The sequence below is a fragment of the Cryptomeria japonica genome, chromosome 6, assembly GCF_030272615.1.
Source record: "Cryptomeria japonica chromosome 6, Sugi_1.0, whole genome shotgun sequence".
Taxonomy (NCBI): domain Eukaryota; kingdom Viridiplantae; phylum Streptophyta; class Pinopsida; order Cupressales; family Cupressaceae; genus Cryptomeria; species Cryptomeria japonica.
In genome coordinates this window covers 205,188,837-205,333,015 of record NC_081410.1, presented here as the reverse complement: position 1 = coordinate 205,333,015, position 144,179 = coordinate 205,188,837, and the positions used below count along the sequence as shown (strand labels likewise).

At 37.0% G+C, this 144,179-nt stretch overlaps 1 long non-coding RNA gene, 10 other non-coding genes and 2 pseudogenes across 11 annotated transcripts; 9 read left to right on the top strand and 4 right to left on the bottom strand.

Moving 5' to 3' along the window:
• Positions 1–39,807: 39,807 nt before the first annotated feature.
• On the bottom strand, positions 39,808–39,910 carry LOC131069871 (U6 spliceosomal RNA). Its single transcript, XR_009112248.2, has one exon. It is a non-coding gene; the product is annotated as a U6 spliceosomal RNA (small nuclear RNA).
• A 393-nt stretch (positions 39,911–40,303) lies between these two features.
• On the top strand, positions 40,304–40,376 carry TRNAA-UGC (transfer RNA alanine (anticodon UGC)). The gene has a single exon. It is a non-coding gene; the product is annotated as a tRNA-Ala (tRNA).
• Positions 40,377–40,456: 80 nt separating this feature from the next.
• Positions 40,457–40,527, top strand: TRNAG-GCC (transfer RNA glycine (anticodon GCC)). The gene has a single exon. It is a non-coding gene; the product is annotated as a tRNA-Gly (tRNA).
• Positions 40,528–41,215: 688 nt separating this feature from the next.
• Positions 41,216–48,586, top strand: LOC131069807 ((S)-8-oxocitronellyl enol synthase ISY1-like; annotated as a pseudogene).
• Positions 48,587–51,210: 2,624 nt separating this feature from the next.
• On the bottom strand, positions 51,211–51,313 carry LOC131069872 (U6 spliceosomal RNA). Its single transcript, XR_009112249.1, has one exon. It is a non-coding gene; the product is annotated as a U6 spliceosomal RNA (small nuclear RNA).
• A 430-nt stretch (positions 51,314–51,743) lies between these two features.
• On the top strand, positions 51,744–51,816 carry TRNAA-UGC (transfer RNA alanine (anticodon UGC)). Its single transcript has one exon. It is a non-coding gene; the product is annotated as a tRNA-Ala (tRNA).
• Positions 51,817–51,897: 81 nt separating this feature from the next.
• Positions 51,898–51,968, top strand: TRNAG-GCC (transfer RNA glycine (anticodon GCC)). The gene has a single exon. It is a non-coding gene; the product is annotated as a tRNA-Gly (tRNA).
• Positions 51,969–60,770: 8,802 nt separating this feature from the next.
• Positions 60,771–60,873, bottom strand: LOC131069863 (U6 spliceosomal RNA). The gene has a single exon (XR_009112241.2). It is a non-coding gene; the product is annotated as a U6 spliceosomal RNA (small nuclear RNA).
• A 412-nt stretch (positions 60,874–61,285) lies between these two features.
• On the top strand, positions 61,286–61,358 carry TRNAA-UGC (transfer RNA alanine (anticodon UGC)). The gene has a single exon. It is a non-coding gene; the product is annotated as a tRNA-Ala (tRNA).
• A 71-nt stretch (positions 61,359–61,429) lies between these two features.
• On the top strand, positions 61,430–61,500 carry TRNAG-GCC (transfer RNA glycine (anticodon GCC)). Its single transcript has one exon. It is a non-coding gene; the product is annotated as a tRNA-Gly (tRNA).
• A 722-nt stretch (positions 61,501–62,222) lies between these two features.
• On the top strand, positions 62,223–63,940 carry LOC131069808 (3-oxo-Delta(4,5)-steroid 5-beta-reductase-like; annotated as a pseudogene).
• Positions 63,941–74,825: 10,885 nt separating this feature from the next.
• LOC131069873 (U6 spliceosomal RNA) lies at positions 74,826–74,928 on the bottom strand. Its single transcript, XR_009112250.1, has one exon. It is a non-coding gene; the product is annotated as a U6 spliceosomal RNA (small nuclear RNA).
• Positions 74,929–75,129: 201 nt separating this feature from the next.
• On the top strand, positions 75,130–76,929 carry LOC131069795 (uncharacterized). The gene is made up of 3 exons (XR_009112227.2): positions 75,130–75,375; positions 75,705–75,789; positions 76,115–76,929. It is a non-coding gene; the product is annotated as an uncharacterized LOC131069795 (long non-coding RNA).
• Positions 76,930–144,179: the final 67,250 nt, after the last annotated feature.

The following is a 144,179-nucleotide window of genomic DNA, read 5'->3' as shown; positions in this document are numbered from 1 at the left end:
TTACTCCTACGAGACACATGGAGAATTATTTAATGTAAACATACAATTTTTCTCAATATCAAATATGCACTTTCAAAGCAAAACCCTTTTATAATCTAAAAACACATAAACGTTATAAGGATCACACAAGGGCTCAAGAAAATACAACCTTTCTGTTGCAATAAGAAAGCTCACATAAGAGATAAATACACATATAAGAAAAAAAAACATTTAATTTCTAGAGAGAGAGAGAAGAGGAAGGATGATAATCATTCATTTTACTACAAAATAAGCATTCAATATTTACCATACAAGTCCTTCAAGTGGACAACACTAAACTAGATCATACTCTTAAACACACACATTTCGTACTTTTTGATTCAAGACAACACTAACCAACCCAAATGGATTAGTCAAAAGAGTACAACAATCAATAAGGAAGGTACATACGACTCTCCTTCAGAATAAGAGAAATCGTAGATGGAGACCTCAATAAGCAGACAAAGCACATATAATCAGTCCAAAGCACCAACATCAAGAAGGTGAAAACAAGGTGTGAACACACACGTTACACACAAATTAAGGTCTGCTCAATCACACACATACAAAAAAGAGGACAAGCATACACATAAGGTCCATACACCGCACACCAACTAAGGGCACAAGCGAAACCAGAGATCCCAATGTTTGCAACTTGGCTTTGATACCAAATGTAATGCCCCGCCAAGAAACCCTGAAGAGATAAAGCTAAGACACACGAATGGAGTGCAATTTTATTTTTTTTAAATAAGACACAACATAAAGATACAATAAGATATCAAAGTACAGATTACACAGCGGAAGACATCAACTAACACCTAAAGAGTTTCCCAACGCGATTACTTAATTCCACATTTAACTTAACTTACGCTAATTAATCCAATAAGCCGATTGTCTTAATAACGAGAAAATTCTTAAACAAGGATAGTTTCTTTCAGCAAGACAACATATAGATCACAAGATAAAATTCATCCATTAAGGTTTATTCATACCTTTCGTTCATACTTTTCATTAAAATTTGAGTCATGCATCTAATTTAATAACACACTTGAATTTCATCATAAACTAACGAGATCTTTCCATGCATACTTAATTTCCTTAACAATAACTAAATATATTTAATTATTCTAATCTACATTCTTTCATGATCCAATTTACTGCATTTAAAAGACGACTGCATACATGCATTTACAATTAATTTCATCTAATCCACTTACACATTCTATCAAAATGCCATCCATACATGCTAACACTAAAACATGAAACATAAGAACAAAAGCAACACATAACACCAAATTGATATCGGAGTTCACCCCTAAAGGGCTACATCTCCGAGTCTGCTCAACTGCAAGACCCCTCTGAACATTTAAATAAGTTAAGGGTACATAAGTTCCACATCATTTACATTCCTGCCATCAAGGCGAATCATGCCAATAAACAACTGACCACATCGGTCAATAATTACATAAATGATCCCTACAAAGAAACAAATCCAACTGAACATATTAAAAGCTAATACAAGGTCCATTGCCCGACAGTACTCTAACTAGAGACCTGACCCGCTACAGCCAAGCACAAATCAACACTCGACACCCGCATGAAGGACAAAACTAGTTATAACGCCATCACAAGGCAACAACCAAACTAGAGACCGAAGACATAAATAGGTACCCCAAATCAACCAAACGACGGGGTCCAAACAAACATACCAAGGCCTTGCCATTACTTAAACAAAAGCGAATGCAGAAATTAAACTTGCATAGGCCATAACCAGAAAAGGACAATCTTCTTTCCTATTGGTTTAAACAATAAAACTCGATCAAGTTTTCTAAATGATCTAAGTTTTCAAAAATACATTAACAGAAAAATCACCATTACAAGGTGAATACAACACCACAATTGCAATAGTCCATTTGTCCATGTCTCAATACAGAGGACAAATATAAACTAAACCATTTATTTTTTTCTAAATGAAAATCTCATTAACTTACCAATTTTCCAAACGATACATTATTAAATTTCCAATAATTCCAATAGCATATCGTTTAAATTTTCAAAATATCCATGATAAAATATTTCATTCTTTTTCTCAATTACTCAAATAATATATTCCTGAATAAAATATTATTTAAAAATGATCAATTAATAAATATATTTTAGTTCAACAATTTTTCGATTAAAATAATATTCTATCTTTTTCCAAAAAGATATTTCCCCATTAATATAGATACCAAAATTAAATATTAATTAATATATATTTATTAACCCATGATTAATAAAATATACACAATTAATAATCAATAATGCACTATATATATATATATATATATATATATATATATATATATATATATATATATATATATATATATATATATATATATATATATATATCTTCATTAATAAAATATATATTAATAATAATTTAATAATGTTCAAATTTTAAATTATATATACATATATATTATTAATAATTAATAATTAATTAATAACTATATTAAAAAATAAACTTTTACTAAAAATAAAATTAAAAACTTTAATTTTAACATCAAAAAAGAAACTTAACAAAACTTTTAACCCCCCTCCCATGGGAAAACCCATGGGCCCCACCAAGTGGGAACCACGTGGTCCCCTCTTCCTTTGGGAAGGGGCATTAATTTTTATTTTTTTTAGTTTTATTATTATTTTAAAAACAAATAAAACTAAAAATCACAGATATAAATTTTTTTATTATTATTATTATTATTATTGAGTTTTATTATTATTTAAAAAAACAAATAAAACTAAAACTTCAGCTGCTAGGTACACACAGACCAACAGTAATATATATATATATATATATATATATATATATATATATATATATATATATATATATATATATATATATATCTCAAAAAATTTCTGAGAACAAAATGGGGATATTTTCCAGAATAACAAAAGACCAGCATAAACATATTATTTGAAAAAAAAAAAAAAACCAAATATTAAGACTGGTAAAATTTCTTTCATACTTTCATTTTCATTTAACCAAGCACAACAGATCTCTATGATTAAAGCATGAAATTGAAAGCATTTATTTGGAATTTTAACAAATTTTCATTGTAAACAACCAATCTCAAGTTAATTTTTTATTTTAAAACAACCATAGCAACCATAATCTAAACTTGGAATAGAAACAGAACAAGAGTGGATTGGATTGGAAATAAAATTACAATTGTTTTATTTTCCCCAATTAGATAAGAATTTTTTTAATCTTCACAAACAGATTTCTTCAAAATCCAAAACAATTTCTTTAAAACAAAGAAGCCAATGAAATTAACCAAAGACCTACCTAGTTCAAAAATCCTGGCAAGATTGAAGAAGAGCCCAATCCTCGAGCTCAAGAAACTCCTTCTCCTCCCCAAAACCCTCAAATTTTTCCATCCAAAAATCTCTTCCAAACAAAAAAAATCAATCTCCCAAAAATCCTTCTTCCAAAATATTTTCCAAAAAGCTCTTCCAAAAAAAATTCTCCCCTAAAATATTTCCAAACCTAGGGTTAAATAGAAGAATCTCCTAACCTAATTCCTTATTTTAAAATTTAAACAACTTTTGAATAAAAAAGAATAAAATAAAATTAAAAAAAAAATCATTCTTTTCAACTATTAAAATAATCTAAACTTGTTCTATTTTTTTTAAAAAATGCTTTTCTCCCTTAATTAATTTTAATTTTCTCAATATTAACAAAGCTAATAATTGTATTTCACAATATTAATGAGGGTAAAATATTTTTAATTAAATTAAATTTTTAAAATCTATCTTACACACTATATAAAATATATATGAATAAAACTTACTTTTCTAATCAAAATTGATTTTCTTAAATAATTAAAATTAACGTTTCTATTCCAAAAAGCAAAAGGGATTAAATTATTTTTATTTTGAATAAATTTAAATCTTCTCTTTCAAAATGCATAACTAAATAAATTCATGATTTAAAATTAACCATTAAATTAAACTTGCTACAAACATGAATAGAGCAATTTTTTAAATAAATGAATAATTATATGAAAGAAACCTATTTACTTTAGTTTCTTAATTACTAATGCGCAAATGAACACATTAAATTAGAATAACTACTTAGGATTAAATACTCAGTTTAACCACACGCCAAGCACACAACCCAAGAAAGCCAACCAAATACCCAACTCACAAACCCAAATGAAAAGGGAAGCTGACGGACCATAGACGACGCTCACTTGAGCATGACTAGGGTAAACTGAGGGTTTTACGACTATCTAACCCAAATTCTAAGGACAAAAGAGGTATACTCAACCCTACGAATCCAGGTGAAGACGAACCTCGCACCTAGGTGGTATTGTACCTGCAATCTCCTGCAACCAGGAGTCACACAAGCATACATATGTATATTTAATGAAGGTGTTAGCTCGAGATTAATAACAAGAATCAGGAGGACAATTAAACTTACATAAGAATCGATGCAAAAACACATTAGTAGGTACGCACAATAATTATAATATCTGACTACAACATTACCTCATGGTAATTCAACCATTCAAGAATGCCACATAAAAAGTCAACCAAGGTCAAACCAGTTTTACAAAGCTGACTAGGGTAGGTGTACTACAAGAGGTAGAAGCAAGATACTTTTCTCATGTTTCAATAGCTTTTCTCAACAAACTTTTATTGTGAGATAGGGCCATTTTGCCACTATTAATATCCTTTGCCAATTTTTCTCCATATTTCTTCTTGTGGCTCTTTTCAACATACAGTTGAGCACCATCTTCTAGTGACTTGATTTGATCAAATGCATCTGCAACTAACTGACCAAGTTTGCGAACGGGTGTAGAAAGATGTGCTATAGATGTTTTTGGTAGTAGACCAGACAAAATTTCTACCGCATCCTGAATTGTCTCTGATTCAACCTTTTGCTCTTTCAATCTCTTCTTATGTGCTCTAGATTGCATAACATTAGCAATCTTCATCATTTCTAATGCGCTCAAATTGTTCATATCAATTGGTCCTGAGATGCTTAGAGAATCATCATCATCATCTTCAAGTTGTTTCTACTTTTCCGGTTCAGGGGATACAACCTTAATGATAGCTTTCTCTGTATTCTTCTATGTTTCCTGTTGTGTGACAACGGTTTCAGTAGGCTCCTTCTGAATTTCTTGAATGACCAGTGGAGATTGGGGTTTCTCCAGTTGTTCTGTTGCCAATGGATTGTCCACTTTTAGTCAAGTAGCCGGTTGCCCAACTAGTGTAACATGTACATTAGTGATTGTTGGGGGCTCCATATCTGGTGCAGAGTTGTCTCCAGATAGGTCCACTATGTTCTAAACATCATCATCAACAAGAATAATGGAATCATCCTTCTTCTTGAGGGGATAGACCTCATCAAGTTGAATAATCTCCTCTTCATCCATTTCCGGTCTATTAACAATGGGTCTCACAGGAAATATGATGGGTCTCAGTCTCAATAATTGCCTTCTTTCCACTGATTAACTTCAGTCTTCTTGCTTTGAATGTAAACTGAGATTTGTATCGAGCAACTAAGGCACTAATATCATCTTTAGAAAATTCAGAAAAAATATTGTACAAATACCTCATCAATGATTTCTTTCTCTAATCTAATAGCTTCATCCCATTTGCTCAAAACAATAGTGTTCAAAGAATTTGAGATATCCTTTTCTAATTCATGTGGATATCTACTGTAATGACACAAATGAGTGATTACTTGTTGAATCACTTGCTCTTTCTCATTTTTAGTGAAGGAATCAAAATGCTCGTTTAAATTGTCAAACCTATTCCTCCTTAGTGTCTTCATTGTCCTTTCAAAATGGGTTTCAGGTTTGAAGGATGCTATATCAATAAACACAGTTGCCTTTGGCACTTCCTTAACCTTCTTGGATATTTTGCCAGTTGCTTTTACCTTCTTTGGTTCTTTATCAGAATCTGTTCCCTCATACTCTGGTTGCAAAATTAATTTCCTGCCTCTCTTCTTTGTCTCCTTCTTAGTATATACTTTGGGTTCTGGTTCCTTTTTGGTTAGGACACTCCTGGCAACCCTAGTACTCTTTGTTGTTGGAGATGCTTCACCAGACTTTTTATTCTTTCCTCTTGTACTTTTAATAGTTGCAATACTTGTTTGTTCAGGTGCCTCTTGGACTGCCATTCCCCAATTTTGCCTGCTTCTTGTCTATAGGTGATGCTAATAGGGTATTAGCATAACCAACCAGTAGATCATGGTTAATCTCATAACTCATGTCTTCCATTTCTTTTTCTCTTGGCTCAATTGCTTGCATTAAGTAAAAGTCAGTGGTAATAGTGAAGATTATGTCCTTCTCAAAGTGTTTTACCACTTCTTTCGGTAGCCTCATTCTCATACTCATCTTCTTTTGAAACTCATTGAAATGCCTATTTAGGGTAGCATGGAAAGTATTCTTTACAGCCTTGATGTTGTTTTTTATTTGAGCCGAGACTGGTGAGTCCTTTGACCACTCAATGTCTCTAATCCCTGGTAGAAAGTTCTGAAAGTAAAAGAATAGACCGACTAATAGATGACCATACTTGAATTTCAGACTAGTATCCTTCTTGATAGATTGCAAATTCAAAAACAATTGTCTCCTGATAGCTTCACAGAGATCATAGTCTGCATTATTAACAATAATTATGTGAGCTATGTGAACTGCTGCAGATGGAACACTGTTAAGTCTACTGGAGTAAAATACTCGGTAGCCTATCACCATTGCTGCTAATTTTACTATAGGGTCCTTAATGTTGTTGACAGAAAAAGCACACCCATCAGATGTAGAACCGGTTAAGCCAAAGACAATATCCTTTAAAATTTTCCTTAGCTCAGGTACTTCACCGGTTGAGAAATAGCCAATCACAGCCTGAATGGATTCCTTTGTAATTGTGTGAGTCCTTTCTAAGTACATGTTTTCTCCATGAAATCTACTCAAAATTATTCTGATATGTGCTTCTTCAAAATCATCAAGAAAATAAGAGGCATTATGAAAACCCTTTTCGAAAATCCTAACATACTGTGTCTTAATTTTGCCATTCTTATCGCAAAGTGATTTCAACTGGGTGTAGATGTACAGAGACCCTAAGTCTTCTAACTTACAGTCAATATAACTGGACAAATCACCTTTGACCCAAACTTTGCTGGGAACTTGCGATAATGCATTATATGACACAATCTTATCTGCCTTTTGAGCTTCCATATGCTCAAAAGTGATCATCAACCTCTCTACAGACTTTGAAGTAGATGCCATTCTAGATGAACAAGATTCAAAGTGGCATGTTCAAAGAAATACCTTGTTTCACACACATTGCCCTATTTACCGGTTGAAATGCACAAGTGCACACCAGTTCGACCTTCTGCAACCTTCAATTCAACTAAATTTCACAAATCAAGAAACAATTTGGCAATTTATAGCAAAACAACCTTACTAAGCTCAGCAAGGACTCCAAATTTCTTTCTTGAATGCTTTAGGGTAAAAATGACAAAGTAAAACTCGCTTTTATCCTTTTTACCTATTGCAATAAATGCTCACCCGTTAGGGTTACAAACCCTAATTTCACCACTCAAGTGGAAAACCGGTTGATAACATGTTAACAAAAAGTTGCCAAAATTTCATGTTTCAAAATTCTTTTGTTGCTCATTTTTCACAAGGGGTCCGGGGATGTTTTACCGTTAAGCTCCCCTTAGCCATATTAAGAAGGCTTAAGTCACCAGTGCAGGGTTCTCTTCACTGGGTGAAGGAACCATTTCTTCTTCAAGTGACTCATCACTTTTCTTCTTCCAAATTCGATTCATTTCCTCTCTGGTTTCTTCAACATTAACTTTCTGCTTTCCCTTCTGATCTTTAGAAGAGTTGACTGGTTTGTTATTTCTGGATCTATAAAATTTTGCTAAGTGCCCCAGTTTGTTACAGTGATAACAGGACATACCAAATGATCTCCAAGGTCCTGCATTTCCTCTTCTTTTTCTTCTTCTGCAGTTCATAGCCACATGACCAAAGTTATTACAGATGGTGCAAATAATATTTTTTACCTTTTCCATCTCAAATGGACTAAACCAGTTGTCGTAGGATCTTTGCCAATTCAGGTTTACCCGGTTATTAAAGTTCCTTATCCGGTCACCATTTGGTCTTGGATGCATGTGTGGTACAAGATTGTTTGCTCCATATCTGCACTCAACAAATCTATGTCCATACATTCCACATGTGTAGCAATGACCTTCAAATTTCTTGGAGACATACATAGCATTAGTAATGTAACTTGCATTTTTGTTAGGTTTGTCTCTACAAACATTTGCAGTGTGACCAGGTTTATGGCACACAAAGTAGACAGGTTTAAAGACCTTCTTACCAGTAGGCTTATTGATCTTAGGAGCAGATTTGTTCTTAGGATTGTTGCTCTTTGTACTGGAGGATTCACCTTTTTCAGTTGTATGAAAACCAAGTCCAGAGACATCACCCTTCATTTTTTGTGATTGAATTTGTTCTTCCAACATGGTAGAACTCTTGATGAACTTCTCCAATTTCTCATTAGCTCCAGTAAGCTATTTTGTGAGATCTTCATTATGCATAGATAGGTTCTCTTTCAGAGATGATGCAAGTTCAAGATCTAGCTGCAGGTTCTCCTTTTCTTCTCTTTTAGCAATCAAATGCTCATGCATAGTGGCATTTTCTCGTTTGATCTTTGTAATCTCTTGATCTCTTTCCTTGGTAAGATCTTCACCAGCTCTTCTCGCTTCCAGTTCCTGACTCATGCGAATAGTGAGACCTTATAGCTCTCTCCTCAAATTCAGTTTCTCATCGTTTAACTTTTCAACTTCCTCTACTAAAGCATCAATATTGGCTTCATCTAAAGAACTATTACCAGATATCTCTAATAGTTGTTCAGTTAGCTCTCTCCTTTTGACTTGAGAAGCTTTCAGTTTGACCCTTAGGTTTTAAAGCTCATTTCTGCTAGCTTCTAGCTCTCTAGCCATCTCAAAGTAGCTCATGTCCCCCATGGTGGTTCAAGGCTCCTTTTTAAGCTATTAGGCTTGAATGAAGTTAGGCTCTGATACCAATTGATGGATTTGAAAAGCACTGAGAGGGGGGGGGTGAATCAGTGACACCAAAAACCAAACTACTTTAAACACTAACCGGTAGATGAACTTAACAAAGCTTGTAAACACAATGCATGTAATCCAAAATGATATAACAACATCCACAAAAAGTAAAGCATCCACCATAACACAAGTGTTTATACGTGGAAAACCCAAATAGGTAAAAACCACGGTGAGATGGAACTCACAAGTTAACTATCTGCATTAATAGATAACTGACCGGTTAAGGTCTACAAAGTGCTCTGCTAGGAGAGAATCTTGTTAGAGATCCCAAAGCTTGATTAGAAGCTTATACCCTGTTAAGAGTGTTACCCTATTAGGAGTAACCTTGGTGGAGGATTTCAGAATCCAAACTAATGGATCACCTTGTTAGAGGATTTATAAATTGAAGCTTGTTAGAGCTTACCTAGTTAAGGGATTTGATTATGTTGTAATAGTTAGAAAACAACAAGAATGGTTTGATCTATTCTTAGTAGCACAATACTTTCTTGATCACATCCTTCTAGGCACATTCAACACTGCTCTTCAACACACTCTTCATCTTAACACTTATCACTCTTTTTATTAAAAAAACTTTCGCTCTTCATGCATATATCATTATAAAAGATTTACTAAGATGTCAATATATAGACATTCAGATTTCATGTCGGCCTAAGGAAATCATGACACAGTTTCCTAGGTGCAGTGCATCTGGACAAGTGATCATAACTCATCACAAAAATCACTGCCAAGTAGTCGGTGTTGGTAACTCATCGCAGAAATAACCAAATACCGGTTGGAACAATCAATATCGGTTTGAATAAAACATATGAACCATTGTCCTTGAATCTCCACTTGATCTCCATCTTGATCTTCATCTTGATGTCGACTTAGTATAACCATAGGTTGTTTCTTATGAACATACCAGTTGACACAAAGTACCGGTTAGAGATTAACCACAAGGTATACCGATTAACAGTGTAAATAATTGAAGTTACACCGGTAGTCAATATAATTATATGTGTGTGTGAGAGTGTTTCATCAATGACAACAAGTGATGAATATATTACAATCATCATCAAGCCAACACCATAGCTAATCTAAGTGGTATGTGCATGGGGAAGTTTCTGGAGACGTTTTTGGTACTTGAGACGCATCTCCATCTCTGGTAAGCATCTCAGGGGGTTGGAGATGGGTCTCCTGGTAATGTAGGTTTTACCTTTACTCATTGTTATACTTTGCTAATTCTCTCTATTTTGATTTTTTCCTTATTCATCTATGCATTATTTTGTAACAACATTTGAGCATTTTTCCTTCTAGTTGCTTCACAGTTGCCCTTAGAATATTTCACCTTCTTTGTGAAAAATTCACTTGGCCTCAATCTTTTAATATGGGGTGAAATTATATACCCTTTCATAAAAATGTTCATTTCAAGTGCACACACTCTTACATGGCCATTATTTGGTCCAACTGACTAGTAAAAAATAATCATTTAACCCTTCTACCTTTTACATATATTGTTGAGGTTTTCTATACCATTGGAGTCAAGCTGACCATTTTGGAGGTTAGGCATCACTGGAACATGGGATTTCATCATATTTCAATCAGCAGACAAACACATTGTGCCAAATTAAAGACATCCTTTTGTGCATTTTGCATTTAAACTATCTCAACTATGCCTCAATAGTTTTACAACACACAATCCTATATTTAATCAAGGCTTTGGGAATCATAATACCAGTTCATAGTAGACTTGAACAAACAATAAGGAAACATCCATGAGGTTCACAACACTCAAAATCCCTCATAATATTTCCAAAGGCAAGACTATCACTGAGAAAGCATCAAACATTAGGGGATTGATCCCAACAACATCTCCTCCTATCATGATTCACCATGCAAGTATGGGTAAAGACCCCAGAATCGACCTACAACATTTTATAGTTTTCCATCTTCAACATGTGAGTCAACCAGCAGCAAGCAACACAAGGAGCATAATCTGTATGACCATGGGCAATACCCATATTCTCATTCCCTTTAAGGTTTTCATATTTTTGTGTGCATTCCATACACAAATTCTGTAGAGACTCAGAGTGCTTAAAATGATCCCCAATTAAATTCACCCTCAAAACCTTGCGGGTTAGCAAGTTTGAGTGGCCTCATTTAAAAGCTCCTTTTCAATGTTTTTTAAATATATCTTATGATCTATGGCCCCACCACCATTCTCATGGCCATAAAAGGGGGTAAAGATATTAAATCATTGATACTAAGGGACCGATGAAATACTTTGGGTCCCATCTCGAACTTGAGAGCAACGAGAAAATTTTGCACTAGAAACTAAATCATCACAAAAGTGATCTTTAATAAATTTCACTCAGCTATTCATTAAATCATTCATATAAAATGATTTAAGCATTCTCCCTTTTTTACACAATCAAAGATTATAATCAACATTAAAGGCTTGAATAATTTCACTTGCCCCATTTTCTTGAGTTAAAACACAAAGATGATTTAATTCACTTCACTCGAATTAGCTCCTTATATAATATTATTTAAATCAAGATGATTTAAATAACATATTTATATTTTTCGTAAGCTTCAATCTATTTCTTTGGGCCATGTTATTATTAGTCGAGTCCCGAGTGGGCCCAGCTAAAAAAAAATCCATTTTCAAACAATTGGCCTCTAAAAGTGATTTGATACCTCAGCTAGATGAAATCTAGGCTCGAGAATTTGAACATATGAATTTTAAATTTGACGCTCAACAACTTGAAGTTTTGACAAACACAACTTGAGTAGTCCCCGAAATCGACCTCAAAAACTAAGCAAATCACCTCCTTTGGTCCTGAGAGCTAGCACACTAGTAGAGTGTCCTATGAATAATTTGAGACATCAAATAGATTCTCATTACGACCCCCGAGGAAAAATATTTTAATTTGTGAAGTTGCCTACTCAAGCTTTCTTGAAACTGCACCTATCAAATTAGCCTGAAAGCCATACAAACCTTGAGTTGAAAAAATACCAAACCTTGGTTTCAAAGGCTGTCACCTAGTACACTGGTACATGTGGATACCTTGAACAAGTGCACAAGAGAGTTTAGCTTGATTTGATCACATGTGCGAAATATTTACACTCAAATTTGTCTTCTCTGAAAATTTTGGAAATGCTAATCCTAAAACCCTAAAAAAGTCAATTTGAAATGGGCTTTGAAAAAATATAAAATAATGAGTTAGGGGGCTATAAACTTGCCAAATGGTAGATAATCATATAGGGAATAATGGGGTACATTCACTTTTTCTTGCAGGTCTATAGGTTGTAAAATTAAAAAAACATATGTGGGGGACAAACTACAGATTTACATAGTTCAGTTTGCAAATCTGAACTTTTTGCAAACGGATTTGACTTTGAAAACTTAGCAAACAGACTCATGGGGCCAAGCCAATTAACATGGGGCTTCATAAAAATGCAAAGAATCATGGGAAACTATTAGTTGTGTTGGCAATTGACACTCTACTGGTTAGGTTTTATTATGTTTTCATTGATGGCAACATGTTTTTGGGTTCAAGCTTCATATGGTGTATCGACAGGCACTTCACAGACTCAACACTGACACCAACAGGATAGAATATTTCTTTGGTCATTGGCAATGCAGTCCGATATAGTATGGTAATGGATATCGGTATTGGAGGTCGACATGTAATATAATATTTTATATATCCCTGTAAGTCGACATAAGGCATAAATTTGTATAGGGTATATAGGGGAGATTGATTAGATCACTTTTGATATGGATGGATAAGGTTATAATATAATGTGAAATATATCAGAGAGACTATGTATGTGAGGAATTCATTGTAAGGGTTATTCCGATACTGAGGTTTAGGGTTTTAACCGGAACTGTATTATGGCATAGGAGAAGCTACACTAAGCAATTCACTATTCTCCAAATTGTTGTCTAGATTGTTATGTAGTTTGTGAGGCTCCGTTTGTGATGAGCAGTGTGCTCTAAGTTGTAAGCCTTCCTGCAAGTGCAGGCCCATCATATATTGTAATATCTCTTCATATGGCCAGTGAATTGATATTGTGGTTCACAAATCCCACCGTGGTTTTTCCTCATTGAGGTTTTCCATGTATAAATCTGTGTGTTATGGTTCTCTTTTATGTGTTTGGCTTATTGGTTTCATTACTTATTTCAATTCTGTTTATACCGATTGGCTAATGTATGTTTTGCTAAGGCTAAAATATTTTATTCCGGTATAACACTGATTCACCCCCCCCCCCCCCCCCCTCTCTTAGTGTTATTGGTTTTATTGGTTTCCAACAATTGGTATCAAAGCCTTGTGCCTCGGAGGAAGTTTAACAGCTTGAGGAAGATCCTGAAACTGGAATCATTGAATATGGCTTTAGAGAAGCACCTTGAGATGGCACTTGAAGATTATGATGCTGAAAGATTAAAGAACTTAAAGCTACAAGATGAGTTGAATTCTACTAAAGAGTTTATTCTTGTCCTACAAGAAAGACTATCATCAGTTCAAGCTAGGAGGAAGGAACTTTTGCAAAAGCAGGATGATGAAGATGCACTTAAGGAAAAATGTTAGAAATTGTGTCAGGAGAACATGGTTATAAAGATTGAAATGCAAACTATGACTATGAGGTTGTTTAAGGATATTGAGGATAGAAAGAAAAAGGAAGAAAATCTTGTTGTATCCCTAAATAACAAATTTGAAGAATGTGGTAGGTTGACTCATGAAAATGAGTTATTAAGGTCTAATTTGGTACAATCCCAGAGCAATAAGCAAGAGCTTGAGAGACAAATGATAGTACTAAGAGATAATTTAACTGCTGCAAGTGAGTACAAATAAAAGTTCAAGATCAGCTCAGCACAACTTGATGATTTACTGAAGAGACAGAGGCAGATTCGAGATTCCAGTGGACTTGGATTTGAGCAAGGACAAAGTTCTGGTACTGCTAATGAAGATCAAAACCATAAGGCACTGGTAAGACAATTCAATGCATATAAATTCAATGGTAGATCTTTTGTTTGCAATAGATTTGGTCACATGGCTAGGCAGTGTAGAAACAAAACAAATCAGAACCCTGATTCTGCTCCCAGTAAATGTTCTAAATTCAATAAAATTGGTCATAAGACAGAATATTGCAGACTGAATGTAAAATGCTATGCTTGTGGAAAATTTGGACATATGGCTAATTAGTGCAGGTCAAGCAATTTCACCGGTTTTAGCAAGGCAATTCAAAACAATAATGTTACTTGTTATGCATGCAATGAAGTTGGACATATTGCTAAGTTGTGTAGAAGCATAAATCCACTGGTTGGCAATGGAGGATCAAATGATAAAGGCAAAGATAAGGTAAATGAAATTCGGCAAGATCATACTCAAAGATGGGTTAGAAAGATTGAAGAGAAATCATCAGATGGGAATGCCTCGGTTACCTATCTGGCAAAAGAGGCTGCTCCTGCACCGGCAATGAGCCCATTCGGTAACTAAGGAAAATGCCTTAGGCGTAGGAAAATTTCATGAAAGATGATGCATATTCCCTTGGAGGAGATTTTGGAAGATGTTCCAGATATTGGAGAGGATTATCCGGCATTGATATATTCAGAGTGAGATCCAGTATCATTCATCGGCAGTCATTTATGTCAACAGAAAATTAGGGTTTCTCGATAGATAAAAGGTTGATTACACTTCATTATTATTCACCCAGCATTCAGAGCGATTCAGAGCGACTTAGTGCAATCGTAAGCTATTTAGAGGCGATCAGATTTCATCTTGAACAATCACATTGGCATCTCGAAAGATTTGATAAGAGGTTTCACCGACAGAGTTCTAAAGGTATTTTTCTTGAATCATGGAATCGGGATAATCTTCTGCTCCTATTTTCATTGCAACTCCAACTTTAGTAGAAGTTAAGGACCGCCCCAGGCCAATTTTCAAACAGTATCCACATGTGGCTACCAAGGAAGATTCGGTTGGAGCATTTTCTCGCGTCCTGAAGGTAGTAGTAAATGTAGAATATGTTAGGGCCTATATTCATTGTCATATAGAGGACTTAGGCACTTTGAAGATAGAAGGGATGTATATGAATGAACTCATGGGAGCATCTGGTAAAATCAAACTAGCATATAAACACATCAAAAATCTAGGGTTCACTGATATTTTGGATATTCCAGAATTCGAGGATGAGATTGTCAGATATGTACTGAAAAAAGTACATGGGGAATTCATATGGTTGGACCGACCCTACAAAATCACTAAGGAAGCCATTCAGAAAATTATTGGTTTGCCGTCAACAGGGAAACATCCGAATAAGAAAGTATCAAATGACTTCGTAAGGAAGATCACTGGAGCTACATCAAACAAGAGATCGATGAAGGTGAGCAGTATCACTGACACCGACATCAAATTTGGCAGCATGATTAGGCTACAAAGTAACTCAATCTAATCGACTGAATTTAGTTTCCAGTTCATATATTTTGGCCACATATAGGATGATGAGAGAAAATACCAAGTTAGATATTTGTGACCAGATGCTTGAGGATTTATTGATCAATTTATGGAAGATTAAAGGTCAGAAGAAGGGCACCTTCTAGTATGGAAATCTGTTAGTATGCTTAATGTTATACTTCTTGAATGATACCCCCAGTTCTGGAAGGAAGCAATGGGCTTTTCACATCCTGGTAGGAAGACAACTTAAGCAATCAATCACTGTATTGGGAAGTCTTAGAGATGATAAGGTATGGGGTTATTTTAAGGCTTTTTATAAATCTATGAGGTCTAGAATAAGGATACCTGAGCAAATTGTAGAGAAATTCTCTACCGCCATTTGTTTCATGGTTAAGAAGGTTGTGACTCTCATGGAGGCAGTCAAGCCCCAGAAGATTTGGATAGAGGAAACGGGATATGAGGTGGATGCATTAATTTTGGATGCATATGCAAAAATTATACTTGATGCAGACATAGATGAAGCAGAAAAACCTTGTGAAACAATACAACAAAAGACTTTTGAGGTTGAAACTGAGTTCAACTGGAAGAAGAGGGAAAAACAAGAAGGTAAGGCAAGAAAGTTTGTACAGGAAGTTTCTAAAGATATTAAGGCACTCATTGATTTTGTCCTGGAGAAAGGGAGAAAGAGGAAGGATCCGGTAGTTCACATTGAACTTGTGGCTGTAGATTCTGAGACTGATGATGAGACACCATTAGCTATCAAAAGGGTTGTGAGGAAGAAACTGGAAGAATCTAAAGTGGAACCAAAGAGACAACCGATTAGGAAGGTTACCATCAAATTATCGATGTAGAAGCAGGCACCCAAGGCTACACCATCAGTTGCATCTGGTACTACCAGAAGGAGGAAGAAGAGTGACACTGATTTGGCACTAGAGACTGGTAATGTAACAATTATTCCGCCTAAGACTTGTGCTGAAATTGTAGATGAAATAACTAATGATGGGATGCTAAATAATGTTAAGTCTTATTATGATACATTTAAAGTTGACGAATAGAGAGAGATGGAGGAAGAAATTCTTCTATATTTAGATATCTATAAGAAAGCATAAATTGAAATAGAATATCAAATACCGACAGAGCTATACAACATGTTAGATGCTAGAAGGTTATTTACAATGCAAGAAGACAAACACATTAAGATGAAAGAACTTTTAGCTATATGTGTTGCTATAACTCCAGATGAAATGGAGAAGACGATGGAGGCTACAGATAAGAAGGTTTTTAACAGCAAACATAGAATAACTAGCCTAATGTTAGGAAGGATGAATGAGATAGTAAAGGAAAAACATAAGAATTGGATAAAATTTTTGGGAGAGCATAGAGGATTTTTCACTTCACCAGAGACAAGAACAGACACTGTAGATACACTGGTTGAAGGGAAAGGTAAAGGAATTATGGGTACTCCACCCTCAGTTTTGAAGAATATCAAAATAGTGGAAATTGAACCACCGGTTAACACAAATGAACAGACAAATACAAAGACACCGATTAATGATGAGAACATTGTACAAGATACTAACATTGAGGACACTTGTCCTCTGGATACTAATGTACAGGTTGAGGATATTGTTCCTAGAGAGGAATCGGTAGTTGCACAGACTGCACCAAGTGGTGAAGCCACTGGTGCAAGCAAGGAGGTAATAAAGGATAAATCACCAGAGAAAATAGGGGAATTCGGTAGGGAACCAGTTGCTGGCACATCATTATTGACAATTGACACTTCTCTACTGGAAAAGAAAAACATCACAGAGATGAGTCCCACAAAACTGATGATGATGGCTACCCAGAAATTGATGAAGGAGGGAACCACAGACAAAGGGATTATAGATCAATCCATAACTGTTTTGCATAGATTGGTCCCGAAATGTAAGATTGGGAATGAAGCAATCCCTTTCGACAAGCTTAAGATAATAACATAACACATCTCTAAATATTTTCAATCATTACAACAGATCTCTAATCAACTAGCACTTGAAAAATTCACTTTGGCTAAGAGAGCCGCTTTTGATCAGATCATTGACAGAGAGAAGAAAAAGATTGAGGAGAAGTTAATTTTGATAGAAAATTCTTTGAAACAAGGTACTAATATATACAGAGTATGTTGCAGTACAAAGATTCTTACAGCAAAAGTGGATGAAACGATAAAAGAGGTACAAGACAAAATTGCTAGTATTGCTAACTCTTTTGATGGACTAACTTCACTGACCACATCTATTGATGGAAAAATATTGACTTTGGAGAATCAAATTTCTTCTCTTGAAAAAGAAAGAGATAAGATCATTCGGAGAGCCAGAAGTCTTAGAGGTTTGGTGAGTCCAAGATTGGATTCACTTGGTGTACGTAAGAGGGAATGCATGGATATGCTTGGTAAGCCCACACCAACGGAAGTTAATGAGAAAGAATCAATTACAAATTTACTGAGTGGACTTGTATCTATCTCCGACACATTCAAAACTGGTTGGGATACTTATGTGGAGTTATTGGAGAAAGCTTACCTAGAAATCTTGAAATTGGTCAAGCTCTGGTAAGACACTTTTTTTTCAGGTATTAAGTGTACAGTTATCATTCTTTGACATTATTTTTACAATTTTTGGGCATTGATGTCAAAGGGGGAGTAGTATACATGTGAAAAAGAATGAAGGGTTGCATACATTATGGGGAGTTATAGAGTTTTTGGAATTTTGGAGTATTGGAGCATTTTGCATATTCAGCTTAGGGGGAGCAGGGTAGGGTGAAACCAGCAGTTGAAACCATGACCATTTTTCACATGAGTGTTGCCATCAATGCCAAAGGGGGAGATTGTTGGCAATTGACACTCTACTGGTTAGGTTTCATTATGTTGTCATTGATGGCAACATGTTTTTGGGTTCAGACTTAATATGGTGTACCGACAGGCACTTCACAGACTCTACATCGGCACCGACAGGATAGAAGATTTCTTTGATCACTGACAATGTAGGCCGGCATGGTATGGTAAAGGATATCGGTATTGGAGGCCGACATGTAATATGATATTTTATATATCCTTGTAAGCCGACATAAGGAATAAATTTGTATAGGGTATATAGGGGAGATTGATTAGATCACTTTTGATATGGATGGATAAGGTTATAATATAATACGAAATATATCAGAGAGACTATGTATGTGAGGAATTCATTGTAAGGGTTATTCTGGTACTAAGGTTTAGTGTTTTAACCAAAACAGACAGAGCTTAAACCGGAACTGTAGTCTAGCATAGGAGATGCTATACTAAGCAGTTCACTTTTCTCCGGATTGTTGTATGTATTGTTATGTAGTCGGTGAGGTTCCTTTTGTGATGAGCAGTGTGCTCTAGGTTGTAAGCCTTCCTGCAAGTGCAGGCCCATCATATATTGTAATATCTCTTCATATGGCCAGTGAATTGATATTGTGGGTCACAAATCCCACCATGGTTTTTCCTCATTAAGGTTTTCCACGTATAAATTTGTGTGTTATGGTTCTCTTTTATGTGTTTGGCTTATTGGTTGCATTACTTCTTTCAATTCTGTTTATACCGGTTGGTGTATGTATGTTTTGCTAAGGCTAAAATCTTTTATTCTAGTATAACACCGATTCATCCCCCCCTCTCAGTGTTATTGGTTTCCAACAAGTTGGGCTTAATGATTAACTGGTGCAAAGATGCAATGCCTCAAAGATGGCTTACTCAAAATATTCAAGTATATGCAAGCAACAAACCAACTTTTGGACCTCTAAACAAGGGAATCAAAAATACATAAAAAATGATCATGGGGGTTGCAATCAGGTATACGAATCCTACAAAGGTGCTCAACACTCCCCCAAGAGGATTTTGCATGATAATCAAGGGTTGCAAAATTATAGGCTCTCAAAGTGAGCTACTTGGTCTTACTTAGCAGGGTACCTTTTGAGTGCAAAAATCAAAATTTCGAACTCGGGCCTTAAAAAATTTGACAAAATTTTCTAAGTTCCAATAGGCCATTCGATGTTTTCCTTTATCTTCTCCTTGTCCATCGTCAATCCTTGTGATATCACAAACTCCAAGTAGATCAATTATGTCTTCAAGAAAGTACACTTCTTAAGATTAATTAGTATATTTTCTTCATACAACTCGTGTGATACTCTTCTTAAATGCTTAATATGTTATTCATTTGATTGACTATATACCACGATTTCATCCAAATATACTATGAAAAACTTGTGAAAGTTGTAAGCACCTCATTCATAAGCCTCATGAAAGTTCTTGGAGCATTGGTTAAGCCAAATGGCATAACTAGCCATTCATAGAGCCCATCGTTTGTCTTAAAGATTTTTTTCCACTCGTCACCCTCTCTAATTCTAATTTGATGATAGCCACCTTTTAATTCTATCTTGGAAAAATACTTGGCTCCAGTCAAACAATCCAAAAAATCATCAATTCTTGGGAAAGGGAATCTATACCTGATAGTAATTTTGTTGATGGCTCTAGAATGTGCACATTTTCCAACCTCCATCCTTATTAGGACCCAAAAATAGTGGAACAACATAAGGACTTAAATTTTTCCTTATCTATCCTTTCTCCAATAATTCTTGCAATCGCTTCTTGATTTCTTCATCCTCCTTTGCAACCATCATGTAAATTGCCTTAATTGGAATATTTTCTCCTAGAATCAAGTTTATATGTTGGCTAATATTTCTCAATGGAGGTAGATCATCCAATACTATATCTACATACTCATTCAACATATCTTGAACTTCTTGAGGCAAATTAATCAACTTTGTACTAGTGACTATACATCTACGATTTCCTTTCAAAGAAAAATTACCTTTTCCTTCTTCATTCAGTGTAATGAATCCTTACCATTCATTAGCAACAATTTTGAGCTTGGTTCGAAAATAATATGTTCTTCTTTTAGGGGTGTAAGAGTATGCTTTCTTCCATCTTTCTCAAAAGTATAAGTATTCTACTTCCCATTATGCATAACCTTCCCATCATACTTCCAAGGTCTCCCAAGCAGAATGTGACAAACATCCATGGACATAACATCACATAACACCTAACCTTTGAAAGTTCGTATTTGAAAATCCACCTTGCATTGACCAAGAGTTGATGCCCCTTTTTCAACCACAATATTTAATAAGGGATAGGGTTGGGTTCACTATCATTTTCAAGCCTAGTTTCTCCACCATATTTGTTGAAACAACATTGCATGTACCCCAACTATCTATGATCACTTTGTAGCATTTTCCTCTACTCTTCCATGTTCTAAAAAAATTATTCCTTTGAGGTGGTTCTATGACTTCCTTGTTGGGTTTGAGTAATGCTCTCTTCATCAAGAGTGATTCACCAACTTCAAGTGGATATTCATAAACCACGGGTTCTTCTACCTCTTTCACACTTATATGATCTATGACCTGCATATTTATTGCATCTAAAACACTTACCATTAAAACCTTCCTCTTCCACTTTGGTAAGGTCTTATTCCTCTTGATGCATAGCATCCTCTTAAAATTTGTGAGCTGCTAGCCTCCTCTTGAGATGATTGTAGCTACCTCCTACCTCCATATTGTCATCTATCTCTAAAGGTTTTGACCCTTTTCTTGAGTATGAATTTTTATTATTGGAAAGATTTTACTCTACCTTGAGTGGCACTTGAAAATCTTCATCAACTGATCTAGGAGAAACAATATTGATCTCATATAGAATGGTGAACTTCAGTCCATTAAGATACCTTGCTACCTTTTCTAAAGTCATCTTCTACATTAACTGCTCTTATAGTTATCCTATAGAACTCCTCTATGTAATATTTTCTAGACATGTTTCTTTGTCTTAGATTTTGAAGTGTTCTAAATATACGACTTTGATAGATTTTAGGTATGAACTTACTCTTCAATCTTGTAACCATTTTGCCTCAATTAGTCATCTTGGACTTTCCCTTTCTTATCCTCTCCTTCTATACTCCATCCCACCAAATGGATGTGTAACCTTTCAACCTTGTAACAACAAATTTCACCTTTTTTTCATCATCCACTTCTTGATGTTTTCAAAGTACTTTTCTAATGCATCAATCCAAGCAATAAGTTCTTAAGGCTTTAGGCTACCCTCATACATAGGAATCTCCATCTTAGGTTTGGAACTGATTCCCATAATAGCCTTGATCATTATATCTTCTCCCCTCTCTTATTCTTCTGGGACAACTACATTTGTATCCACTTATCTTGCGACTAATTCTTCCTCATTGACATCTCCTTGATCTATGCCTCTCATCTAAGATATTTCAACGTCCCATAGTCTTGTCCTAAGATTCTTGATCTCCTCTAAAATTTTAGCATTTGCACCCTCATTTGTAAATTGTCTTCCTCGACCTCATCCTCTTCCACATACTCTGAGCACCATCTCTTGGCAAAGAAAGTCTTCTCTCACACACAGGGAGCCCGCTTCATTTTTAGATACTAATAGTAATATAAAGCTGACAAAAAATCTTCTTCTAATACACAATTTTAATTATCAACAAGACCAAATTAATTTTCTTCATCGAAGGTTTTTAGATGTGTAACCTATGTTACATCTAAATTTATAAACATACTAACCTAGAACTTAATATTGGCATTTCAACCTTATTTGGACTTCAGAACTTAAAATCACAATATATGAATCTTCTTTGATTTGCAAAATTTCCCCATTACTAATCTACTTATCCAAGTATTACAACATGCTTTCTCATACGATGACTTCTTAGGTTTGCAAAATCTTCTACCATTGGGTGCTCTTTACCTTTGACTGGTATTACACTCCTCTGCTTATTGCATCAAAATCTCATATATTTATGAATGATACTCCTGAACCAAATATTACAAATTTATCTCTTCCTAACTTATCTAACAATCTCCCTACTTTAGCTAAGTCATTCTATTACATGCCAAATATATCAAAACTTCCTAACTAAGTAGATATCTTCTAGAAAACACTAAATATCATGAATCAAACTAAAATTGGATGAAACTAGCTTCCTCTAATAATCTTTTGACATATAAAAGTCGATCATGGATTTGACAAGTAAGATGCACTTGCATCATTATTGTAATGATAAATATATTGTACTCTAATCTTTGTTATAATTATGAAAAAAAATTATAATTGATAATAATTATGATAAATTTATAACTTAATTTCATTTTTACAAAATTAAGATTTTAATTCAGTTATTTTTATTACAGTAATCTTATTAAATATTTATTTAGCTCAAAAATTTAAATACGTGGAAATTAGAAAAAATATTGTCTCAAAATAAAGTTATAAATAATTGATTAAAATATGTATAATTATTAAAGAGTAGAAAATAATATTTAATAAATTAAAATTTTATTTTATATATTTCTAACTCTCAATTAAATAATTATATAATCTATATAATTTTTATTCTAATTCAAATTGAAACAAATTAAATCTTAGAAATATAAGAGAAGACGAAAAGTACAATTTTTAACTAGTATAAAAGAAAATTGATTTATATAATAATTAAAATTATATTAACTTTTTTAAATAATTCCCTCTCTAATTAATTCTTATTATGTTTTATAAAAGAATTTAAAATAATAACATAATAAAAAAAAGGTTTTTAGATAAATAATATACTATATAATATAGTCCAAGGGGTTGAGCTTAATTGGTTAAAACATTGGGTTCTCACTGTGGAGACCCAAGTTCAATTCCCAATAGGGACATCTGAAGTGGAATTATAAGTTATGACCCTTGGCCTTCCATAGGATGGGGAAGGTCTTGGGGCAATCTAAGAAAACATAATAATAATAATAATAATTCAAAGATATGTAAGGGGGATGGGGCCCCCTACTGTGTCCCCATTGGTTCATAGCTGCAGTCAAAAGCTATATAGGCTTCGGCCAATTATCGATCAAAAAATATATATATATACTATATAATATATAATAATAAATATAATTGCAATTCACTAATAAATAAATAAAAATATGTAATTCACATTTCAATTTTAATCTCAACTCACAATTATTCTACCACAAAATTAATAGAGCCTATATAATTGCACAAACAATTGTTTAATTGTAGTGGATCTTGAAATCCCCTTGTATAAGCGTCTAATTGTTTTAAGAAGAAATAGTCACAAATTATTTTTCATAGTTGAAAATTTTCAGAATTGTGCATTTAGACTATAAACTAGCAATTGCACCTAGGTGTGCAATGGGTATTGAAGACGTGGGGAAGGTCAACTAGAGAAAAAAAAATGGTCTATTATTTTCGATGCATTTATTCAGTATAAAGTTTAATTGGTAGGTCATTTAGCATATGATGGTGTTTGAGAGAGAGAGAGAGAGAGAGAGAGAGAGAGAGAGAGAGAGAGAGAGAGAGAGAGAGAGAGAGAGAGAGAGAGAGAGAGAGAGAGAGAGAGAGAGAGAGAAGGAGACATGCCTAGAGAGAGAGAGAGTGAAAGTAAAGGTAGAGATGAAGATAGAGCGAGAGGAAGGAGGAGTTGAATAGATAGAAAGATAGGGAAAGGTAGAGGGAGAGATAAAGATAGAGTGATATAAGGATATAGAGAGGGAGAGGAGAGGTATAGATGAAGAGATAGAGACATATAGGAAGAGGAAGAGGGAGAGGGAGAGATGGAGAGATATAGATGATGAGATAGAGTTATAGAGAGCTATGGAGATATAAGGAGATATAGAGAAAGGGGGGGAGAGGGAGAGAGATGTAGAGAGAAGTACAAATACACCTATAGATGAAGAGATGAAGATAAGTGAGAAGAGAAATAGGAAGATATATATTGAGAGAGAGAGGGGGGGAGAGGGAGAGAGAGAGAGGGAAGGAGAGATAGAAAGAGGGTGGAGATATAAATCAAGAGGGAGAGAAATAAATAGATGGGGGGAGAGAGAGGGAGAGAGAAGAGGGAGGAGAGAACACGAAGAGAAGGAGAGAGATAGATGTAATAGGGGAGAGGGAGAGAGCTAGAGAGAGGGAGAGAAAAGAAGTGGGGGGAGAGAGGGAGAGATAGCTTAATATATAGAGGGAGAGGAGAGGGAGAGGTATATATTGAGGTGATGTAGAGAGGTAGAGAGGGATAGGAAAAATATAAAGAGATGGGGAGAGATAGAGAGATACATAGATAAATATATGTTGGCATGATGTTGTCCTTGATGTCAACAATGTCACTTACAGTTGTAGACATGGGCAACACAATGTGATAGTCACATAGAGGATACAAAAGGAATGCATGAAGTATACCATTGGGATGTGTAATTAGACAAGCAATACACAGACTTTCCGGTTGGAATTGAATTGGGTGATTTGGTATTACTCAAAGAAAGTATGGTTGCAGGATGACTAACATGTCGTGTTACTCGCTCATCGGTACAATTGATATGTGCATAACACACTGTGTTATCACTCATGTTGTGTTAGCCACATCTCGCTCATGGTACAATTGATATATGCATAACACACTGTGCTATCGCTCATGTTATGTTAGTCATATCTTGCTCAAGTCGTGTTAGTCGCATGTGTTATCAGTGTGGCATAAAGCATTGTATCCATCACTATCAAATCCAATGATCAACGTTCTTTCATGAGGATATTTTGTGTCACAAAGGGAGTGGCCACGATACAATGATAGCCATTGATTTGGAAAGTTGACCCCACTTTGATCAAGATGGAAAATGAATGTGCGGAAGTAAGTGGTCCCCACGTCGATGGGTGTAAGGTGATCTCAACACTTCCACAAAATAGCCAACCTTGAATGTCTTGTTATTTGTGGGTCTCTGGGTGGTTGGTATGTTGTGTGTGTGGGGCCCTCTGCTTCACTCAACACTCGACAAGGAAGTCTTCTACGATTGGCCAAGCCCCGAGTGGTCCCGAGTGGCTAATGTAGCGATGACACGGCGCATCCTTGGCACTCGGTAGGGAAGTCTTCTACAGTTGGCCGATCCCCAAGTGGTCCCAAGTGGGTGATGTGGCCATGACATGATGGATCCTCAACACTTGATGGGGAAGTCTTCTGCAGTTGGCTGAGCCTCGAGCGGTTGATGTGGTAAATGACATGGCAGGTGCTCGACACTCGACAAGGTGGTGCACTCTGGCTCAATGAGCCCCGAGTGGATGAGTTGTCATTCCAAAGTGGAGGAGCATGTGTTCATGTTGGGGCCCACGAGGAGGGTTGTCAACACTCGTGTTAGTTGCATTGTAGAGTTGTATGCAGCCTAATAGATGAAGTATCCATGTAGATTGTTGACCAAGGTTGACTGGATGATATGGAAGAATGTTTTGATGCCACATTGGCAACCCGATAGACACAGGGGTGCAAGTGGTGGTTAACCAAGTTTGACTAGGTGATTTGGACGATGAATATGAAGACACGTGGCTTCTAGATAGTCACTAACAAATGTTAACGTGAAGAAGTCGGTAACTACATAGATTGTGCTTTCAAATGAGGCAATTGTTGATCCAATCAGAGCAGGAGCTTGACGAATGTAGATAGGTGTGTGGCTCAAGAAGATCGTTTGGAAGGGTATCAAATCTGACAGGCAGACAGATTCCTAAAAATAGTAATACAGAGAATTATTGGAAGACAAAGAGACACATTTAATGCTGACAGCAATGGACAAAGAAATTAGATCTGATCAATATGCAAAATCAAATTAGATTGCAGAGATTGGCGAGCAAATAAGGAAAGAGCCATTTAATGTGGACGACCGAAAATCTGAAACAAGGAGATAAATCATTCTTCTCAGATCTGGAACTTCTTTGCTGCACTTCACACTTCTGTTGAACATCATCTACTGGTACCACTCCTTCACCTGCTCAATTTTACTTCTCCTCCTTAGGCTAATATATATCTTCTCCCCCATTGACAACAATGCCAAAGGTGCAGAAGCATCACCTATCATCAAATTTGTTGTTGTTGTTGTTGTCTTCAACATGTCTACAAACTCATCTAAGCTTCTTCCCCTGCGGAGTAGCCACCATTTCATCAATCCACAGTGAAGAATATTCATTAAGTCCACTAGATTGATGCATCTTTTGCATCCTAGTTTTTCTTGAGTAGGGGTCTGACCCCTATTTTACCTCTGAGGTATTCAAAGGTATTCTTCGGCAAAGGTTTTGTGAAAATGTTTGCTAATTGTTCTTTGCTAAACACATACTCCATTCTTACTTGCTTCTCCTAGACTCTCTCCCTCGGAAAGTGATATTTCAATTCTATGTGTTTTGTCCTTACTTGTAACACAAGATTTTTTGAAATATTAATTGCACTTGTATTGTCACAATAAATAGTTACTGGTTCAGACATATCAAGTTTAAAACCTTCTAACACATGTCTCATCTAGATTGCCTACATGAAATTCATTGATGTTGCAACATACTCTACCTCTGCTATTGACTGTGAAACACAAGTTTGCTTCTTACTTGTCCAAGCAACCAATATACCTCCAAGAAGAAAAGCTCTACTGGTAGTGCTTTTCTGGTCATCAACATTGCCTGCCCAATCTGCATCAGTAAACACCTTCAAATAAAAATCATTTTTATAAGGATACCATAAACCATAATCTATTGTGCCTTTCAAGTATCAAAATTTCCTTTTCACTGCTACTAAGTGAGTCTCCTTGGGATCCTTCTAAAATCTAGCAACCAAACCAACAACATGTGCAATATCAGGTTGAATGTGAACAACATAATGTAGCTTACCAATCATGGACCTGTATTTTTTTTAATCAACAGAGGGTGAATCATCTTGTTTAGACAATTTACAACCTGTCACCATCGGAGTACTAACCGATTTACAATCTTCCATGCCAAATGTTTTCAACACTTCCTTTACATACTTACTTTGACAGATAAATATTCCACCATCTGATTGCTAGACTTGCAACCCAATGAAAAACTTAATCTCACCAATAAGAGACATCTCAAGTTCTTTCTTCATCTCCTTAGCAAACACCATACATAAATCATCATCGCCTCCAAAAAGTATATCATCTACAAATACTTCAGCTATCAATACTTTCTCTCCATCAGTCTTAAGATATATGTTACTGTCCTCACCAGTACACTAGAATCCTATCTTAATCAGGTGTGCATGCAATCTTTCAAACCATGCCCTCGGTGCCTGCTTCAATCCATACAGTGCCTTATGCAACTTGCAAACCATATCTTTATCCTCAGACAAAGAAAATCCATTTGGTTGTTCTATGTACACTTCTTCCTCAAGGATGCCATTAAGAAGAGATGATTTAACATCCATCTAGTAGACCTTAAAGCCTTTAAATGCAGCATAAGAAAGTGGCATTCTTACTCCTTCCAATCTTTCCACAGGTGCAAAGGTTTCACCACAATATTCTCCTTCTTCTTGTGCATAGCCTTTGTATACCAACCTTGCTTTATTTCTTGCAACCTTGCCTTCTTTATTCAACTTGTTTCTAAAGACCCATTTAGTGCCCATAACAATCTTGTCTTTTGGTCTAGGAACAAGTGTCCATGTCTTGTTCTTCTCTATCCGATCTAGTTCCTCATTCATAACATTGATCCAATCATCATCTTTCAATGCCTCTCTTACTATTTTAGGTTCAATAGTTGAAATCAGATAGGATTTTTCTCTGATTTTCCTTCTTGTTTATACACCAACATTCTTATCTCCAATAATTTATTCTTCTGAATGATTCAATTTGACATACCTTGGTATTACCGGTTTCGGTGTTGTGCCTTCTGCTTCACGTTCTTCATCTTCTTCATCACTATCTTCATTTACCGGTTGAGCACATATTTCTGCATTATTTTGCTCATCATTCTTTTGTACCTCTGGTTCAATAAATGCAAGTTTATCTTCATCTTTTTTAGGTTCAGATCTGTTGGTCTCATCGGATTTCTCAGAAAGTTCATCTACCTTCACATTAGCACTCTCAATGATCTTTTTTGTTCTCTTGTTATAACATTTGAAAGCCTTACTCTTCATAGAGTAATCGAGAAAAATACCTTCATCACACTTTGCATCAAACTTCCCAGTGTAATCATCACATTTAATGAAACATCTACTCCCAAATTTTTTAAAGTAACTTACAGTAGGAGTCTTGCCATGCCATAATTCATAAGGTGTTTTTTTGTTACCTCTCTTGACAAATACCCGGTTCAAAGTGTAAACAGTAGTGCTAACTGCTTCTCTCCAAAACATTTTTGGTACTTCACCTTGAATAAACATGATTCTAGAAGCTTCAACAATTGTTCTATGCATTCTCTCTAATATCTCATTCTGTTGTGGAGTTATAGGAGCTTACATCTACCTCTTGATTCCATGTTCATCACAAAATTTCACAAATTCATCATAAGTAAATTCTCCTCCCTGGTCAGATCTCAGACATTTCAAATTCTTCCTGGTTTCTTTCTCAACTAAATATTTGAATGCTTTGAATTTATTGAATGCCTCTTCCTTTTCTCTCAAAAAAGTCACCCACATCATCTTCGAAAAATCATCAGTGAAAATCATGAAATATCTATCACCAAAATAACTCTTAGTCCTCATAGGACCACAAAGATCAGTATTAACCAAATCAAGAATATTTTATGAAGAGAAAGACTTACTTTTGAAATATACATAAGTCATCTTACCCATCTGATAGCATTTACATAACACATTATTCGATTTAACAAGCTGGGGAAAACCTCTCACAATGCTAGACTTACTAACCTTTATCAAATTGTCAAAAATCACATGACAAAATCTCTTGTGCCATAACTAGCTGTCTTCAATCTTTGCCACCAAACAACTAATCACATAAGTATTCAGATGAAAAAGATTACCTCTTGTTTGCTTTCCAGTAGCAATCAATTCTCCATTATTTCCAAGAATCTTGCACACACTCCACTTTGAAATTCTAGAAGATAACCCTTATCATTTAATTGACCAACACTCAAAAGGTTATGTTTCAAACCATCAACGCAAAAGACATCATCGGCATTGCTTTTTCCATTTAATAAAATAGTTCCTTTACCTTTAACCATGCAGGGTGAGTTGTTACCAAATCTTACCACACCGCCATCAAATTCTTCAAGTGATAAGAACTTGTTTCTATCACCGGTCATGTGTTGTGAGCAACCACTATCTATTATCCATTCATCACTACTATCCATGTGAGACACCAATGCCTTTTCATCAATCAAATCTTCCTTCACAGCAACAAACACTATCTCCTCATTGTCATCTTCTTCGGATTCTTCATCAGTCACACCTTCATCCACTGCAACATAGAAATGTTTCTATCATTTTCCTTTAAATTTTATGAACTTCTCTTTCTTATCAGTGTTAGGGCAGTTAGCAACAATGTGTCCAATCTTATTGCAAGAGAAACACTTCAAGGGTAATTTACCTTTATACTTACCAGTGCCTCTAGGAAACCTTTTAGCCAATAGTGCCTCAAGTTTCATCAAATGATCTTCATTATCATCTTTAGTTCTGCTACCGCCATGACTCGACCTACAGTCATGATCATGACAAATATCCTTTCCTTTCCTAACAAAAGTACCGGTAACAGAAACTTTAAAAACAGATTCAAATAGTTTTGAAACACTGTTATCAAAACTGTTTAACTCAAATGCAATCAACTTTCCAATGAGAGAATCAATAGTGACTTTATCTTTAGAAATAGATCTTAGTTCTTGAATTGTAGAAACTCTAATAGCATATTGTGGTAGGAGAGTTCTAAGCATTTTTCTAATAATAATACCATCATCAATCTTATCTCTGACACTCTTAATACCACCTACAACTTATTTAATCCTTTGACCATATTGTGCAATGTTCTCACCATCAACCATTTTCATGTCATCAAATTTGCCTCTTAAACTTTCTTCCTTATCTCTTTGAACATGTTCATCTCCTCCATAAATCAATTCTAATTTCTCCCATACCTCAGATGGAGTTTCTAATCCATGAACATCTATATACTCAGAATCAGATAAGGTACTTACAATTGCTTCTAAGGCTTGAATGTTTTCTTATTGTTCTTTAAGTTCATCTAGTGTCAAGGGGCTAGTAGTAGGAGCAACATACTTGTTTGCCACATTATTCCAATACTGAGCACCCAATCCTTTAATGTATATCTTCATCTGGTCTTTCCATAACCGGTAGTTATCCTTGGTAAACTTGGGACCCTCCTTCTTCATCATCTTTCTTTAGGATCTTTCCCTCAAGCTTTTAGGCTTTATGCACACAAAGCACCAATGCTCTAATACCAATTGTTAATCTTAGAGGATCTAGTTAATACTGAGAGGGGGGGTGAATCAGTATTAACAATTTCAAACTGAAAACTCAACTGTATAAAAATTTATCAAATCAATCATAAACCAGCAATAAACTCTTTACCAGTACCGGTAATCACTGATAATCATCTGCTAAACTAATTTATCATGTTTCCACATTAAGTGTTCATTTACCATGCATTAACTGGAAATAAACATAACAACTCATAAAAACATTCACCATGTGAACACCATGTTTTCCACGTGGAAACCCAAATAGGGAAAAACCATGGTGGGAATTCGTACCCACAAATATTTTTCACTCTTTCAGAATGCACCCTATTAGGAGCCAAGCTCGATTAGAAACTTACAATGATGCCCTGTTAGGAGTCACATGGTTAAGGGATTTGGATAATGAGCCCTGTTAGGAGCTATGACCTGTTAGGATCAAGCTCACAAGAGGATTTAACACTCAGATGCTGAGCTACCCGGTTAAGACAATGTAAGGCCTGTTAGGACCTACCTAGTTAAGGGATTTTAGCTATTACAATTGTTAGAGAAACAACAGTGAATGGTCTAAGTATAGCACTTAACTGCTTGCTTGATCATATCCAATTCTACTTCAAATCTGCAAAACTCTGGCAGATCTCTCACACTCTGGTTCAACTTCACACACTTCTCAAAACCACCGACACTACAAACATCAATCATATCGACCTAAATAACCTTTTCAACTTAGTCAGTTACAAAATCCTAAGACTTACATCATAGATCATCACAAATATTTACAACTCATTATAGATCATCATATGGATCATTACAATCAATTACAAATTAATATCAACTGTTGAATGATTGTAACTCATCACAACAACACGATCTGATACAAAGTCAAACCCTTCGCTCATTCCGCTAAGCACTTTCCACATTCCCAAGAAATTCCATCTTGATCATGCCAAAATATAATTCAAACACTTCACGCGGGTTGTGCCACGTCATCACCAACATATGAACTTGATGTAGATCACCGCCAAACCAAAAATCATTACCGGTTAAGAGAATTCTTTACCGGTCCTTAAACCCTTCTTAAACCCTAGCAAAAATATCACAGAAATCATAAACATGACTTCCAATAACCAAAACATGATACGGTTCCCGTCAGATACATATTACAATGATACAAACTCATATTCCAAACAACAACACTTCAATCATCACCAATCGCCGGAATCAATCAAAAAATCTCCTCGTTTACTGGTTAAAGTCCTAATTCTCAGTTCACTGTCCTCAATACCGGTAAGGAATTTCCGGTAAACAAAAAAGACTAAGATGATAAAATACAACATAGTAGACATCAATTGCCATCAATGACAACACAAATAACTGATCAAAGTCATCTAATCATGCAATCTCAATCTCTTCATCTCAATGTTATCATAAACAGTCCTTTACCAGTTCAATTATCATTCTTCATCTGCATCTGTTATGCCAAACATGCCAACATACTCCTTTTGGTTTCTCTCTACCTTTGTAGAAATAGAATAACTTGGTGGGCTATTGCCCATAGGTTGTACTAGTAACATTGATTCTCTGAATCTTGAGATACAATATTGTAATTGGTGGTATTCTTATAAACCTCATCAAATCAGCCCATGTAAATTTTTTGGTTATAATATAATGGGTTTGTCCCTTAGATCATTTTCATTGATAAAATAAAAATATCATCTATTTAGTATTTTAATTCTTAAATAATAGATATACACTTGTGAAAATATTGAATAGAAAAATGAATGTAAAAATCTTAAAATTAGTTAAACAAAGGAAATGAAATCAAAATAATTTATTTGTATAAAATAAAATATTTTAGAATGTATAAGTAAAAAAGTTATATTTCAAAAATTAATTAATAAATGATTTGCATTAGTCATAAGTTAAACTATACTTCTTAATTCTTATAATTGATAATGGGTCATTTGTCTAGGCATGAAGATAAATGATTTTGAATGAGCTCACCGAGGATCAAATCTTACTAAGTAAAAGGGCCTGACACCATAAGGGATGAGATTGGGATTGTGCCAAATCCTTGACTCTCATACTCCCATTTGAGATGGATAAATGTTTCTATAGATTTGATATAAAATTAAGTAGAATTGTGAAAAAAAAAAATTTGTTTGTCAATAAAATAAATAAACTAAAATCATTAAAATGAAAATATTAAAAAAATAATTACCATTCAAGAATATAGCATATTCTAAAAATTAAAACTATTCTTTAAAAAATATCATTTATGATTCAATACCATTTTTAGTTTTAATTTTAAATATTATAAAAGAATTTTTTAAAAGGTATATTTTCTTATTAAATAATATACCTAACAAATTAAATTAATATAATATAGTTTTCTATAACAAATAAATAAAATATACTAATAGTTAAAAGTAATATTTATAATGATACGTGAGCGATATGGCCCATTGCTAGATTCTGGGAACCCTAATCCAGCCCCTGACCAAAACCCTATGAAAAACTTCAAAGCTCTTATGCTCCATCACTCATTTTCCAATTCATTCTTCCTTATCTACCCCAAAAATTTGTTTAGATGAATTAGCTTTGGATAGGGAGGGTTTTTTAATGGATCATGCTTTGATTTGTCACTTTACAAAGACATGGGTAAAATTGTGTGATTTGCACCCTTGGGTTACTAAAAGTTGAAAGGATTTTTTGGTAGGGGAAGTCAATATTTTCTCATGTGCCAAAGGTTTCTTTATTTTGGAGTTTGATACCCAGAAAGAAAAGAAAATGGTGCTAGAGAATGACTCTTGGATTTATCAAGGAGATTTTTTTGTGTATGAAGCCTTGGTTTCTAAATTTTGACCCACGCACATAAATTTTTATTTCTGCACTTTTGTGGGTGAGACTTCCATATCTTCCCATTCAATTTTGGGAACTGGAATGTCTCAAGGTCATTGGAAATGGTCTTGGTAGGTATCATTGATCCTCCATTGAAACCATCAACTATCAAAATTCAACTTGTGCTTGTATTTGTGTGGAAATGGATCTGGACAAGGGCCTTTCAGTTGAGACTTTATTAAAGGTGGGCACCAGATGTAAGAAACAACTAGTAGATTATGAGAAAATTCCTTTCAGATGTAGGGTTTGTTTCTCAACTAAACATTCAACATCCCATTGTCATAATATTGTTTTGGGAGTTCTCTGATCTCAAGTAAGCTGGCATGGTGGATTGGTGTAGAAGCTCAACATTACATCATTCCTCCTAATACTTCCAAGGTTTTGGATCGATCTCAAGTTTCTTTGAAGGTTAAGTTGGTTTCCCCTACTCCTAATGTGTGTCCTCCTCTTCTCCCAAACCCCTAGTTGGAGTAGGCATTGGTGGTAAAACCCTTTGTTCGGTGGTTGATTTAGCCTAGAAGAACTCAGGGCTAGGGAATCCCCCCAAGTGTTCAAATATTGCAGGAAAAAAGGGTGGTGTAGACTGTGTTGCTGGAGAGGGCAACAACCGAGAGAGTCAAGGATGGATTGAAGAGAAGAGGAGGAAGCACAACACACATAATCAAAAACCTTTATGTTCCTCCATAAAAGAGCAAAATGAATCATCTTAGTTTGTATTTACAGCCTTTTGGGTTGATATGTTGTTGCTATATGTAAGGATAGGAGTTTAGTGTAGTGTTTTTGTTGCAATTTGTTAAGGGGATGATCTTTTGGCCCGTGTGGGTTTTAAGCTAGGGACTATTAGAGGCCTGATGATGACATGTATAAATCAGTGGGTTTAGGCCACAATCATAATATTTTGTAGTTACTTCTGAATATCAATAAAAATCAAACTTTTATCAATAAAAAAAAGTAATATTAATATAAATCAAATCATCTAATCCATCAAAATTTTAAATTAAAATTTAAAAAATAATCTAAAAACCATCCATTTTAGGTCCTACACATGAGATGGTGATGCACACAATGTCTATCCAATCATCATGTTCATTTGACTATTTTTTAATTAATTAAATAATATAATTTAAAATTAAGACCGATCCAAAAATCATCAAATCCAAGGCCTGACATGTTTTTTAATTATAAAATATAATTTAAAATAAAAAATATTCAAAAACTATCAAATTCTAGACCCTAGATATGAGGATGCATATATGATCATATATATTAATTCAATATAAAATATAAACTAAAATTAAAAAGAATTAAAAGCCATAAAAAATTTAGACCCCAAACATGAAATTTTGATTTTTAATTAATTAATAAATATGGTCACATGCATCAGAATCAACAATTGTGCGATGGACACTAAGCAGGTGATCCATATTTTCCTCTCTAACCTAGGGGAGAGGACTTAGTAGTTGAGCACCCTAGCTTCACACTTCTTAAAATCCTATATAAAAATTTCAAATTGCTCCCAATTTTTTATAACAACTTACTTTGCAAGTCCCCTACTCATAACTAAGTTTTCAAGGCCACACCATTAAATATGATGCCACATTAGGATGCTTTTTGTTGAGGTGTCCAAAAAGGCCCCAAAAGGTGGAGATCAATAGTTATGCACCAAGTCATGTTTTATTGGTGAGTTGATGTGGCATCACATGATTTGTTTCTTTTTATGTTTAAGGATTATATTTCATTCAATTATGGGTAGCCATCATCAACACTAGCAACTTTAAAGTCACAATTATTGGTACAATATTGTTAAAAATGTTGAAAATTACTTCAACAGATGCTATAACAATTATTGGAACATGTTCAACCATTGAATCCTTTCCCTTATTCTATCATTGAAAATGGATCCTTTTATAATCCAAATACCCAAATATGAAATATTTATAATAAAAAAAAAGATAAAAAAGAAAAACCCTACAATGCCTACACACATTGATCTGATCTAGTAATTGTAGGGATTTCATAAATTCTTACTGTAAAGAGACTGGACATTGAAGACAGTAATATAGCTCTCAACTGCTCCAATAAAATGCCTCTCATCTCAAGGGACAAACAAAACTTCTGAAGTATAATTCACTACTAACACTGCTAAAAATAAGAATTTGTGCTTCAGTTTCTAACATGTAGTCACCAAGTGATCGGTTAAAGGACATATATCATGATGTATAAGATTCATCATCAAACTATTATCCCTAGGCTCATAAGTAGATAACACTTTAATACCATTTGTAATGAAATAAAATTGGACAAGGGGAGAATGTAACAAGAAGTGACATAAAATCTATATTGTAGTAGCTTCAATATAACAATAATGTGCAATCAAAAGATGGATGAATAAGTAACTAACCAAAAAAATCCTCAACCATTGATTAATAAATTTATATATTTACATTCAAAATAAGAACAAATTTTATCGAATTTATCTACTAAAACACCACAACTACTATACCAACAAAAAAGCCTTGTTAGACCATTAGCCCTTCCCCTTTGTTCATGTAAAACACCTCAATCAAAATAGACCCTCCCCTCTATTCATGTAAAATGACTCAATCAAAATAGACCCTCCCCTCTATTCATGGAAAACAACTCAATCAAAATAGACCTAAAACATAACCAAAATTTGACTATTAATATAGTAATTACACCAAAGGTGTCTCTTTATTTGAGGAGAATGAGTTGAAGGAATCAATGTCTGTCTTGGCATTTGTACTCATACAAGACGATTGAACGGATCTCGCCTATTCATCATGTTTGTCTCCATCACATTTTGTTGTCGATTGTTGCAGTTACAAAGGTAAAGTTTCTAATGTATTTACTTTTGTTAAAGTTACTTTATTCATCCCTAAATTGGATGCGAAAAGGAGCATGTGCACTTATTAGCTCATAATAATTTGAATCTATTTTTACATACCCCAAGAAAAAAGAGGCATTTTCACTTTTGATTTTATCTTCGGTGATTTAATTTGTAATATAATAATAATATAAATAATTAATAAGTTGTATTATGTTAAATTAAAATATGATATAATAAATAACTATAATTAATTTAAATAAGAGAATGTACAGTTAAAATGTGTGTAATTTTTATGATAAATTATATTTCAAAAAAAAAAGTCACTTATGTCATATTTGTAATGGTTACAAGAATTATTTTTTCTATAGGTATTCTATTTATTAATAGGCATAATAATTTTTTTTAATATTCATATTGTTTGATATTAATTATATTTTTTATACATATTTTATTTATATTTAAATTCTAATAAATTGAAAATTAAGATGAATTTTATTTAATTATTTATTGACTTAATAAACTTCTTATATATTAATATAGTTTTTTATTTATTATTAATTTTATTTATTTTACTATTATTTTTATAAACATTTAGATTTTATATATTTAGATTTGTATTTTTATGAACATTAATTTATAATTATAGAAATAATATTTTTTATACACTTATATGATATTTAAATTATTAAGATCAATAATCGATTTTTATTTTATTTTATTTAATATTATATAACAAATAATAAATTAATTTAATATTATTTTATAGCTATTTATTTAGCAATTTAATATTTTTTTCTAATAATAGCAATACTATTTTTTTAGTTGATAATCAAGTTTAAAAATAATGTATAGATATAATAGAACAATTTGGATTAAATTAAACTTAATATGGTTGTTGGATAGAAAATGAAAGCTTCTTAATTCATTTTAGAATGTAATTATTAGCACATAAAAGTTATTAGAAGGTTGTGAGGTTGAATGGGCCTTAGGAGGACTTGACCTCATATTGTATCAATATTCAAGAACATATAATCAAAATAGTATATTCATAGTAAGGTTGTATGTGAAACTAAAGAAAACTAATTATGGGAATAAGGAAAATAATGGTATAGTGTAATTTAAGACTCTCAAAGGTGAGAAACGAGTACAAACAAGAAAAGTAATAAAGAATATATAATGAATCAGTTGCAATAGAGTCAAACCAACAAATATTTTGTAAGTTCATATGTACATTCAATGAAAAATGATTCCTATGTAATTTCCAAGTATTTCCTTCTCTTGGGACTCCCTCCACTACAAATTCCAAATTACTAATTAGTACAATTATGAATGACATGTCGAATATCGTAGTTAGAAATAATTTATGTTTTGATCCCTTAGATGTCTTTTATCTTGACAAGTATAAGAAGATAAGGGGACTAAAGGATAGTGCATATATGACCAAAAAACAAAATGAAATTATACATGTCAATAAGAAATAATTTAATATTCTATTAATTTTTTTTTCCATTGCTACAAAGATTAATTAGTGTTGCAAACACCATATTAGGTGTCAAACTATGTAATCAACTTTGTTGATATGCCAGTTACAAATTGGTCAATGAATCTCCTTATGGACATACTCATATACTCAAGCAAGATTTGAATGTCATACACTCTCTATCTCCCTATCTCTCTCCTTATCCATTCCTCTCTCTCTCTCTCTCTCTCTCTCTCTCTCTCTCTCTCTCTCTCTCTATATATATATATATATATATATATATATATATATATATATATATATATATATATATATATATATATATATATATATATATATATATATTCATGTCTTACTCTTTGTTCATCTCTTTCTCTATCTATATCTCTCCCCTATGTCAAACTTTAACTCTCTATATTTCCACATTTCTTATTCCATATCTCCCTCTATCTTTATCTCACCATCTCTTTCTACTTTTCTCTACATATCACACTTCTTGTCTCTAATTTTATCTTTCTATCGCTCCATCTCTTTCCCTCTCTATAAATGTATCTATTCCATCTCTATTTGTCCCTTTCCTCTCTCACTCTTTATCTCTCCCTTTCCTCCTCTCCATATCTCTCTCCTTCTACATCTCCATCTCCAACTCTATCTTTATCATCCTCTATATCTTTATCTCCTCACCCATATCTTTCTCTCACTCTTACTCTTCCCCCATCCATATCTATCTCTCTCTATTGCAAACATAACATGAGCCTATTGGTAATGGAGCCTAATTATCTTCCCAATTTAGAGGTTTAATCATCTCTCACACTTTCTCTCTCACTCACTCTATCTCCCCTATTTTTCTCCCCCTCTTCATCTCTATTTGTCTATCTTTTCTTCTCTTTATTTTTCTCTATTTATCTCTCCCCCTCTATCACTCTATCTCACTATATGTATCTCTCTCTCCTCCCTCTTTCTCTATATCTCTCCTTCTCTACACCCCTATCTCTCTCTCTCTCTCTACCTCTCTCTATATCTTGATGCATTTGTCTCCCTCTTCATCTCTACATCTATCTTCCTCTCTCCTATATCTTTTTACCTCTCTACCTCTATCTCTTCATACTTATTCTTCCATCTCTCCTTCTATCTATATCTTATTACCTCTCCATCCCTCTATACCCTTATATCTTTCTCCCTCCACCTCTCTTTATGTATCACTTCCTATCTCTATATTTATCTTTCTATCCTTCCCTCTCTATTTATTTACTCCTTCCCTCTTTATCTACCCCTTTATCCTCTATCTTTTTATCTCCTCATTTTCCTTCTCTCTATATCCCTCTCCCTCTCCCTCTCCATCTCCTTCTCCTCCTCATTCAACTCTATCTTCATCTATACCTCTATCTCCTTACTCCTATCTCTCGCTCTCTTCCTCTTTCTATACCTATCTCTTCCTTTATATCTCTCTCTACATTGAGAATGGAGCATGATTATCTACTTGATTTAGTACACAAATGTATACAAAAAATAAACCAAAATTTTTCCTATTAACCCCACACATTATTAGACAAACAAAATTATTTGCTAAATCACCTGCCAATTGACTTCATGTGATGCACAAATATATATGCATATAATAGAACACAAATCTTCCTAATTAACCTTCCAAAATTTGAAGTTATAAAATAAGTAAAATAGTCTCAAAAAAATTTGGACCATTTCTCGATTTATGCGTGTCATCCTTGCGCAGGGGCTATGCTAATCTTCTCTGTATCGTTCCAATTTTATCGGATGTCTCCGAAGAGACACTACAAAAACCGTACAAAACAATATATGTAGTGCTCATATCATTTATGCGTAGTAAATGTGGGATCAAAGCCACGCGTGTCCTTCGTTCCATCGCCTCCTCGGGAGTAGAGACAAGGTAGGCTGCGCTGGTATTAAAGTACCTACATCAACAATATTAAAAACCTCAACTCACTACACCTGCTAACCAAACAAACAATCCACCCTCACCCTCGCCCTCGCTTGCTTTACAACTGAGCTATAGAGGTCATTGTGAAGAACATTACCCATTTTTTCCAATTTCTTGCTAATGACGATAAACTAGGTTTCCATAAACCCTGCATACCGATGCCCACAACGATGTGCATCCTTTCTTGTCCAATCATGCCAGAAAAAGAAAACCCCTGTGCAGTTCGGGGATGTAGCTCACATGGTAGAGCGCTCGCTTTGCATGCGAGAGGTACGGGGTTCGATACCCCGCATCTCCATTTGTAATTCATTTTTCTGTTTATCTGTCCTTTGTTTACAGAAATCTGACAAATTCATCTCTCTAAAGCCGCTTCATCTCGCACCAGTGGTCTAGTGGTAGAATAGTACCCTGCCACGGTACAGACCCGGGTCCGATTCCCGGCTGGTGCATTCCGTGGAGCTTCGACTTCTAGTAATTTTTGGAGAAAATTTGCGCTAGTTTAGGCTATCCATTTTACGCCCTTTCTCTCAGAGTATTGGTCGGTGGACCCTCCTCTTTTATTCATTATTTGATAGAAACCCTAATTTCTTCTCGAGATCGATTTTAAATTATTTGATACAAACCCTCCCCTCCTTTCAAGACTCTCCCATCCTTCCTTTACCAACACTAAACATCAATGCAACCTTTTATTACGCCGAAGGCGTTTCTTATATGAAATGGACGGGCAGATTTTTAAAATCAATGGCTCAAGATTCTTTAATACCAAAGCAAGACGACGGAAACACTTTCGTGCGTGCATTGATTTTTCTCACTGGCTGGTTGTATGTGAAAGTGAAGAGAAAGCACGCAGACCGTTCATCTTTATGCATCCATCATTCACTTTACCTCTGTCGTCCACTATCCACGGTTGTCAGAACACGCGCTTTTATCATGAATTCAAAATCACTCAACTGATTAAAGTCCATGTCAGATTCCACAGTAGAAATCAAATCAGTCAGCCTTATGCCAGACAATGTCTATCCCATCACCCACCAGAATTCAATTCCTCACGTCGAACAAGTGTCGTCGGCCGGTTTCATCCCGTTGGTTTGTCTTCTGGCACATTTTAAACCCTTGTTTCTTTCCTTCAAAAGAGAAATGCCGCAGCGCCTAAATGTCGAGAAGAATGCCACTGCTACCTCTACGGCCTCTTGGGTTACCTTTCTTGCCATTGTACACGTTGTCGCGAAGATCTCAATGTCTACAACTATTCCCCATAGGTTATCTTCTTCATCAAGGGAATACAACCGTGAAAATGGGGATTTTTCAATTGCTTCATTGACCTTTACGGCACACTCATCTTCGCTTGTGTTAGCAGAAAAAATAGTTGTGTCTGGTCTTTTTAATCGCCCATTTGTGTCGTCGTTATGTTTCCTGGTACTCATTTCTTCAGTGATTTGGCAAAAATCTCCCTACCATTATGATTTGATGCATGTCCATACCCTATTACAAAGCTCCCATTTTGGCATGGGCAGGGAGGACAATGGCAAAAAAATTGGCTTTATACCTGGCAATTGCATTCGTTTGAAATGTCTAAAGCCTTTTCATAACATCCTTTTTCTTCAAAGCTTCTGATAAGTGCATTCCATGAGACATCGTCTCTTTTGAGGCATTCTGTCAAACAGTTCATGTGCCTTTTTTTTGTGTTTCCACACTTTGCAAGCATATCTACCAGAGCATTTCTAACCATAATATTTGATAAAAATCCACCATTATGCTTTGATGGATGTCCATACCCGTTCCAAAGCTCCCATTTAGGAGCAGTTTCTGAATACCTTAGAAATGTGACAAGATGCATGGCTGAGCTTCTGAAATCTGTTTTAAGTAGTCATTCGAGTATTCATGTTTCTTGATGCTAACAAGCTTAACTAATTTATCTGTAATACCCTGTCCTCTATTGTAAGAAAAAACCAATCAAATTTTACAAATAAATGTTTTGGCTGAATGGCTACATTTGTTCAAAATGTTCAACATCTTGGATTACAAGGTGCATAGATCTGTAGTTCAAGGAGTACGCTAATAATAATTTATTGAAAGAAATACATTCAATTTTAATGTCGTTGAAGGTCCTTTTCTTTGTTCAGGAGGGGAAAGGACCCAGTAGTTGAGCATGTTCCAATTGTTGTGAGGGTTGTTGATACATTTTGTTCCAAAAATTGAACAAATAAAACCTATTGTTTGAAACAAAAAATATCAATTTTTGTTAGGAAATGTACCAACAGTTGTTAGGAAATGTATCAATAGTTGTTAAGAAATGTACTAATATTATAAAAAGTAACCAATCAGGTGATGCCATGTCAGCTGCACAACTATTGGGGTCTCTTTTGCACGCCTATTGGTCTCACTTTTTTGGGGGGTTGTTTTGGACACCTTGGCAAAAAGCATGCTGATGTGGCATCATATTTGATGATGTGGCCTCGAAACCTTAGTTATAAGCAGGGGACTTGCCAAGTAAGCTGCTGTAAAAAAATTGGAGTGATTTGAAATTTCCAAGTAGGATTTTGAGAAGCACGAAGTTAGGGTGCACAACTACTGGGTCCTTTCCCCTAGGTAGTCTTCACAAGCATTAAATCTCTAACCATGTCTTAAAATGCAAAATAAATTGGATTCTTGTGGAGTTCCACTATAGCTAGGCCCATACATGTCTGTTATTCAACAGATTATAATGATTTTGTTGTTTGGAAGATAGTAAATAAAAGGCAATTGTCAATGCGTTTCCTTGATTCTATATAGTTTTAGGAGTGGATTTAGAATATTTTAGAACATTTTACTAGAGTGAGCTACTTTTATTAAAATATTTTTATAGCATTGTCATACATATAAATGTAATAAAAAAGAGGTTATCATAAATTAGAAGGAAACAAATTTAAAAAATATCATGTGTGGCATGACAACCGCACAATGGAAACAAAAATTGAGTTTTAAACACAAATAGATATTAATAATGAAGGAAATGTAAATGCCATTGAGATGCTCAGTAATGTGATTTTGATAATAACAAATAGAATGAACATTTTATACTCCCAAATTTACATGATGTTGCGTAATAGTCATAAACATAACCCAGATGTCCTAAAAATATGACCAATCCATATTAGAGTGGAATGATCCACCATATGCAACATCTCCGAAAAATAACTAGCACTTACCATTATTAAGGAATAATTTAATAATAATTACTTCAAGAAACCCCTGCATATGATCATTCAAGGGATGACATGTGTAGGAAAATAGTGTTTGATTCATTGCATTAGTCATGTGCTTTCGAGTGTAGCATCACAAAAAACATAACTTGCTCGTTGTTACTCCTACGAGAGTAGTTGTATTCAACATACAAGCCCTGACTATACATTCAACCCTTAAGATTCTAATATTGTAAGAAATATAAAGGGGTAGTCATTAATAGTATACAAAGAAGACATGAAGCATGTGAAATGCACCCTTATATCTACAATAAAATAAAAACTATAACTCTAACAATACTTGTATCAGTAGGTGATCATGGAAAAATACACTATGCATGGGAATCACTAGACATAAATTCCAAGGATAAACACAAAACAAAGAAATTTTTTATATCAATGCAAAAAAGACATGACTTTTACAACTATATAGATCTACAAGAATGATACATAATTTTTAACATATAGATAACAACATAGTGATAGAAAAGCTAATGGTATGAAAGTGCTTCTACAATCATAACATAATAAACAAAAAGATGATGAAGCAATATAGAGCATAAGATAAAGCTTTGATAAACATGAAATCATACATGATATAATAAGGATCATGTGGCATGTAATTATAAGAAAAAAATGTGTAAGCATGGCACAAGGGTAATTGGATTATAGGATGCGGAAATGTTAAGAAGCATAAAATGTAATCATAGTAAAGATAAGCATAACGTACCATTCAAGTAGCATCTGGAGCTATGCAATTTTCTATTTCAATTAGTAGGGATTTTATTTATATTCTATAATAATAATAATTAATATTATATAATATATTACATTATATCTCCATCTTCCTCTCCATCTCTCTTCCTTATCTCCATCTCCTTATATCGTACATTATATCTCCTTCTCTTCTATCTTTCCTACTATATCTATATCTTTATCTCTCCCTCTTTGTATGTCTATCTCTCTCCCTCCCTTCCTATCGTTCCCTTTTCTATATCTCTCTACTTCTCTATCCTCTATATTTTTCTCCTCCCTCTCCATCTATTTTTATACATCTCTTGACCTCTCTATCCCTATCTCCATATCTATCTCTCATTCACATATTCACACTTCAAGTTTCTCTCTCACTCATACACATACACTCCCTATTTTTTCCTCCCTATCTTTGTCTATATCTCTTTATCTCACCCCCCTCCATGTCTCTTCCTTTGCCTCATTATTACTTGTCTCTATCACGTATTTTATCTCTCACTCTTTCCCCCACTATCTCTATCTTCCCATCTCCCACTTTCCCTCTTTATCTATATCTTATTCTTCCCATCTCTCCCTCTCCTTCTCCCTCTCTATTTATATCACATTATCTCTATCTCTCTCTTATTCAATCCATCTCTCATACTCTTTCTATAAATATATCCCCCTTTGCCTCTCTTTATATATCACTTTGTATATCTTTATCTTTTAATATCTTCATCACCCCCTCTTTACCATCTCGATTTCTCCTTCTCCCTCTCTATTCTCTCTTACTCATATATGTACACACACTCCTTGTTTCTCCCTTCCTATCTCTACATCTGTCTCTATCTCTCTATCTCTCTATCTCTCTCTATCTCTCTCCCTCTTTATACATCTCTCTATTACTTACCTTTATCATTTTATTTCTCATTGACTCTTGCACCTTTTATCTCTATCACCCTATCTCTCCCTCCCCTTCTCTATCTATATCTCAATATCTTTACCTCTTTTTTATTCACTCCATCTCTTTTTCTCTGTATCTCTCTATTTCACTCTATCTCCCTCTCACTCCTCTCTCTATCTCTTTCTATCCATCTCTCTCTCTCTCTCTCTCTCTCTCTCTCTCTCTCTCTCTCTCTCTCTCTCTCTCTCTCTCTCTCTCTCTCTCTCTCTCTCTCTCTCTCTCTCTCTCTCTCTCTCTCTTTCATATCTTCATCTACCTCTATCTCCCTATATCTCTATCTATTTCCCTATCCTTCTTTATGCCCCCTATCTATATATCCCTCTCCCCTCTTCTCTCTCCCTCTCTCGCCATCTTCTCTCTCCATATTCTATCTCCTTCTCTCTCCCCTCTTCTCTCTCTCTACCCCCCTCTCGCCCTTTTCTCTCTCTAAAGCCTTCCCCCCCCTCTCTCTATCTCTTCCCATATATATCTCTATATCCCCCTCACTTTATCTCCCCCTATTTATCTTTCCCTCCCTCCATCTTTATTTTTTTATTTCTAAGTGGCCTATTAATCAACCTCACGTACTACAAATATATGCAAAAAAAATAGACCACCTTTTTCTTATTAATCCTTCCACATTTCGGCGAACCCATTGCACACTAAGGTGCAATTGCTAGTAGTATATTATTACAATTCCTTAAGACATTGCTAGCACATAAACCAACTGATTCATCTTGAATAAGAATGTACCAACATGTCAATTTCACTAAATTTAAAACTCAATTTATTTACAATGTATGGCTCAATTTATTTACAATATATGGATAAGTTGTGCCAAGGTTGTTCTCATCCTAGTGACTGTCATGAACATATAGTCTTGCTGCTTGAAATCCCATTTTTGATGGATAGATGTTCTGCTCAGTATGTATTATGTTTTCCAATTTAAATATTCTTATCTAATTTGTGCTATGGCAGGTTAGCATTTGGGTTGTTTCATTGGATCCTCACAATGAGTTGGTAGTCATGGTGGACAGGCTCTCTTGGTCATAGAACAATAAGTATTTTAGTTGTCCACATGTTTTATAATATTGCTTTATGTAGGACAGATTGAGAGTTAAACTGTAAGATAACTGAGTGCAACAAAGTAGCCATGAACCCCACTGGTTCATCTGTTTCTGCCTTGGAACCCAACTGCTTAATTGTAGCCCCTTGTGGAAAATGGATATTAAATTGATATGGGGCACATTTAATGAAGATGCCTTCCATGTTCCACCTTTCTTGTTCGCTCTTTAGTTTTTTTCGGTTTTGGCTTTCAAAAAACAGCAGTTTGTCAACTACTTTGTTTTTCTTATCGAACTGCTCTGTTTTGGTTGGGGATCAAGGGAGCTGACAATGAACTATTAGCTATTTTGGGGATTTAGAAAGTTGTGAGAATAATGACATGGTTTGGGGTTTTTTATTAATTAGTTTTAAGAGTTTTTGAATTGCTCTATTTTTTTGGTTGAACTGCTCTGTTTTGGGTATTGAGGTTTTGTACTTCAGAACTAAGCGAGGTCATGTGAAAGCCACTGGCCAGTGACCCTGAAATAAAATCTGCATTCAAAATGGTGAACTTCCCCATTCTGAGATCTGAGGGATAATAATTTGTACATTGAATCATCTATCATGCATAAAAGAGCAGGTGAGATCCAAAATTGCGTGTTGCACCATAATGTGTACCCAAAAGAGTATATTAGGTATTGGTTTTGTAATCAAGATCAATAGATGTTAACCTAATTTGCATGTCTAGATTGTACTGATCTAGACATGTCAACTACTCTATTTTTCTAATCGAACTGCTTTGTTTTGGTTGGGGATCAAGGGAGTTGACAATGAACTCTTAGCTATTTTGGGGATTTAGAAAGTTGTGAGAATAACGACATGGTTTGGGGTTTTTTATTAATCAGTTTTAAGAGTTTTTGAATTGCTCTATTTTTTTGGTTGAACTACTCTATTTTGGGTATTGAGGTTCTGGACTTCAGTACTAGGCGAGGTCATGTGAAAGCCACTGGCTAGTGACCCTGAAATAAAATTTGCATTCAAAATGATGAACTTCCCCATTCTGAGATTTGAGGGATAATAATTTGTACATTGAATCGTCTATCATGCAGAAAAGAGCAGGTGAGATCCAAAATTGTGTGCTGCACCATAATGTGTACCCAAAAGAGTATATTGGGTATTGGTTTTGTAATCAAGATCAATGGATGTTAACCTAATTTGCATGTCTAGATTGTACTGATCTTTAGGGAGATGTACGGTGGTCTTGAAATAAGATCAGAAGTTGATATTTCCTTGCTTAACTTAAAGTCAATTGTCTAGTTCTTATCACTCCACCACTGAAATATGAAATAAGGAGTGTTCAATAATTGGGCTCACTTATCTAGAAAATTTGTGTGTGTGACTTTTATTTACATGTAGGGGAGAGTCCAACAAAACGTTCAAGTCTCCGAAATAAAATTTGACAAGCAAAAAGTATCCCTGATCATAGGAGTCACAGGAATCCTGGGCAATAGCCTAGCTAAAATCTTGCCTTTGTCAGACACTCCTGGTGGACCCTGGAAAGTTTATGGTTTTGCCAGGAGGTTTAAGCCTGATTGGTCTCCAGATAGTCCAGTTGATTACATCCAATATGATTTGTTAAACAAAGGAGAAACTTTAGAAATGATTTCTACTTTGAAGGGTGTGACTCATCTTTTTTGGGTTTGTTGGACTAGTAGAGAGATAGGAACAAAATTGTGAAGACAATGGCAAAATATTCAATAATGTCTAAGATGCACTACTGCCCAATGCCCAAAATCTTGAGCACATCTATTTGCAGATTGGTGTGAAACACTACTATGGTCCATTTGATAATTTGACCAAAAATCAAAATATTCAGCCCCATGAGCCCCTTCATGAAGAGCCTCCTAGGCTACCTGGGCCTAATTTCTACTACACACTTGAAGATATACTATTTGACGCTGCCAAGAAGAAAAATGGACTAACTTGGTCCATTCACCGACATACAGTCGTATTTGGCTTCTCTCCTTGGATCTTAAAGCACATGATTGATACTCCCTGTGTCTATGCTTCCATTTGCAAATATGAGGAACTTTCTTTCAAATACCCAGGCAGTAGAATCACTTGGGAACAATTTATGGATGTAGTTGATGCTGAATCGATTGCAGAGCAAGAAATATGGGTTGTTGTGGAACCAAACACTAAGAACCATGCCTTCAATTGTTCTAATGGAGATGTATTTAAATGGAAAAATTGTGTAAGAAAATTGCAGAGAAACTTGAGCTGGAAATGATACCATATGAGGGTGAAGGATTTAGCTTGACTAAAGCAATGAAGGACAAAGGACCTATCTGGGAAGTAATTGTGAAAGAAAATAATTTATGCCCCACCAAAATTGAGGAAGTTGGAAATTGGTGGTTTGCAGACATTATACTAAATGCCCCATTTTAGTGTGTCACTATCATTAACAAAAGTGAGGAGCATGGTTTCTTTGGGTTTCGTAATATAGAATCTTCTTTTGTATCATGGATTGACAAAATGAAGTTACTTAAGATTATTCCATTGCATTGATCAGTATGCCTGAAACCTATTACCAGTCAGTAGGAAGTCTGAGAAGCCTGAAGCGAGCTAGCCGAAGTATGTCTTATATTTAGTTATATTGTTGCTATTGCAACATAAGTAAAATGCTTCCAAATGGAACTGTAAGTTTCGATCCTGTTCTAAATTGAGATACTCTTGTTCAATCTTCTTTTCCTGCCTTCCTTTGATCAATCTTCCAACGCTTTGAGAATACCAATTGCGACGAATGTATATTTCAGTGTTTGTATCTAAAAATAATTCTGGTGGGCTTTCTTAAGCAATATGGTTGGAAATAACAGTTCTCATCAGCTATGACCAATGTATTTGCCTTGACTGCATCAAAGCCCAAGATATCTGAAGAGTTTTAGTGTGAAAGTCGTTGCAGTTTTTATAGAAAGTGTTTACCATATTTTTTTGGCAGGCAAGGTTTTGTGATCATATTGTGTGTCAAATAGGAAAAATATTTCATCAACATATTAGATCATAATAGTTTGCTTTAGATATGTGAGATTTTAATCTTTAATTGATTGAGTTTAATCAATTAATCAAGCTGATATTCCTAAGTCTTCTCTTCTTGAATCAACATTTACAAAGAGTTGCAACTGTCTTCCATGGTGCTGGAAATAAAGAGAACATCGTGGGTGATAGCCCAAGCAAAGATGTAGTTATGGCTATAGTTTTAATGAGAAAAAACTGCAATAATATAAGTTAAGGCTCAGCTATGGGATGCAACAAGATCATCGTGCAATAACGATACTTTTTTAACCCTTAATTCATGATAGTCAATTGTCTGCTGGATGAATTTATTTTTACTTTGGATATAATTTTTTAAAATTATATTAAAAAAAATTAAAATATGTAATATATTCATTTTTAAAAACATGGATTTTCTTAAGTATGTAAATACAAAATTACAAAATAAAATATGATATTATTAATTAAATCATTTAATCTAATAGTATTACTAAAACACCATAATCCTATTATTACAATATCCTATTTTTAATCAAACTTGAAAAAGTAATAGGTCAACCCATGCTATGATGGGAATGGTAGATATGATCTCCTTACCACCTTGGTGATCTATCCTTTTTTTTTTTTTTTTTTAACCTATAGATTGTTTTGTCTTTGCTATTTGATGGGTGCCAATGTTAGATCTCTCTCTCTCTCTCTCTCTCTCTCTCTCTCTCTCTCTCTCTCTCTCTCTCTCTCTCTCTCTCTCTCTCTCTCTCTCTCTCTCTCTCTCTCTCTATTATGTTCATCTCTACCTCTATCTGCATCTCTCCCCTATGTCAAGCTTTAACTCTCTATCTTTCCATATTTCTTATTTCGTATCTCCCTCTATCTTTATCTCATTATCTCACCATCTCTTTCTACTTTACTCTACATTTCACTTCTTGTCTCTAATTAGATCTTTCTATTGCTCCCTCTATCTCCCTCTCTATATATTTATCTCTTCCATCTCTATTTGTCAATCTTCTCTCTCACTCTTTATCTCTCCCTCTCCTCTCCATATCTCTCTCCTACATCTCCATCTCCAACTCTATCTTTATCATCCTCTATATCTCTATCTCCTCACCCATCTCTCTCACACACTCTCACTCTTCCCCCATCTATATCTACCTCTCTCCCTATTACAAACATAACATGAGCATATTGATAATGGAGCCTGATTATCTTCCTAATTTAGAGCGTTTATCATCTCTCGCACTTTCTCTCTCACTCATTCTATCTCCCCCTCTCTTCATCTCTATTTATTTATCTTTTCTTCTCTTTATTTTTCTTGATTTCTCTCCCCCTCTCTCTATATCATTATATCTCTATCTTTCTATCACTTAATCTCTCTCTCTCTCTCTCTCTCTCTCTCTCTCGCTCTCTCTCTCGCTCTATATCTCTATATCTAGAGCTCCTTCTCTACATCCCTATCTCTATATCTTTATCTCTCCCTCTATCTCTCTCTATATCTTGATGCAGTTGTCTCCCTCTTCATCTCTACATCTATCTTCCTCTCTCCCCTATATCTCTTTACCTTTCTATCGCTATCTCTCTATCTCTCTCTACCTATCTCTATGCATCACTTCCCATCTCTATATTTTTCTCTCTTCCTCTCTCTTCTTCTCTATATATTTACTCCTTCCCTCTTTATCTATCCCTTTGTCTTCAATGTTTTTTTTTTCTCTTCTCCTTCTCTCCATATCCCTCTCCCTCTCCCTCTCCTTCTCATTCAACTATATCTTCCTCTCTATGTCTATCTCCTTACTCCTATCTCTCTCTCACTCTTTCCCCCTCTATCTATTTGTATCTCTTCCTCTCTATCCCTCTCTCCATATTGCAAACATAACATGAACCTTTTGAGAATGCAATTTGATTATCTTCTTGATTCAATTGTTTTGTTTCACTCATGTTGCAAATAGATGCAAATTTGATTGTTTCACTCATGTTGCAAATAGATGCATATTTGATTTAAAGATAAACAACAGCATTTACTAAATAGCCTATTAATTAACCAAACTACACAAATGTATTAAAAAAAATAGATGCATATATGATTTAAAGATAAACAACATCATTTACTAAATAGCCTACTAATTAACCAAACTACACAAATGTATTAAAAAAATTTGGACCATTTCTCGATTTATGCGTGTCATCCTTGCGCAGGGGCCATGCTAATCTTCTCTGTATCGTTCCAATTTTATCGGATGTCTCCGAAGAGACACTCTTGTGGTAGTACAAAACAATATATGTAGCGCCCACATCATTTATGCGTAGTAAATGTGGGAGTAAAGCCACGCGTGTCCTTCCTTCCATCGCCTCGGGAGTCGAGACGGTTTTCCGCGGAGGTATTAAAAAAGTATATAAAAGCTCAACCAAAAACGATAAATACACTACAACCGAGAACAGGTGCTACTTCTAACCAAACAAGCAAACCACCGTTGTCTCCACGCAGGATCGAACTACGGATTTTTCAGGTTTTTTTTAATTTTTTAAGGAGAGATTAGAAGACTGACACTCTACCATTGAGCTATAGAGGCCATTGTGAACACCATGTTCCATTGTTTTCTTAAACCTTCCATACCGATGTCCTCAACGCTGCACTTCCCTTCTCCTTCAATGATACCAGAAAGAGAAAACTACTCTGTAGTTCGGGGATGTAGCTCACATGGTAGAGCGCTCGCTTTGCATGCGAGAGGTACGGGGTTCGATACCCCGCATCTCCATTTACATTTCATTTTTCTGTTTATCTGTTCTTTGTAAGATTCGTTTTCTACTCAATTCATCTCTCAATTTGCTTCATCTGTGCACCAGTGGTCTAGTGGTAGAATAGTACCCTGCCACGGTACAGACCCGGGTTCGATTCCCGGCTGGTGCATTTGGATTTTCTATTTATCAAATATACTCAACTGTTTTAATGTAATGTTTTTCATATATACTGTACTGTTTTAAGCTAATTAGTACCACATAAAACAACATTTAACCAAGCTTTACGCCGCTCAAATTTGCAGATCTGTTGCATTCCATAGAGCTTGGACTTCAAGTGTTTTCTGGAGAAAATTTATGCCAGTTTAGGCCATCCATTTTACGCCCTTTCTCTCATACTATTGGTCGGTGGTCAATTACTACGCCCTCTCTCGAAATTGAGTTTAAATTCTCCCCACCAAACTCAACCATCCACATACTTCATTATTTATATAAACCCTCCTCCTTCCATTATGACCTCCTTTCACTCTCATCCTTCCTTTACCAACACTCAACATCAACTAACCCTTTTCCTTTCTTTCATTCTGACCTCCTTTCAGAACTCTCATCCTTCGTTTACAACACTCAATATCAACTCAACCCTTTATAGTTTATAGTATATTATCACAATTCCTCAGACATTGGTAGCTCACAAACCATTTTCTCTCAGTTTTAGGATTGATTCCTCTTGAGCAGGGTTGAACCAACATGTCAATTTCACTAAATTTAAACCTCAATTTATTTGCAAAATATGGCTAAGTTGTGCCAAAGTTGTTCTCAGCCTAGTGACTGTCATGAACATATACTCTTGCTGCTTGAAATCCCACTTTTTATGGATCGATGTTCTGCTCAGTATGTATTCTGTTTTCCAGTTTAAATATTCTTAACTAATGTGTGTTATGGCAGGTTAGCATTTGGGTTGTTTTATTGGATCCTCACAATGAGTTGGCACTCATGGTGGACAAGCTCTCTTGGTCATAGAGCAGTAAGTATTTTAGTTGTTCATATGTTTTATAATATTGCTTTATGTAGGATAGATTGAGAGTTAAACTGTAAGATAATTGAGTACAACAAAGTAGCCATGAACTCCACTGGTTCATCTGTTTCTGCCTTGGAACCCATCTGCTTAATTGTAGTCCATTGTGGAAAATGGATATTAAATTGATGTGGGGGCACCTTTAATGAAGATGACTTCTACGTTCCACCTTTGATGTTCGCATTTCAGTTTTTTTTTTGGTTTTGGCTTTTCAAACAATAGTTGTTTGTCAATTGCTCTGTTTTTCTGATCGAACTACTCTGTTTTGGGGATCAAGGGAATTGACAATGAACTATAAGCTAATTTAGGGATTTAGGAAGTTATGAGAATAACAACATGGTTTGGGGGTTTTTATTAATTAGTTTTAAGTGTTTTTGAATTGTTCTGTTTTTCAGGTTGAACTATTCTGTTTTGGGTATAGAGGCTCTGGACTTCAGCACTAAGCTACACTACGCTTATTAAATTATTAGGATTGCTCAAGGTCAAAGCTACGCCATGAACAAGTTTCCAGTGGGGTCATGTGAAAGCCACTGGCCAGTGACCCTGATATAAAATCTGCATTCAAAATGATCAACTTTCCAATTCTGAGATCCAAGGAGTAATAATTTGTACATTGAACCGTCTATCCTATAGAAATCCTGTAGAAAAGAGCAGGTGAGATTCACAACTGCGTGCTTCGTCAAAATTTGTATTTCGTACCCAAGAGAGTATACTAGGTACTGGTTTTGTAATCAAGATAAATGGAACCTAATTTGCATGTCTAGATTGTACATATCTTTAGGGAGATGCACGGTGGTCTGGAAATAAGATCAGAAGTTGATATTTCCTTGCTTAACTTAAAGTTGATTGTCCAGTTCTTTTCACTCAACAACTGAACTAGGAAATAAGGAGTGTTCAATAATTGGGCTCACTTATCTAGCAAAGTTGTGTATGTGACTTCTATTTACATGTAGGGGAGAATCCAGCAAAAACTTCGAGCCTCAGAAATAAAATCTGACAAGCGAAAAGTAGCCCTGATCATAGGAGTCACAGGAATCCTGGGCAATAGCCTGGCTGAAATCTTGCCATTGTCAGACACCCCTGGTAGATCCTGGAAAGTTTATGTTGTTGCCAGGAGGTCTAAGCCTGATTGGTCTCTAGATACTCAAGTTGATTACATCGAATGTAATGTGATGTGTTAAACAAAGGAGAAACTTTAGAAAGGATTTTTATTTTGAAGCATGTGACTCATCTTTTTTGGGTTTGTTGGACTAGTAGAGAGGAATTGTGAAGACAATGGCAGAGTGTTCAATAATTTCTAAGATGCACTGCTCTGTCCAATGCCCAAAATCTTGAGCACATCTATCTGCAGACTGGTGTGAAACACTACTATGACCCATTTGATAATTTGTCCAAAAATCGAAATCTATCATAGTATTGGAATAATGTATTTAAAATAAAATGTGTGATTCTAAATATATTTAGGTTCTTTCATTGAATGTCATTTCTAAATATATAACAAATATTTTTAAGAATATTTTTTAAATATTAGAAATTAAAAAAATTCAAATGAAGTTTCTTGATCTTTAAAGGTGTGTCATGTAGATAAGATGAGTTTTAAATAAATAAATAAAAACATTTGATTTTTTTCTTTGAACTTCAATTCTTATATAATAACAATTTAAGAAATTATGTTATATATTTGTTATAATTGACAAATATTTATAAGAATTTCTTAAAAATATTAGAAACTATATAAATTCGAATGAAGCCTCTTGATTTTTAAGGGGGCGTCATGTAGATAAGATGAGTTATAAAAAACATATTAAATAAAAATCAAAGGATCACGTAGATCATTGCCCACATTGTGTATAAATACAATTAGCAATGTAGAGAAAAATATAAAACATTTGCAACAATAAACTCTTTGAAAAAAATATTTCATGGATGGAAGAGAGAGTAGTATTCGTCTTTTATTATTTTTCCATTTATTGTTATATATGCATACCCTTTGTCTTTTCCTATTTATTGTTTTCTTCTTTGCTCCTTTTAATTTATTTATATTGAGATATTAAGATAAAAAAATCATAATTTCATGTCTATGTAAGTTGTTCCCATTCTCTACCACATTTAATAGAAATCCTTTTCCAATACAACTCATTTGAATCTATTTTCTATCACAAAGTTTCAATTTAAAGTGACTCTTAACTAATAGTTTCAATTTATCCTCTAACACAACAATTACCATGTATTACTTTCATTCTTTTTACGTAACCATGGCATTCTGCAATTTATGAGGCATGTGTGAGTTCCCTTAATTGCGGCCCTATAAATATTTTGGCATTACACTATTAGTTGCATTTGTTTAAAAGTTTCTAAAACCTTATTCCCAAATCCATTTTGTGCATATCTTGCAACCACACCCATTTATATTTGTGAAACATTTTTTAGTCAAATGGTGTGATGAAAACAAGCAAATTATTTCTTAGTACACATTTTTGGGGGATTTTTGTTTAAAAATAATGTTAGTTGTCATTTGGCAATAAAGTTACATAAAACACAAAGAGGCACCCCAATAACATATTAGCAACCCATATTCACATAGGCGACTATGTGGCAAGCAACTTACCTGTAGATTATGCAAAACATATGTCACACTGCAAGAGAAATATTATGAAACCCTACCCAAAGTAGAAGTTAAAAAATAAATGAGATGAACCAAAACCAATCTCCCTACAACTATTGCTTTGATCTACTCATGAATGAATGACAACTATCTAAAATTATTGAGGTTTTAGGGCTATAGTTTCTTGAGATTGAGACAAGATTTTTACAGCCTCTTAGATGAAAATAGTGCATATATCATAAAATCATTAACAAAATTATTGTGCTCCAATTAAAACTACTACAATTTTTCTTTTTAGTTTACAAGATGAAACCATCCATATTGTAACAACTAAATTCAGTCATACACAAAATACCAAAGTATAGTAGACTAATAAGAGTAAGCGACGTAGATTGATATTTAGGGTTGATTATTACAATACCTTAATGCATATTTATGCATCTTTACTATGTTCTCTTAGTTAAGAAATCTCATTAAATTATTTTCAAAATATTAACAATGAACTTGTAGATGATTTGTTGGCCTTGTAAACAGATCTATTAGAGAGGTACTAGATATTGTGTACACACTATGCTCTAAACTACCTGATTTACGTTTGTGTAATTTGATCAATATAATGTTCTTTGGTGGAACCAAGATGACCCAAAAACTATACCTATAATACCCATATCTCTAGGTAATCATACACAAATACAACTAACCATGGCATGGACAAATATCATACATAAATCCCAAGGACTATCACTCAACAAAGTAATAATTAGTATTGATAAAAAAAAGAGACAAGGATCAACTTTGACAACGATGTCTAGAGTTAAATCAATCAAAGGGACTATGAGTAGAACCACCATTGTCCTTTGATCTCTATTCAAGAATGAAAAACAATCCTCACACAATAATCAAGAAAAAGGAAGACTTGACTACATTTACTCTCATTATAATAATGTCAAGTACACAATTTTTCAATACAACCTCTTATACATATACTTTCAATAAAAAAATTTATTATCATATTCATACAATGTTCTTTATCTAACATCATATGTTAACAACTTCATGGTACACAAGTATAGGATTTACATTCCTACACTGCTACAATGAATGTAATTTTTGCATGTTACCAAAATTATATTTTCTCCCATATAATTCCTTTTCTTAATGCATACTATTTTTCTACACTATATAGTGTTTATATAACAACCATGCACTTATGATATAATTTCTCTAACTTCTTGTTTACATGTGTAGAAAGAAAGAAAAAATGAACAAGCAAAAACCTCTTTCCAAGGTCATTCCATATAAGCAAAGGGATAAAATGATTGCAAAATATTCAAAATTGAAATGTTACAAATCTTCCCTTAAATTAAATATAAGCAAGTATATAATACACAAATTTTTCAAATGTTTCAAGAAATATTCTACATGTATCTCGAAGTTATACCACAAAATTATATAGATAATAATGAATATGCATCCTTAACATGTCAACTTAAATATACTTTTCTATCGATGTAACCCTTCCACCCCCTTCTGATACAAGTGTTACTAAATATATTCATTATTACTAGAAAGACAAGTGCTCAGACTTAAACAACATTTTTATCAATAAATACAAATTAAAAAATAAAAATTAATGAATGATGAAAAGAAGCATCATTTGCATTCAAACACTATTTTTGTGTCAACATCAAAAGAGCGTATTGAATCGACTTAAACTAGATTTTCAATCACTATTACTTGACAGGAAAGATCAAGAACTCAATATAAACAACATTAAAAAAATGTGCTTGAATGCAAATGATGCCTCTTTATCTCCCTATATGTCTCTCTATCACTCTTTCTATTTCTCTCTCTCTATTCTTCTTTCCCTATATATTCATCACTTTCTATATCTTTTTTGCTCCCCTCTATCTCTAAGAATGTCCTCTCTCTCTCTCTCTCTCTCTCTCTCTCTCTCTCTCTCTCTCTGTGTGTGTGTGTGTGTGTGTGTGTGTGTGTGTACATACATATATGTGCAGACACACACACATGTTTGCCTCTATATGTAACAAGCAAGTTCTATAGCATAAAAATAATGTAAAACAATTTCTTAGAGCTTTACAAATAACAATTCATAGAACTGAATTTTTTTTGAAAACACAAGTAAATGAAATTTAACTTTCCTACATGCAAGTATTAACATGAACTATTCATGAATGATTACATGTGCATATAAATAGTTCAAAGAACTACTCTAACACAATACCACATTAAATAAAGTACAAAAAAAGTTTAGAGTTTACAACATTTAGATTTCATTCTAAATTCTTTAAGAACCATAGTATCTGACCAGAGGGAAAGTATCATCAGGTCGATTTACCACCCAACTTTAGACTTGGCAGTCTCGCAACACATCTTCCTACTGAAAGTGGCCCTGCCCTTCACGAGGGTGTAAATAGATGATAGGTCTAATGTCATCTGAGCCCGATGTTTTGACCCTACAAAACTCTAATTTATCACACACTATAGGTACCTCCTAACTAGTATGACCTCTAACTAGGTAGTGCATTTGGACCATGTGAATTGATGGACGCTTGCATAACACAATGCTACCTTGGCCAAAGGTTTTCATAATTGCATGCACGAATGAATGTGCAGTCAATTTTCACCACCCTAATTAGGTAGAACATTAATCCAAGATTCTCTCATATTGACAAATAGGTTGTCTCATATGCTAACTACATATTGACAAGGTTTTAGGGATATACTTGACACTGTTTTTAGGAGTTAATCTCTAGACTAATCTTGGTTCAATATTTGTAGTGCTATGATCTTGGACGACTACCTTTGATAATACCATCTTGTTATTTTTTGTATAGTTAATTGTTGCAAGAGTCCAAATGGCACCATACATGTGTACACGAGCTTGCATTCTTGCACTCATGTCCACGTTTATGTGCCTTCAACTCAAGGGTTTCATAATGTTAACTTAACTTTTGCATTACAATCATACTTGTAATAATCGTCTTTACTCATAGCAATAGCATACGAGTACTTGCTATACCAGTCAGAGATATAAATATTGTACAGTCCTTTCAATTATTTATTCTTAAGAATTGAAAACTTAAACCTTGTTTAAATTGTTTTACTTCTTTACCATACGTGCTTGTAAAAATAAGAATAAAGCTCAGTTTTAGCTACTAGTTCATTTCTCAAGCTAATCTCAACTTATTCAAGTTGCCAATGAGCATACAACTGAATGCTTCAACATTATAAGATGCTAATGATTAATTACCACCACTCGGTCTCTACCCTATAAGGGTTTGAAGGAATGTACATATTTTATGCTTGTATTTTCAGATTGTAGTAAAGGAGTAATCCTCAACTCTGTTTATGTATGAACAATTTCATATATATTTTCTATTGTTTTAATCTCTTTTCTCCCTTAAATAGAGACTCAAGCAAGGTGCAGAACCCTGTGGTGTTAGCCTTGTGTTAGAAACACCAAGACCACATTTTATTTGTATACTATTCTCTTCTCAATTAAATAAACATATAGATGCTAATATGAGCTTATTCAGCCTATTTACTCAGGTCATGAATACATTCATTTCAGCAAACAAAAAAATTCTTCTAAACTTCTTTCAACTTTCAAAATTAACAATGGTGCCTTAGAACATAACCCAGTTTCATGGCTGCTAAAATAAGTTGTAGCTAAATACTCCTTCTAAATCCCTTGAACAAAGTCTTCCAACTTAACTCATTCCAAATTGCCGACTTTTGTCTTAAGCTTCTATGAGAAAATGATATTTCAAAATTCATACGATACGCATTCTCTTTTCGAAATGTCTTTCCATTCAAATTAATATCCCATAAACTTCAAAAACCAAATAACTATCACTTGTACCAAAAAGAAGGTTCAAGGGTTACGTCGATAGTAAAATATAAATAATATACTAGAAGGTACAATCTAATCTCAATAATTACACTAATTTATACAAAATTTCTTTATAATTTATACAAAATTTCTTTATAATCTATACAAAATTTCTTTATAATTTATACAAAATCTCTTTATAATCTATACAAAATTTCTTTATAATAAATTTATTGATGTGCCTAATCAAATTTATTGGTCTATATATTTTTTTGCCTATTTTTTAATCAAATTTATTGGGCACTGGGTTGGGTCGTGGGGATACCATTGGCGTATAAAAAAAAAACTATGCACATCAATTTGATCTAGTTATTGTAGGGATTTCTTAAATTCTTACTATAAAGAGCTTGGACAATGAAGACACTAATACAACTCTCAATTGCTCCAATAAAATGCCTCTCATCTCAAGGGACAAACAAAACTTCTGAAGTATAATTCACTACTAACACAACTAAAAAGAAGAAATTGCACTACAGTTTCTAACATGAGTCACCATAGTGATTGGTTAAAGGATAGATATCATGATGTATAAGATTCATCATCAAACCATTATCCCTTGACTCATGATAAGATAATGATTTAATACCATTTGTAATGAAATAAATTGGACAAAGGGAGAATGCTTTAATACCATTTGTTAGCAACAACAATCACCTTCTCCTTGATCATGACGTTGATTATCTTGTTTGTGAATCCGGTCGCTTTATAATTCAACCCTATGGCTGCACTACTGTGGTTAAAAAGGTCTCCAGAATGTCCCCATCATGGAGATGATTGTAGGATGTTGACTCCTCTCCAGTAACTTTCTTCACTGCCATGAGCAAATAGTCCTCCTCAATCAAGAACAGTCTCCTGATTTACTCATCAATATCTTCATCCCAACGCTCACACTTCACCCCAAACTTCTTTCTACCAACTATGCTTGCCTTTCTTTCTCCTCCCCCCTTAATCCATTGATTTATAACCACATGTGGCCTTATATTCTATGTGCCATCATATTGTCAAAGAACATATTGCTCGATCAATTTAGTCATGATATTCACATTCTCACATTCCTCTAGGTGAAAACTCGTTCAGCTATGTATGCATAAACTGCCTCCAATCCGTCCCTTCATGCTAACAACAGTGGTGTCTTGACACCTTTAAAAGGCCTACATTGAGTCACCTAAGCTCCAATCCATCTGACAAATCCCACTCCTGATTCTCTAGATTGTTTTCATTATTGCTTTCATTTTTTCACTGAGATCTAAATGACCTACATCATTTACTAAACGGCCTCCTAATTGACCGTACTACGCAAATGCAACAAAAAAAAAAAAAGAAAGAAGAATAAGTACCCAAAAGAAAATAATCTATAGAATAAGTAAGAGTAGTATAAAAAAATTTGGACCATTTCTCGATTTATGCGTGTCATCCTTGCGCAGGGGCCATGCTAATCTTCTCTGTATCGTTCCAATTTTATCGGTTGCCTCCGAAGAGACACTATAGTAATCGTACAAAACAATATATGTAGTGCTCACATCATTTATGGGTAGAAAATGTGGGATCCAAGCCACGCGTGTCCTTCCTTCCATCGTGGGTAGTAAATGTAGGGACAAGGTAGGCTGCGCTGGTATTAAAGTACCGACATCAACAAAATTAAAGACCTCCACTCACCATACCTGCTAAGCAAGCAAACAATCCACCCTCGCCCTCGCCCTCGCCCTCGCCCAGAACATTCCCCATTTTACCACTGAGCTATAGAGGTCATTGTGAAGAACATTCCCCATTTTTCCCAATTTCTTGCTAATGACGATAAACTAGGTTTCCATAAACCCTGCATACCGATGCCCACAACGCTGCGCATCCTTTCTTGTCCAATCATCCCAGAAAAAGAAAACCCCTGTGCAGTTCGGGGATGTAGCTCACATGGTAGAGCGCTCGCTTTGCATGCGAGAGGTACGGGGTTCGATACCCCGCATCTCCATTTCAATTTCATTTTTCTGTTTATCTGTCCTTTGTTTTCAGAAATCTGCCCAATTCATCTCTCTGATTAACGCACCAGTGGTCTAGTGGTAGAATAGTACCCTGCCACGGTACAGACCTGGGTTCGATTCCCGGCTGGTGCATTAGCATTCTGGGTTTTTCAAATATAGTGTATTGTTTTAATCTAATGTTTTTCAAATATACTTTACTGTTTAAATCCAATTCTAGTACCACATAAAACAGCATTTAACCAAGCTTCACGCCGCTCATATTTGCAGATCTGTTGCATCCCATGGACCTTGGACTTCCAGTGTTTTTTTGGAGGAAATTTGCCAGTTTACGCCATCCATTTTACGCCCTTTCTCTCAGACTATTGGTCGGTGGTCAATTACTACGGCCCTCCTCTTTTATGCAAACCCTAATTTCTTTTCGAAATCGGTTGTAAAATCCTGTCACCAAACTCAACCATACACATACTTAACTATTTGATGCAAACCCTCCTCTCCTTTCAAGACTCTCTCAGCCTTCCTTTACCAACACTCAAAATCAACTCAACCCTTTATAGTATATTATCACAATTCCTAAACCATCCAGTTAGGAGGACCGATTCCTCTTGAGCAGGAATGAACCAACATGTCAATTTCACTAAATTTAAAACTCAATTTATTTGTAATGTATGGTTAAGTTGTGCCAAAGTTGTTCTCAGCCTAGTGACTGTCATGAACATATAGTCTTGCTGCTTGAAATCCCATTTTTTATGGATATATGTTCTGCTCAGTATGTATTATGTTTTCCTGTTTAAATATTCTTATTTAATGTATGTTATGACAGATTAGTATTTGGATTGTTTTGTTGGATCCTCACAATGAGTTGGCAGTCACGGTGGACAGGCTCTCTTGATAATAGAGCAGTAAGTATTTTAGTTGTCCATATGTTTTATAATATTGCCTTATGTAGGACAGATTGAGAGTTAAACTGTAAGATAATATTGCTTTATGTAGGACAGATTGAGAGTTAAACTGTAAGATAATTGACTGCAGCAAAGTATCCATGAACCCCACTGGTTCATCTGTTTCTGCCTTGGAACCCAACTGCTATATTAAATTAATGTGCGGCACCTTTAATGAAGATGCCTTTTATGTTCCACCTTTGTTGTTCGCTCTTCAGTTGTTTTTTTTTGGTTTTGGCTTTTCAAAAATTAGCAGTTTATCAATTGCTCTGTGTTTCTGATCGAACTGCTCTGTTTTGGTTGGGATCAAGGGAACTGACAATGAACTATTAGCTATTTTGGGGATATAGAAAGTTATGAGACTAACATGGTTTGGGGGGTTTTTATTAATTATATTTAATAATTTTTTAACTGCGCTGTTTTTCTGGTTGAACTACTCTGATTTGGGTATAGAGGCTCTGGATTTCAGCACTAAGCAAAAAAATAGCCCTGATCATAGGAGTCACAGGAATACTGGGCAATAGTCTGGCTGAAATCTTGCCTTCGTCAGACACTCCTGGTGGACCCTGGAAAGTTTATGGGGTTGCCAAGAGGTCGAAGTCTGATTGGTCTCTAGATATTCCAGTTGATTACATCTAATGTGATGTGTTAAATTAAGGAGAAACTTTAGAAATGATTTCTGCTTTGAAGGATTTGACTTATCTTGTTTGGGTTTGTTGGACTAGTAGAGAGACAGGAGCAGAATGTTCAATAATGCCTAAGATGCACTACTGCTCAATTCCCAAAATCTTGAGCACATCTATCTGCAGATTGGTGTGAAATACTAGTATGGTCCATTTGATAATCTGACCCAAAATCGAAATATTTAGCCCCTTGAGCCTAGGCTTCGTGGGCCTGATTTCTACTACACCCTTGAAGATATACTATTTGATGCTGCCAACGAGAAAAAGAGACTAACTTTGTCCATTCACCGCCCTACAGTCATATTTGGCTTCTCTCCTTGGAGCTTAATGAACATGATTGGTACACTGTGTGTCTATGCTTCCATTTGCAAAAATGAGGGGCTTTCTTCCTAATATCCAGGCAATAGAATCACTTGGGAACAATTTATGGATGTAGCTGATGCTGAATTGATTGTAGAGCAAGAAATATGGGTTGCTATGGAACCTAACGCTAAGAACCAGGGCTTCAACTGCTCTAATGGAGATGTGTTTAAATGGAAAAAACTGTGTTGAAATTTGAGCTGGAAATGATACCATATGAAGCTGAAGGATTTAGCCTGACTGAAGCAATGAAGGACAAAGGACCCATCTGGGAAGTAATTGTGAAATAAAATAATTTATGCCCCACGAAAATTGAGGAAATTGGAAATTGGTGGTTTGCAGTTCTTATACTGAATGCCTCAATTGAGTGTGTCATTGGCACGAACAAAAGTAAGGAGTATGGTTTCTTTGGGTTTCGTAACACAAAATCTTGTTTTCTATCATGGATTGACAAAATGAAGTTACTTAGATTATTCCCTAGCTTTGACCAGCATATCATGGAACTAGAAAGAATGACTAGCCTGGAGTGAGCTACCTGAAGTATGTCTTGGATCTAGTTGTATTGTTGCTATTGTAGTAAGTAAAATGCTTCCAAATGGAACTGTAAGTTTCCATTCTGTTCTAAGTTGATATAATCTTGTTTTTTGTAATATTCCTATTTCTTCTCTTCTCGATTGGCATTTACATAGAGGTTGCAACTGTCTTCCATGGTACTGTAAATCAAGAGAAACATTAAGTAATTGGGCAATGAGCATATACGAAAGGTAAAGAGCAGCAAACATGCACAATCAACTCATTGTGGGTAAAGAACTGCAAGAATACAAACTAAGGCTCAACTATGGGATGTGGCAAGATCATCGTGCGTTGACAAAAACATTATTTTTAACACTTCACTTATGATAGTCAAATGTCACACCCCTTCTTCAAATTAATTTGTGCTAATGATTGAATATTTTCTCTCCAAAATAACATAAAAAAATATTAAAATCTATCATATCATTATTTTTAAAATATCTAAACTTTAATTCATATAAACACAAAATTTTAAAATAAAATAAAATATTATTAACTAAATAGTTTAATGTAATATTATTACCAAAGCATCCTAAACCAATTATTACAACATCTTATTTTTAATCAAACTTAACTCAAAACTAATAGATCAACCCTTGTTACGATGGGAATAGTAGTTAGTGATCTTCTTACCACCTTGGTGATCTATCATATTTCTTAAACAACCACCCTAACCTTAAACTTAAACATGTTCTCACTAAACATAAAATAAAACCTAAACCTAATGCCCATTTCTTAGACTTCAACCCTAAACATAGTTTCATTTTGCTTATTTCCTTCTCCACTACCATAGGCTCCAATGCTTAAAAAGATGTCTAGTCAAGAAGAATGTCAATGCGGAGATTGATGGAAGAAAGATTCTTTCAACAATGGCCACGATCACCCCTACACTATTTCCTTCTCCACTACCATAGGCTCCAATGCTTAGCATCCTTGGAGAAAACATGCGTAGTCAAGAAGTATGTCAATGTGGAGGTTGATGGAAGAAAGATTCTTTCAACAATCTTTCTTTATGGAAAGCAACATAGACGAGTTATGGAATCTTTTCATATATTGTTCTTTTTATTGCTTTCTTCATTTTTTTTTGTAGTTCGCTACATTGACATGCAACTCCCGTGGTGAGATTTTCATGCACATTAGTCCCCTCTATCAATATTCAAGTCACATTGTGAGATTTTCATGTGCAAAATATGTGTCTTTTGACACAAGCATATTTCCAAGAATTCTATCCTAGAGTTTGAAGATGAACCAATAAGAAAGGTCGTTTTTTACCTTATTGAGGAGATGAATCGATTTTTTGCTAGTTAATGCAAATCTCTTTACTTTTTGAGTTTTTTCACATGGTAATTTTTTTTCCACTATTTGTAACAAACTTTTGTTTGGTTCATGATATTTTTTAGGGTTTTCGTAAGATCCATCTCTCAGACACTACAATTTTCTTTTTAACATCAATTATCAACTTAATTGACTAATTTTTTAAAATCTAGTGTAGTCACACAAATCTGTCTAGCTTAATTAAATAAATATTCGCTATTTATTTGATTAAAAATCCACTACCCATCAATTAATTAAATTAATATTTAATTAATTCATCTCCAAACATTCTTCTATTAATTAAATAAATTATTCAATTTATTTTAATTAATTCATTAAAATCAAATTCCAATCAATTAAATAAATAAAATCAATTTATTTAATTAAAATCCCCCTTTTCCTCTTTTAAATAAATTAACATTTATTTAAATCATTTAAAAACCCCCCCCACTTGCATTTTCCTACAAATGCAACTTGCACACATTTATTGAAATAAATGAATTTTTATTTTAAATAAAATCTTATTTTCCCTCACCCACCAAATCCACTTGCAAAATCTAATCCCCTTCTAGATTCTTCTAACCCCTTCCTAATTAGCCTAATCCATCCCCTCATTATTGTCACATTCCTAAGCAAAATGGAGTCACTTCTCAAAGACTCCAAAGTCTTTGAAAAGCATTTAATGCTTTGTGTGTTCAACAATTTTACCCCCAAAGTCTTCCAAGACCACTAATGGCTCTTACATGACCATTTATGGCTCTTACATAACCATTTATGGTTATTTCAAACTTGTCTCCCCAAACATTTATTATTTTGACCATATTCATCCATTTCACATTTGCACAAGAGTTTATCCATTGGATAAAAGCTTTATTCTTTGAATAAAGAGTTTATTCATTCAACCAACCTTGACTTTAACTCCCAAGGTCATTTCAAGCATTTAATGCTTATTCCCTCTCCTCTCAACCTATCTCACATTGACACTTGTCATCCTGGGATTGGGTTGAAAGCCCTCACATGGATTTGAAATCATTCAATCCTGACCCTTGTTGAGATTGCTCAATCTCAACCATCCATTGCTCCATTTTTCCTATAAATAGAGCCCATTTCTTCATAATCCAGATCCTGAAAACTTGTATGCATTTAAGTTATAGGCATTTTAAGAGAGCATTTTTAGCATAATCAACTAATATCTTGTTATTTTGGATAAAAAAAATCATTTTAGCATCAATAGCATAGTATTAGCTTTTCATTTCATATTTGAAGCACAATACTAAATCTCAATCCTCCATAAGCATCCATAGTGCAAAAAGCTGTTGAGAGCTACACTATTTTGAAACTTGGAGATGAGAGGAACAAGGGAGAAGAAACTAAGAGCATGTTAGGAGGTATTTGGAGATGTCTCATCATGTTTGCTTTGATAGTTAAATATGCTTTCAGGTTTTTAGTGTCTCTCTTGATATGCCTTTTTAGATTAGTTTTTGATTGACTAACACTAACGGTTTCTTTTATTGTGTTGTTTATCTTAGACTAATCTTGTCCATTTAGGAGGGCATCATCTAGCATAGAGTGTTGATTTAAAAATTCCTTCATTCATCATGGTGGTGATAACTTAGCTTCAACTTGTATATGCTTGCACTCGATAGTGTTAAGTTCTCATAATTAGGGTAATCACTATACACATACCTAAGCCTTGGGAATTTATACATGATGACCTTGCCTATGTATCTTCTTGTGGGAATTTAGAGGTTTTGCAGTTCACATTCAATGTTAGAGGGAGTTTATTCTATCCTCTTGTATGAGATCTTCGATCTCTTTTTAAACTCCGATTATTAATTAACTAAATCTATTAACTTAGTCGCTTAATGATGAAAAGATAATCGTTGTCATCAAGTGTTGGTTTCATACTCAACATCACCAATCATTAATGTTCAGTGTACACATATACACAACGGTCATATCACATCCCACACACCTTGTGATTGTCTCAAGCATATGTTATATACACACAAGGAACTATCTCATACACATCACAAGTACACAAGGTACACAATTTGACTAGCTCTAGCATACAATAAATACATGGTGAGTAGCTCCAATGTACATCACATACATAATGAGTAGCTCTAACATACATCACATAGACAATAGTGACTAGATCATACATGCATTACAAAAATAATAGTGACTAGCTAATACCTTCATCACAAGGATAATAGTGATTGACTCATATAGATGCATCACAAAGATGATAGTGACTAGCTCATAAATGCATCACATAAACAATGGTGATCAACTCTTCCACAATAGCTAACTATCTCTTGTCCATAGACTTGCATCCCGGATAGAAAACAATCTTGATACATTGCACACTACATCGTGGATCCCATTCCTTTCCCTGCTCTTCTACACCAACGACAATCTAGAAGAGGATTCAATGCATCCCATACTACACCGCAAGTCCATCCTCAAACCAACAGTTTTGGTTCTAGAATAGCGAATCAAACAGTATGAAATTTGTGTTGCCAAATTATGACTAGTGATTGCAAATGTCACCATATTTTTGACATTGAAACCATGGGAAAATGGGGAAAGAGCCAATAATATCCATGGCAAGGATTATAATTTTGGAAGGTGGTGTTTGGACCCAAGTTTCAATCTTTCTACCTTGGCCTAGAGGAGTTAATACCAATTTTGTGAACTATATCAACTGGAATTGACCCTTGTATTCTATCAATAGTCTCATGATGTTGATTAGAAAGGTGAAACTTAGCTTCAATTTTATTCCATGAAATGAGACTCGTGGAAGATTTTAAGACTAATTCCTATAAAACTTGAATTCCTTTCTTGCAGAATCTCAAGGCACCCACCTAAAATAGCCTTGTCAATGGGTGTTCTTGATCTTGTAAAATTAGGAACCACCAAATATTTTGTTGGTTGATGGAAATTCCATCTTGGAGTCATGAACCATTGTAGAATGGCTAGGGTTTCATGGTTTCCCAAGCCCTCGAAATTCTTTTGTTGGAGAACTTTTCTTTAATAGGAACCTTATTGTTCATGGTTAGAAGGGTTTAAAGCCCAATCGCCTTCCAAATAGGTTGTCCAAAAGGATGGCCATAGGCAATACAATGTTGAAGAAGAATTTTCTAGTCTTTGTCTTCATTCAGGGTGCAAATAATCTATTTGGTGAAAAGTACTAAACCTTGAACTATATGGATTAAATCCCCAATCCTCAAGATTCTTGAAGGAGATAACAAAACTTCCAAGAAACCAAATGAAAACCTTGTGATTTTTCATGGAAGCCCATACAAAATAATGGAGAAGATTTCTCAGTTTCATCTATAAGACCTTAGAATGGGCCCAACATGAAGAATAAGAATCTTGAAATGCACTTGAAATTTCTCTACCAAAGAGAGGGGTTTGATGACCCAATATGCCAACTATTTTATTTAATATTTGTAAGAAACAATTTGCTGTTGTGAATCAGAAAAAGGAATTCTTAGGTTCATCTAAAAACAAACCTATGACCAATCCACTTCCAACCAAAAGAATTGATCTAGGAGGGTGTGGGATGAAAGGATTGTTTGTAACATTGAGTCTTATGCCACTGAATGGTAGAATTGGAAGCTTTACAAAATATATCAAAGAATTTGAGGGCCTATTTGATATTTTGCTCCTCTTCAAGGAGAGTAAGGAATGATCATTAGGAAAGTGGCCATTAACAAGTTGAGCTAAGGAGTTGGGTAAGGTACAACCTATGACCAACCCTTAAGACATAGAGTGGGCTAGAAGTTAACCAAAGCCTTTAGCTACAAGCACATTAAGAGTAGGGGCCAATGGACAACTGTTTTAATAGACTTGAAAATCCTGAAGGCCTTTGGTTGTTGTCCATTAATGGTGATGGAATCCAAGGCATCAAAAAAGAGCATAGTAAGAAAATAAATGAAGTGAGGCCCAAACCCTAGTGCTCAAAGCATGGCTAGAATAAAGGGTCATTCAAAGCAATCTTAAGGCTTGGAGAAATCATTTTTTAGGTATAGATCATTTTTTTGAGAACATTGAGCTTATTCCATACCTTCGTAGACTATAATGATATTATTGAGGATGTACCTACATTTAATGAAACTAGTTTTCTCTGGTTGCACAATTGTGGAAAGATATTATACACTTTTAAAGCCAAAACTTTGGTGATGATTTTATAGGAAACATTGAGTAAGGTGATAGGCCTCAAATTGCAGATATCCTTTGAACCTCTACACATAGGTCTGAGATTGATATTTTCTTCATTTATAACTTTCCCTAATGACTTTGAGAGCAAATCTTTGAGGTAAACTTTATGCAAATCCTCGCTAATAGAGTTCTAGAGGGCCTTGTAAAACTATCAAATTCTAGACCCTAGATATGAGGATGCATATATGACCATATTCATTAATTCATTATAAAATATAATTAAAATTTAAAAATAATAAAAAACCATAGAAAATTCGAGACCCAAAACATGAAATTTTGATTTTCAATTAGTTAATAAATATGGTCAAATGTACATACATGAAAATCGACAATTGTGTGATGGACACTAAGCAAGTGGTCCATATTTTCCTCTCTAACCTAGGTGTGAGGAGCCAGGAGTTAAACACCCTAGCTTCACACTTGTTAAAATCTTATATGGAAATTTCAATCACTCCCAATTTTTTAGTTGGCAAGTCCCCTACTTATAACTAAGGTTTCAAGGCCACATCATCAAATATGATGCCACATCAAGATGCTTTTTGTTGAGGTGTCCCAAAAGGCCCCAAAAAAGTGAGATCAATAGTTGTGTACTATGTCATGTTTTATTGGTGAGCTAATGTGGCATCACATGATTTGTTACTTTTTAGATCTAATGATTACATTTCATTCAAATACTAATAGTCATCATCAACACTAGCAACTTTAAAGTGACAACTATTGGTACAATATTGTTAAAAATATTCAACATTAAATCAATAAATACTATAAAAACTATTGGAACATGTTCATCTATTGAATCCTTTCCCTTATTTTGTCATTGAAAATGGATCCTTTTATGACCCAAATACCCAACTATGAAATTCTTATAAAAAAAGATAAAAAGAAAAACCCTACAATACCTACACACATCAAATCGTTCTAGTTATTGTAGGGGTTTCTTAAATTCTTACTGTAAAGAGCTTGGACAATAAAGACACTAATACAACTCTCAATTGCTCCAATAAAATGCCTCTTGTCTCAAGGGACAAACAAAACTTCTAAAGTATAATTTACTGCTAACACTGCTAAAAAGAAGAAATCGTGCTTCGGTTTCTGACACCAATCACCATAGTGACTGGTTAAAGGATAGACATCATGATGTATAGGATTCATCATCAAACCATTATCCCTAGACTCGTAATAAGATAATTCTTTAATACCATTTGTAATGAAATAAATTGACAAGGGGAGAATATAACAAGAAATGACATAAAATCTATATTATAGAAGCTTCAATACACCCTTGATCAAGCTTCTAAAAATAAAACTATAAGAAATATAACAATAATGTGCAATCAAAAGATGGATGAATAAGTAATTAACCAAAAATCATCAACCATTGATTAATAAATATATATATTTGCATTCAAAATAATAACAAATTTAATCGAATTTATCTAATAAAACACCACAACTACTATACCAACAAAAAAGCCTTGTCAAACCATTAGCCCCTCTCCTCTATTCATATAAAGCAACTCAATTGAAATAGACCCTCCCCTCTATTCATATAAAACAACTCAATCGAGATAGACCCTCCCCTCTATTCATGTAAAATGACTCAATCAAAATAGACCCTCCCCTTTTATTCATGTAAAACAACTCAATCAAAATAGACCTAAAACATAACCGAAATTTGGCATTAATATAGTAATTATTTTGAAGTCGTCTCTGTATTTGAGGAGAATGAGTTGTCAAAATGAATCGATGATTGTCTTAGCATTTGTACTCATGCAAGATGGTTGAACGGATCTCATTCACACATCGTTGTTCACCTGTTTTTCTCTTTTGTTTTTTGGTGTCGGTTGTTGCAATTACAAATGTAAAGTTTATGATGTATTTACTTTTGTTAAAGTTACTTTATTCATCCCTAAATTAGATGTGAAAAGGACCGTGTGCACTTATTAGTTCATAATAATTTGAATCTTTTTTTCTATACCCCAAGAAAAAAGAGGCATTTTCACTTTTGCTTATATCCACCATGATTTAAATTTATAATGTAATAATATTATAAATAATTAATAATTTATGTTATGTTAAATTAAAATATGATATATAATAAATAACTATAATTATTTTAAATAAGATAATGTATAGTTGAAATGTGTGTAGTTTCTATGGTAAATTATATTATAAAAAATATATGTTAATCATGTCATATTTGTAATATTTATGAGTAGTAGTTTTCCTATTGGTATTGTATTTATTAATAGCCATAATGAATTTTTGTAATATTCATATTTTTTATACATATTTTATTTATGTTTAAATTCTAATAAATTAAAAATTAATATTATTTTTATTTAATTATTTTTTAACTTAATAAACTTATTATATATTAATACTATTGTTATTTATTTTACATTATTTTTTTTATAAACATTTAGATTTTATATATTTTGATTTGTATTTTTATGAACATTAATTTATAACTACATAAATAATATTTCTTATACATTTATATGATATTTTAGTTATTAATCAATAGTTTACATTTTTTAGTTCTATTTAATATTACATAACAAATAATAAATTAATTTAATATTATTTTATAGTTATTTATTTAGTAATTTAATATTATTTTGTAATTATAGCAATAATATATTTTTAGTTAATTATCAAGTTTGTAAATAATGCATATGTATAATAGAACAATTTGGATTAAATTTAACTCAATATGGTTGTTGGATAAAAAATTAAAGCTTGTTAATTCATTTTAGCATGTGATTATTAGCACATAAAATTTATTAGAATGGTGTGAGGTTGAATAGGCCTTGGGAGGAATTAAACTCATATTGTATCAATATTCAACAAAATATAATCAAATAGTATATTCATAATATAGTTGTAACTGAAACTAATGCAAACTAATTATGGGTATAAGGAAAATACTGGTATAGTGTAATTTAAGACTCCCAAAGTGAAAAACAAGTACAAACAAGAAAAGTGAGAAAGAATTTAAAATAAATCAATTGCAACAGAGTCAAACCAACTAATATTTTGTAATTTCATACACATTCAATGAAAAATGATACGTCCTATACAATTTCCAATTATCTCCTTCTCTTAGCACTCTCTCCACTAAAACATCCAAATTATTAATTAGCACAATTATGAATGACATATTGAATATCGTAGGTACAAATAATTTATCTTTTGATCCCTTATATGTCTTTTATCTTGACAAGTATAAGGAGGTAAGAGGACTAAAGGATAGTGCATATGTGACAAAAAAACAAAATGAAATTATACATGTCAATAAGAAATAATTTAATATTCTTTTAAAATCTTATGCCATTGGTACAAAGATTAATCAACGGTGCAACCACCATATTAGGTGGCAACCTATGTAATCAACTTTGTTGATGTGCTAGTTACAAATTGGTTGTCGAATCTCCATATGAACATACTCATACTCAAGCAAGAGTCAAATGTCATATGGTCTCCATCTCCTTATCTCTTTATGTATCCCTTCCTTTATCCCCTTGTCTCTTTATCTCTCTCTATCATTCTATTTCTCTCCCTATCCCTCTCTATATCTCTATATTGTCCTTTGAATATATCCATCCCTCTCCCTCCACCTCTCTCCCCACTCTGATTCTTCTTCTCTCCGTATCTATATATAGTTCTCCCCCTCTCTCCCCCTCTTCTCTCTCTTTGTCCATCCTCTCTCTCACTCCCCTCTTCTCCCTCTTGCTCCTCTATTTATCTCTCTCCCTCCTATACTTATCTCTCTCCCTTTCTCTCCCTCCCTCTCTATATCCCCTTTTCTATTTCTCTCTTTATCTATCTCTCGCTATTTTTTTCTCCGTCCCCCCCCCCCTCTCTCTCTCTCTATTATCTCCCCCTTCCTCTCTTACTCTATGTCTATCTGCATCTCTCCCCTATGTCAAGCTCTATCTATCTATCTATCTATCTATCTATCTATCTATATATATATTTATCTCTTCCATTTCTATTTGTTTGTCTTCTTTCTCACTCTTTGTCTCTCCCCACTCTGATTCTTCTTCTCTCCGTATCTATATATAGTTCTCCCCCTCTCTCCCCCTCTTCTCTCTCTTTGTCCATCCTCTCTCTCACTCCCCTCTTCTCCCTCTTCCTCCTCTATTTATCTCTCTCCCTCCTATACTTATCTCTCTTCCCTTCTCTCCCTCCCTCTCTATATCCCCTTTTCTATTTCTCTCTTTATTCTCTCTTTGTCCATCCTCTCTCTCACTCCCCTCTTCTCCCTCTTCCTCCTCTATTTATCTCTCTCCCTCCTATACTTATCTCTCTTCCCTTCTCTCCCTCTCTCTCTCTCTCTCTCTCTCTCTCTCTCTCTCTCTATATATATATATATATATATATATATATTGATTTATCTCTTCCATTTCTATTTGTTTGTCTTCTTTCTCACTCTTTGTCTCTCCCTCTCCTTCTCTCCATATCTCTCTCCTACATCTCCATCTCTAGTTCTATCTTTATCATCCTCTATATCTCTATCTCCTCACCCATCTCTTTCTCACACTCTCTCTTCCTCCATCCATATCTACCTCTCTCCCTATTGCAAACATAACACAAGCCTATTGTTAATGGAGCCTAGTTATCTTCCTAATTTAGTGGTTTTATCATCTCACACTTTCTCTCTCACTCACTCTATCTCCCCCTCTCTTCATCTCTATTTGTATATCTTTTCTTCTATTTATTTTTCTATTTATCTCTCTCCCCCTCTCTATATATCATTATATCTCTATCTCTCTATCACTTTATCTCAACATCTCTCTCTCTCTCTCTCTCTCTCTCTCTCTCTCTCTCTCTCGATGCATTTGTATCCCTCTTTATCTCTTTACCTTTCCATCTCTATCTCTTCATACTTATTCTTCCAACTCTCCTTCTATCTCTATCTAATTATCTCTCCATCTCTCTCTACCCTTATATCTTTCTCTCTCTACCTCTCTCTTTATGTATCACTTCTTATCTTTATATTTATCTTTCTATCTTTTCCTTTATCTTCCTCTCTATATATTTACTCCTTCCTTCTTTATCCATCCCTTTATCTTCTATTGGTATCATTTATTCATTGACATCTAAATGACCTACATCACTTATTCATTAAGACCTAGATGACCTACTTCATTTCTTGAACAGCCTACACAAATGTAACAAAAAAAAATAGAATAAATACCCAAAAGAAAAAAAAAGAAAAAAGTAGAGCTACATCACTTATTCATTAAGACCTAGATGACCTACATCATTTCTTCAACGGCCTACACAAATGTAACCAAAAAAAAAAAGAATAAGTACCCAAAAGAAAATAAAAGAATAAGTAGAGTAGTATTAAAAAAATTTGGACCATTTCTCGATTTATGCGTGTCATCCTTGCGCAGGGGCCATGCTAATCTTCTCTGTATCGTTCCAATTTTATCGGATGTCTCCGAAGAGACACTGGTACGGTGGTATAAAACAATATATGTAGCGCTCATATCATTTACGCATAGCGAATGTGGGAGCAAAGCCACGTGTGTCCTTCCTTCCATCGCCTCGGGAGTAGAGACAAGGTAGGCTGCGCTGGTATTGAAGTACCTTAATCAACAAAATTAGAGACCTCAACTCACCACACCTGCTAACCAAGCAAACAACCCACACCCACACCCACCCTCACCCTCACCCTCCCTTGCTTCACCACTGAGCTATAGAGGCCATTGTGAAGAACATTCCCCATTTTTCCCAATTTCTTGCTAATGACGATAAACTAGGTTTCCATAAACCCTGCATACCGATGTCCACAACGCTGCGCATCCTTTCTTATCCAATCATCCCAGAAAAAGAAAACCCCTGTACAGTTTGGGGATGTAGCTCACATGGTAGAGCGCTAGCTTTGCATGCGAGAGGTACAGGGTTCGATACCCCGCATCTCCATTTGCAATTCATTTTTCTGTTTATCTGTCCTTTGTTTACAGAAATCTGCCCAATTCATCTCTCTAGAGTCGACTCATCTCGCACCAGTGGTCTAGTGGTAGAATAATACCCTGCCACGGTACAGACCCGGGTTCGATTCCCGGCTTCTGCATCAGAATTTTGGGTTTTTCAAATATGCTGTACTCTTTAAATCTAATTCTAGTACCACTTAAATGCTTCAAATATACTGTACTCTTTAAATCTAATTCTAGTACCACATAAAACAGCATTTAACCAAGCTTCACGCCGCTCATATTTGCAGATCTGTTGCATCCCATGGAGCTTGGACTTCCAGTACTTTTTTGAGGAAATTTGCGCCATTTTACGTCCTTTCTCTCATACTATTGGTCGGTGGTCAATTACTACGCCCCTCTTTTATTCATTATTTCATAGAAACCCTAATTTCTTCTGGAAATCGATTTTAAAATCCTGCTATCAAACTTAACTATTTGTTGCGCATCAAACCCTCCTCTCCTTTCAAGACTTTCTCAGCCTTCCTTTACCAACACTCAACATCAACTCAACCCTTTATCACAATTCCTAAACCATTTTCTCCCAGTTAGGAGGACCGATTCCTCTTGAGCATTTGGATTGTTTAAATATTATATGTTCTGCTCAGTATGTATTCTGTTTTCCAGTTTAAATATTCTTATCTAATGTGTGTTATGACAGGTTAGCATTTGGATTGTTTTGTTGGATCCTCACAATGAGTTGGCAGTCACGGTGGACAGGCTCTCTTGGTCATACATGAACCCCACTGGTCCATGAAAATGAAAGACTTCCCAATTCTGAGATCTGAGGAGTAATAATTTGAACATTGAGATTCACAACTGTGTGTTACATCATAATTTGTATTATTTTGTACCCAATAGAGTATATTAGTGTCACATCCAACATTTTTCTTCCCCCATAAATTAGAAATAAAGAAATATGTTATCTGACATATCGAAACTAATGAGGCATGGGCTGCGTATGGGCCTGCTATGTGGGCATTTATTGGGAGAAAAGGAGGAGACCTGATTTCCAGTCGATGGAAAATTATGTACCAAGGATGATTGACCAATGACCCCAATAAAGGAGCATGGTGCGAAGAAAGGTTACAAGGAGACAAATTTGTGGTGCAAGTATGGGCGATTCTTATCTTCCATTAAGAAAGAATGGGAGGGCATCTGTGCCATTACTACGGTAAGGAGACCATTTATTTGGCATAGAAGGAATACATGAGCTGGAAGCTCATTGCCCCCTTTATGGCCGATTTCTTCTATTTGAGGTACATGTTTTAGTGTGAAAGACCAGTGGAAGGGCTTGAGAGTACATAGAGGAGAAGGCCAGAGTAAAAAATTCCCAAATAGCGGCAATAGAGCAAATTTCAGCGCTTACGACACAAGTAATATGACAGTAATATCCTGGACAAAAGTAATATGACAAGGTATCATTTCACAACCAGTGTTAGATGTATCAAATATAGATTTAAGACAAAATCATAAACTTTGGTATTTGTATAAGATCTTGGCATGATTTGATTGCATAATATTATAATAAATGAGGCAATTATTTTAACTTATTGTGAACTTTGTTGAGTTAAAGATTCTCGATATACGGTAAATCACTATTGAGGAAGTTTGATAAACTCTATCATAAGGGATTATGCTTCATGTCTCTTCACTATCATAGACCTAGATAAAGTGTATGGGCATGGTGTCAATATGTTATCCATGAGCCAAGAAACTTCTTTGAGAAATTCATCAAACATTGACTATACTATGTCGTTTGCTATGGTAACTTGTTGTACCATAGATATTATCGGGCCAATATTATGGCAAGTAATATAATTATGGTGGGAGGTAATTGGAACCTAAATTCTTGATTGACAATAGTCTCATACCTTACAACCTTATATCATGACAATTGTTGTTATTACCATATCTTGTATTAAGGTATTAATGAATCACTTGAGGATGGTGTAAGTTGATAAAAGGTCTGTTTTAGAAGGCCTATGTTGATTAGATTAAATAAAAAGGATTAGAGGAATAATGATAGCATTAATTCGGATATATAATTCCTGGACATCCTAGGACATCGTAGGAACATGTTATTAAAATTGTTGACCCATGTTATGTAGTGAAACATCTTCATAAAGAGTCATTTGAAGCTTAGCGTAATTATTGCTTTAAAATCAAATCTTGATTACTTATGTCTCATAATTGAATATGTTCAAACCATGTCATGTTGATTGTGACGTTCTATATTCCCATATATATGATTATATTTTATAATATTGTTAGATAGTGTTTGTATAAATTGAGTGGCAATGAACTTGAATTTTATATGGTGAATTGAAGATGAGAAGAAATTAGAGTTTCTTGAGATAAGTTATCTAGATGATTAACCTTATGTAATCATGCTATGAAACTTCTCTTGATACCTTATTGTTGACCATCAAGGTCGTATTAAGAGCTTAGATGATTAAGTATGAATAAATTGTCTCATCTATATGCTAGAGTATCATAATAATAAGGGATTATACCATAGGGCTGGGGTAAAGGAAATTAGAGAGTTGAGAATATTATTATTCCTATTATTGAGTATACATCTTCATATGATGATATAAATGATATAGTGGGTGCTATATATCTTGTGTATGGCTTAGGCACTAATCACACTTAATTAGAGTAGTAAGGGACCCCAACTCTATAATAGTTGATTAAACCTCACATGATTTTCCCCAAGATATAACTCTTTGGATGTGGTAAGTGGGTAACTATGACTATATTAGTGTAAATCTTGTTTATGCTCCAATTATGGAATGGTGTCTTGGTCCAGTGATAAGTGTAGTTTATGTGAATAAAGAGAATCAAGAAGTCACCCAACCTTTGTGTTAAGGAAGTGAACCTATAAGAGATTTAGAATACTCATGTTGAATAATGGGATTAGGTTTAAGCTGAGATAATGATCCACGAGGATGGAAGGTGTTGTAATATGGGTTGCCAAATGGTGAACTACTTATTATTATCTAACTACAGATAACTATTATTAGTCGAAGGGAAACATTAACAAGTCTTGGTTATAGGTACCTATGTGTAGGGGTCCTTGAGAGACCTTAAGGAGAACGTGTGACTTTGATGCATTTTGAAGCGGGAACATAGGTGGTCCTTGGGTGAAGGATGCCCTTGTGACCTCAAGTCCGTAGGGGTAGGGTCGAGGGTGGGAATAACTCCAAGGTTCAGGGTTGTTCCTCACCTATTGACCTATCCTCTTTAGTAGGCTTCAAATGAGGCCAAATAGGCATTAGAAGATTATGAAAGAGTTAAGAAAGTCTTATAACTTGTATTTTATATATATTGTGATTTTTGAATGATTCAAGTTGATAAGGTGAAAAAGGTAGACCACCTTATGGTTAGTTTGTTTATCTATTGAGTAGAGGCAATCTTATGTTGGATCCAAGTGATCTAATGCGGATGTGTAATTTAATCCTAGACCTATACACTAATACATTTGGTCTAAAATTCAGACGGAGGTTTTCGACGAAGAAGGTATATTGTGACCAAATTTGATTTTTTTTTTTGAAAAAATGCCCGAATTCGTCAGAATTATGACGATAATTTCGATGAAGAAGGCATTAATAATGAAAATTGATTTTTTTTGAAAAAAAGTGCCCGTGTTCATCGAAATTCCAACGAACACAGACATTACTTAAAAAAAAAAAATTCCCGCGCAAAGCAGAGCTCTATCAATTCATTTTAACCCAAAGCTGAAATCCCGTGCAAGCAGAGCTCTATCACTCCCTGCGTGCGATCTCCTCCACCCAATCCTAAATCAAACTACCTGCCTATGAAAAGCAGAGCTCTATCACTCCCACCCAACCCAACATTCGAGCTTCACTACGACGACACATTCCAACTTTGACAGTATTTCACGCAATTTAACAACTAAAAGGTTAGGGCGCTCTACTTCATATGAATTTTCATTTTGGGGCTACACATTATCGATTTCATTTTGCATATGAATTTTGGACCTATTGCAAGGAAACTTTATGCCACGCTATTGACAACTAGATTATCTATGAAGATCATGATTATCGATAGCTAGATTAACCTTGATCATGCTAACAAAATATGGAAGTTGAACCTTAACAATAAAATGTTGAAGAAAACCCTTGCGTCTTGTTGAAGCTCCCATACATCATATCAGGAATAATCCTAAAAAGGACCTCTTTCCTTACATTCCCATCATTAGTATACTAGGCCTAATAGACATACTAGCATAATTCCTCTAAAACATAGCATTAATTCCCAAGGGCTTGAAGAATGATAGCCAGATAATTGCCAATTTCTACTACTTTCACTGCAGAAGCTGCTGAGAGCTATCCATCTTTTGCATCCAGCATCCTTTGGAAGGGGGCTAAATTTTTGTTGATGACCCCAATTCGGTACACCTCCCATGCATCTTCTATCAGGGTTTTCTTTCTTTCCTTCTCCGCCTTTGCTTGGGCGTGCTCCTCTTCCTCATCGTCTGGGTTCTCTTTCAAATCTGATGAGACGTAATTGCTCGAGTTGAAATACAAAACCAAAAAGCTTACCTAGCTGCTTAAATCCAGGTTCAAGGTTTCGTTAGCAACGGCCTGCCCATCCACAGAGAGAATAAACCCATCTATCTTTTGGATACATGCCTCATTTGAATCCAGAACATCGACCATTGGACAAAGCACGACTTCGTAGATGAAACCATCACACCAATGTCTACCACCACCCAAGATGGAGGTCACCAGTCTCCATACCGCATCTCCTGCCCTATCATCGATATGAAACAACCTCCTGCGTTGCATTTGAAAACTTTCCTCTCTACACATGCAACTCAGACTGAAATGATGAACCATTTCTATGACACTTAGTTGAATATTGCATGCCTCCTCTCTACAAACACAATGGCCTTTTTATAATGATCAATCATGAAACTACTGGGCCACAAACTCGGAATCGATTAGACTAATCTGATTCCTCTCGATTGAATATTGTCCTCGATATCTTTCTGCAATATGCACATAATCTTTCTGCAGTGCCAGCTTGTTGGCATTTGCGTAAAGATTGTATTAATGATATGTTATGTTGTCATTGATGTCAATTGAACCGGTAATGGTATTTATGATATTGTTGATATTGTTGTTGTTATTGATATTGTCTTGTAATCGGTAGGAATAGCTTTGAGGAAGATGTTGTAAACCGATGTATAAGGTTAAACCCTTTTCTATGCAATGTAACCGGTAAACCCTACCAGTTGTTTTTGTTAAACCCTAACTGATCAAGTTTATTGGTTTAAGATCTAATGATGAGTGGTAATGATAGAGGCACGTATGATCATTGTATGAAGATTAGTTCAATTTATTTTGGTGCGTTTGTTTGATTGTCTAGGGAATGAGCAAAGTGGATTGCATCTAATGCATAGCACGTGATGAGTTACAAGTCCGATGAAGCGGTGATCATGGAGCGGTTGGAATTTTCTTGAAGAATTTGTATAGATTGCTATGCAAATCCAATGGTCACACTTGAACTGATTTGTTTGTAATCTCTATGAGAGAATTAGGTTTTTGTTGTGTTACCGACCTAATCAATTTGTATTTGAAGTCGATGAAGTTGTTTGTAAACTATTGGCAAAGTGTTGGTTGAAATCAATTGAGTGTGTGGTTGCCTAACTGGAGAATGGATCTGCAGTTTGAGTAAAGGCAGATTGAAGCTTAAAAGGATCTGATCAAGCAAATGTAGTGCTATTCAGACAAATCAAGAAAACCTATTGTTTTCTAACAATTACAGCAGAATTGAAATCCCCTAACCGGGTAAGCTCTAACAAGCTTGGTTACTTCTTAAATCCTCTAACAAGGTGATCCATTATCTTGGATTCTCAAATCCTCTACCAAGGTTACTCCTATCAGGGTATTTGCTTTTTAACAAGGCATTTTGTAAATCCCTTAATCGGGTGATTCCTAAAAGGATTGGTTCTTAACAGGACTTATTGTAAAAGCTTTGACAAGCTTGGCTCCTAACAGGGCGAACTTCAGAAGAGTTCAGATAACTATCTTGTGAGTCTCATCTCACCGTGGTTTTTACCTATTTGGGCTTTCCACATATAAACATTCATGTCAAGTGGTGAATGTTTTTGTGGTTTGATCTTATTTATTGATTTGATTGACTACTTAACTATTCTGATAAGGCATGATAACTAGAGGCATTGAGAGATGAAGTATGTTGATATATGATTAAGCTTTTTTATGTTTACAAGATTGAAGTTGTTTACTGTTAAGTTGTTATAATAGTTAACCGATTGATGTTGAGTATTCTTATGAGTATTGATCTTGATAGTGAAAGTTTACTTTGTGAGTTTGAATTTGAGATTGGGAAGTTTGTATCAGTTTTTCAGTTTACTTATTCACCCCTCCCTCTTAGTAATCTACTGGATACTTATTCATTCATCATACCATCAATTGGTATCAGAGAATCGCAGGTCCTCTTTAACCTAAAATCCTAACCACTTGAGGAAAAAATCTTGTAGATCATGATGAAGAAGGAAGGTCCAAAGTTCAACAAAGATAACTATAGGATATGGAGCGAAAGAATGAAGATTTACATTAAGAGTGTGTGAAGTCAGTATTGGGATCATGTAGAAACTCTGTATGTTACACCTACTGGAACTCTGACTGATGATCAGAAGAAAGAACGACAAGAAAATCGTCAAGCATTGGAGGCTATTATCGGTTCCCTATCTGATGTTCAATATGTAGATGTTCATGGTCTTTAAACTGCATATGAAGTATGGAAAAAACTTGAAGAGATTTATAGCGGTGATGAACATGTTAAGATTGCTAAAGAAGAGAGCCTAAGAGGAAAGTTTGATGACATGAGAATGTCTGAAGGTAAGAATGTCCAGCAGTATGGTCAAAGGATAAAAGAGAAAGTTGGTGAAATAAAGAGTGCAGGAGGGAAAGTGGAAGATGCCACAGTGATCAGTAAGGTACTGAGAACCCTGCTACCGGTCTATGCTATCCGAGTTGTAGCTATTTAGGAGTTGAAGTCCATTGACAAAACTAAGGTAACTCTTGACTCTATCATTGGCAAACTTACTGCTTTTGAATTAAATGCCTATGATGGTAGTGTATAGAAATCGGAATCTGCATTCAGAGCTTCTGTCTCTAACCCATCTGTGAGAAAAAGTAGAGATACTTGTCATGGTTATGAATCTAGATCCAGTAGAGATGTTGATGATGAAGATAACCTAGTGGAGCTTGAAGCATTGTTGGCAAAACGACTACTTAGAGGAACTGGGAAATATAGAGGTAAACTACCTTTAAAATGTTTTGCATGCAACAAGATTGGTCATATAGTAGCTAACTGTCCTAATGGTGAACATGAATACAAGAGAGACAAATTCAACAAGTATAAGGGCAAAGGCAAGAGAGATTATCTTATAGCCGTTGACAGTGGTATTACTGATGAAGAATCTGATGATGATGCTAGTGAAGATATTGTGTTTGTAGCTATTAAGGAAGAGATATCAGATCAGAAGGCACTAGTGTCCAGGATGGATAACTCTGATGATTGGATCATTGATAGTGGTTGTTCACATCACATGACTGGTGATCAGAGCAAATTTCTTTCCTTGAAGGAATTTGATCGCGGTGTTGTTAGATTTGGCAATGACTCACCCTGTATGGTTAAAGGTAAGGGAGTTATTTCTCTTAATGGGAAGAGAAGTACTGATGATGTCTATTGGGTTGAAGGCCTAAAGCACAAACTTATGGAGTTGAGGTGTATTTTGATGAGTGGAACAACAACCAAATATATAACCAACAAAAAGAAATAGGAGTTTTCATTTTAGTTTTCAGACCTTAAAGGGCAGTCTACTATGTCCATAAAGACAGTCATAATCAGGAATGAAGGCATCAAGAGGAGGACGCATGTTTTGTTGCAGATCAAAAACTTATTACAGTCCTTAAAGACTTTATGATTGACAGAGATCACGAAAAAGGGTAGTGAACTTTAGAGTTGCATCCAGTTTATAGGACTTAGAGCAGTCATAGTTATTAAAAAGCACCCATAACAATCCATTGAGGTTTTGAGCAACTAAAGACACTATCCTTGTTGAACTAAGGCACAACCCTCTTACAACAGTCATTAAGAAGGTCTTAACCAAAGACAAGGACAATGAGCAGGTTCATGAAGGTTTTTGGATTGATTTAGGCATCCAAGAGGAGACTTTACAAAACAATAGTAGGTATAGATGACTGATATGATACCATGAGCACTAGACATTGCATTTTAGTCAAAATAGTGACTTCCCAAAGTCATATAGCAATGAACTCATAAATTGCAGTCATGAGGAAAGGATAACAATCATGGAAGATACAGAAGATGCAAACATTAAAGCAAGGGTAGTTCACAAAACCTTCACAACCTAAAGGGGTATTCATAATGATGAATAGAGAAATCAGTTGGTTGGGTGTTATAACAACGAGCTTAAGGAGGTATACCTTCATCATGGTTTTGAAGATAATATACAGAGCAATAAACTAGAAGTCTTCTAGCAGTGGATAGTGAGAAAAGATAGTAGCAAAAAGATAGGCTATTTGGAGCCAAAGAAACAGTGGCTTGAAAGACAAAGACAACTCTGTGAAAAGGAGTCTCAGTTATAAGGATGGTACAGTACATGAGAAAGCCCTAATGCACTGTGTGGTAGATCTAGTCAAGATCTTTCAAGAAATGAGAAGTTACAATTTCATATTGGCAGCAGTGCAATCATAGATTGGTTGTCAAAATAGTAAATGCATGGAAATCATAAAGATAAGACAATCCTTGTTGACAAGTAGCAACAATCACATGTTTGAAGAAATGGAGATCAAACACAACCAAAGTTGCAGGTTGAAAGGAAACAAAAGAGCAGACCTCAGTATAAGAATGTTGATAGCAACCCACTATCAAAGAACATTCTAAGATGATTTCAGTATATTCAGAGACTTGATCAATCAAGCGCAAGCAAAAAATATATTCTCAGACCTAGAGTAGTTTTTAAAAAATGACAGTGAGGATAGATGACCATCATCAAATGACAATACCTAAAAAATGTTGAAGATCTCAAGTTATGCACAAGTATATAGCAACCAAGAAGAATAAAGACAAAAGGTGGTTTGAACCTAATTAAAAGGACAATAATATACATGTCTTTTAGAAGCTAATCACAGAGACAATCATAAGGAACACTGAACAAAGGCGTTGAAAGCAATCAAGAGAACTGTTTAGAGATAGTCTCATCAAGAGAGATATCACAAATCAGAACAAAGAGCATTCATCAAAATGCTCATCAATGATATGTAGAGAGTAGTCCTTGAAGATCACTATCTTTAGAAAAATCAAAGCACAAAAGCAAATCAGAAGGTCAAGGACGTCTTTGTAAAAGTCTTAGATGATACTCCATAGCACAATGTTCTCAAGATTTGAAGGTTGAAGACATTCATACCTACATCTTGTTACATATGCCTATGTTGTGCAATAAGACCTAAGGAGGATTCACTAAAAATGTAGGTTGTAATCAAGTTATAGCACTAAAGACTATTTTTCTGAACACAAAAGGGCAATGAAATGATAAGTATTATCACTGAAACCTCGTTAATAAGACTCCTACCCTTTTTGTGATCACATTCAAGAGTCAATAAAGCAAGATGCAATACAAGTCCAGGAAAGGTAAAGTGATAGAGCATGTTGTGATCACTATCAAGATAGCAGAGAAAGGGAAAATGTGCAGTCTTGATGAGTCTAGTCAAAGGGGAGTGATTGCACTTATAAGGTCTGAAAGAGTAATAGGAAACAAAGAAAAATTTGCAGCCAAAGATATGAGGTTTGGAAGACCTTGTAGTGGTCTCACACATGATGAGAAAATATGTTTATGGAATACAACACCAGTCATTTTAAATGGCGATGACAAGGTGTTAATGAATCAACAAGGCCAGTCTATGCATCAGGATACTCATACACTCATAAGAGAAGACAAATGGATCACAACAATGAATAAAGAGAATGATGATCCAAAGGCAACGCAAAGGAATATTATCATAGAGATGATGAAGAATTCATATAGCAAGTGACGGGGTATCTAAGAAGGGATCAAGAAGCAACATAAAAAGCAAGATTTGAATTTTAAATTCAAATTGTTCATCATTGCAAGTTCAAAATTCAAAAATGAGTCAAAGGAGGGTGACCAAAGAAAAAATACTTGATTTAAGGGGATATTTGAAAGCTTAACAACAATCACATCCTTGATTTGAGGCCCACCAAGGATGAATCATCAATCAAGAAGAGTTTTGGTGGCACAAACAACTTGTACACTTCAATTTTAGCACTACTTTTGAGGGGTTTTCAAATGAGCTCTTTGAGTAGATTTGATTTTCAGATTTACCATCGGTCAAGTACCTGATTTTGAGGACAAGAAGGAGCAACCAACACACCCTTCAAGCTAGTTGAGTCATCAAGCTAAAGGGAGCCATAAATTCAAAATTCAAATTGTAGGAGCAACTTTTCAATAAAAGGCAACTTCAATTAATTTGTACAGTCAGTTCTTTAATTTTCATATGTGTACAATAGTGAGTTTAGTCTTGTAACTTAAAATTTTTTTTGGGGTTCATCTCTGATATCCCTATGTTTTTTAATCAAATTCTTTTGGAAATTTCAATGAAGAATATAACTATCCCTGCTCATTCTTGTATCATTTGCATTGTATTTTGCTGAGTATACATTGTGAATTGAATTGCAGTCCTTTGCCATTTCATACATCAATAGAATGTTTTAGTGAGCATTCCTTTGATTTGATCAGGTTATATATTGTGTCATAATTTTATTTCAGCCAACATTATTGTATGGTTTATTTCATCTCATATGCAAACTAAAATCAATGACCTTTATGTGAAATGGTTATGATCATCTTAGGAACAAATGAGTTTTGAACTCAATTAGTGTATTTGTTGAATCTATTGTAATCAGTTTTTGCAAAATCATTTTTTTTTTTTTTTATCTTGGTGCATCGCCTCAAGTTAGTGTAGGTTTACATTTACAAAGCATTTCTCTCCCCTTTTCTCAATCAAAAAATATTAGTTTTAAGAAATCTCAAAGGGAACCAACCCTCTTTGGAAGTCTACGTCCGTCCTAGGGTATCCACAACCTGGAGGTAGTCCCATGTGTTACAGATTAGCTGAGTCTAGGCTTAGCTAGGGGTGCAAACCTTAGTGATAACATGCACAACAAAAACATCTTTGGACAACAAGGGGAGTGTTTTATGATGACCTACAATTTCCACATAAAGAAAAATGTTAGCAAAGCAGGGGGAGTTGCACACAAACATAGTAGACATGTTTTACATGAGATTTGCACAATACGACTATCATAGGGGGAGTGCTTCTGACATAGAAGGTTGAAGTCCCTTTGCCATTGTCATCAAAGGGGGAGAAGAGATTCAAGTGTTGATATCAATGCCAAAGGGGGAGATTATTGACATGATATTGTCATTGATGTCAACAATATTCAGATGCAGATTGATCAAGTTAATGTTGCAAAAGTGATAGCTCGAGTTGGTTTCATTGTTGGTCAATGCACGGTTACTGAAACTGGTTAAGAAGACATTTACCATTGCATTGAACACAAATTGCCTCCCTTCCATATCTTATACGGTTGTGTGGTGTGTTGGAGTTGGTTAACGCAGTCTCGCTGGCTGTGAGCTCCTTCCTGCCAAGACTGTTGCGATAGTGCGGTGAGCGATTAGTGTTATTGCTATACTGCAAGAGGTAGGCCCTTCCCTGTTGGACTGCCTACGGTAGTGCGATTACCATTGTACCATGACTAACCTCTTCATGATCGCTATGCTCCTTACGGTAGCTCGGCAAATGGGTGAAGGGGACGGTGGTGCCCATCTCATCTGCATGTCCCAGTTGGGCGTCATGTTGGCAGTGTTTGGGTCATGTGGGGCTCGTTTTTCTTTTTGGGGTGATTGAGTGGTACGACAAGACCCAATTGACTTCTCACCAACCCGATGAAGTCTTGACGACCACCACTATACCGCAAGTGGCTCACCCCACAGTGCTAAGCCCTCTGCGGTTTAGCGGTAAGAACATATGTACTACCACCACCCTGCAGGTCAATTCAAATCGATCGCCAAGCTACCTGCGGTAACACAGTAAGAGGGGAAATGGATGTCGAAGGTTGTGTAGACCATGCGGACTGCTAACCAAGGTTGACTTGATGATGTGGAGCTATAGAACGATCAAATTCTGAAGTTTTTGTGTGCAGTGAGGGTTTACTAAACATAGTTGTTCACAATCCAATCTGAATTGATCACAGGCAGCTGCCTTTAATGAAGAACTAATTGCAGGCGATTGAGTTGCTCCAAAAGGATTTCCACAAGATCACACTACCAGTTGATGTGAGGGGAGCAGGTGAAGATTACTCTTTGTAGTAATCAAATTTTAGATATGAATCAAAATTCAGATGCATAATCATTAAATGGTGGCCGCCAAAGGACTAGCCTAGAAGATTTGTTTGCAAGTCGAGAAAAAATATTTTTGAGTTGTCCTTTTTTTTTGGAGGGAAATATTGAATGTATAGAAAGGTTGAGGTGGCGTTGATGTGGAGTAAGTATAGAATCGAGAGTGCATGGAAGAAGTGTGTGTGCCAAATAGATAGAGGATGCATGTGTAGACAAGAGAGAGTGAGGTGTATGAAATGGAGAAAGTGTATGCAGAAAAGTGAGATAGAAGAGTGAAGTGTGAAACATAGAGTTATTGCAGGGCAGGGAGATAAAAAAGGCTAGAAAAGAAGAGAAGGGACTAGGAAGGTGGAGTTATAGCAGTAGAGGTCAGAGACTAATTGAAGACAGAGAGTAGAAGACTATGTTGGTTTGCGGAAATCAAAAGGTAGAGGAGGAACTTCATAGAGTCCACATAGCAGAGCAAGCACAATTGTCCAAATCAATGAGTTACAAAAATTCATTTGTAACAAGTCTTTCGAATTGTATTTGAAATTGTTATTAAATCATTGTATTTCATCTGAGTGGGTGCTTCGATTAGGGGTAGGTGCTCCTTGGAGTAGGTGCTCATAAAATCAAGGGTCGGTGCTCCTTTGGGTTGGTGCCCATAAAATTTGTAATCAAACTTATTCATTGTGAGGCTGGATTAGAGAAGTAGACTCGAGTAGCACTTCTCATCGAGGTTTTTCCCCACTGTGGTTTTTCCTCATATATTTGGTGTCATGTGTTTGCTTCATATGTGAATATTTCTTTGATCTATCTGCATGCATTTTGTTATCTCTGCTTTGATTGATTAGAAAGTTAAATTTTTAATTATCATTGATTCACCCCCCCTCTCAATGGTCTATTTGTGTTCTTCAGCCTCCCTATATAGTTGTGCAATTGTGAAGATCGTGAGTTTACTTAGACCATCAGCAATTCTAGGAATCCACTTCTTTAACTTCCAATTATCCACTTGTCCCTTTGTGATAAAATTAATAGTCAACTAAGATTCTCCCTCAATTTTACATTTGAGATTCCACTTTTGAAAGACAATCTTATTCCCTTGCCTAATACTATAAATTTTTCCTCATTATTTGTTGATATGCCTATCTATCCTCGTGCAGATGTAGCACACTTTCCCTCCTCATTGCATATGATGCATCCAAAACCAACCTCCATAGGGGAGCCTCTGGGAGCCCCATCAAATTTCAATTTAAACCTATAGTTATTAGGCATTGTCCAAAGAAGATTCCTTTTGTTTACTCTTCATGTGATGTTGATCAATGTAGTTTTGAGCTAGGGCCATGTATTGTGAGTCTATTTTTCCCATTTGAAGAAATAATTAGTTTTTGTGTTTATGATCTTCACCTTCACTACCTCGCAAATAGAATTCCTTATTCTATCTATGACTTCTTCCACTATTGAAACGTGCTCGTTGAAAACTCTATGATTCCTTTCTTTCCACAACTGTCATACAACCATTGATGGGCCAACAAGACATATATCCCCCTAGACAAACCACTTGCCTCTAGTGGGCTATTCAATTACGAAGTCATTTAAAGTTTTATTCCTTATTGAGATCCATCCAATTGAGCTCCAAAACCAATCCTAGCACTAAATCACCATTGGGAACCGGTATAATAAGTAATTTGTTGATTCTTCATCATTTTTATATAGTGGGAAAACATTGGGCCCCTTAATACCAATTGTCTTGAGTTAGTCTGCAATTAGAATATGTAAATGTGAAACAATCCATAGAAATTCCCCTACCTATGGGGCCACATTTTTGTGCCAACACAGTTTCGTTGGCCAATCACTTCTATTCATTTTTTTACACTGGACCGCATACCTCAAATTCACCTTGTACTCTTTGAATTTTGAGGCACACCAAATGACCTCGTTCTTATCCATTGAGAATATTACTTGTCTATTTTTTGAGATATCGATTAGGATCTCTGACATTCTCGAGGGGGGGGGGGGGGAATTCCTCAATTTGTCTCTAATTTGTACACCCGAGATCATTGTCATCAATTATCAGGTAGTTTACTACATAGATTCCCATCTTGTCTTCCACTGTATGAATCCATTCTTTATTATTTATCAAGTTTTCATAAATGGTGTTTTCCCCATTCCATGGGTCTCTCCAATAAAATTCTTTTCTTCTATCCCCAATTTTCTAAGTCAAATGATTTGTGATAATGCTTCTACTTTCCCATATAAATTTCCAAATTTCAAAACCCCCTCCCGTGCTAGCCATAGCAAGAATTTTGGCCAGATCATTTGAATATAAATATTTCTTTTGCATTATTCTACACCACACTTTGTTGGGTTGCTTGTACATTTTCCATGTCAACTTAGCCCCCAATGCAAGGTTTTGTTTGACTCCATCTTCTTGAGGCCAACACCACCATCCTCCTTAATCATGCATATTGTATCCCAATTGATTAGGGGGATCTTTTTCTCTTCCTTGGCTCCTCCCCATAGGAATTTTTTCAGGAATCTTTCAATTGTATGGATAGCTTTGTACAAAACTTTGAAATAGGACATGACATAAATAGAGACAACTGAGAGGATCGACTTGATCATGAGAATTATGCCTACTTGAGAAGGCCACTTGTTCTTCCAGGTAACTTTTGCTTGGCATTTTTTAATTATTTCTTCCCAATATGATGTTCTTGATCTTCCTGTAAATAAAGGCGCTCCTAAGTATTTTGATGGTAAGTGTGATATTTTATACTCTAAGACATCAACAATACATTTCCATTTTCTCTTGGTGGTATTAATGAAGAATATCTTTGTTTTGGATGTGTTCATCTTTTGTCTTTAAACAACCTCATATTCGTCCACAGTAAATTTGATAATCTTTGCCTCACCTATTGAGGCCTCCCCAAACAGAATTGTGTCATCTGCAAACTATGAGTGGGTTATTGGTTCCAACTCTCTATCTAAGACGACCCCTTCCCATAATAGATGTTCCCTCTTTTTCCTTATCTATCTGCTCAATATATCTGCCATAAGCACAAAAGGGAAAGGCAACAAAGGGTCACCTTGTTTGAGCCTAAAGAAACCATTAATGGTGTCATTGACCAATATCGAGTATCTCAATGATAAGATGCATAATTGTATGACCTCAATCCAGCTGTTATCGAATCCAAATCTACTTAGCACCTTTAATAAAAATTCCTAGTTAACATTATCCTATACCTTGCATACATCGAGTTTTATGATCATTCCATTTATTTTATTTGTCTTGATGGTATGTATTGTCTCTGATGCCAATATAATACTATTTGAGATCCCGTGTCCTAGTGTAAAATGATTTTGTTCTTTTGCAATTAGTTTTCACATTGCTAGTTGTTAGAGTAATCTTTTATTAACTAATAATTATTTATTTAATTATTAGTCTATTATACTCTATGGTTAAGCTAAACTTAGGAATCTTATAATTCTTTAAGGTTTTCACCTTTAGGGTTTCGAGTATCCTTTTATAAGGATTATCTCTTTGTAGTTTCATAACAACTGTAATTATTGAATTGCATTCTTGTTGCACAATCAATATGACTCCTCTTTTCTTGATCTCTGAATTCTGGCCTCCATAGCTTTTTTGCTTCTCTCTTTCTGTGACAGGTTTGCATGTAGGTGATCTTTGGGAGTTGTAGAGTTGATTTTTCCTCAATTCCAATATGGTATCAGAGCTCCAGATTTGCATGCCCCTGTTCTCTTTAAGAGAGATTTTGGGCCTTGTTCTTCAGATTTGTGTATTTGGGGGTTTGTGCAGTTGCTTTTTTCCATTCCGGGGGTAGCTAGTTTTTTGGTACATTTTGGTGCCAAAAGGATCTCATAGTTGGATTCAGAAGGCTAATTCCATGAATTTTGATATATAATTTGCCTATTTTCGGAGACAAGGGCATCTAGGGCATCATTTTTTATTGGCACGATTTTTGAGGCAGAAAAATCCGTACGGCTATACCTGCAAATGTGTCTGAATTTTTTATTTTTTATTTTATTTTATTTTTAACCCTTTTATGCCCTACAAGAGGGGTTTTTTTCTTTTGGCCGTAACTTGGTCATACGGAGGCGCTTTTTCAAAAACCTTATATCGTCGAAAAGCTCTTTCTGAGCTCTATCCAGATATGGAGGTTTGAACTTTTGATTTTGCTTTTTGAATGACATTTTTTTTTGTCAAAGCTAGAGATTCCTTTTTGCACTCCAGGAGACATAACATGAGCATCCGAACTCCGTTTTTTGAAAACTTTATATCGTTGGAAAGTTTGTTATGTGTTTTTTCCATTCATATGAGTTTTCTTTCCAGATTCTGCTCTAGGTATATTATATTTTGTTTTTTGTTTTTCAACACTCTGGTGAATATCTTGAGTGTTTCAGGTCTTGGGATCTCTTTCTTTGAGTAGGATGTCTCGTCTTTGGCTGCTCTTTCTGTTTCCAGTTTTCTGTCTCTTCTGATCATTGTAGCATTTTATTTATGCAAACTTATTGAGATAAAGTGTCACCATGCATTGTATACTTGGAATCTTGCACATCTTATGCTTGTTTGTACATGCACTACTTATAAAGTGTCATAGGGGGGTTGATGTTTGCCTTTATTTTCCATCTACCTTTGTCACATGAGTGTTCCTTCCACAACATTAGCCTCATGATGTGTTTCAAGTGAGTATTCCTTCCATGATGCTATGTACTTTCTATGCACCTTCGATGTTCTCGGTTCTTTGTCATGAATGCAAATGACCATGGTTTTACCCCTTCACCCCCATATATACCCTTCAGCCTAAACCTAATTTTACCCCACTCACCGCTGTGGTCCTCGTGAACTTCGAGCACCTCCCATTTCTTCGCTTTATCTTTGATTTCTTCCATTTTTTCACCAGTATTGCTAAATTCTTCTCTTCTACCTCCCCTCCCCCCAATTTTCATTCTTTTTCGAGCGATCGCTTGATTTTTTGAAATTTTCAGCCCATCTCTTGAGGGGGCATACCACCCATTAAATTAACATTTTATGGGGCATATTTCTTCAAACCTATTTTTCTTTCTTTGAAACGACGCAATAAACTACACTGTCTCAAAGAGGGGCAAATGTAGTCACATAAATCTGTCAAGTTTAATTAAATGAATCTTTAATATTTATTTGATTAAAAACCCACTAGCCATCAGTTAATTAAATTAAAATTTAATTAATTCATCCTCAAACGCTCTCCTATTAATTAAATAAATTATTCAATTTATTTTAATTAATTCATTAAACTAAATTCACAATCAATTAAATGAATAAATCCTGTTTATTTCATTTAACCCCCTTTCCTCTTTTAAATAAATTAAATAAAACATTTATTTAAATCATTAAATTCCCCCCACTTGCATTCTCCTAAAAATGCAAGTTGCACCTATTTGTTGAAATAAATGAATTTTATTTTAATAAAAATCTTATTTTCCCTCACCCACCAAACCCACATGCAATCTTAATCCCCTTCTAGATTCTTCTAACCCTTCCCAATTAACCTAATCCATCTCCTAATTATTGTCACATTCCTAAGCAACTTGGAGTCACTTCTCAAAGACTCCAAAGTTTTTGAAAAGCATTTAATGCTTTATGTGTCCAACAAGCTAACCTCTAAAGTCTTCCAAACCATTAATGACTCTTACATGACCATTAATAGCTCTTACATAACCATTTATGGTTAGATCCACTTGCACCCATGGTTAGGGACTTTGACCCCTAACTCAACCCTCATGTAACCCATGTGTCTCTTCAAGAATTTATTGCTTTGACCATGGTTATCCTCACTAACTCTTGCACAAGAGTGTATCCATTGGATAAAAGCATTATTCTTTGAATAATAAATTTATTCACTCAACTCTTTTTTAACCTTACCTCCCAAGTTAACCCTCAGGTCATGTCAAGCATTCAATGCTTCTTCTCTCTCCCCTCAACCCCTCTCATGTTGACACTTGTCATCCTGGGATTGGGTTGAAAGTCCTCACATGGATCTTAAACCATTCAATCTTGACCCTTGTTGAGATTACTCAATCTCAACCATCCATTGCTCTATTTTACTTATAAATAGAGCTCACATTCCTCATTTTCAAATCCTCAAGCATTCTCAAGCACATCCATGATCTTGAAAACTTGTATGCATTTACATTATAGTCAATTTTAGAGAAGAGCATTTAGCATAAATCACTACTATATTGCTATTTTGGACTAAAATAAATCATTTTCATTTCATAGCATCTAATATTAGTTTGTTTTACACTTGCATTTGCATAGTCAATCATTTTCAATCTTGAACCTCCATAAGGCATCCATAGTGCAAAAAACTGCTGAGAGCTACACTCATTTGGAACTTGGAGAGGAGAGGAACAAGGAAGGAGAATCTGCCAACATGGTAGAGAGCATTTGGAGATGTTTAGTTGCATTTCTTAGATTCATTAAGCTTTCTATTTGTTGTGTAGTGTCGTTCTTGATATGCTTGCTTAGGATAGTGTTTAATCTTTGATTTGCTAACACTAATGACTAACATCTATTTCTTGTGCTTCTCTTTGTGTGTGTAGCAATCAAACAGGATTTTCTAACAATCCCTTTTTTGCAGAGCATCATTTGGTGAACCTGACGTGAATCCAAAGCAACAAATTTTTAAACTACTAACATTTTTCGTGATTTTAATTGCCACACAAGTTGCGCTCTGGCGCTTTTGAATTTAGCACTTACGAAAGTTTGTGCTTTAGCACTTTTATTCACTAGAATAGCGCTATTGTTCTGGAAATAACGCTATTGACCGTAGTTTAGTGCTTCTGCATTTAGAGTAGCGCTTTTGTCATTAGTTTAGCACATTTGTGCTCTTTGTCTGACATAATTTATTTTTGTCCGACAGACCCTTGTAGTGCTTTTGTTCTTAGTATAGCGCTTTTGTATTGATTCTAGTGCATCTGTAAGTGAATTAGCGCTTTCGGGTTAAATAACGCTTCTATATTTTCACAGACTGGCGCTATTGTAATAGAAAGTTGTAATTTTTTTACTTTGTAACCAAAAACAAAAAAAAAATTAGGCTTGTAGAAGCCCACCAAATAGGCAGATTTTACTAATTGTTTTTTTCTGTTGTGCAGGTTTAAATTAGACTAAAAGGTAGATTTATTTGTTTTACTAACTTTCTTTTCAAAGTTGGTTTTAAAATGAATTCACTTTTTATTTTGGTTTAAAATTGAACTTCACACTTCATTTTGGGTTCTAAAATAAATCACACTTTTCAGCTTGGGCTTAAAAAGAGCCTCATTGTGCGAAAATAAAAAGAACAACAAACTCAAATCCCACAAAATTGCTTTCTTTGCAAAGTTAGGATTCATTTATTTTGGTGTTTAAAATCAACAACACAAATTTCATTTCTTGCATCAAACTTAAGGAAATTCACAATCAACACTTCATTTTGTGCAAGTTAAAAAGAATCTCCAATTTATCAAAGTTGTTCTCAAAGCGATTTACTTCAAGAAAACGTGTTTCAAATTCAATTGACCAAGATTTTAAATTCCTAGTTTACCAAACATTTTGCCTTTAAAGTTAAAAAGAACACCATGATTGTTGGAGCAACATCTCCAAATAGTTAGCTCACATTGCGATGAAAAATGGTTAAAAAGAACAAGTGATTTTTGTGATTGGCACACTTGTGCAAAGTTTGTCGAGTGGTCCTACCTCTAACACACACTATCCTCTCCCTTCGTTTTCGTGGTCCTAGGTGCAAGAGAAAAGTGTTAGTAACACTAAAATTTTATCTTTTTAAGAGAGGCCTGCCAAGAGACACATCACTCTTGGGAACGACCTTGCACGGTAAATCCTTCGAGCCACTATAGAAATCAGGTGTGAGCGAAAGTTGTAGCCTTGGGTATAGTTGTTCCTACAGTGTAACTTGCTGAAAGGACAAATGGGCCCCACCATAAGTTATAAGGCTCTTAAGTGATTCACTACAGAATGAACTTATGTCCAAAAACATAAAAAATTATTAAAAACCTTTATGTAGAAGCCCACCCGTTCTATTGATTGAGGATATTTGTGAGAAGTTCAGTGCAAGAGCATAGATGGCTTTGCTCCCAAGATACTCACCATACATATTTCCTTGAGTAGAAACATAGCTTTTTGAAAGGCTACTTGTAGGTTGATAAAAGTGGTGACTCCCCCATCATAGGGATCATCTATTTGTTATGCTCGCGCAAGACTTAGTATATCACATCCTTACCTGCTACGACGGGATTCATAAGGTATGTAGTACCAAAGTTGAATAAATATCAAGATGTGGGCTGAAATTATCACAACTGGTCATTTGACCTTAGGGATAAAGTGTGTTTGAAGTGTCTTCGTTTTGTGTCAAGACCAGTGATAAACTGAGCCGACTCCAGACTTTTTTTTGGAAAAACATACACAAAAACATAAAGAAAGAAAGGTTCATAAAAGTCCAAAGATTGGCTTGATTTAGACCCACACTTATTTGTGCCTTTTGAGGCAACATTCTTGTGTTTGTGTGCTTTCTTTGTTTTCTTGTCAAAGAAAAATCAAAAGAAAAACCAATTCCAAAACATGTATTCATCCAACACAAAATTTGCAAACACAAACAAAGATAAAAAACAAAGTGCAAAAACAAAGTATCAAATTATATGACCATTCTTCACATTTTGAGAAAGAATAATATTCATCAACATATCAATTTGAAGAAAAGACCATTGAGCTCAAAGGCTTTCATCAAAAGAAGGAAATTTTTCTATCTCAATAGACAAATCTTTGTCTCACATGGAACCTTCTTACGTCACATGCGTCTATATCTTCAAGGAAAATCCAACGAGTTTGATCAAGAGTCTTTAAACCGCATAGCTTTTACTCAATACAGAGCTTCGAGTTATCATAAAAACAAAGGAGGCAAAATCAATCCGACTTTCTTTCCAGACATTTGCATCACATATAACATAGCTCGAGAAGAACCACCAACCCCCGAAAGAGAAGAGGAAGAATTTGTTCCATTTGTAACACAGAGTTTTTATTGAAGTTTAAACATTCCATCCACATTCACACATTATCAATCCATTCCAACTCTCGAAACATAAAAAGGTTTTGTCCTAAGTTCTTTTCAATAATTGCTTGAATAAAAAACAACACATCACTTTTAGAGTGTCTCTACATCTAGGATAAACTCATCCTAAGAGGAATTTGTAAGCATGTTAAAACTAGTATATGAGTGCATCTTCTCATTACTAGGTAGCTTGGTTTGTAACGCATCTCAAACCTCGCTATACCTTATCATATCAAAACATTGTCAACAAACACAACAAGCAATTCATAGAAGGACTTTGGTAACATCAACCTTTAGTGCTAGAGATCCATATGCTAAACACTTCACCAAACATTTATCTCTCATTCCATCATCAACTCATAATCATTTTCATCAAACTTCAACAAAAACTTTCAAACAAAATGGCTCAAACTAGATCAAGGACTAGGCAACAAGAAATCGAAGAGGAAGAAGAGGAAAATGTCAATGAGTTCCAAGAAGCCCTTGGAGGCAACGTAAATGATGAAAATACTCATACTCCCACTCCTGAAGCAATCGAAAGGGCACAACACAACCTCCTCTTCAATCGACTTTTTGATGAGATCCTCAGGAACAATGTTGATGCTCACTTTTTAAGATTTGCCTAAGAGGGAGTCAAATTACCCTCTGATTTTGATACAACCCAATTACAACAAGCCTCAGAACACCAGAGTCGTAATGAGGATGCAAGAGGTCGAGATCACATTAGATACAACCTTCATCAAGGAAATCCCCCACCTCCTCCGCCTCCTAATGACATTGACATGTTGCGGCAACAAGTCGAGAATCTCACCCAACAACTCCACAATGGTGTGAAAATAAACCAGTTTTCACTTAATGATATTTGTCCCTATCCCTTTGATAGGAATCTACATATGCTAGCTTTTCCACGGGGGTTTGAAACACCTAAGTTCGAAAAGTATCAAGGAAAAGGAGGCCCTCCAGATCATGTTAGAGAATTTCACTTTGCTGCCTAGAAGTGGCATATGAAGACACATACCTAATGTGTCTCTTTCCTCAGAGTTTGGCAGGGACAACCACGCAATGGTTTTCCTAACTTACAGGCGGCATTAAGACATTCGAAGAACTGGTCTAGAAATTCATTGCACATTATTTCAATAACATAGAGCGTGATGTCACCATGGCAAACCTATGTAACACCAAGCAAAAACCAGAGGAGCTATTTTCAACTTTCCTACAATGATGGTGACAAATGTCTAGCAGATGTTCCCTTCAGCTACCCGAAAGAGAGATAGTGGAAATATTTATTTCCAACTTGAATGAAGAAATGCAATTTTATTTAGACATGAAAGGAACAGAGTCTTTTAATGACATCATCACACAAGGTTTAAAATGTGAAAGGGCCCTCATCAAAAAGGGGCTTATCAAAATATACAATGATCCAAAAGATGCCCCTCACCCGTGCTTTAACAGTGATAAACCTAACTTTTGAAATAAAAACAAAAACATTGTCAATGATGAGGTTGTAGATGCAAGGACTATCAAGAGTGCACAACCTGTGGTCCGATTTGTAGGGAAAAAACCCCCTCCTAAGACCAACATGGTTCATCCCCCACCAAATCAAGGACACAATGTTCAACAAGAAGAACCAAGGCAAAGACAACATAATTATAAACCAAAACATACATACACTCCCTTAGGGGAACCTATTGAAACAATGTTACGTTAATTGGTCTCGTCAAATCTAGTGACCTTACCCAAAACATCTAATTACGAACCTCGGGTCAAACCTCCATGGTGGAGGGATAATGAATATTGCGAATTCCATCTAGGGAAAGGGCATAAAACAAGTAATTGTCATAGATTGAAAGATCTTGTTCAGGATCTTATTGACCGAGGCGAGATTGAAATTGAAGGACATGACTTAAAAACCACAAACAATGATCATCTTATGTTTAAGAATCCACTTCCATCACAAGATCAAAGGGGTCCTTCCACGTCAGGATGAAACACAGATACCAATGATTATATGTGAGCCACTTATAATTATATTGTGAATCATCTATTTGATGTCGATGAACAAATTGCAACCATTACCATCCAAAATCCAAGCTCTACTTGCAATGTTGTTACGCATTGTAGCAAGATCACCATTAAAGCAACTCCACAAGGCACCCCCTCCATCCCAAAGTAGTATAACCTTGTGGAACAATTAGATAAAATGCCCACACTTATATCTATCATAGAGATTTTGTGCTTATCCCCATCTCATAAAACAATCTTGGATCAAGCTCTCCAAGAGGCGTCAGTCCCTGCCAATCTAAACATAGATCAATTTCAAGCTATGGTTGGTAGTCTGAGGTCATCACCATGTCTCACTTTCTTAGAAAGTGACAATACATCCTTCCAACAACCTCATAATGCATCACTCCATATTGAAGGATTTATCAACCAACACAGAATCAAGCGAGTCTTGATTGACAATGGAGCAAGCCTAAATATCTGTACATTACAATTGGTCACAACATTGGGATATGCAGTTGAATCAATGGATCCCTGCAAAAAGATAACAATAAAAGCTTATGATGATGCAGAAAATTCTTCAAAAGGAGCAGTTGTGCTACCAATCCGAGAGGGCCCAGTGGTGAAGCACATCATATGTCAAGTTCTGGACCTTCCTCTACCGTATAATTTGTTGTTAGGAAGACCTTAGATACATGCCATGCAAGCCGTTCCATCCACCTACCACTAGTGTATTAAGTTTCCTCATAACGGTGTAGAAATTACAATCCTGGGTGATGCAAATCCATTTGTATATTGTAACAATATCAACCATCAACCAGAGATTACCGTTCCCAACAATAGAGAAGCTATCCCATCCACATCATATGTAAGTCCAACCTCTCTTTCCAGTTCAAACACCACTATACCCAAGCAAGAGAAGCTAAAGATAAAAATGGTAGATGAAGGTCCTGGGGAGTACAATTTCAGCCAACTCTTTTGTGTTGGGCAACTACCCACTTCTCCTAGAAGTCATGGTAAACCACAACGGTTACTTCAAGTACCACTGGTCAAGCCAGCATGCACTTTGGCACCTTTTATCCTAGGAAAGAGTTAAGAAGAAGAGACCATAGACGAGGACTTAGCATAATGGATCTATAAAGACCCTATCACCACAGACATCCCACAAGCTAAGCTTCCCACAGATCAATATGGAAAAAGCCTTCTCATTATGCAAAGAATGGGCTATGATGGTTAGAGTGCATTGGGACCTTGCAAGCAAGGACGACATGAGTCGCTGCAACCAGAATTAAAGCCTAAAGATAATATTGGATTAGGCTTTCAAAAGGAGACTCTTCCTAAGCTCTGATTCAAAGGAAAACCCAACAAACCTCTATATCAGCCTAAAACTCTAAAGAGGCTGCCTTTGATTATATTAGTAGCACCAAGAACCATACCAACTGCCCCACCAAGGCTAAAAATCCCATCAATATCATCCACAACATCAATCATCCCACCAATCAAACCAACAACCCCATCAGTAGCAACTACATCAATAGCACCATTATCAGTATCAGAACCCCCAATAGTATCAACAACACCAACAATTCCATCAGAAGCAGCAGATTCAACAATGTCGATACTCCCAGTATCGGATTCACTAATCCTAATAATCCTTCCTGCAACACCAACCATTCCATCTCCCAAGGTACATCAACCGATCACACCAGCGGTATTTAACTCAAAGGATATCCCTGTATGGTATAGTAATCGAATACTGGAAAGAGACTCAGAGACCAACTCACATGAGTGGGAATTTGATTCAGTACATCTCAATACTTCAAATGAGGAAGATGCATCACCCCCTCCACCTCATAAAGAAATCCCTGTTTATGGAGAAGCGTAGATTAAAACCTCTTGGGTTCCCAAACCGGAAACATCTTCCACAAACCCTACATTACATCCTATGCCTGATTCTGACAGGGAGAGTACCATCAACTACCTTCACCACAACGTCTTAACCCTCACTAACACCTCTTATGAACTTAACCTAATCGATGAGGTAATGCCTATTAAACATCCTGAACTCATCGAATGGAACTAATCCAATCCCCCATGCCTTGACCAATTCCAAAACAATGAGGCGATCATTGACTTTTTGGAACTAAGGGATAACATACCAAGCGAGGATCACAAAGCTAGATTCGCCATTGAACTAAATAGCGCAACATACTTTGGGATGAATGCCAAACCTTTCAGCTGCAAAAATATTACAATAAAACATGGATCTTCCAGTGAAAACCATACAGTGGCATTGTTTGATCCCAAAAAAGTAAAAAGAAAGAGTGTATCCAACGGTGAAAACCTCTTTGAGGTGCCTGAGGATGAAAGGTTTGACATCCTCCCCTCTAGTACACAACGAGAACGATCAACGATTCTCATTGAGGAAACAAAAGAATTAAACATGGGGACTCCTAAAACTCCTCACCACATACACCTGGCATCTCTTTTAACTCCCAAGGAACAGCCTAAGTTTGTCAAATTCTTCCAGAAGCGTCAGATCGACTTTGCATGGTCACATGCAGACATGCCTGGTCTTGATCCTAATTTAGTCATGCATCACCTCACTGTAGCACAAGGTGCTAAGCCTATCAAGAAGAAGCTTCGCAAGATGCACCCCCAGATTGTGGTACTAGTCAAAGCAGAACTTAAGAAACTCCTAGATGTTGGTTTTATTAGACCAATTGATTATGCAGATTGGATATCCAATATTATGCCTATCAGTAAACCAAATGGGGGCATTCGTATGTGTACTGACTTCAAAGATCTAAACAAGGCTTGTCCTAAAGATGACTTCCCCCTACCAAACATTGACATGATCGTACACCTAATAGCAGGACATGTCATGCTTTCTCTCATGGAAGGCTTTTCAGGGTATAACCAGATAAAGAGTGCACCAGAGGATCAACATAAGACGACCTTCACATGTCCATGGGGAATATACTGTTGGAATGTAATGCCTTTTGGTCTAAAGAATGCAGGAGCGACCTATCAAAGAGAAATGACCACCATCTTTTATGATATGATGCATACCATAATGGAAGATTATGTTGATGACTTACTGGAAAAATCATTAACACGCGAAGGCCATCTAGAAATATTAGAGCAAATCTTTGACAGACTGGAACAATATCATGTTCGACTCAATCCAAAGAAATATGTCTTCGGAGTAACCTCTGGGAAGCTTCTAGGATACATTGTCTCAAGCAAAGGCATTGAGGTTGATCCTACAAAGGTCAAAGAAATCATGGGCATGCCACCTCCAAGGAATATCAGTCAGCTAAGGGCATTACAAGGGTGGCTACAATCCATCCCACCCTTTTACACACTTGTTACACAAAAATATCCGCTTTCAATGGGATGCCAGATGCCAGCAAGCATTCTAGATGCTTAAAGACTATCTCATGAATACACCATTGTTGATCCCACCAGATCCGAGTAGACCTCTATTGCTCTATATTTCAGCAATAAATACAGCATTAGGAGTGCTACTGGCTCAACATAATGCAGAAGGGAAAGAGTGTGTTGTTTACTACATCTCTCGCACACTGGTTGGCTATGAACTTAATTACACACCTATTGAGTGAGCTTGCCTAGCAGTAATCTTGGCAGCCACTAAACTAAGGCACTACCTATTAACACATAAAGTACAACTCATTGCGAAGATCGATCCACTAAAGTACTTACTCAACAAAGTAGCATTGACAGGCTGCTTGGCCAAATGGGTGATGATTCTAAGTGAATTTGACATTGAGTATGTGGACCGTAAGGCTATCAAGGGTCAAGTTATTGTAGATTAGTTGGTTGATACACCTCTCATAGGCGATCATCCTCTCATTTCCAATTTTCTAGATGAAGAGATATTCATGATCACAACAACACCACCATGGAAACTATACTTCGATGGTTCATACACAAGGCATGGCTCGGGGGCAGGCATTCTGTTTATCACACCTCAAGGTGACAGAATCCCAAAGTCTTATAGGCTAACTTTTTCATGCACAAACAACATAGCTGAGTATGAGGCCTTGATCATAAGACTCAGACTAGTCGTACAATGGAAATTAAAAGAGCTACAAATATATGGTGACTCCCAATTGGTCATCCGACAAGTAACCGATGAATATCATACCAAGGATGATAAACTCATGCCGTACAAGCAAATGGTGGAAAAATTAAAGGCAACATTTACTACTATCACCTTTGAGCAGATACCTAGAGATCATAATCAAGTTTTTGATGCTATGGTTACTATTGCATCTCTCCTAGATCTTCCACAGAATTCAACACGCTATGAGTTCTTGGTAGAACAGCTTTGGATTCCCGCTTATGATATCCCCGAATCCGAGATGATATGTCACCTTGTCGGTTCTGAATCCCCATGGTATGGTGAGTTCTACACCTATCTACGTGATCATACACTTCCTCTTAACCAATCGAATAACCAACATAAAACCTTCATTCTCCAAACCGCTCGATATACCATTATTGTTGAAACCCTATACCGATGCAGTCTTGATGGTACTCTCCTTCGATGTCTAGAACAAGATGAGATAACAAAGGCCTTGGAAGAGGTACATGAATAAATTTGTGGAACACATGCAAGCGGTCCTTCACTAGCAAAGAAGATCATACGCGTTGGATATTATTGGCCGTCCATGGAAAAAGACTCCTACTATTTTGTCAGAAAATGCAAGAAATGTCAAGTTCATGGAGCGATGATACATGCACCAGCACAGGAATTGCAATCAACCACAACACCATGGCCCTTTTGTCAATGGGGACTTGACCTTATGGTTAAAATTCATCCATCTTCATCCAACGGCCACAAATTCATTATTACCGCCACTGAATACTTCACAAAGTGGATCGATGTTGTTCCACTTACCCAAGTCATCGACAAGCAGATCACCTCATTCATCCTTAATTACATCATCTGCCGATATGGTGTACCCATGTCCATCATCATAGATAACAAACTTCTTTTCAAAAATTAGGATGTCCGTGAGCTCTGTGAGAAGTTTCACATCCAACACCGCTTTTCCACTCCCTATTACCCACAAGGAAATGGTCAGGCTGAGGCATCAAATAAAAACATATTAAGAATCCTCAAGAGGACATTCAATGATGTCGGTCGTGATTGGCACGTTCAATTAAATCCAGCACTATGGGCGTATCGAACTAGCATTCGAACCCCTATAGGCGCAACTCCCTACTCACTAGTCTATGGCGCATAAGCCATCCTTCCTATTGAGGTTGAGATACCATCTTTACGAGTTTCCTTGCATAATCTCATAGTTGATGAAGCATACAGAGTCTCACGTCTCCAAGACTTGGAACTACTTGATGAAAAATGACAAGATGCATACAATCACCTCAAAGCGTATCAGTAGCACATGAGAAGAAGCTATAATCATCAAGTTAGACCTCGTACATTTGAGGTAGGTGATCTTGTTCTTCAAGAGAATCTTCGTAACCAACCAAACAGAGAACATCAGGGAAAGTTTGAATCAAACTGGCTGGGTCCATATGTTATCACTGTTGTATTTGGGTTCAAGGCATATTAGTTGGCTACTTCAGAAGGAGAACCACTAACAGATCCAATCAACAACATGCACCTCACACGATTTTATACATAAGCTGTACAGAGCATCAGGCTCCCATACATACCAGAAAAATACCAAAAACATTCAGATAAATGTCTTGAAGAAAATACAAATAAATCAAAATAGTAAAGAAAAATCATGCATCCAAACAGTGAACAAACACTCTGGTGGCACCTTGGGTAAGTGCGATGGTAAAAACCTGGCAAACAGGCGCCACTCATAAAGGCTATGGCTCCATTGTCTTTCAAACTTGTTGCGATCACATTTATTGCATCCACTCATCCATTAGTTAAAATCATGGCTTGTTATTGATCTGCAATCAAGGATAGTACTTCATGTGTCTTGCATCCCACTTTTTCATAATCATGTCTAAACTGGGGGCAATGCTCTCAAACTATTGATGGAAGTGGATTCTGCATTACTTATGATTCATTGAGTTCTTCATTCAAAATTGTCTCACACAATACCAAAAACATTCAAAAACACTCACAAAATACCAAAAACATTAAAAAAAAAACAAAAAAAACACACTCACAAAATACCAAAAACATTCAAAAAAAAAAAAACACATAAGAAAACATCAAAAATCAATAAAAAACATGGCAACACCTTGCAAATACCAAACAAACATTTTGAGATACTCTAACAACGATCACTTATCACATCGACCAAACAATCAACACACGTACGCACAACTGTCTTAACAAGGATGCATCCTTCTTTACCAAAACAAAGACATGATACCATTTTTCTTTGACAAGAAATTTTTGTTTAAGCTATCAAGTACTTGGTCGGTTTGTTAATTATTTATTCATTTATATCAGGTTCCTATGCTACTCTAGGATATCCACAGGTTATTAGAGTAGCCAAGATGGTTCCTAAGTATCATTTTTGTTTGTGTATCTTCTGCGATTTATTCCAATGAAGTTCTGGGGCATGTACTAATGGTGTCTACGTGGGAAGTTCACTAAGCTACGTGATCTTATGCGAAATATAGTCATGGATCACTATGGCTTGCTGACTACAACATATACCTCAACCATATGAGCATGAACCATTATGGAGGGTCCATATTCTTTATTCATTTATTTATGATGCTTGTTTGCAGGTACTGTATATGGTGAAAATGGACAACAATAATAACAATATTGAAAGGCTAAATGAATCCAACCACAAAACCCTAGCCTAACAATCAACAAAGATCCACCATAACATATGAAGATTACCTAAGACAATGCAAATCACATAAAACCACAAAGATTATACCATTACATGTCCAATAGGGTTTTGATCTCCATTCTTCCTATCTCCATTGATCTTGCTTGATATATTTGCTCTCAGATTTTTATATGCACAAGAGCTCAACAAAGAACGGAATGTGGTTGCAAGTAGGATCGTAGTGTAGCCAAGTCTTCAAGATTAGTCATTAGGGTTTGATAATGAAGAAAACATCTCCTTAAATAGAAGACACAATATGAAATGGAGGGATAAGATTGAGAGGTGTAAAAAGAGAGGTCGGCTAGGATTAGAGGGTAGGTAGAGAAAATAGTAAAATAATGAAAGAGGTAGGTAGTGTAGGAATTAAGAGATGAATGACGTGTCATGTGTAGAAAAAGCTAATGAATTAATTAAATAAATAAAGATTTATTCAATTAATAGAGGAATAGGGATCAATTAAATAAATAAAATATTTATTTAATTTAGGAAAATGATAATTTAAATAAATAAATGTATTTATTTAAATGAAAAATAAGGCTAGAAGAGGATAAATGAATTAATTAAATAAATAAAGATTTACTTAATTAATAGAAGAATAAGGCTTAGATAATTAAATAAATAAAATATTTATTTAATTAGACATGACAATTTTGAGTGTCTACATTTTGCCCCTCTTTGAGACAATGCAGCTTGTCGCGTTGTTTCAAAGAAGATAAGATAAACTGATACAGAGTTGCCCCAGTATGGGAATGATATGCCCCCTCGAGATATTGGATGAAAATGTCTGAAAAGATTGCAGACAATCTCTCGATAAGAAAGAAAGGCTAGAATGGACTGACCGGATAAAGTGACAGAGTCACGAGATGAAGAAGACTGACTCGGGAAATGAAAGCGAGGCTAGGGTAGGCTATAAGATAGACCACGGGCAAAAGACATCCTCATTTTCATCTACACCTTCACGAGACCACAGTGCAGAGCGAGAAAAAGAGCAGCAGCAGTCAGCAGTGATGGCTTTTGTACACAGATTCGACCGTGTTCGCCGATTTCAGAGACCAGCAGAGGCAGGAGAGCCAGTAAGTACCACCAAACCTCCTCGTACTTTGACGCATTCAATTTTGTCATTAATGCATGGTAGATAGCAATAAATGCACTTAGGAATAGGGCACAAAAAAAGTGCAAAAACGTGCAACCGCGTCTGCGTTGGTGCCAGGCATGTCTGTGTCCGACAGGCGCGTCTGTGTCGGTGCCAGACATGTCTGTGTCTGGAACCGCGTTTGTGCTGTATGCGGGCGCGTCTATGTCCTGAAGGGGCGTTTGTGTGCCAAAGTCGCGTTTGTGCATAGTTTAGGCACATTTATGTCAAATAGGCGCGTTTGTGTTGTTTAAGCGCGCCTATGCAGTCTATAGGCACGTTTGTGAGGTAGAAACGCGTTTGTGAGTTAAAAGCGTGTATATGTCAGAAAATGCAAGGTTCTGTCTTCTAAGTCAAATCGGCAGTTCTGTGATGAACATACGCTGTCGATTGGATAAGCTGCTGAGAGGATACACTCAAGCAGGTCCTCTAGGAAGACTAGGATAGATTAAGGCACTTTGTGATGAATAGGGAGCACCAGGACAGAGTACTTTGTGATGAACAGGGAGTACCCAAAGTATGAGCAGCACTTTGTGATGAACAGGGAGTGCAAAATGTGAGTAACACTTTGTGATGAACAGGGAATGTCACACACGTAGTACTTTGTGATGAACAGGGAGCACTACTAGGATAAATAGCAACACTTTGTGATGAACAGTGAGTGTCACTAGGATAGATAACCATATGCATTTAGATAGAAAGTAGCATTTTGTGATGAACAGTGAATGCCACCATGATGACTGACATGATTTGATTGTTTGACTGCAGGAGTATTTGCCTATGCTAGAGTCACGGGAGAGATTCCCGTCCACACAGAGGTTGCGACCGGAGTTATCGTTTCAGGATAGAGCTGCCATTGAGGAGATGGGCCTTAGACATGTATTATATGTGCCTGAGTTTCGGGCAAACATGGGTTTGCTGACTGTGCTGGCCGAGAGATGGCATTCTGAGACATGCACTTTTCATTTGCCGATGGGTGAGATGATAGTCACCCTTGAGGATGTTTATAGGATATTGAGGATACCGATTGATGGAGATCTGATTCCATATGATCGCGACGGAGACAGAGAGGCTTTGAGATGGGTGTTCCAGGATCCCGGGCTAGAGATGAGAGCAGGACATGTGGCATGGGATACCATGACTGCGATAGGGTTAGCTTTGCCAGCTATGATCGGAGGAGCTATCAGTGGGTTCCTATGTCCGGACAGGGCGACACGGGGGTTGGCAGTGGGCTGGGGAGGAGCACTGGAGATATTGGTGACTCAGCACACCAGATATGCATGGGGTCCATGTGTGTTGGCCCACCTATATTATGAGCTTCACCAGTTTGTCTACCATGGATCAGTGGGACTGGGTTGTGGAGTGACACTATTGCAGGTTTGGGCATACGAGCATCTGCCTATCACACGGTCGATACATTTCAGAGGCAGGGGTCATGGACGGAGCTTTGTTCATTTGTATGATATGATCACTTCGCAGCCTCGGATTGGCAGGTTAGAGCATTGGCGGCGAGTGATAGATGACATTGACGTCGTCATCTGGAGGTCGTATCTGGGATGCGAGGAGTGGGAGGATGACACAGTGGAACTGCCTTACACCTTTCGGAGCAGGTATCTGATTGGGCGGACACCCTATATACTGGAGAGACAGCTGGTGGACAGAGTATGCAGACAGTATGGCAGGATCCAGAGGATGCCACGAGGCTCGGGTATGTATGCCCGCACAGTGAGGGATCAGGCGCAGTTCGGGCCTCTATTGACATATGATCAGGCAGTTACACAGCTGGCAGAGATGGTGCCCCTACCCTGGAATATGTGGCCAGAGATTGAGGATGCAGGGATGGATGCAGAGTATACAGCTTACTGGGCAGAGCATCCATTCCCTCGACTGACAGATCCAGGAGAGTTGCTAGAGGGAGATGGAGGAGGAGATGATGATGATGATGGTGGGGGTGATGGAGGCCGAGGCCGACGGAGGTGGAGAGGAGTAGTTGGGGAGAGGAGAGTGGCACCTCGGAGGGAGGGTGGACAGGCCCAGGTGGTGAGGGGTCGCGGTGGATTGCCCCTGCAGGTACCAGCATCACAGGGTCCTAGAGCATAGGGACAGAGACAGGGACAGGTGCCAGTTCAGGCACAGGGACAGAGACAGGTGCAGATACCTAGGCATGCACAGAGGCAGGTACCCATTCAGGCACCAGCACAGGTACAGGGACATGCACCGGGGCAGGTACAGGGGCAGGCACCCGCAGAGGGAGAGCCACAAGCAGAGGCAGAGGGTGGGGATCCGGAGGAGGATGAGCTGATTGAGCTCAGGGAGATCTGCCAGGGCCAGGCAGATGAGATCCAGGATCTGGAGCGGGAGAGGGACCGACTCAGGACTAGGCTCAGGGATACTGAGCGGGAGAGGGATCAGGCGATTCAGCGCTACACTGAGGCTGAGATAGTGCTGAGGGCAGGGAGGCAAGCGGCGGAGGATGCAGGAGCGGGCTACGCATATGTTCTGCGAGCTGGAGAGGAGATCGCCTACTGGAGGGACCTGTATTATGGTGCCATGCCAGCAGATCAGCGGGCGAGGAGCTTCCATAGACCATCGCGGACAGCGACGGCTACGGGAGGGAGCCGGAGGAGACAGGCATCGAGTGGTGGGGTCATGGGTCCTCCACCACCACCAGATAGGCAGGGTGATCCTGGAGCGGGTCCTTCTAGAGCTCAGACTCCGTCGAGGTTAGGCGGCTCCGAGGGAGGGAGTTCATCATAGCCATAGAGGGCTCCCTTGTATCAGTATTTGTACCATTTTTGTATTGTAGACACCTGCGGGTGATTTTGTAGCCATATGATTCTTTGACATCATTGTATCATGACACATTTGATTATATATATGAGATGATTCATTTTTTGCGGCAGCTATATGCATGTGTACCTATGTGATGAGATGTTCTTATGATGCTTATGATATGGATGCAAATATGTATATGATGCAATGCAATATATTTTTTTGTTCTTTTATGTTTTATATGTATATGCATGATGCAAATGTGAATGTATGTAATGCAGATGAATATGATAATGTAAGTGTAAATTGTGCTAACAAGTGTTGTGTGCAGGATGTGATGCAATTGTGATATCTATATGTATGTATGAGATGCTTATATGTGATAATGCAGGTGTAAACTACATGAAATGCAAATGTTTTTGGCGTGTCATTATACTCAGTCATGTGATAGCAGGCTACACGGATTCGAGAAGGACGATGGAAGTCAATCAAGAAAGGGGGATGAAAGATAGAAGATATGAACGTGAAAGAGCTTCTTGTGCGTTATCATCATTGAACTTTATTATGGAAAAATAAGTTACGACAATCGAGGCATATGTTCGACCCAGAAATCCATTGTACCTATTTGCATGGAGATAAGACAGTCACAAACAAGGAATGCCCCAGTTCATACTAGACTCACAGTGTCCTCATATCCTTGGACAAGTCATAGCATTACTAAAAGACAATCCACAGACAGCAAATACAAGTAGGTGACGATATCCCATCCTCGCCTTTCTAGTCAAAGACATCTTGGAGATAGAATCTCTAGTCAAAGACATCCTGGAAAAGCTAAAAGACATGTCACCAGAAAGATAAAATCAAAAGAAAACCAAGACTCGACACCAACATCCACTGTAGTCCTCAAGTTTAGTGTCTCTTGTCACTTGTATAAGTCGTATTTGATTGTGGTCACAATGTTTACTTTCACAAAAAGGATAGATAGCACTGAACCATATGTTGTCTGAGTCTGTTGAAAGATTTGATTTGTTGAAGCCCATTGTTGCTGCTGTCCCATCTGAAACTGACTGAATCCATGAAACTGATACTTTATTGCGGAGAAGACGAAACTTTATTGCGGATCTGTGATGCAAATGTTGCTTTATTGCGGATTGTGTGCGAATAGACTGAAGGGAGCTGGAAGAAACTGTACTCCTCGAAACATGTGATGTTCTTAGTTCCACACCCATCACTAGATGTAGGATTTTCCTTAGCCACAGATAAGATCTGACTTATTATGGATGGAAAGGGAGTGAAAAAGGGGGTTCATTATGAATGGCTAACCAATCTTAAGCAAATCAATAACAAGCCATGATGGGAATGGGTAAGTTTATTGTGAGTGAATAGGTTGTGAGTGTGTGCAATGTGAAGTGATGAAAGAGAATCCTGAAGGAGGGAGGAGCAATGTCTCTACACATGGCGCTGGTAACCCAGTTTTCACCATGGTACTTGCCCAGGGCGCCACCAAAGTGGTTTTCACCGTTGGACGAATTTATTTCTCTTTACTTTTTTGGATTTTTCAATTTTTTTTGTGTCACAAGGCGCCTGTTTGCTAGGTTTTCACCAAGTAACGATTTTTATGTTTTATAATTTTTTTTTGTATTTTTGAAGTTTTTCATTTTTTTTTTTCTATTTTTCGAATTAGGATATTCCGAAGAGCTATGTGTAGAACCTGCGAAGGTGCATGTTGTTGATAGGATCCTCCAAAGGTTCACCTTCTATAGTTGAGAGCTGATATGCACCAGATCTATAGGCTGCTGTAACGATGTAGGGACCAAGCCAGTTTGGTTCGAACTTGCCCTTTTTCTCTCTGTCTTGCTAATTCTTGGGGTTTTCTCTGAGAACCAAGTCACCTACTTCAAATGTGCGAGGCTTCACTTTGTGGTTGTAGTTGCGACTCATTCGTTGTTGGTAAGCCTTAAGATGATTAAAAACAGTGTGTCTTCGTTCATCCAGCAGTTCTAGTTCTTGTAAGCGAGAGACCCTGTAATCTTCATCGTTGATGATGTTTTGCAAAGAGACCCGTAAAGAAGGTAACTCGACCTTAATAGGCAAGATGGCTTCAGTGCCATAGACAAGTGAGTAGGGTGTAGCTCCTGTATGTGTGCGGACACTTGTGCGGTAGGCCCAAAGTGCAGGATTAAGTTGGATATGCCAATTACGGCCAGCATTGTCGACTGTCTTTTTGAGGATTTTAAGAATTGTTTTATTAGACGCCTCAGCTTGGCCATTACCCTGGGGGTAATATGGTGTGGAGAAATGATGGGAAATATGGAAACGGTCACAGAGCTCACGAACATCCTGATTTTTGAAGGGACGCCCGTTATCAGTAATAATGGACTTAAGAATACCGTATCGGCAAATGATGTAGTTAAGGATGAAAGTAGCAATTTGTTTTCCAGTGACTTGTGTGAGAGGCACGACTTCAATCCATTTTGTGAAATACTCTATGGCTGTGATAATGAATTTATGTCCATTGGAAGAAGGAGGGTGAATCTTGCTTATGAGATCAAGTCCCCACTGACAAAAGGGCCAAGGAGACGCAAGTGGTTGTAGTTCTTGTGCTGGTGCATGTATGAGGTCTCCATGAATTTGACATTGCTTACATTTCTTGACAAACTGATATGAGTCTTTTTCCATATTGGGCAAGTAATATCCAGTCCTGATGAGTTTCTTGGCCAAGGTAGGACCACTAGTATGCGGACAACATATCCCTTCATGCACTTCACGTAACGCAATCTGAGCTTCGTCGCTTTCTAAACATCTAAGAAGAGTGCCACCTAGACCTCGTCGGTATAGGATATCAGCTAGAATGACATATCGAGAGGATTGGTGAATAAAAGTGCGGCGTTGGTTATTTGATAGATCAGGAGGTAAGGTATTGTCGCGAAGATATGTGAATATGGAACCATATAACTGGGATTCGGGACCAACCACACATATCATTTCAGTAGGAGTGATCTCATATGAAGGAACCAATAGGTTGTCTACCAGGAACTCATAGCAGGTTTCATTTTGAGGTAGATCAATTAGTGAAGCAATTGTAGCCATGGCATCTGCAGCACGATTCTGCTCTCTTGGTATCTGCTCAAAATCTATCTTTGTGAAGTGCTGTTTCAAATTATCCACCATTTGTTTGTAAGGCATTAATTTTTCATCTTTTGTTTGGTAATCATCAGTTGCTTGATGGATGACAAGTTGAGAATCCCCAAAAACACGAAGTTCCTGGATCTTCCATTGAACTGCAATTCGTAATCCAGTTGTTAATGCCTCATATTCCGCTATATTGTTGGTGCAAGGAAATGATAAGCGGTATGATTTTGGTATAGAATCGCCTTGAGGAGTTATAAAGAGAATACCAGCTCCTGCCCCGTGCTGTGTATATGAGCCGTCAAAGTACAGTAGCCATGGCCTTGCATGTGATATTGTTAAAATAGATTCATCTGGAAATTCTGAATTTAGAGGAACATCATCAATCATGGGAGCATCTGCTAATTGATCCGTGATTGCTTGTCCTTTTATTGCTTTTCTGTCCACATACTCACTGTCGAATTCACTCAGGATCATTACCCACTTGGCCAGTCGCCCAGTAAGTGTAGCTTTGTTGAGAAGATATTTTAATGGATCAATTCTTGCAATCAACTTAGTCCTATGAGTGAGCATATAATGTCATAATTTCTGCGAAGAAAAGACCACAGCAAGACATGCACGCTCGATTGGTGTGTAGTTTAGCTCATATCCCACCAATGTGCGACTGATATAGTATACTACTTTTTCCTTGCCGTCAGCAATTTGTTGTGCTAGGAGTGCCCCCAGTGCTGTTGAAGTAGCTGATATGTATAGTAGCAAAGGTTGATCTAGAATTGGTGGCATCAGAACTGGCGGATTCAAAAGATAATCTTTGAGCGTCTGAAAATCTTGTTGACAGTTATCATCCCATTTGAACTTGATATTTTTATGTAGCGGGTGTTGAAAAGGATTACACTTATCTGCAAGTTGTGCTATGAATCTTCGTATAGACTGGAGTCTCCCTTGTAAGGATCGAAGTTGACTGATATTTCTGGGTGGCGGCATGTCCAAGATAGCCTTGACTTTTGCTGGATCGGCTTCGATTCCTCTTTTGGACACAATGAATCCTAGGAGCTTCCCGGAGGCTACTCCAAAGACACATTTTTTGGGATTTAATCTTACTTTGTATTTTTCCAACCGATCAAAGACGACTGAAAGTATGTCCAAATGTGTATCTCTGTCTATTGATTTTCCCAAGAGATCATCAACGTAATCTTCCACGGTTATGTGCATGAGATCGTGAAAGATAGTGGTCATTGCTCTTTGATATGTAGCACCTGCATTTTTCAGCCCAAAGGGCATGACATTCCAACAGAAAGTTCCCCACAGACAAGTGAATGATGTTTTGTGTTGATCCTCGGGTGCAATCCTGATTTGATTATAACCAGAAAATCCATCCATTAAAGATAACATTTCGTGACCTGCTGTGAGATCAACAATCAAATCGATATTTGGTAATGGGAAGTCATCTTTTGGACAAGCTTTGTTGATGTCTCTGAAATCTGTACATATTCTAATGCTGCGATCTGGTTTACTGACAGGTACTAAATTGGAGATCCATTCGGGATAATCAATTGGGCGTATAAATCCGACATCCAATAATTTCTCCAGCTCTGCTTTGACTAGTAATGCCACTTGTGGATGCATTTTCCTTAATTTCTGTTTCACTGGCTTTGCCCCCGGTTTGACTGTCAAATGATGCATTACCAAATCCGGATCTAGTCCAGGCATATCAGCGTATGACCATGCAAAGTTGATTTGTCATTCTTTGAAGAAGCTTATGAATTTTGCCCTTTTGGACTCTGTCAATGATTGAGCCAGGAATATGTTGTGTGGAACCTCTTCTGTACCAATGTTCGTTTTGATAGTCTCCTCTACCAACATGGATGATTTTTCCTCATATGATGCTGGGAGAATGTCGAGCCTTCCATCTTCGGGTGCCTCAAAGGGGTTTTCGCCCTCAGATACGTCCTTTCTTTTTACTTTTTTGGGATCAGATAGCGCCACAGTGTGGTTTTCGCCATAAGATCCTTGTTTTGTTCTTATTTTCACATTTTTGCGACTGGAAGGTCCGACACCCTCACCGAAATATGCCATGTTGTTGAGTTCTATTGTGTATCCTACTTTATGGTCTCCAAGGGGAAGATCATATCGTATGCCAAGATAGTCAATAATAGCTTCGTCATTCTGAAATGTGTCAAATTGTGCTGGTCCTTCATAATCCCAGTCAATGAGTTGGGGGTGAACAAGGGGAAGGCCTTTAATGTTTTCGGAGTTTGCAGGGCTAAGAGTGAAGATGTGGTTACATTCAGGTATATCGAGGAAATTGTCGAGGTCATCGATGGCACTCTCCTCATCAGTTTCGATCGCAAGCGAATCCAAATTGTCGTCACTAGTAGCGCCTTCCGGGACAGGTGTCCTCATCCTATGTGATTTTGACCTAAGACCTTGAGATGAAGACTGTGCGGAATCATTATGGGTTGTTTCCTGACCAACTCTAAACTTTTTATAAAATTCCTCTTCTTCTGTGGGTTCATCTAGCTCTCTGAATGTCTCGGTGAGCTCATAGTCACTGGAGGATTTGTCTGAACTCCATTCCCATTCGTTGGAATCTGTGGAATAGTAACCCTCTTGTTGAATTTTGGCAACTTTGATTTGTGATGCCCCTTCTGTCCTTTTAGTATGGATCTTGGAAGTCAGAAAACCAAGTCCCTTTGAGCGTTCCCTTTTTACAGTCAATTCAGGTTGTAAGGGCTCCATGACGCCTTCTTTGCGTAACCCGAGAGGGCCTTTTCCATCATACCCGAATTTTTGTAGAATCTTGAAGCCTTTGCCATATTTCTCACAGGGTATATTGATCTGATCTTGTGTGTCCTCTTCAATGTCTTTGTAAAGTATTTTGTATAAATCTTCCTCTTCTAGTTCGCCCCATCTTTGAAAGGTAGTAGGATCCCATTTGAGTATCATGATGGATATTTGCGTGTTAGGATGTGGCCTTCCATATTCTTTTGGAGAGCTCATGACTTTTCGTAAATACATTGTCTGATTTAAAGTGTATTCTCCCATGCCTTTGTCCTGAAATTTGCCTTTAAGTTCACCTTGTTTTGATGTCGAAGGTTTCAATGACTCAGGGTCAATGTATGCTGAAGAAGGAACAGCCTCACGATTACTGGGAATGATGGTCTCAGTATGTGATCTCAGGTTATTGCAATATATGAACGGATTAGGATCACCGTTAACTGTTACCTCGACTCCATTATGAGGAAACTTAATGCATTGATGATATGTTGACAGGACTGCCCTCATTTCATGAATCCAAGGACGTCCTAGCAATATGTTGTATGTGAGATCTAGATCTAGGACCTGACAAACCACATCCTTTGTGACTGGCCCAATTCTTAGAGGTAATGTGACTGTGCCCTTGGATGAGCGCTCTTCATCATCATATGCCTTGATGGTGATTTGATTTGTCGCATTCATAGCTTTATCAGAATATCCCAATTGTTTAATGGTGTTCAATGTACAAATGTTTAGACCAGCTCCTCCATCTATCAGGACTCGCTTTATTCGATGTTTGTGTATGAAGGCTTCAACATGTAAAGGTGCATTATGAGGCTGACTTACGGAGGTGTCATCGACTTCTGTGAATGTGAGGGAATGTGGAATGGAAAGGTATCCCACCATGGCTTGAAACTGGTCCACGTTCAGATCAGTAGGAACGGCAGTATCTCTCAAGATTTTGTCAAGAATAACTTTATGAGCGGGGGATATGCGTAAGAGCTCAAGAATGGAGATGAGCACGGGTGTCTTCCCTAACTGATCTACAAGGTCATACTCAGGCTTGGTTGATGAAGAAGCAGTATTTTTAGTGGAGGCACCTGGCAACGTAATTTTACCTCGACGAGTTGTAACATGACATTCAGAGGTAGGTTCGGAAGAAGATCCAACACCTCTTAGGACAATCTTGGGTCGCTGAGGAGGATTCTCAGGATTTTTGTTCTTGATGGTAATAGTAGAGATATGATTGTCCATTGAGATGTGATTGATAGTTGAGTCATAGTTGTAAGGTGCTCTAGTATAGTTGGCTTGATCATCTGTGACTTTGGCTTTTCCCTTGTCATGCTTTGGGAATGGTTCCTTAAACATCTCATGTTCTTGGTTAGATGAGTGTCCCTCAATCTCAATGTCACCTCTATCAATGAGATCTTGCACAATATTCTTCAGTCGATGACAATTACCTATCTTGTGACCCTTGCTCTTATGAAATTCACAATACTCATCATCATTCCACCAATTTGGTTTGACCTTTGGTTCGTATGGAGGAAAATCTGGAACTGTGATCACTTTGTTTGCCACTAGCTTTTTGAAGACTGATTCAAGTGGTTCTCCCAATGGGGTATACTTCCTTCGTGGTTTAGAATTTGTTTGAGTATTCACTTGATTGTTTGGAACTTGATCCTGAAAAGATGAATTTGGGTCTCACTGTGTTAGCATCAACAACACCATCATTGACTGTATTCTTGTTTTTATTCCAAAATCTTGGCTTGTCTTTTCCTTTAAAGTCATCTTTGTTTTCCTTGAATATCTTAATGACTCCTTGCTCAATTAAGACCTTTTCTGTTGCTAAGCCCTTTTCAATAACATCCTTGAAGGTGGACAAACAAGCTTTCCTTAGGTCATAGCCAATGTCCTTGTTAACGTTTTGAGTGAACATTTCTACCATTTGTTTCTGTGGGATTTCGCAAGAGCATCTGCTAGCTAGATTTCTCCATCTTTGTAAAAATGACGCAAAAGATTCTCCTTCCTTTTGCTTAGTATTTCATAAAGTAGTAACTGAGATATCAGTTTCTATATTGTAGGAGAAATGCTGAATAAATGCCTCTGCTAAGTCACCCCATGACTTAATACTAGGCGGTAGTTAAGAGAACCATTCCATAGCTTGATCGCCTAAGCTCTGCGGGAACAACCTCATCAAATATGTTTCTTCTGCCGCTACCTCAATGCAGGCTGTGAAAAATTGTCGTATGTGTGCCTTGGGGTCTCCCTTTCCTCTATACTTGTCAAATTTTGGCGTCACAAAGTGTGCAGGAAATGGAGGCATTGGGATGCTCTTATCAAATGGATAAGGACATATGTCTCTCATAGTGTATGTTGGTTTTGATGTGCTCATGTCCTCCATTTTCTTTTGTAGATCTTTGATTTGTTGCTCCAAATTATTCTTAGGTGGAGATCTATTTCTTGTAGCATATCCCATGTTTGAGACACCAATTTGAGGAGAAGCTTGTTGCATGTATGGATGATACTGATCATACACATGTTCATATGGAGGAGGTCTATATTGATGCGGCATATAGGGAGCACTTGGCATAGCTTCATGTTGAGGAACCCCATATCTATTTTGTGCATATATACCATATTCTATAGGTACGTCATGTTCTATTGTGTTGCCCGCAAATTTGACATGAGGTTTCCTTATGTCCAAATTTTGAGCATGCCTTTGAATGTCCCCTTGTTTTGATTGATCCATAGCTTGAGCATGTGATTGAGCATATCTATCTGTATAAGGCTTCCATAATGGTCTTCGAAGGTAAGTATCATATGTTTGAGCTTGTGTATGTGAGATGTCTGGTTTTTGAAGCAAAGCTGATGGTGATTCTGGTACCATATGCGGTCCTCTATTTCCCCCACTATTGGGTCTCCTTTGATCCATATTGGAGTGAGTTTGTTGCGCGGGTCGGTTTTCCATAAGTTGAGACATGTCAAAGTCATGAGGTATTTTAGCTCCACTTTGTGCCATCATGTGTAAAAAGTACTGTCTATCCCTCTTCATTATCTCTTCAACCAATCTATTGAAATGGGGATTCATTATGGATTCTTCTATATCTGCTGATTGTATTGAAAAGTTGTCCACATTGTTATTGCATGTAGCATTGTTGTTTGTAGTGTTTGCGTTTTCCCCATTTGGAATGTGTCTACAAACATCCATGTCAGGTAATGTAGTGTGCTCAGGATTGAAAAATAAATCATTGTCATACTCATAAGAACTCATGTTTGCGGATTCTTGAGCTTCTTTAGCTTTTCTCCTAGATTTTTGAAGGCGGGTTTCAACCATGAACTAGGTGTTTGACCAAGATGTGAGAGACTAGATGAATAATGAAAAGAGTATGGAAGACCAAGAGTTGTATGGAGTGTAAATGAATCTTGAGGTGTACTTGCAATGTCCAAAGTGTAAGACCAAGTATGTAAGTAGTAGAGTAGGTGTGACTTCCAAAGAGATGATAGTTTCTCTTGATGAGGTAAGTTGACCTTGACTCTAAGTAAGACCAAATGAGACCCAAAGGTAAGAAACCTTGATGAGGGACCACTTAGCAAAGTGTAGTTGTATGTAGTATGTTGACAAAGTATGATGAGGACAAGCAAGTGACCTTTTGACCCAAGTTTAGACAAGTATGAATGTAAAATGAGATGTGAAGCAATGATGGATTGTATGAGACCCAAGGACAGGTTGAATGCTAGATGAAACCTGAAGAAACAACCTAGGAAGCTCAAGTATTCTGAAACTAATTTCCTTTGTTTGCTGGACTGTAAAAATTTTCAATTCTGGACACAGACGCTTCTGTATACTTCACAGACGCGATTCCCAGACACAGACGTGTCTCTGTTTGATACAGACGCTGCTAAAAACACAGACGCTATTCTGCCCTTCACAGACGCACTTAAATGACCCAGATGCGGTTAAAACAGACATAGACGCGTTTCTGTAAACTTCGTGCAATTTTTCCAATCTGTGAAGTTGTTTTGTTGTGACCAAATCTGACTGTTTGACTGTTTTTCCTCACAAGAGGACACAATGTTGATGAGGACTCAATGTTTGCAAGTGTTTAGACTCCAAAAGTGTGTTGTTTGATGTAAAATGTTTTGCATACACTTGAAGACACAAAAGACACAATGTTTTGCTGTTTGGTCTTGAATGTTTGAGTGTTTAACATAAGACAAGCACAATTCTTACGGCTGGCCAAGACAATAGTTGTTGATCCCACATAGGGTTTTACCCCTGAGGCTACGCTATTCAGAGTGGATACTTAGATGCTTGACCTCACTGGATCCACCCTCAACACTCACTTCTCGGGTCAGCCAAGCATCAGTCCCCATGAAAACTCCCCATGACGAACTTTGTATCTCTACTAAGAACCGTATGTGTGTGGGCCGCTACCAGAGGTCCGACCTCCTGCCTCAACAACTAGAAGGATTTGGGCTTCTAAAACAAAAAGGTGCTAGTAAGGGCATCCGCTCGTGTGGCCATACATGTGGCACTTTCAGCTCTGTAAATACAGAAGGCTCCCAGCCGGTAGGGGTTACGCCCTACAAATGATCAAATAAATTTGATCAAACGGGTTTATGGGGAGACATAGTGTCGATATGAACTAATCAGCACACATTATTCATAGTTTTCACCATGAATACATTTGATTATAGTGGTTCGGATGAGGTGGGTTTTCTTCACTACCACTTGGGTCGTTCTCTTCTCACTAGTAGTCCTAATGACCACACGGGAAGACAGGCCCTCTAAAGATTAAACAAAAAGAGCCTATTGCTCAAGACACAAAAGACAATGGTTCAATTTTAGTGCACCAATGGAAGTGTTTGCTAATCTATGAAAACAAGGCACACAACAAAATTTCAAAAACCCTAGCCAAGGACCTGCAACAAATTTTGTTAGTAGTTTGGGTTGTTTCAAATGATCACCCCTTCCTGCAAGCACACAAGTTAGGTAAATTTTAGAAACCCAAAAGACTTTGTGAAAGAGGGGCCTTCAACAAAAACGTTTTGCTTCCAAGACAAGCTGCACAAACTTAGTTAGCTAGATCTGAAAGGGTTAGTCCAAAAATAAACCAGATCTGAAACCCTAAGCGCGAAATCCGAAAACCGAATCAAAGAAAGTTTGAAATTTTTGAAACAGTAAAACACAGACGCTATTACCCCAGACACAGACGCGTCTGTATGATACATACACGGTTCTGTGATGCACAGACGCGACCAAAACACACAGACACCTCTCTCAGACACAGACGCGATCAGAACTAACGCAGACGCGATTATGAAACACAGACACCCCTGTCTGAGACCTGCAAAATAAAATTTGCCAAAAACGCAGACGCGATTCCAGATTCCGCAGATGCTCCTAAAATTCAGAGACGCGATCCGAAAATTCGCAGACGCGGAAAAACCTAAAATGTCGTCGAAAAATGTCCGATCTGCAACTTCAAAAACGCGAAATCTGCAACAAAAAAGTTAAATGCAAAGGGACAAGAGTCCCACCGGGCATGCCAAAATGTATATGGTGAAAATGGACAACAATAATAACAATATTGAAAGGCTAAATGAATCCAACCACAAAACCCTAGCCTAACAATCAACAAAGATCCACCATAACATATGAAGATTACCTAAGACAATGCAAATCACATAAAATCACAAAGATTATACCATTACATGTCCAATAGGGTTTTGATCTCCATTCTTCCTATCTCCATTGATCTTGCTTGATATATTTGCTCTCAGATTTTTATATGCACAAGAGCTCAACAAAGAACGGAATGTGGTTGCAAGTAGGATCGTAGTGTAGCCAAGTCTTCAAGATTAGTCATTAGGGTTTGATAATGAAGAAAGCATCTCCTTAAATAGAAGACACAATATGAAATGGAGGGATAAGATTGAGAGGTGTAAAAAGAGAGGTCGGCTAGGATTAGAGGGTAGGTAGAGAAAATAGTAAAATAATGAAAGAGGTAGGTAGTGTAGGAATTAAGAGATGAATGACATGTGTCATGTGTAGAAAAAGCTAATGAATTAATTATATAAATAAAGATTTATTTAATTAATAGAGGAATAGGGATCAATTAAATAAATAAAATATTTATTTAATTTAAGAAAATGATAATTTAAATAAATAAATGTATTTATTTAAATGAGAAATAAGGCTAGAAGAGGATAAATGAATTAATTAAATAAATAAAGATTTACTTAATTAATAGAAGAATAAGGCTTAGATAATTAAATAAATAAAATATTTATTTAATTAGACATGACAATTTTGAGTGTCTACAGGTACAATGCTCCATCCTTGGTTCCTACTGCCTCGTCGAAGATTGATACTACCCTTGCTCAATGATGAAAATAAAGCAGTATGGGTCATCATTTCATCTCATCTGTTTATACTGCATTCTGTTGCATATCGCCCATCCATTTGATCATTCATTATTCATATTCATGGTTTTGTATGCAAGTGTGAACAAGTTTAAACATGTGAAGTTATTTGAAAAACAAATTGGTCTTGGATAAAAATCATAATAGAATTCTCGGATACATCCTCAGTGCATCATGCAAAGTCTAAACAACCTTGCATTCATCTATCATGAACACGTCATCATTGCATTTACTACCATTTATTAGTTGTGCATTCATCATTTCATTACATTAAGTTGCATTTAAATAAACTTCATTCTTAGATATTCATTAAAGTGCATTTGATATCATTTAGTTGCATTTGCATACATATAGTTCATTATCATTTACTTATATTAATATCATTACATCATTTCATCATTGCAAAAATCAAGACATTTAGATTCATTTGTATAGATTTCTCATCATTGCATTTACTACCATAATTAGCCATTATTGTGCATTCATTTAGTATCATTTAACATCATCATTCACCATCATTTAAGCTTGTTTACCATTCATTTGTTTAGCTTTCCTTAGTTGCATGCATTCATTTATTTGTTCATTAGTTAAAGTGCATTCATCTCTTGATCTAGAATAAAGAATATACTCATTCATTTTCATCTTACAACAATTTCATTTAGGATTCATTAAAATGCATTCATTATCCTTTTATTTGCATTAAGGTGCAATTGTTCATTACCCATGAGTTGCATTATCATCACATTATCATTTCACTTAAATCATGTTTTATCAACATTTTAGAATCATAAAAAAACCATTTGTCTCAACATTGGTTTATACATTTTACACGTGCACTCATTTAGAAATCATCACATAAATATTTATACTTTGCATTTGTTTATCCATATTGCATTCATTTTAACCATCTATATGCATAAACCATTCCATTCATTGCATTTTATCATAATCCACACAACTGCATATCATCATCTCATCGACATAAAACACAAGTACTATCTATATCATCGTTAGTATCATTTCATTATGCATACATCATCATCATGGCATTACATACATAACACATTTCATCAACACATCATGCATACATAAACCTATATCCACATGTTAGCATCACATTCATGAAAACATGCATATAGACATCATATAAATCAATATAAAATAGGCATATATGAATCATCTCATAAACACATACATATAGCAAGTACAAGTATCCATCTAAGCATAAATCATAGATCATCATCCTGCATAAATCCATACATATCATCAACATGCATATCATCACAAAATATAGGATCTCCTCATATATCACATCATACCATCTTGCAAAACCATATCTGTATTAGAGTACAATGATGTCAAAAAAATCAGCTACCAAGACCCATCCACGATACAGTCCAAAATGACAATATAATAGCATAAATAAATGCTCTCTCAAATGCCACTATGGCTCGATGCTGCACCGCCATCACCATCATCGCCATCAACACCACCATCACCACCTGCTCCCCCACTACCCCCTCCACCGCCTGCACTACCTTGTTGTGGAGGACCCATCACACCACCACTACTCTGCATCCTTTGAGACCGCTTTGATCTCGCTCGACGCATTTGTGAATAGCTTAGTACTCGATGATTGGCTGGCACCACCTGCTCATATAAACCTCGCCAATACTCTATCTCCACGTGCGCTCGCCGAATCTCCCTCATCACCTCCCCAGTAGGACCGTGTGCTCCTACCCCAACCCATACTCTCTCCTGCAGCTCCGTCAATCTCTCCACTACATCATCTCTCTCCCGCAGCACCACAGTCAACTCTGACTCTCATGCAAACCATTAAACATCTCTAGTTGCAACCTCCACCTCCATATCCTCTAGCCAACTCTGCAAAACTAATATCATATGATCCCGCAGATCTCCTCCTCCAGTGGCTCCCTCTCTCATATCCATAGGTGCCTCTCCCTCCCCCATATCCTTGCCACCTAATCTCACTCCTCCCTGCATCAAAGGTCCCTGTGACAGTCGCAATGGCTGCTCGCCTCTCCCTCTCCGCTGTAATCGTCCACCTCCACCACCTCCACCTCCAAATCCCCCACCCCCTCCAAATTGACCACCCCCACCTCCTCCTCCTCCTCCATCCCCTCCTCCTCCATCTCCTCATCCTCCATCACATCTCCCTCATCCCCCTACTACCACTCCATGAACTCCTCTCCTCCTCCGTCTTTGTCTCCTATCCTCATCGAAGGATGGAATTGACTCTGCCGGAACTGATATGCGAGGAATAGGATGTGTTGCAATCTACTGAGTGTACTCATCTATCACCCCTGCATCTACCATCCTCGCCCTCATCTTCCATGGTCTTGCTTGTAGAGTCTGAAACTCTGCTAAAGTCTGATTATAAGGTAATACTGGCCCCCACTGAAACCTCTCTCGTACCACCCGTGCATACTCTTTAGACCCACTCGGTAATCCCTGCCTCCATCCAAACTGTCTTAGCACTCTACCAGGTACCTGTCTCTCCACATTGTAGGTTGTCCTACCAATCAAGTACCGTGTCATAAATACATACGGCAAGGCCTCTGCATCATCCTCCTAGGGCTCGCACTCAATATAAGGCCTCCAGATCACTGTATCCAAATCGTCGAGCGTCCACTGCCACCACTTTAACTTCCCCAGGTGGGGCTGACTCATCATACCGCCATACATATATACATAGGGCTGATCCACGACCTTAAATCTCAGACTCACCAGTCGGGTCACAGGTAGGTGCTTCCATGCCCAGATATGTAGAAGAGTGATCACCACTCCCAGTGAGCTCGTCTCTCGGTATACTACCTCATGCAGCTCCCGATATAGGTGCGACAACACGCACGGTCCCCATGCAAAGCGGGTCCCTTTAGTCATCATCTGCTCTATCACCTGGCCCCAACCCATGGCTAGTCCATGAGATCATCGATCAGGGCATAGCAAGTCCCCAACAATACCTGATAATACAGCAGGTAGTGGCTCATATAACGCAACTATATCCTCCCATGCTATTGAGCCATCGTGAATGAACACATCCTCATCAAAAAACCGCTGTTGTCCCCTAGGCTCAGTCATATGTCACCAACTCCCCTCGAATAGGAATGTGTAAAATCCACCACACATCCTCCAGTGTCACAGTCATCTCCCCCTATGCTAGGTGAAATGTACATGTCTCAATGTGCCACCGCTCTACCAATGCTGTCATCAAACCGCAATTCATCTGAAATCACGGGCATATACATCGCATCGTACATGCCTATTGTTGCAATGCAATCAACCTCGACCTCTGTCAATCAATCTCGCAACACCTATGTGGTTGGATGCCTCTCTCGTATCTGTAAGATGCGAAGATCCTCCTTCACACACATCAACCATCATCATCAGTTGTTTTATTTCAAACTTTCTTAAGTTTAAATCTAGACTATCAACAGATACTTTGATCAAGTATCTTTAGGTCTCAACAGGTAAGCAATCATGGCACACCTAGACTACAACAGACATTTATCCTAATGACCTAAGTCTCAATAAGGCTGCTATGGTTCAAAACAACTAACATCTCTATCCATCTATCATTGCATCAGGAGATTCTTTTTCTAAACACTGGGGCATCTATTTTTCACACAATAGTGCTACTCTGCTAACACTAGCGCTACTCTGATAACAATCGCGTTACAACAACTACACACTAGCACTAAGCAAACAATAGTGCTAGAACAACCACGCAATAGCGCCATTTCAAAACAATAGTGCTACAAGAATGACTCAATAGCGCTCAAATGACATTAGCGCTAAAACAACTACTCAAATGCACGACAACTTACAAAAGCACTAAAACCACTATGCAATAGCGCTATCGTGGCACAATAGCTCTAGTTTAATTGACAACAATGCCAAAACATAGTTTTAGCGCTATTATTTTGACTCAGCTTGGACACTTCAAAAAAGACATAAAAAATGCATGAAAAACAAAATTTCAAATTTACATATTGTTGGTTCGTAGTCATCTGGCCATTGGAATCGACGAACTCGCTCTAGTCGATGATTTGCTATCGGTACCCGGCATCCTGACTACTACTCACTATTTCAAAAAGGTCCCTATCACAACTCTAAAATCACTCTGGAGATGAATGCAAATGACCCTGTTTTTACCCTTTCACCCACATATATACCCTTCGCCCTAAACCTAATTTCACCCCGCTCACCGCTATGGTTCTCGTGAACTTCCAACGCCTCCCATTTCTCCGTTTTATCTCCAATTTCTTCCATTCTTTCACCAGTATTGCTAAATTCTTCTCTTCTACCTCCCCCCAAATTTTCATTCTTTTTCGAGAGATCGCCTGATTTTTCAAAAAAATTGGCCCATCTCTCGAGGGGGCATACCACCCATTAAATTAACATTTTATGGGGCATATTTCTTCAAACTTATTTTTCTTTTTTTGAAACGACGCGATAAACTGCACCTTCTCAAAGAGGGGCAAATGTAGTCACATAAATCTGTCTAGTTTAATTAAATGAATATTTTATATATATTTGATTAAAAACTCACTAGCCATTAGTTAATTAAATTAACATTTAATTAATTCATCCTCAAACATTCTCCTATTAATTAAAAAAATTTATTCAATTTATTTTAATTAATTCATTAAACTAAATTCACAATCAATTAAATGAATAAATCCTATTTATTTCATTTAACCCCCTTTCCTCTTTTAAATAAATTAATAAAATGTTTATTTAAATCATTAAACTCCTCCCACTTGCATTCTCCTAAAAATGCAAGTTGCACCTATTTGTTGAAATAAATAAATTTTATTTTAATAAAAATCCTATTTTCCCTCACCCACCAAACCCACTTGCAATCCTAATCCCCTTCTAGATTCTTCTAACCCCTTCCTAATCAGCCTAATCCATCCCCTAATTATTGTCACATTCCTAAGCAACTTAGACTCACTTCTCAAAGACTTCAAAGTCTTTGAAAAACATTTAATGCTTTATGTGTCCAACAAGCTAACCTCTAAAGTCTTCCAAACCACTAATGGCTCTTACATGACCATTAATGACTCTTACATAACCATTTATGGTTAGATCCACTTGCACCCATGGTTAGGAACTTTGACCCCTAACTCAACCCTCATGTAACCCATGTGTCTCCTCAAGCATTTATTGCTTTGACCATGGTTATCCTCACTAACTCTTGCACAAGAGTTTATCCATTGGATAAAAGCATTATTCTTTGAATAATAAATTTATTCACTCAACTCTTTTTTAACTTTACCTCCCAAGTTAACCCTCAAGTCATGTCAAGCATTTAATGCTTCTTCCCTCTCCCCTCAACCCCTCTCATGTTGACACTTGTCATCCTGGGATTGGGTTGAAAGTCCTCACATGGATCTTAAACCATTCAATCTTGACCCTTGTTGAGATTACTCAATCTCAACCATCCATTGCTCCATTTTACCTATAAATAGAGCTCACATTCCTCATTTTCAAATCCTCAAGCATTCTCAAACACATCCATGATCCTGAAAACTTGTATGCATTTACATTATAGTCAATTTTAGAGAAGAGCATTTAGCATAAATCACTAATATATTGCTATTTTGGACTAAAATAAATCATTTTCATTTCATAGCATCTAATATTAGTTTGTTTTACACTTGCATTTGCATAGTCAATCATTTTCAATCTTGAACCTCCATAAGGCATCCATAGTGCAAAAAGTTGTTGAGAGCTACACTCATTTGGAACGTGGAGAGGAGAGGAACAAGGAAGGAGAAGCTAGCAACATGGTAGAGAGGATTTGGAGATGTTTAGTTGCATTTCTTAGATTCATTAAGCTTTCTATTTGATGTGTACTATCTTTCTTGATATGCTTGCTTAGGATAGTGTTTAATCTTTGATTTGCTAATGCTAATGACTAACATCTGTTTCTTGTGCTTCTCTTTGTGTGTGTAACAATCAAACAGGCTTTTCTAACAATCCCTTTTTTGCAGAGCATCAGGAAGAATTTGTGTCTTGAATGTCATATCACTATTCATCCAAGAATGTCCAAGAAAAAAATGATTAAATCTTTTGAAGATGTTGGTGAACCCTAATCTCTTGTTGGTCCATGTATATTTCCCTTTTTTGGTACCACATCAATTAAATCATTATCTTCCACAAACTTTTGATAATCACTCATAACCCTATTTAATTTTATAATACCACCACTCTTCTCATTTATATTCAGAATTGTGTTAAAATTCCCACCAATTATAAAGTCTAGGTTACTTATCATTTCCAACTTTCCTTTGAATAAATTACTAAGTGTTGCCTTGTCTTTCATTCGTGTAGGACCGCATTCATAAATAATAAAATATTCTTTGTTTGTCTTCTCCACACGTCATCCATTGTGATTCTTCTTCTGCTAATCTAACATCAACTATGTTTGGGTTCCATAGGACACCCAATCCTCCTGAAGCACCATTCAAATTCTAAAAGAGACCATCCCACTTTCTACAACTTACTTTAAGAACTTACCTCCATTCTCTTGATAAATCTTTGTTTCTTGCATTGTTATGATATCGACCATAGTTTTGTATAGATAGCTCTTGACTAAGTGCCTCAGTCCCTGATAGTCCACATTAGCATCTTCATTGACTTTTCTCCCTTGGTCATTTTCAAAAAATCGGTCACACTAACTATTCTTTCTTCTTTTGCCGTGTCTTCCCATTTTTGCCTATTCGAATTCCCGCCTCTTCCTTTTTTTTTCTCTTCCCAATAACATACTAGCTAATTGACTAATGCATATGGTGTCCATGATGCCAAGTTCCTCATCATCACATTCCTCCCCTTCTAATTCCCATTCATCTTCTGATTCATTATCGGTGCATCCAGTTTCCTCTATACCATTTAACTTCCTTATGGGTACCTTTTGTTCATTTTTTCCATCAACATGTTTTGCTTCCTCTTGAATCTGCCTTCTTCTTCCTTCTATCTTCGTTCCCAAGTGACGTCCCTTTGGCTTTCTGTGGGGGTTATTATATTCATGTTTGATTATCCTTGTGGTTCTTATTTTCTCCTACGCTCCTTATTATTTCTTGTTCTTATTGCTGCCTGTATATGGTGAAAATGGATAGCAATAAACAACAATATTGAAAGGCTAAAATGGATTCAACCACCAAACCCTAGCCTAACAATGAACAAAGATCCACCATAACATATGAAGATAACCTAAGACAATGCAAATAACTCAAAATCACAAAGATTATACCATCACATGTCCACTAGGGTTTTGATCTCCATTCTTCCTATCTCCATTGATCTTGTTTGATATGCTTGCTCTTAGATTTTTATGTGCACAAGAGCTCAATAAAGAACGGAATGTGGTTGCAAGTAGAATTGTAGTGTAGCCAAGTCCTCCAAAATCAGTCCTTAGTCATTAGGGTTTTGTCAATGAAGAAAGCATCTCCTTAAATAGAAGACACAATAAGAAATGGAGGGTTAAGATTGAGAGGTGTAAAAAGAGAGGTCGGCTAGGATTAGAGGGTAGGTATAAGAAATACCAAAATAATGAAAGAGGTAGGTAGTGTAGGAAATAAGAGATGAATGACATGTGTCATGTGTAGAAAAAGATAATGAATTAATTAAATAAATAAAGATTTATTTAATTAATAGAAGAAGTAGGACAATTAAATAAATAAAATATTTATTTAATTTAGGAAAGGGATAATTTAAATAAATAAATGTATTTATTTAAATGAGAAATAAGGCTAGAAGAGGATAAATGAATTAATTAAATAAATAAAAATTTATTTAATTAATAGAAGAATTAGGCTTAGATAATTAAATAAATAAAATATTTATTTAATTAAACATGACAATTTTGAGTGTCTACATTTTGCCCCTCTTTGAGACAATGCGGCTTGTCGCGTTGTTTCAAAGAAGATAAGATGAACTGATACAGAGTTGCCCCAGAATAAGGAATTATATGCCCCCTCGAGAGATTGGATGAAAATGTCTGAAAAGATTGCAGACAATCTCTCGATAAGAAAGATGGAATAGAATGGGTTGAGCGAATAATGTGACAAAGTCACAGGATGAAGAATACTGACTCGGGAAATGAAGGGCAGGGCTAGGGTAGGCTATAAGATAGACCATGGGCAAAAGACATCCTCATTGTCATCCACACCCTTAGAAGATCACAGTGCAGAGCGAGAAAAGAGCAGCAGCAGTCAGCAGCGATGGCATTCGTTCATAGATTCGACCGTGTCCGCCGATTCCAGCGACCAGCCGATGCAGGAGAGCCGGTAAGTACCCGAAAACCTCCTCGTACTTTCACGCATTTCGAGTTTTGTCATAAATGCATGTTTAGGAGCAATAAATGCGCTAGGAATAGGATAGTTTAAAAGTGCAAAAACGCGCAACCGCGTCTGTGTCAGCGCCAGGCGCGTCTGTGTCCAACAGGCGCGTCTGTGTCGGATCCAGGCGCGTCTGTGCCTGGAACCGCGTTTGTGTTGAATGCGGATGCGTTTGTGAAATGTAGCAGCGTCTGTGATTTTTAGTAGCGTTTATGTCATGTAGGGACGTCTGTGTTCCCTGGTTGCGTCTGTGTCTGGCATAGGCACATTTGTGTTCAGAAAGCGCGTCTGTGTTGCAGAGGCGCGTGTATGCAGTCTATAAGCGCATTTATGAGTTAAAAGCGCGTGTGTGTTGAAACAGTGCGTTTGTGTGTTTAAATGCATGGTTTTAGTCCTTTTAGGTCAAATCGGCAGTTCTGTGATGAACATACGCTGTCGATTGGATAAGCTACTGAGAGGATACACTCAAGCAGGTCCTCTAGGAAGATTAGGATAGATCAAGGCACTTTGTGATGAACAGGGAGCACCAGGCTAGACAGCACTTTGTGATGAACAGGGAGTGCGAATGTGAGTGACACTTTGTGATGAACAGGGAATGTCACACACGTAGTACTTTGTGATGAACAGGGAGCACTACTAGGATAAATAGCAACACTTTGTGATGAACAGTGAGTGTCACTAGGGTAGATAGCCATATGCATTTAGGTAGCGAGTAGCATTTTGTGATAAACAGTGAATGCCACGATAACTGACAAGATTGATTTGCTTGACTGCAGGAGTATTTGCCGATGTTGGAGTCACGGGAGAGATTCCCGTCGACTCAGAGACTGCGACCAGAGTTGTCTATCCAGGACATGATTTCCATTGAGGAGATGGGTCTCACACATATGCTCTATGTGCCCGAGTTTCGGGCAAACATGGGGTTGCTGACTGCGTTGGCCGAGAGATGGCACTCAGAGACATGCATGTTTCACCTGCCGATGGGTGAGATGACAGTGACCTTAGAGGATGTATATAGGATTCTACATGTTCCTATTGATGGAGAGTTGATCCCCTACGACCGTGACGGTGACAGGGAGGCCTTGAGATGGGTTTTTGAGGATCCTGAGTTGGAGATGCGAGCAGGTCATGTAGCCTGGGACACCATGACTGCCACAGGATTAGCATTGCCGGCAGTTGTTGGGGGAGTCATCAGTGGATATTTGTGTCCAGACAGGGCCACACGAGGATTGGTAGTGGGCTGGGGAGGGGCCTTGGAGACGCTGATGGCAGAGCACACTAGGTATGCATGGGGGCCATGTGTCCTAGCACATTTGTATTATGAGCTGCATCAGTTTGTATACCATGGATCAGTGGGTTTGGGCTGCGGTGTGACTCTCTTGCAGGTGTGGGCCTATGAGCACCTTCCCATCACCCGGCCGATTCACTTCAGAGGCAGAGGACAGGGACAGAGTTTTGTGCACCTATATGCCATGATTACATCCCAGCCTCGGATTGGGAGATTGGAGCACTGGAGGAGAGTCATTGATGACATTGACATGGTGATCTGGAGGCTGTACCTGGGGTGCGAGGAGTGGGAGGACGACGCATTGGAGCTGCCCTACACCTTCCGGAGCAGGTACCTGATTGGGCGGACGCCCTATATATTAGAGAGACAGCTGGTGGACAGGGTATGCAGGCAGTATGGCAGGATTCAGAGGATGCCACGAGGCTCGGGCATGTATGCCCGTACGGTCAGAGATTAGGTGCAGTTTGGCCCACTGCTATCATATGATCAGGCAGTTATGCAGCTAGCGGAGATGATGCCGATGCCATGGGACATGTGGCCAGAGGTAGATGATGCAGGGATGGATGCAGAGTACTCTGCGTACTGGGCAGAGCATCCATTTCCTAGATTGACAGATCCAGCAGAGCCAGTGGATGGAGAGGGTGGAGGAGAGGATGATGATGGAGGAGGGGATGGAGGTAGGGGCCGGCGGAGGCGGAGGGGAGTGGTGGGAGAGAGACGGGTAGCACCTCGGAGGGAGGGAGGACAGGAGAGAGCAGCTCCAGTGGTGAGAGGACGGGGTGGACTGCCCCTACAGGTGCCAGCAGCACAGGGTCCCAGAGAGGGACAGAGACAGGTGCAGCCAGAGGGACAGAGACAGGTACAGCCACAGGTACCTATACAGGCACAGGGACAGGTGCAGGCAGAGGCACAGGGACAGGCACCTGTAGAGGAGGAGCCACAGGCAGGGACAGAGAGCGGAGACTCCGAGGAGGATGAGGTGGTGAGGCTGCGGGAGATCTGCCAGGGCCAGGCAGATGAGATTGAGGATTTGGTTCGAGAGAGGAACCACCTCAGGATCAAGGTCCGAGATACAGAGCGGGAGAGGGATCAGGCCATCCAGAGATATACAGAGGCCGAGACAGCTCTGAGGGCAGGTAGGCGGGCAGCAGAGGATGCAGGGGCAGGCTACGCATATGTTTTGCGAGCCGGAGAGGAGATCGCCTACTGGAGGGATCTATACTATGCAGTCGTGCCAGCAAATCAGCGGGCTAGGAGCTTCCATAGATCGTCGCGCACAGCGACGGCTACGGGAGGGAGCCGTAGGAGACAGGCATCCAGCGGTGGGGTTATGGGGCCTCCACCACCACCAGAGAGACAGGAGGATCCAGGGGCGGGTCCATCTATAGCTCAGACTCCGTCGAGGCGAGGCGGCTCCGAGGGAGGGAGTTCCTCATAGCTATAGTGGGCTCCCATTGTATCAGTAGATGTACCATTGTTGTATTGTAGACACCTGCGGGTGATTCTTTTGTAGCCATATGATTCTTTTGACATCATTGTATTATGACACATTTGATTATATATGAGATGATTCATTTTTGCGGCAGCTATATGCATGTGTACCTTATGTGATGAGATGTTCTTATGTGATACCTGTTTTATGATATAGATGCTTATATGATGCAATGCAATACATCTTTGTTCTTTTATGTTGTATATGTGATGCATGATGCAAATGTGAATGTATGTAATGCAAATGATTATTTATGCTAACAAGTGTTGTGTGCAGGATGTGATGCAATTGTGATATCTATATGTATGTATGAAATGCTTATATGTGGTGATGCAGGTGTAACTATATGAAATGCAAATGTTTTTTTGGTGTGTCATTATACTCAGTCATGTGATAGCGGGCTACGCGGACTCGAGAAGGACAATGGAAGTCAATCAAGAAAGGGGGATGGAAGACAGAAGATATGAACATGAAAGAGCTTCTTGTGCGTTATCATCATTGAGCTTTATTATGGCAGAATAGGTTATGACAATCGAGGCATTTGTTCGGCCCAGAAAGTCATTGTACCTGCTTGCATGGAGATAAGACAGTCACAAACAAGGAATGCCCCAGTTCATACTAGACTCACAGTGTCCTCATATCCTTGGACAAGTCATAGCATTACTAAAAGACAATCCACAGACAGCAAATGCAAATAAGTGACGATACCCCATCCTCGCCTTTCTAGTCAAAGACATCCTGGAGATAGAATCTCTAGTCAAAGACATCCTGGAAAAGCTAAAAGACATGTCACCAAAAGATAAAATCAAAAGAAAACCAAGACTCGACACCAACATCCACTGTAGTCCTCAAGTTTAGTGTCTCTTGTCACTTGTATAAGTCAAATTTTGATTGTGGTCACAATGTTCACTTTCACAAAAAGGATAGGTAGCACTGAACCATATGTTGTCTGAGTCTGTTAAAAGATTTGATTTGTTGAAGCCCATTGTTGCTGCTGTGTCTCCTTGGAAACTGACTGAATCCATGAAACTGATACTTTATTGTGGAGAAGACGAAACTTTATTGCGGATTTGCGATGCAAATGTTGCTTTATTGCGGATTGTGCGCGGATAGACTGAAGAAAGCTGAAAGAAACTGTACTCCTCAAAACATGTGATGTTCTCAGTTCCACACCCATTACTAGACGTAGGAATTAGCCGTAGTCACAGATAGGATCTGATTTATTATGGATGGAAAAGGGAGTGAAAGGGGAGGGTTATGGATGGCTAACCAATCTTGGGTAGATCAATAACAAGCCATGATGGGAATGGGTAAGTTTATTGTGAGCAAATAAGTTGTGAGTGTGTGCAAAGTGAAAGGATGAAAGTGAATCCTGAAGGAGGGAGGAGCAAAGTCCCTACGCATGGCGCTGGTGACCCAGTTTTCACCATGGTACTTGCCCAGGGCGCCACCGAAGTGGTTTTCACCGTTGGACGAAATTATTTCTCTTTACTTTTTTGGATTTTTCAATTTTTTTTGTTGTCACAAGGCGCCTGTTTGCCAGGTTTTCACCAAGTAACGATTTTTTTGTTTTTATAATTTTTTTTGTATTTTTGAATTTTTTTGATTTTTTTTTTGTATTTTTGAATTAGGATATTCAAAAAGAGCTTATGTGTAGAACCTGCGAAGGTGCATGCTGTTGATAGGATCCTCCAAGGGTTCACCTTCTGTAGTTGAGAGCTGATATGCCCCAGATCCATATACTGCTGTGATGATGTAAGGACCAAGCCAGTTGGGTTCAAATTTGCCCTTCTTTTCTCTATCTTGCTGATTCTTGGGGTTCTCTCTGAGGACTAAGTCACCTACCTCAAATGTGCGAGGCTTGACCTTGTGATTGTAACTGCGACTCATTCGTTGTTGGTAAGCCTTGAGATGATTAAAAGCAGTGTGTCGTCGTTCCTCCAGCAGTTCTAGTTCTTGTAAGCGAGAGACCCTGTAGTCTTCATCGTTGATTATGCTTCTCAAGGAGACCCATAAAGAAGGTAGCTCGACCTCAATAGGCAAGATGGCTTCAGCGCCGTAGACAAGTGAGTAGGGTGTAGCTCCTGTAGGTGTGCGGACACTGGTACGATAGGCCCAAAGTGCGGGATTGAGTTGGACATGCCAGTTACGGCCAGCGTCGTCGACTGTCTTTTTAAGGATTTTGAGAATTGTTTTGTTAGACGCCTCAGCTTGGCCATTACCTTGGGGGTAATATGGTGTGGAGAAACGATGAGAGATATGGAAGTGCTCACAGAGTTCACGAACATCCTGGTTCTTGAAAGGACGCCCGTTATTGGTGATAATGGAAGTAGGAATCCCGTATTGGCAAATGATGTAGTTCAGGATGAAAGTAGCGATTTGTTTCCCAGTAACTTGTGTGAGAGGCACGGCTTCAATCCACTTTGTGAAATACTCTGTGGCTGTGATAATGAATTTATGTCCATTGGAAGAAGGAGGGTGAATCTTGCCTATGAGATCGAGTCCCCACTGACAAAAGGGCCAAGGAGATGCAAGTGGCTGTAGTTCCTGCGCTCGTGCATGTATGAGGTCTCCATGAATTTGACACTGCTTACACTTCTTGACAAACTGATATGCATCTTTTTCCATAGTAGGCCAGTAATATCCAGTCCTGATAAGTTTCTTGGCCAAGGTAGGACCACTAGTATGCGGACCACATATCCCTTCGTGTACTTCTCGTAACGTAATCTGAGCTTCGTCACTCTCTAAACATCTAAGGAGGGCGCCATCTAGACCTCGTCGGTATAGGATATCAGCTAGGATAACGTATCGGGAGGATTGGCGGATGAAAGTGCGGCGTTGGTTGTTCGATAAATCGGGAGGTAAGATGTTGTCGCGAAGGTATGTGAATATGGAACCATATAACTAGGATTCAGGACCAACAACACATATCATTTCCGTAGGAGTGATCTCATATGACGGAATCAGCAGGTTGTCCACCAGGAACTCATAGCAGGTCTCATTTTGCGGTAGGTCAATGAGCGAAGCAATTGTAGCCATGGCATCAGCAGCACGATTCTGTTCTCTTGGTATCTGCTCAAACTCTATCTTTGCAAAGTGCTGTTTCAGATTATCTACCAGTTGTTTGTAAGGCATTAGCTTTTCATCTTTTGTTTGATAATCATCAGTTGCTTGACGGATGACAAGTTGAGAATCCCCAAAAACACGAAGTTCTTGGATCTTCCACTGAACTGCAATTCTTAACCCAGTTGTTAATGCCTCGTATTCCGCTATATTGTTGGTACAAGGAAATGATAAGCGGTATGACTTTGGTATAGAATCGCCTTGGGGAGTTATAAAGAGTATACCCGCTCCTGCCCCATGCTGTGTGTATGAGCCATCAAAGTATAGTTGCCATGGCTTTGCAGGTGATATTGTTAGAATGGACTCATCTGGAAATTCTGACTGTAGAGGAACATCATCTATCATGGGAGCATCTGCCAATTGATCTGCGATGGCTTGTCCTTTTATGGCTTTTCTGTCCACGTATTCAATGTCGAATTCACTCAAAATCATTACCCACTTGGCCAGTCGCCCAGTAAGTGTAGCTTTGTTGAGAAGATATTTTAGTGGATCAATTCTGGCAATCAACTTGGTCTTGTGAGTGAGCATATAATGTCGTAATTTTTGTGAAGCGAAGACCACAACGAGACATGCACGCTCAATTGGTGTGTAGTTTAGCTCATATCCCACCAATGTGCGACTGATATAGTAGACTGCTTTTTCCTTGCCGTCAGGTATTTGTTGTGCTAGAAGTGCCCCCAGTGCTGTTGGAGTAGCTGATATGTAAAGTAGCAATGGTTGATCCGGAATTGGTGGCATCAAAACTGGCGGGTTCAAAAGATAGTCTTTGAGTGCCTGAAAAGCCTGTTGACAGTTCTCATCCCATTTGAACTTAATGTTTTTGTGTAGTAGGTGCTGGAAAGGATTGCACTTATCTGCAAGTTGTGCTATGAATCTTCGTATAGACTGGAGTCTCCCTTGTAAAGACCGAAGTTGACTGATATTCTTGGGTGGCGGCATGTCCAAGATAGCCTTGACTTTTGCTAGATCCGCTTCTATTCCTCTTTTAGACACAATGAATCCTAGGAGCTTCCCGGAGGTTACTCCAAAGACACATTTCTTTGGATTTAATCTTACCTTGTATTTTTTCAGCCTATCAAAAGTAACTGAAAGTATATCCAAGTGTGTATTTCTGTCTATTGATTTAACCAAAAGGTCGTCAACATAATCTTCCACCATTACATGCATGAGATCATGGAAGATAGTAGTCATGGCTCGTTGATACGTGGCACCTGCATTTTTTAGCCCAAAGGGCATGACATTCCAGCAGAAGGTTCCCCATGGACAAGTGAATGATGTTTTATGTTGATCTTCAGGTGCAATCTTGATCTGATTATATCCAGAAAATCCGTCCATTAAAGATAACATCTCATGGCCTGCTGTGAGATCAACAATTAAATCAATGTTTGGTAATGGGAAATCGTCTTTCGGACAAGCCTTATTGATATCCCTGAAGTCTGTACATATTCGGATGCTGCGATCTGGTTTGCTAACAGGTACTAAGTTGGAAATCCATTCAGGATAATCAATTGGGCGTATGAATCCGACATCTAGTAATTTCTCCAGCTCTGCCTTGACTAATAATGCCACCTGTGGATGCATTTTCCTCAATTTCTGCTTTACTGGTTTTGCCCCCGGTTTGACTGTTAAATGATGCATTACTAAGTCGGGGTCTAGTCCAGGCATATCAGCATAAGACCATGCGAAGTTGACTTGTCGTTCCTTAAAGAAGCTTATGAACCTTGCTTTCTCGGCCTCTGTCAATGATTGAGCCAAAAATATGTTGTGTGGAACCTCTGCTGTACCAATGTTTGTCTTTATAGTCTCCTCTACCAACATGGATGATTTTTCCTCGTATGATGCTGGGAGAATGTCAAGCCTTCCATCTTCGGGCGCCTCAGAGAGGTTTTCACCTTCAGATACGTCCTTTCTTTTTACTTTTTTAGAGTCAGAGAGCGTCACAGTGTGGTTTTCGCCATAAGACCCTTGTTTTGTTTTTATTTTCACATTTTTGCGACTAGAAGGCCCGACACCCTCACCAAAGTATGCCCTGTTATTTAGCTCTATGGCGTATCCTGCTTTATGGTCTCCAAGAGGAAGATCTTCGCGAATGCCAAGATAATCAACAATAGCTTCGTCATTTTGAAATGTATCAAACTGTGGTGGTCCATCCTGATCCCAGTCAATGAGTTGGGGGTGAACGAGGGGAAGGTCTTTAGTGTTTTTAGAGTCCGCAAGGCTAATAGTGAAGATGTGGTTATATTCAGGTATGTCAAGGTAGTCATCGAGGTCGTCAATGGCACTCTCCTCATCAGTGTCGATCGTGAGTGAGTCCAAATTATCATCACTAGTAGCACCCTCAGGGACAGGTGTCCTCATCCTATGTGATCCTGACCTAGGGCCTTGAAACGAAGCTTGTGCGGGATCCTTATGGGTCGGTTCTTGACCAACTCTGAATTTCTTGTAAAACTCCTCCTCCTCTGTAGGTTCATCTGGCTCTCTAAATGTCTCGTTGAGTTCATAGTCGCTGGAGGATTTGTCTGAACCCCATTCCCACTCATTGGAGTCTGTGGAATAATTATCCTCTTGTTGAACTTCAGCCACTTTGACTCGCCATATCTGTTTTGTTCTTTTGTTTTGAATTTTGGGATTTAGAAAACCAAGCCCCTTAGAGCGTTCCCTTCTTGTAGTTAGCTCAGGTTGTAGAGGCTCCATGACACCTTCTTTGCGTAGTCCGAGAGGGCTTTTTCCATCATACCCGAATCTCTGCAGAATTTTGAAACCTTTACCATAGTTTTCACAGGGTATTATAATTTGATCATGTGTATCATCTTCAGCGTCCTTATATAGCATTTTATATAAATTTTCTTCCTCTAGTTCGCCCCATTTTTGAAAGACGGTAGGATCCCATTTGAGTAGCATGATGGAGATTTGCTTATTAGGATGTGGCCTCCCATATTCCTTGGGGGAGTTCATGACTTGTCGTAAGAACATTGTTTGATTCAGAGTGTATTCTCCCATGCCTTTGTCTTGAAACTTGGCTCTAAGTTCACCTTGTTTAGATGTCGAGGGCTTTAATGACTCAGGATCAATATATGCTGAAGAAGGAGTAGCCTCACGATTGCTAGGAATGATAGTCTCAGTATGTGATCTCAAGTTATTGCAATATATGAATGGATTCGGATCACCATTGACCGTTACCTCGACTCCATTATGAGGAAACTTTATGCACTGATGGTACGTTGATGGGACTGCCCTCATTTCATGAATCCATGGATGTCCTAGCAATATGTTATACGTGAGGTCTAGATCCAGGACTTGACAAATCACGTCCTTTGTGACTGGCCCTATTCTTAGTGGTAAGATGACTGTGCCCTTGGACGAATGCTCTTCATCATCATAAGCCTTAATAGTGATTTGGTTTGTAGCATTCACAGCTTTGTCAGAATATCCCAATTGTCTGATGGTGCTCAATGTACAAATATTAAGACCTGCTCCTCCATCTATCAGGACTCATTTTATTCGGTGTTTATGTATGAAGGCTTCAATATGTAGAGGTGCATTATGAGGCTGACTTATGGAGGCGTCATCGGCTTCTGTGAATGTGAGGGAGTGTGGAACAGATAGGTATCCCACCATGGCTTGAAACTGGTCCACGTTCAGATCAGTAGGGACAGCAGTATCTCTCAAGGTTTTATCAAGGATAGCTTTATGTGCAGGAGATATACGTAAGAGCTCAAGAATAGAGATGAGTGCGGGTGTTTTCCCTAATTGCTCTACAAGATCGTACTCAGGCTTAGTTGACGGAAGATTGGTATTCTTAGTAGAGGTACCTGGCAATGTGATCTTACCTCGACGGGTTGTAACATGACATTCAGAGGTAGATGTGGATGAAGATCCCACACCTTTTAGGACAATTTTGGGTCGCTGAGGAGGATTCTCAGGATTTTTATTTTTGATAGTAATGGTAGAAAAATGATTGTCCATTGAGATGTGATTAATAGTGGAATCATAATTGTAAGATGCTCTAGTGTAATTGGCTTGATCATCTGTGACTTTGCCTTTTCCCTTGTCATGTTTTGGGAATGGTTCCTTAAACACCTCATGCTCTTGGTTAGATGAATGTCCCTCAATCTCAATATCTCCTCTGTCAATGAGATCTTGTACAATGTTTTTCAATCGATGGCAATTACTTGTCTTGTGACCCTTGCTCTTATGAAATTCGCAAAATTCATCATCATTCCACCAATTCGGTTTTACCTTTGGTTCATATGGAGGAAAGTCTGGGACCGTGATCACTTTGTTTGCTACAAGCTTTTTGAATACTGATTCAAGTGGTTCTCCCAATGGAGTATATTTCCTTCGTGGTTTAGCAGCCGTTTGATTGTTCACTTGATTGTTGGTAGAACTTGATCCAGAAAAGACGAACTTTGGTCTCACTGTGTTGGCATCCACAACACCATCATTAACTGTGTTCTTGTTCTTGTTCCAAAATTTTGGTTTGTCCTTTCCTTTGAAGTCCTCTTTGTTTTCTTTGAATAGTTTGATAACTCCTTGTTCAATCAAGACCTTTTCTGTTGCCAGGCCCTTTTCAATGACATCCTTAAATGTAGACAAACAAGCTTTTCTGAGATCATAGCCAATAGCCTTGTTAACATTTTGTGTGAACATCTCCACCATTTGTTTCTGCGGGATTTCACAAGAGCATCTGCTAGCTAAGTTTCTCCATCTTTGTAAAAATGACGCAAAAGATTCTCCTTCTTTTTGTTTCGTATTGCACAAGGTAGTAACTGAGACATCTGTTTCAATGTTGTAAGAGAAATGTTGGATGAATGCCTCTGCCAAGTCGCCCCATGACTTAATACCAGGAGGTAATTGAGAAAACCATTCCATCGCTTGATCTCCTAAGCTCTGTGGGAATAACCTCATCAAGTATGTTTCTTCTGCCGCTACCTCAATGCAAGCTGTGAAGAATTGTCTTATGTGTGCCTTGGGGTCTCCTCTCCCTCTATATTTGTCAAATTTCGGCGTTGCAAAGTGTGGAGGAAACGGAGGCATTGGAATGCTCTTATCAAATGGATAAGGGCATATATCTCTCATAGTATATGTGGGTTTTGATGTGCCCATGTCTTCCACTTTCTTTTGTAGATCTCTAATTTGTTGCTCCAAATTATTTTTGGGAGGAGATGGATTTCTTGTAGCATACCCCATGTTTGAAACACCCATTTGAGGAGGAGCTTGTTGCATGTATGGATGATACTGATCGTAGACATGTCCATATGGAGGTCTATATTGTTGCGACATGTATGGAGCACTTGGCATAATTTCTTGTTGAGGGACCCCATATCTATTTTGTGTATATAAACCATATTCAATAGGCCTTTCATTTTCCATTGTGTTGCCCCCAATTTTGGCATGAGGTCTCCTTGTGTCAAAATTTTGAGGAAGTCCTTGAGTATCCATTTGTCTTGGTTGACCCATATCTTGAGCATGTGTTTGAGCATAGGGCCTCCATGATGGTCTTTGAGTGTAAGTATCATGCATTTGAGCTTGTGTATGTGGGATTGCTGGTTTCTGAAGCAAAACTGATGGTGACTCCGGCATCATATTATTTGGTCCTCCACTATTAGGTTGAGTTTGTTGTGAAGGTCTACTTTCCATAAGTTGAGATAAGTCAAAATCATGTGGTATTTGAGCTCCACTTTGTGCCATCATGTTTAAGAAATATTGACGATCTCTCCTCATTATCTCTTCAACCAATCTATTGAATTGAGGATCCATTATAGATTCTTGTATGTCTGCTGAAAGTATTGAAGAATTGTCCACATTATCATTGTGTGTAGCGTTGTGTATAGCGTTTGCGCTTTCCACATTTGGATTGTGTCTATAAACATTCATGTCTGGTAATGTAGTGTGCTCAGGATTGTAGAAGACATCATTGTCATACTCATAAGAACTCATGTTTACGGACCCTTGAGCTTCTTTAGCTTTTCTCCTAGATTTTTGAAGACGGGTTTCAACCATGAACTAGGTGTTTAGCAATATGTGAGAGACTAGACGAAAATGACAAGAGTATGTAAGACCAAGAGTTGTATGGAATGTAAATGAATCTGAAGTTTACTTGCAATGTCCAAAGTGTAAGACCAAGTATGTATGTAGCAGAGTAGGTGTGACTTCCAAAGAGAGGATAGTTTCTCTTGATGAGGTAAGCTGACCTTGACTCTAAGTAAGACCAAATGAGACCCAAAGGTAAGAAACCTTGATGAGGGACCACTTAGCAAAGTGTAGCTGTATGTAGTGTGTTGACAAAGTATGATGAGGACAAGCAAGTGACCTTTTGACTCAAGTTTAGACTAGTATGAATGTAAAATGAGGTATGAAGCAATGATGGACTGTGTAAGACCTTAGAACAGGCTGAATGCTAGATGAAATCTGAAGAGACAACCTAGGAAGCTCAAGTATGCTGAAACTGATTTCTTTGTTTGCTTGACTGATAAACTTTTCAAATCCTGACACAGACGCCTCTGTATACTTCACAGACGCGGTTTTAAGACACAGACGCTACTCTGTTTAACGCAGACGTGATTCTGAGATTTTCCTGTTGATGTTTGTTGGGACTGTAACAGTTTTTTTGCAATTGTGGACACAGACGCGCCTGTATACTTCACAGACGCGATTTACAGACACAGACGTGTTTCTGTTCGACACAGACGCTGATAAAAACACAGACGCTATTCTGTACTTCACAGACGCGTTTATCAGACACAGACGCGATTTTAACCGACACAGACGCGTTTCTGCAACCTTAGTGCAATCTTTCCTATCTGTGAATTTGTTTTGCTGTGACCAAATCTGATTTTTCGACTGTTTTTCGTGACAAGAGGACACAGTGTTGATGACCCAATGTTTGCAGACTGTTTAGACTCCAAAAAGTGTGTTGTTTGATGTAAAAAGTTTTTGCATACACTTGAAGACACAAAAGACACAATGTTTTGCTGTTTTGTCTTGATTGTTTGGATGTTTATCATAAGTCAAGCACAATTCTTATGGCTGGCCAGGACAATAATTGTTGATCCCACATGGGGTTTTACCCCCGAGGCTACGCTATTCAGAGCGGATACTTAGATGCTTGACCTCACTGGCTCCACCCTCGGCACTCACTTCTCGGGTCAGCCAAGCATCAGTCCCCATGAAAACTCCCCATGGCGAACTTTGTATCTCTACTAAGAACCGTATGTGTGTGGGCCGCTACCAGAGGTCCGACCTCCTGCCTCAACAACTAGAAGGATTTGGGCATCTAAAACAATGAGGTGCTAGTAAGGGCATCCGCTCATGTGGCCATACATGCGGCACTTTCAGCTCTGTAAATACAGAAGGCTCCCAGCCGGTAGGGGTTACGCCCTACAAATGATCAAATAAATTTGATCAAACGGGTTTATGGGGAGACATAGTGTCGGTATGAACTAATCAGCACACGTTATTCATAGTTTTCACCATGAATACATTTGATTATAGTGGCTTGGAAGAAGATGGCTTTTCTTTTGCTACCACTTGGGTCGTTCTCTTCTCACTAGTAGTCCTAATGACCACACGGGAAGACAGGCCCTCTAAAGAATAAACAAAAAGAGCCTATTGCTCAAGACACAAAAGACAATGATTCAATTTTAGTGCACCAATTGAAGTGTTTGCTAAGCTATGAAACAAGGCACACAATAAAAATTACAAAACCCTAGCCAAGGCCCTGCAACAAAATTGTTAGTAGTTTGGGTTGTTTCAAATGATAACCCCTTCCTGCAAGCACACAAGTTAGGTA